The sequence below is a fragment of the Peromyscus maniculatus genome, chromosome 2, assembly GCF_049852395.1.
Source record: "Peromyscus maniculatus bairdii isolate BWxNUB_F1_BW_parent chromosome 2, HU_Pman_BW_mat_3.1, whole genome shotgun sequence".
In the NCBI taxonomy this organism is placed as follows: Eukaryota; Metazoa; Chordata; class Mammalia; order Rodentia; family Cricetidae; genus Peromyscus; species Peromyscus maniculatus.
The window spans coordinates 3174817-3318995 of NC_134853.1; the positions used below are offsets into that span (position 1 = coordinate 3174817).

General features: G+C 44.5%; 2 protein-coding genes, 1 long non-coding RNA gene and 4 other non-coding genes across 11 annotated transcripts; 4 read left to right on the forward strand and 3 right to left on the reverse strand.

Annotated features, from left to right (window-relative positions):
* Positions 1-2657: 2657 nt before the first annotated feature.
* On the reverse strand, positions 2658-3827 carry LOC121827115 (uncharacterized). Its single transcript, XR_013048913.1, has 2 exons — positions 3362-3827; positions 2658-3023 (listed from the first exon to the last, which is right to left on the reverse strand). It is a non-coding gene; the product is annotated as an uncharacterized LOC121827115 (long non-coding RNA).
* A 2271-nt stretch (positions 3828-6098) lies between these two features.
* Trnar-acg (transfer RNA arginine (anticodon ACG)) lies at positions 6099-6171 on the reverse strand. Its single transcript has one exon. It is a non-coding gene; the product is annotated as a tRNA-Arg (tRNA).
* Positions 6172-6458: 287 nt separating this feature from the next.
* Positions 6459-6551, forward strand: Trnay-gua (transfer RNA tyrosine (anticodon GUA)). Its single transcript has 2 exons — positions 6459-6495; positions 6516-6551. It is a non-coding gene; the product is annotated as a tRNA-Tyr (tRNA).
* A 383-nt stretch (positions 6552-6934) lies between these two features.
* Positions 6935-7023, forward strand: Trnay-gua (transfer RNA tyrosine (anticodon GUA)). The gene is given in 2 exon segments: positions 6935-6971; positions 6988-7023. It is a non-coding gene; the product is annotated as a tRNA-Tyr (tRNA).
* A 120-nt stretch (positions 7024-7143) lies between these two features.
* Trnaa-agc (transfer RNA alanine (anticodon AGC)) lies at positions 7144-7216 on the forward strand. Its single transcript has one exon. It is a non-coding gene; the product is annotated as a tRNA-Ala (tRNA).
* Positions 7217-17803: 10587 nt separating this feature from the next.
* On the forward strand, positions 17804-66839 carry Trim55 (tripartite motif containing 55). Of its 5 annotated transcripts, XM_076563669.1 has the most exons (11): positions 17805-18133; positions 18640-18812; positions 25128-25293; positions 27536-27631; positions 41057-41290; positions 41547-41569; positions 41659-41783; positions 43119-43366; positions 44604-44891; positions 46144-46231; positions 65826-66839. In XM_076563669.1, exons 1-11 carry the CDS (start codon positions 17966-17968, stop codon positions 65834-65836), a joined length of 1620 nt encoding a protein of 539 aa, XP_076419784.1. In that variant the 5' UTR covers positions 17805-17965; the 3' UTR covers positions 65837-66839. The 5 variants fall into 5 exon arrangements, with proteins under 5 accessions (XP_076419782.1, XP_076419784.1, XP_076419783.1 ...); XM_076563667.1 differs by lacking the exon at positions 65826-66839 and having other exon boundaries at positions 17804-18133; positions 46144-48416; XM_076563668.1 differs by lacking the exon at positions 46144-46231.
* Positions 66840-67868: 1029 nt separating this feature from the next.
* Crh (corticotropin releasing hormone) lies at positions 67869-70115 on the reverse strand. Its single transcript, XM_006974676.4, has 2 exons — positions 69653-70115; positions 67869-69006 (listed from the first exon to the last, which is right to left on the reverse strand). The coding sequence occupies exon 2, from the start codon at positions 68990-68992 to the stop codon at positions 68393-68395; it is 600 nt and encodes a 199-aa protein (XP_006974738.2). The 5' UTR covers positions 68993-69006; positions 69653-70115; the 3' UTR covers positions 67869-68392.
* Between the last annotated feature and the right edge of the window lie 74064 nt (positions 70116-144179).

A 144179-nucleotide genomic window follows, 5' to 3' on the forward strand; every position in this document is an offset into this window, starting at 1 on the left:
GTCCAACCTAGCAAGGGCTAACTGTTCTCTGTTGAGTTGTCAACTCAGATACCGAATCCTCACTCCTAATGTGTCTGGTTGCTAAGTGTCATTTTCTCAGTGTTTATTAATTATCACATTTTGAGTTTGGTAAAGAGAAATTGTTTTTTTTCCTGATACAAATACTCATTCCTTAGATGAAATTGCAGTATTTTCTTATATTAAAAAGTGATCTGCTTGAATACATATTCAATATGAATACACTAACGAATATTATTTTAGAAGCAAGCCTGTGAAGCTAGCCTAAGTTTAAAAGCAATATATAAAAGATACCACACAATGGGGAAAATCAGCATACACACACACACACACACACATATTCATCATATATATGCATATATATTCAGCATATATACACATATATATTCATCATATATACATATATTCAGCATATATATGTGCTGATTAACTTACTAGCTTAAACTCACATTAAAAGACAGAGGATTTGAGGGGCCAACAAGATGATTCAGTGGGTAAAGATGCTTGCCAGGCAGGCCTTACAACCCGAGTTTGACCCGTGTAGTTGTGAGAACCAACTCCTGCACGTCCTCTGACCTCCACACATGTGCCATGGCATGCACATGCACCCCACCCCGTCTCTCCTCTCCTCCTCTCTCATATAATAAATAAATAAAATAAAAATAAACGGGATTGAAAGTGTTGGCTGTGTGGTCATGGGGGCATTTATTTTGTACTTTGAAATGATGCTGTATGTATTCAGGTTCTCTAGAGGAACAGAACACATAGAATGAATAGATGGTCCAGTTGGTCCCACAATTGCTGTCTCCTGAAAGAAAGTTCAAGAATCCAGAGGGTGTTCGGTCCATGAGGCTGGGTGTCTAAGCTGGTCCTCAGTATATGTCAGAATCCTGAGGAAATGGGCTCTCAGACCACTGACGGGTGCCTCAGCAGCGGGGACATGACCTGGCCAGCGAGAATGAGAGCAGCAGGCAAAAGCAGAAGCTGCTTTCTTCCATGTCCGTTATCTAGGCTGCCAAGGGTGGATCTTCCCACCTCAGAAAATCCAATCAAGATAAATCCATGACAGGTGTGCCAGGCTGCCTGGGTTTTTAGTTAATTCCACATGCAGTCAAGTTAACCACCAAGAATAGCCACCACAATGTAATTAATTCACATATTAAAAAGAAGTCTGTGTATCGTGTGTGGTATCTGACCCCGACATCTTGAATGGGTTTAACTCAATGCTCCCAGCACACTATGAGACAAGATATTGTCACCACCATCCCTTTTTCCTTCAGACTAAGCACAGGAAGGTCATGACGAAGCTTGGCCCCATCCAGCTAACCGGTAGGAACAGGCTGGCTGACCACCATAACCCGCTGTGTTAAACTGTTCCTCCAGGACGCTCACATCTGCAGTGATATCGGCCCTCCTTGAAAACCACCCCAACCCTCATGGCCAGGTCGCCGATTTTCCTGTCACCGGCTTTAGCATCAGCCATTCTCTTCAACTGCCCTCTGCAGCTCCAGGAGACAACGGTAGGGGTCTCTCTTATTTTCTGTGTCTTCATGGAGAGGCAATCTGAAGCCTCCCCCTCTCTCCTCCCCCTCTCCCACCCCTTGCAGTACCCCCTTTCTTTGTGGCCCCTTAGAGCTAGGTCTTCGTCATGTTCTCTGTTTGATCAACCAACAGCTGTTAACAACCTCTGAGTGAATGTTTTATTTGTTTTTTATTTCAAAGGCAATTTTGGGGTCTGGCATGGTGATGCATGCCTTTAGTCTCAGCACCCAAGAGGCAGAGGCAGGCAGATGTCTGTGAGTTTGAAGCCAGCCTGGTCTATACAGCTCCAGGTCAACTAAGACTACAGAGTGGGACCTTGTCTCAAAATAGAAGATTTTTGTAGTGGTTGGTTATATAGAAATCTGGTTCTAGAGGTGTGGTTCAGTGCATGTCTAGCATACACAATATCCTGGCTCTGTCCCCAGCACCAAAAAAATTCTAATGGTTATTTTTAAAATTGTAATTCTAATTTGTATCAGGTTCCTTCCATAATTTCCCAGAATGTTTTGAGGGTGTTAAGAAAACCCTCTTCAAGCAGACTCCCCTCTTGTCAGTGATTACACTAAGGGCCTGTGTAAGTTGACTGATGCAATCCTCACGGCAACTCTCTGGGCTCAGTACTACAGTTACCATCCCCCAGATGAAAAATCAGGGATCAGAGAGCCGTGAATCACAAAAACAGGAAGCCAGCAGTTAGACTAAGGTAATCAGCCTTTAAAGTCTACCTGCTAAAGTACGATATTCCCTGATGGTGAATTCTATAAAGTCAGACACAACTTCTTAATGTGAGACTGGTACTTGCATTCGATACATCCTGATTTATCCCTCCCCAACTTGAAGTGGTTACCATAGGTCTATAAATCTAACAATGTATTCTGTTCCATTATTCTGAGTCCATACAGTTGGGATGAGAACATTGCTGTGACATCTAAAAGTAAGGCATTTCAAAAGCACTCATATAATGAGTTGCAAAATCTTTTCATGACTTTAAATGTTATCTATTCATAATAAAACTGAAATTATACCCAATTTCTCCATTGTACATAATAAGGTACAAATTGTGAACTTTCCATTAGTAAAAATATATCATCCTCCTGTCAAACTGACAAATTAGTAATCTTTTATTAGTTTTTCATAATACAAAGGGAATAGAGCTTGGCAAGCTTAGTTTTTCTTAACTTTAATGCTTGCCGCCCCTTAGAAGAGGGAATGCATGTGAGTGTGTGTGCACTAATGTACGCATGTCACAGCAGCTGGCTTTGCCGCCGGTCATCTGTGTTTATGGCCTTGTGAGAAGTTCCACTCCACACTCCAGATCTCCTGTGCCTCACCTCTCTCTTTGGTCCTCAGCTCCGTTGAGAGTACAACATGTGTTATCGTCTGTCTGCCTCTTCAAACCGAGTGCTCCATCAGGTCCGGGACTTGGGTCTTCCTTTCCATCGTTCTGGAGTAGTGCCCAGCAGCTGTTAAATAAGAAGGTGGAGAAAGTGTCCCTGAAGAAAGGTTTCCTGCAGGAGCCTCCTTACAAGCCTCAATCAGACCTGGGGAACAAAACAAGGACAAGGGCCTCACTTTCCCTGAGTCTGAAAGACTGACTCCAAGTGAGCATGTGGTGCCCTGGGAGCTGGATGGAGGTCAGTCTAGCCATCTGCCGGAAACCCAAGGACAAGTTAATCTTCTTGAAGGGTGTGAGGGCTGGGAGCTGTTCTCATTGGGATCTTCTTGGTGTCGTGATTTTTACATGTAATTCAGAGTTTAGTTATCATAACAATACAGCTAATCCTCACTATTCACATCTCACCTTTGTGGAGGCAACACACTTCTATGCTGATTGTATCACGGGAAAAGCGTCCACATGCTCAGGTTCTATGGCTAGACCTTGAAGTCAGTCTGCAGCAGGCCAGGAGAAATGAAAGGAAGTTTTATCCAGTTCTATGCACGTGTGTCTTCAGAGAGAAAACAAAGACCCGAAAAAGCCATTAGGTGCAAAAGCTTCAGTGATGCTTTAAATAAAACTGACAAATTGTGGATATGTGACAAATTAAAGAGGCTTGGGCTAGGGTCAGTGAATTGTGTGCCAGTCACCTGAAAAAAAATTAATGAAAAGTGAGAGTTATCTTTGTAGGTTCATTCTGATATCCACTCCAAGTGCCCGGTGTTAAGAATGCTCACTTTCTGGTACACTGAGCATCTCTTTCTCTTAGGAAATTTTATGCATGTTTTTAGGTGGAACTTGCTTCCTGTTCCAGCTTTCTCAGGTGCCATAAGCTCAAGCAATGTGTCATGGTAGCAGTTTGGGGTTAGCATCTTCTGAATTCTTTCACTTACTTACTAAGTTTATTTGTAAATCTGAAACTAGTACAGCCTGTTCCCGTTCATTAGGAGAGTGGTAAGCAGTATGGCATGTCAGAGCACATTGTCCTGGCCATGTTGAGCAAGGCCTTTTTCCTACAGAGTAACTGGAAACAGCTATCCTTCCATTCTATTGAGCGCTCTGGATTTTGCACCTTTGTGCTCTTTGTTCATTTTGCCATTTAAAACGTTCTGCCAGAGGTACTGTCTAACACCCCGAAGCACAAGAGGCTTTGCTACAAGAGTCCTTAGAAAGAAAACATGAGGTCCTCAGGCCGTGGTTACAGTGCTATGGGGCGTGATCTTTTGGAAAAGGAGGTCCCACACCCTTGTAAGTACCCTTTACCTATGCTCTGTGAGGAAGCCTAATACACCTATCGTTTCCTCCACAGTCAGGTTTGCTGCTGGGACATTAGGAGAAGGGGTAGACCTTCAAGACACTGACATTTCATCCTTGGTTTCCTAGGGATGCCCTTTATTATCGCCTCTTGTAGCTCACATGAAATTTTGTCACAAGAGCCAGAAATCACAGGCTTCCTGGCCCCCTCCTGTTCGGGATAAGCTGTTTAAGTGTGATGGTTTTGATGGCAGTGCAATAATGACCATGACAATGACTCGCAGATAACTACCTTGCTTGCCACCCTTTCAAAATAAGAAAAAGAGGTGATTCAGAGGTTAAAAACACCGCCTGTTCTTCCAGAGGCCCTGAGGTTCAACTCCCAGCAACCACATGGTGGCTCACAGCCATCTGTAATGAGATCTGGTGCCCTCTTCTGGTGTGCAAGCATACAAGTGGGCAGAACACTGTGTACATAGTAAATAAATAAATAAATAATAAATCTTTAAAAAAAATCAGAGGCTCTTTGCTCTTAAATGATTTGGTTTGTCTATGAATTTAGGTGAAGGAGGGCAACACTCCACTCCCCCCCCCCAAAAAAAACCTCTAAGAAAACATGAAACACTATACAACTTTAAAGACACCAGCGCCTTGCACGTAAAAACTGACAAATACCAAGGGGACATAAAAAAAAAAAAAAAAAAAAAAAAAAAAAAAAAACTCCCAACGTTTTCAAATGAGTCCATGCTTCCCCACCCTCTTAAATTCTAGGTTCTTTTAACCGCCTTTAAGCAAGCCGCAGCACTGCCAATAAAACAATTAAAATAGCGAGTCAAGAAATAAAAGGGGGACACGACTGTTCCTAAGGGCCGGGGGCTTTATTGTCATCTAAAGGAGAGCACAGCCCGAGACATCCTGAAGCTGAGCGGAGAGCGGGAGGGGAGAGCCAGGAGCCCAGGGGCGGAAAGGAAAAGAGAAGCCTGGGGCCCGGCGGAGAGGGAAAGAGAAGCCTGGGACCCGGCGGAGAGGGAAAGAGAAGCCTGGGGCCCGGCGGAGAGGGAAAGAGAAGCCTGGGGCCCGGCGGAGAGGGAAAGAGAAGCCTGGGGCCGAGAGGCGGAGAGGGAAAGGGAAGCCTGGGGCCGAGAGAGGCGGAGAGGAAAAGAGAAGCCTGGGGCCCGGCGGAGAGGGAAAGAGAAGCCTGGGGCCCGGCGGAGAGGGAAAGAGAAGCCTGGGGCCCGCCGGTCTCAGCCGGTCCCGGGCCGATCGATCGGGGAGCAGCGCGAGGAGCCAGGACTGGGGGGCAGGACCAGCGCCTCCCAGGCCGCTCTGATGGCCAAGGGCACCCCGTTAGCCATTGGTCCCGGGTTTGTTCCAACGCCGACTGTCGAGCGCCGCTGTCAACGGCGGCGACATCCACGTAGCTCATTTGCTCACACTCACGCCTGCTTGGTGCGAAGACCCGAGTCTGGGTGGATTTGTTGTTTTTTTAATCTCTAACAACTGAAGTGGACACAGTATCGCAGAAAACGGCGACAAGCACTTAACATCTTACTAACTCACTAGACTTCCCACGAATGGCCCACTGGGGGAAATATTTTTATGAAAACTTAATTAAGAACCTTACTTTTAAAAAAAAAAAGACAACTTTAGTATTCTCGGTGAGTGTCCCTGCGTTGTGTTTGGAGGGGGAGTGATGGAGGGTTCAGTCTCCACATCAAGGCACGGACCAGGGCTTTCTTTGTGCACGCGGCTCTGCAGAACTGCAAGCTCCACTGCTGCTCTTTGGGGATCCCGTGTTCCCGGGTCCTGGGTTCGCGTTTGGGTCTAAAAGGGGAGGTGACAAAAACCTCGAGCCAGGCAGGAGTCGAACCTACAATCTTCTGATCCGTAGTCAGACGCGTTATCCATTGCGCCACTGGCCCGTCGATGAGAGGGGCCGTGGGGGCTTTCGGGATGACAGCATGAGACAGCCCTCACCAGTCACCCGGGTGCCACAGGCAGGCCACGTGACCGACGAGCACCCGAGCCTCCCGAAGATTGGCAGATGGGGGGGCCAGTGAGGCGGAGCTGAGGTTGTGCGCGTGCGTAAAGCGACGTGCGGCCGGGAAAGTTGCGCGGCCTGGGAAGTGCGCATGCTCAGTTCCGTTTGTTCTTGCCGAACTCCCCACAGACCTGTTCGGGGTCAAGGGGCAGGAGCTACCCTTGTGTCCCTTCGATAGCTCAGCTGGTAGAGCGGAGGACTGTAGCTCACTCCCCGGCAGGAGACATCTTTAGGTCGCTGGTTCGATTCCGGCTCGAAGGAGGCCGTAACATTTTCTCCAGGGTTCCCATGATTTCCTGGTCCTTGTCAACCATTGACTTCCCCATCCCTCTGTTAGTTCTGGGACTTTCGCCCCACATCGGGGGGCGACCCCTTCCGCGCTTGCGCAACTTTTGCGAGCGTGCTCACACAGGTTCCCGAGTGCGGCTGCCCGCCGCCCGCTCCCCGCTCCCCGCTCCCCGCCCACCGCTCGACCGCCCACCGCCCACCGCCCACGAGGGTCGCTTCCGTGGCCGCACAGGTCTGCGAGCTTCCGGCTCCAGGCCCCTGGACGACTCTCGATCAGCCGCCCGGATCCGCCGCGAGCGCCGCGCGGGGCCGTGACGCGGCGTTATGGAGCCAATCCGCCGGACGGATTTCCGCTCCCTTCGATAGCTCAGCTGGTAGAGCGGAGGACTGTAGGCGTACGTTCGCGGTCATCCTTAGGTCGCTGGTTCGATTCCGGCTCGAAGGAAGGAGCTCACCTTTTGGTTTTTCAGCTTCAGCAGTGAGGCGTGTTCAAGCTTAAATTTCTCTGTCCAGCAGTGCTTCCGGCCGCCTCTAGAGGAGCAGATAAAGCGTCGTGAGCAGCGGTGGGGGATTAGCTCAAATGGTAGAGCGCTCGCTTAGCATGCGAGAGGTAGCGGGATCGATGCCCGCATCCTCCAGCCCTTTTCTTTCTTGCCCCTGCAGTTCGGCAGCTCTCCCTTTCCTTTTGGCATCGACCTCAAAGACTGTCGACCAAACTTAGCGAGGGGGCATTGGACGTCACGCTTTGTCTCAAGTCCCAGTCTCCCCGGCGTGAACCTAAGGCTAAGCTGCCCCTCGTTTGATGGCCTCGCTATGAGGATGCAGCAGGACCTGGACGCGGAGCCACGTAAACCCAGGCGGAGCCCAGGCTCCGCGGCTGTGCGGCGCCAAGGAGGCCAAGGCTGGTGCCCAGGGGCGCAGGGGCCGCTAGCCTCGAAGAGGGAAAAGTGAAAATTAAAGTAAATATATAAATATGTAAAAGTTCGATTTAGGCTCCCCTTGTCAAAAGACAGACGCACACCATACTCTGAAACAAACATTTGGATAGTGACGTAACACCCAAAAGCCAATTTGTTGATCGGTTATCCCTCTCCTATTTTCTAGAATAGACTCTCAGCAGAGTTACTAATGTAGTTCTCACAGCACGGAGCACTGCTCTTTCAGCCAATGGCAGAATTATTACCCTTTTGAGGCTCACAATAAATCATGATTCATTCGTACACGGTAGAGCCTGGGCCACTTGTGTGCTTTTGTTTCCAGAGCACTCAGCCTGCTGTGATCTGCTGCCTTCCACTTTCTAGCTTGCCATTTTCGATCTCACTTTATTTTCAATAAAAATTTTAATTGAATCTTTGACTCACTTAAATGTATCTCCCTACATATAAATTATGCGTTTTTTATTTGTAGTGTCTTGAGACAAAGCTTTAGTATCCCAGGCTGGCCTTGAATGGCCTCTGCCTCCGAGTGCTGTGATTAAAGGCCTGTAGCACCACATCCAGCAGGCCCGTGTCTCTGGTCGTCTGCCTCGGCTTCCATTCTAATTCGCAATGCTCTGCCAATTAATTATTATTTGTGAACGGTAACAATAACCCTTCTGACTGTATGTGATGAAGAGAAAGAAGTGAACAAGTCAGGGACTGGGAAGGACAGCATGTGGGTCAGAATCCAGTCACATCCTGAGGTCAGCGGCCCAGACGGGAAATCACAGAGTTCACAGAAGTAAATCGGGAGGCAGCGTCCCATAGCGGTTAGTCATGTGGACAATGAGAGCCGATGGCCTGTCCTGCTCTGTAGGCCCTTGGACAGGTTGCTCAGCATCTTGGTTATTTCCGTTTCATCTTTTGTAAAACATGATGGTTATAACAGCACTTCCTTTCAATTAAGATAGAACTTGGAATCTCAGTACAGAGCCTGGTGCACGGTAAACACGCTGCTGTTGTTAGCAGGAAAGGGGAGATTAGGGGAGGGGAGAAAAAGAGAAGATTGAGGAAGAGCAGAGGGGGAATGAGAGGCATGAACAGGGCCTGGCATTTTGCTGGCATGCTGCAGAAACTGAGACCGATTTCCACCCCTAGAGACCTGGTAAACATCCCCCACCCACAGCAAGGCCCAGAGGATTTACAGGTTTGTATGTGCGGCATGCATACAGTGCAGCAAGGATCTCCCGAGCAAGGAAAGTAGAACAAGACTGAACACACAGAATGATGGCCAAACGCATCACGGTGTGGCCGTAGCATCCCATCTGTGTAACTACTGGCATTGCTACTAAGAACTTGTAAGAACACAGAGGCAGGCGTGGGTGGTTATGGTGGTCCTAAGGAGGACCTGGAGCCCAGGTGAAGGCTTCAGGTAGGTTTATTTCTAGCACAGAAATTGTGCCAAGAGATGTTCAGAAGAAAGCACAATGTGTAGTTTTTACACCTTTCCTCAGAGATCCTTGGAATGACGTGAAATTTATAAAGAACAGCTGTGAAGCTGGACCAGTTCTCAAGATGAAAGACAGCTTCCAACAAGAAGTTTGCAATTAACCTAACGAAAGAAATGCCACGGCATACCAGCACTGTTCAAGTGAGTCACTTCCCGGTGACTTTCACCTCCGTGAAACGTTATTTCTCATTACAAATTTAAAACCGTGTGTTCAAACTTCTTATTGCCAGGTAGCAAGAAAACCTGCAAAAGGCCTACAGGTAAAGCAACCCAGCAAGTGTGCCCTAGACGTCCAGTCAGGCCCTGGAGCAGGCTGGGGCAGGAATCGATGGCAGGAAACAGAGCGAGGGGCTGCATTTTATTTTCCAGTAACTTTTAAGGTTGTTATGTGACGGCAAATTCTTCAGACAAATAATGATTAGGGGTGCTGCTTCTGTTGTTGCTGGGGGCGGCGGGGGTGGTGGTGGTGGTTGTGGGGTCCTGGCCTTCAATAGGATGTGTAGAATATGGCCTTGGGCTCCATGCTCAAGGAAAACAGGCATTCGCAAATCAGACCTGGCTTTTTAGGAAGTGCTTTTTAAAACAGTATCTTCAGCTGTAGGAAACCAAAGGAAAGCCATTATATCTGGGAGAACTGATCTATGGAGCCTTGTAGGGAGCAGATGAAGTCCCGACTGACTATATATTGTTAACATGGAGTCCATGTCAAGGACCCCAGGGCCTCAGACCCATGGGAGTGATGAAGCCTTCCCCAGGTGAGGCTCAGAGGGGTGGCAGAGCCTTCCTCTGGTCCACGGGCTAGTGAGGAAGGACTGGCCTTTAGCTAAAACCAGTGTGTGCAGAAACCACCAACCACAAGCTTCCTCCTCCTGGATGTTTGCAGCAGTCCTGAGACTGCTCCCCTCCAGGGACCTCCCCTTTAGGGTGTACACGATAAACTTTTGATGGCATAGTAGGTGCGGCCCCCCCCCCACAGCTTTATGTTCTGTCTGTTGTTTCTTCAACCCTGTGTCCCCTGAGTCATGTTTCCAGAACCAAGTTGTACAGACCACAGCACAGCCTGGTACTTGGGACAAAACCAGTTCATCTAAATTTCAAAGAACATATAGCCCTCTTTATGGAATATGTCATGGGAAGGAGGAGGGGATAGATGGATAGATAGAGTGGATGGATATGTATTGCAGAAAGCTAACATTTTTGCTCTCTTAATTAAAGAGCATTTAGTTTGTAGCCCAGGAGTTGGCTCAAGCACCCACATAAAAACACTTGTAACCCTAGTGCTGGAAGACGAAAATGGGAGAATCCCGGGGGCTCACTGGCTAGCCAGCCTAGCCAATTGTCCTGTCTTAAAATTATGAGGAACATGATAGAATAAGACAGCTAATGTCAATGTCTGGCCCTCATACATACATACATGCAGAGCTAGCACATTTGTGCATACACACATGTACACACACACACCAAGAGCACTTACTTGACACAAGATTAATTAATTATTCAATGCTTTGTTTGGGCCTGGGCTTAAAATAATTTAGGGGACATTGATTAAATAGAGGCCCGTCTGGGTCTTAGCTTCTAACTGTTATGCATGTGTGTTTATGTGGGAACGAGAGCGGGTAAAAGTCATGAAACTAGGAAAGAGCCCACAAGAGGAGAAAACAGAGACCTGGGGATGGATGGGAAGGAGGTAATAAAACACATTGACATGAAAGTGGAGAGAGGAATGCCTGGGGAGGAGAGGGGATGGGGAGATGAAGGAGTTGGGAGGACCAACCAAAACAAAGCATGTATGAAGAGGTCATGGGCAAGCCTGGTAGCTTGTGTACTAATTTAAAGAATGAGGCGGCTTCCCTACACCGAGGCCAGAAGATAAGACCATTGTGAGTACTTGGATCATGCCAGCGCTTCGGCCTGGGGCTTCACACAGGGTTCTAGATTCCTCTTACGATCTTGTCACTCACTGCCACTAAGGAGACAAACATCAGGTCACCCAACTTGTGCCTCCTGATGCTTCAACATTTGCTGTTTTACTGGGAGGAGACGCTGAGCTGGAGAGCTGTCTCCAGCCCTCTCTGTTACAAGTTCAATTCCATCTTTATTAATGACACAATTCACAACGCTCCCGCATGACCACCTGACACGGAATTCACCATGTGAAATATACCCTAAAACATCCAGGCATGAAATATATTGGTGGATAAAATGGCTTCACGTCACAGAACTTTGAGTTTATTTAATATATATGCAAAACATTAAATTCCAGACTAGTGCTAGGCACATCCTTGGTGCTCAGTAGAAAGGTTGGATTAGCACAGATAGAGACAGCATCTTCAACATCATAGAAAATCCTGATGCTGAGTGTCATTCCAGGGCCTGAGAGTGGCACAGTGGAGCGGGTGAGAGGTCCCGGGATCCATAATGACACAATGCTCGACTGCGTAGCTTAGCACAGGACAGCCTCTGTCAGCCACAGCTGGCCACACAGTGACAATAACAGCTATTATGGGGTGCTACTACACAGAGTGACTGGGACTCAGAGTGCGGCTACTTGTGCTGAAACAGAAGTAAGAGGAATTTTAAAGCCTCCCTTCCCCGGTCCTGAAGATCATATGGAGGCTTTAGTGAATGATGAGGAATTTAGCGCTGGTCCCAACTTCTCTACATTCTCAGAATTTCCTGAGCAATGGGCATGTCTTTGATAATTTATGCTAATCGGATGACTCAGGAAGGGATGGAGAGAGCAGCCCTGTGATTAGAATGTTGGAGTTCTGAAGCGTGTAATATCAGTCAGGCTTCTGTAGCATGGAGAGCTACAGATATTCAGTCACGTGACCAACAATCAATTCCAGCATGCCTATGTGATAGATCTGTACTCAGAAGCATGGATGAGCATCCCTAGATAAGGTTTCTCTGCGTGTATGGTCTTGCATCTATATGCCAGGAGGGTTACTTTTACTGTGACTGAATTCCCGACAAAGGCTCACTGTTTTAAAGATCCCATTTGACATGGAGGGTAGACACAGCAACAGCTTCTGGATGGCACGAGTGTGCAGCTGGGACTCCTTGTCTCTTCACATCTTGGCAAAAGAGGAAACAGAGAGCAAACAGGAAGTAAGCAGGGCTGAAGCTGGGCCTGCCACCTGTGATCCACCACTTCTTCTAAGGAGTCTCCATCTCCTAGACTTCAAGGTTTCACAGCTTTCCAAAGACCACCACCAGCCTGGAGCCGAGTGCTCAAATGTGCCTGGGGGCAGGAGGGGGGGCGGTTTATATTCAAACTGCATGAAGCCAGAACTTAACTGCAATGCTTTTCTGAATTATGCATCACTAGCAATTTGTCAAACTGAAGATATAGTAAGAATCCCTGAGTAAACAGCCAGTAGATCAGATGTTCAGAGGATCTCGAAACCCATTTTGCTGGTAGAGTCCCAAGTAAGGACAGTTAGTTATGTGGAGCCCTGTGCCTTTAATTTGTAAAGCGTGTCTCAGCTTCCGGTGGCTATAATTGGTGTCAGAATTGCCTTGCCCCGCTTCCTGAAGCCTGCTTCCATTTGCCCTGGAGAATATCATAAACCTTTCTGTGGTCTTCTCCTAATGCCAAATACACTTTGAGGTGCTTACCCAGGGTTTTGAGAACTCATTCTCCCAGACTCACTTCAGAAAAGGGGTTTCAGTTTCTCTGGGTTCCTAAACATAGGACTCCACTAGCTTGATGGACTCAGGAACGAAGAACAGTGATGGCGTCTACCACCACGTTTTCCTGTGTAATTGTTCCTAGGGATTTCATGCTCTGTCTAATGTGTGTGGTGAGACGGAGGGCAGAGGGGAGGAGGTTGTGACCACCATTCACACAGTCCAGAAGCCCTCCAGACCACTATTTACAACTCCTTGGAGGCCTGAAAGTTGTAATTACAGAATACTCCCAGTCTCCCAGACTTTGAAGAATTTAGGAGTAGGCTAAATGTTCCAGCTTCTCTCTAGACCACACCCCTGTGTTCCACCCCCAACACACAGATCAGCCGCATAGATTGCTGATCTTTGAAAAAAGGCAGGACAAAGGGACAGAAAAAGGAGGATGAGGGGAAAGTGAAGATCAGTCAACCCTTGGTTGAATTCCTATGTAATTCCAGCTGGTTTCCATGTGGTCTACAGGAGGGAAAGTTCTAGAAAAAGAGTGAAAGGTGGAGAGCCCCACGAAGCAGAGGGAAGAAAGGGAGAAGGCTGGGAATCAGCTTACACCAAAAAATGGAAGCAGGGTTTTCAAACATCAAAAGTAATACTGTTTCTGAGGTATTTTCCCCTTACAAACACTGCTAAGTTACTTATGAACCCTAGTCAGTGGTAGATGACAGACCCTAAATCCAGCCGGGTAAGGGTAATCTCCCAAGAGTACAAGGTGAGGCAGATGAAGAACCCAGAGAGAGTCTGCCTGCTGCCGCACAGTAGCATCCTGGGCAGCATCACTGGTGCTCATGCCAGACATCGGAGCCATCGCCGTGGAATCTACGTTCATAACCCCAGAGTCCATTTCCTACTGCCTTTCCCAGTGCTATGGTCCCGTGCCAGGGCTCCCTGACCTCTCACCTGGACTATTGGCAACAATCTTGCCTTTAGCCAGATCAATTGCACTGCCACCTGCCCCCATCACAGCAGGGAGGTCTGACCCACCAACACACACGTGAGCTCATGGAAACATTCTGGTGAGAAACTTTAGTGACTTCCTGGGGCCTGATTTAGTAAGTATTTAATAAACAACCTTTTAGTATAGTGTTCATGGGATGGCAATGCATCAGTAGAGTGCTCTTCACTCCAGGCCAAACCACCAAGTGCTCTCAGGGTCCCTGTATGCCTGTGGCTCCATGTCTCTGGAAATAGGTCTTTCCTGAATGAATCCATTCAAAAGCTACCCAACCCATGAAGCCTCTCTCATTCCTACCTGTGGGAGTCTGTGGAGTTCAGCTCCGACCTCCTCTCACCTATCGAAGGGCTCTCAGGTGGAGGAGAGAGGGATAAGAAATCATCAGATAGAAAGAGAGACCTAGATGATGAGGAGAAAGACAGAGACACAGGATAGCTTTGGGAGGGCCTGGGTCAGTACCCAACAGCCTCAAAGTTTATTCAAAAGGGCTTTTAAGAATATGCCTAGGGGAGAGGCAAAACACCTCCCCCTTGCAAGATCAAAGCACACCGTACAGCCAAGAGTAGACCCTTCTAAATACCTGGTAACCACACCCGTGGCCAAATCATCTCCTTACCTGCTGGGTAAAGCAAGCTCAGATTCTCTGACCTTGAGTAATTGGGCTCCCACACCTACCACTCATTAGCTCTTTCTCACTGTGGCTCTTACATGGGGATGTGTTATCTCCATTATACTGAGCTCCTTGGGGGCAGTTACCTGATCTTTATTAGTCTTTGGATTCCCAGAGCTTTGTACAACAGGAACATATGGTAAGTTTTCAGTGGATTTTTTTCAGAAGGAATGGATTGTTTCCACCGAAGGTTCTGCCTCATTGTGCACCCATGTACTGCATAATAACGTTTCAGTCAATGGTGGAGCAGTGGTGTATACACTCTTATATCACTTGGTGATGTCTCTGTGGTCATAATGCCATACATAGTTCATTATGGACATGATTGTAGTGATGCTGCTGGAGGGTCTAGACCAAGGTCGTGTACTTAATTTTCAATTAAAGGTTTCAAGATAAATACAGAACAGGCTTACATAATGAAAATGTGAAAAAAAAAGTTTACAGCTGTACAGCTGTGTTTAATAAATGGTTATCACACAAAAGGACAAGTTAAAAATTTACAAGGTTTAAAGTTATAGTAACAGAACTGGAGAGATGGATCAGCAGTTAAGACCACTGGCTGTTCTTCCAGAGGATCCAGGTTTGATTGCCAGCATCCACAGGGTAGCAAACAATTGTCTTAACCCCAGTTCCAGGGGATCTGACACCTTCTTCTGTCCTCTGAGGGTATCATATGGATAGATACACAAACATACATGTAAGCAAAAAAAAAAAATGCCCATACACATAAAAGAGAAATAAAATATCTCAAAAAAAATAAAATTATGGTAAGCTAATGTCAAATGATACCTGAAGAAGTAATTTTGATTTATTCATTATTTATAAATTGAACAGTCCTGTGCACAGCTCTGGAACAGTTTGCAGCAGTCTGCAGTCCTGTCCCAGGCCTGCACACTAGCTCACCGTCTCGTCCAGAGCAGCTTCCGGTCTTTTTATCCTTTACATCATCTTTTCACTGTATTTGGGACGCACCAGTGCTCACCACTATCCATAACTGCCTGCAGCATCCCACACTAGAGTATGCTGTGCCAGTTTGCAGTCTAGGAGCCATAAGACACGCCGAAGAGCCCAATCACATAGTCACCTCTACCAGCTAGCTTTGTGTGACTCTGATGGCCACACAGTACTGGAGTTGCCTAAGGAAGCAGTTCTCGGGATGAAGCCCTGGTGACAAATGAGTCATGACTATGTTATTAGTTAAAGACTGTAGTGGTTAGTCTTTGTTGTTAACTTGATTAAAGACACCTAGCAAATTGGCAGAGGACCTTCTGGGTGTGGTCGTGAGGCTATCTCTAGAGTCAATTCGTATGTCCATCTTCAAACTGATTAGGTAAGACCCACTTTGAATGTGGGCAACTGGAACCTAGGAATAAGAAGAGGAAGGGGGGGCATCCATATTTGTGTGCACACCGGGTTCTTTTCAGGTGATTCGGTGTTTACTGCTGCTGTCATCCCTGGACACCAGACATGCCTTTCAACATGGACTCCTGTCAATAACTCTTCAGGGGCTTCCTGGCCTTCTGCCTCGGACTAAGGCTCTATCACCGCTCTCTTGTTCTGAGACTTCCAGCTTCTTGAATTAAGAAGTTATTGGTTTCTGCAGATCTCGAGTCTTCAGAGGCCACTGTGGGACTATACAGTGTTTGGTCATGTGTTCCGATCTGGTCTACATATATATATATATATATATATATATATATATATATATATATATAAAATTCTACTGATCCTGACTAATAAGTGCTTTTCTTTAGATAGCAAGGTCGTTTACTTCTGCAGTAGAAACTCCCCTGGAAATCATCTCATATGCTGAGCTCAGAGCTCTATTGCTAAGGTGATGATGAACAGACTCTAACTGCTGATGTGAATTGACAGGAAAATGGCATGAACTCTCTCCTTTGATGCAGTCGCTAAACAAGTACTGAAAGTTTTGAGAGAATCCTTCAAGATTCCCACCCCCTGATGTTTATGTAGTTGTGTAATTTTTTATTAGATCACCGAGCTTACAAATTGCAATTAAGCTGTGTATACATATAGAATAAGACTGCACACAACCAATCCCAAGGACCTGCCCTTTATTGTAACTGGGGCACACTGTGGATTTTTGTGTTCTTTCTGGGATTTTTGAAATCATAGAGAAATAAGACAAAAATTCATCACTTAAAAAATGACATGGATTTCTTTTGCTTTCTATGTGATTTAAAGTTTTATGTGCAATACATATCAATTACAATTTTTACAAATCCCTGGCAAATGTCAGAATCTGTGTTTATTATGCAAGAGCAAGAATATCAGAAATTATTAGGGATACTATCATTTTTTAAAAAAGGGCCTTGGATGAAGGGTAAAATACACAGGCATTTTAGGAGCAGACTGGGCAGTATATCGTACTCTATCATCATTCCAGGTATAGAAGGCACTGACATCTTCCTCCAGCACATGGCAGAATGCAATTATAGCATGCGATCCACATGCCAGCTGCTATCCCATTGAGGATTACTGTTGTAAACCAAGCTAAACTTTTTAAAGACTGTCACAAGTTTTCTTTGTGTTTTGCGCTGTATGTGGGGTGAGAGGTACAGGATAAGAGTGGGAAGGAGAGCAGCATACTCAACAGTTTGGTTATCTGGGGAGATAGCTTAGTGGATAGAATACTTGCTGCACAAGGGTCTGCTGGATGTGGCTGCCCACCCGTGGTTCCATAGAAAATAGAGGAATCCCCTGAGCAAGATGGCTTGCCAGACTAGTCCTGTCAGCCAACTTGGGCTTCAATTGATAGTCTGTCTCTACAAATAAGATGGATAGTGATGGAGGAAGCCAGCCACATGCCTCCCCACACATGCATATGCACAACCCGTTCACCCCCACACACCTGAACATGCATGCATACACATAGACATGCACAAAAAGAAAAAGATTTTGTAGATACTTTTGTGGTGATAGGGTCTTAAATTCAGCTTTTAAACTGGAATTTCCCCTACACCGAAATCTTGGCAAAGATGAAAAAATTTAATATCAAGAATGGCTTTTTTTTTTTTTTTTTTTTTTAACACGACTGCCCTGTGAGATCAGGACTGCCCTGTGAGATCAGGATGGAGTTCTGCCCGCTTCCACCTAAGAAGTTGCCATCCTGTTACTTCGGGTGGCTTGTTTCCCCGAAGTCCGAAGAAACAATGTTTCTTATACAGTTACACTGTAGGGATGCATTCTGAAGCAGCCTGTCACCAGGTTCTTTTCCAAGCGCTCACCCAGGGCAAGGCTCAGAGACCAGGCATGCACATTTGCATTTGTTGTTGACAACTGTGGGCTGTAGACGCCCTCCCTTCATAACCCCTGCTAAATGGGACTTGTAATCCCCTTCCCACCCACTCTCTTACTCCCCAGGGCAAGAATGTGGACTCCTGCTCTCTGTCACCTGTCAGAATCCATCCTCCTGTCACTGGCTTATATGGACAAGTCAGTCCAGGGTCACGTGACCCTGAGTTTCTAAAAACAGCTCCATCACCCACTCTGAACCAGGGCCTGAAGCAATGTCCTCCGTAGAGAGAAACATAAAGGACACTTAATCGCACAGTCCTTGGAATTATTTCCAGGAAACACTCGCAGAAGCCATTCGGGAGTCCTGGCGGCACAGTCAGGGGCGGCCAGGAAATGAGCGCTTCTCTGAATTACAAGTCTTTCTCCAAAGAGCAGCAGACCATGGATAACTTGGAGAAACAGTTGATCTGTCCCATCTGCCTGGAGATGTTCACGAAGCCCGTGGTCATTCTCCCCTGCCAGCACAACCTGTGCAGAAAATGTGCCAGTGACATCTTCCAGGTAGGTTTGTTTGGAATTTGGAGGGTGTGGAGTGTTCCTCCATCCTGCATCAAGTGTTTGGAACCAAAGCCGGTTCCCTTAGCGAGCTCTCGGAGGCTGTTTTCAGTGGGCTTGAATCATTTCCCTGGGTTTGCCTGTCAACTTCCTCCTCACTTCCACATCCAGTTGTGTTTTAATTCTAAGAACCTGTTTGTCCTTAGTGAAACAAAACAGATGCGCTGAATCTGTTTAAAAGTTGAAAATGAGCTACTGGCCAGGGTATGGGTGTTGGAGCTTCTGGTTGAAACTCTGAGTTATGAAAACAGCACATAGAAAACCACTTCTTGCTGAGGAGGGTGTACTGTAGGTCTGGCTGTGGATCAGGGGAGGCCCCATGTTCCAGGACCACTTGTGGGAAGCCCTGAGGAGTCCGTCTTGTGCATGGTGTCAGAGAGTGAAAATAATCTCCAAAAAACTCCCCGTGGCATTACTCAGTTCCTTTTTTTTTTCTTGCTGGGCAAGAACAGGCCTCTAACCCGTACTTACCCACAAGAGGAGGCACCACTGTGGCATCAGGGGGTCGATTCCGCTGTCCCTCCTGCAGACACGAGGTGGTGTTAGACAGACACGGGGTTTATGGACTTCAGAGGAACCTGCTCGTGGAAAACATCATCGACATCTACAAGCAGGAATCCACGAGGTAAGAGCCACTCTCAGAGCCAGACCTACTGGAGGCTTCGTCTATTTGTTTTCAGCTTAATGGGTCGAGGCGCTACATGTTTGTTACCGGTCACTGGTTAGTTGTTCCTTAAAAGGCTTTCCACGTCAGTCCTTCCCAATGAGACAGAGTTACTCATGAGGGAGGAAGGGAGCAGTATGCATGCTTCTGTGCCATCAAAGGTGGTTATGCTGAAAGAGGTGTGATGCCACCCCACAGTCTTGTATTCCATTCAGTTTAGATGTGTTGACACATGTCGGTTCCTTGTAAGTCCAGATCCTATGTTATAGAAAAACTCTAGTGCAATCATGTATATAAGGTAAGAAACATCACTGTCCAAAATACCCCAAATTCCCAGTTGTCTTGCCTTAAAATTGTCTAAACAACAGTAATACTTATAATTTAAAAACACTGACATTATTGCTTGTCCTAATATTGACCCTATGGCACGTTCAAGGCAAGATACAATGCTGATTTTCAGGAACTTCATTTACAGAAATGGGAGAGGAAATGCATTTCAGGCTGTTTCCCTATGACTGCATACTCTTAGTACCCACTTGCTGATTGAGGTATGTCATATGCATGCATTCATTAAAACATTTTAAAGGCTTCTTATTATCATCACACCACATAAGCTATGCAGTTCCTTTCCTAGAGATGAAATTGCAGAGTTTATTCCTAGAAGGCACAGTGTGAAAAGTCCTGTCTCCATTCTGCACAGGTCATTTGAGTTCAAAATCTTGGTATCCATATGGAGATCATGTAGAAATGGACCCATTGTGATCCTTATTACAAGGGGCATGTGCTTACGGAACATCTGCAAGGCTGTAAATGCCTTGCACTCTTTGCAGGAAAGTTGTTCCATTAATCTAACATGTAATTATTGTGATTATTATGCCCATTAGTTTCTGCTCAAGATTCAGAGCTAAATTAGATAGCGCCAGGCTATAGAGGGAATTGAGGAAGAATTGCTGATGACATATTGCAGCCACCTGTTTCCCTTGCTTCCAACTCTACTGCCAAGAAGGACAGTGTTACCAGAGTCACAGACCTGAGTGCACTGTATTGCATCATGTATCCCAATGGATACATCTATACAATGTCCCCACTCCCAGGGCTCAGGGGACATTGCAGAAGAAGGGGTGGAAAGACTCAGATCCAGCTGATCAGGGAGTTTGCTGTGAGACTATGTCAGCTGCCCCCATAACTGCCCCCCACCAACGCGACTGCCTAAGTGTGAGCTGAACAAGGACAACAATAGACATGCCAGAGTGGATGGGACAGAGCACGAGGCTTCATACCACAAAGAACTACAGGCAACTAAGGAATGTTGGGAATAGGGGAAATAGTCTTCTCCAGCAAAGAGCACACCAGCTGGTTATCTGATTCCAAATGGTCAGTCCTGAAAACATAACAAGGGTCACATTGTATAGACTGAGCAGGTTTTATTTAGAAATACGTGTATATACATATAGGCACTTAATAACAATTTAAAAAGAGGTCGTGAATTTGGAAGAGATAAAGCAAGGATGGAGGAGAGGTCTTGGAGGGAGGAAAGAGAGGGGAGAAATGATGTAATTGTAATCTCAAAAATAAAAAAATTCAACTGCACATTGTCTCCTTAAGAGATTACCCTACCAACTGATGACCAACCAATTATTAAAAGGCGTTAATGTGGCTGTGGTTTCAGTGTCATATACAGTGCCTTCCAGAACAGGGGCTCCACAATGCTGGCTTCTTACGCAGCACAGAGAAATGCAGCGCCAACAGTCTTCTGAGTTCTGTTTATTGCAGGTGTCTTTCCTTCTTAACACTCACCTAGTGGGAACCTCAAACATGAACATAATAGCATTTACTATGAAACCTGGAGGTCAGGAGATGTTAAAACTTGTAGTGTTAGTACAACTAAGAGACATGGCCTTGCCTTAACCGTGAAGTCAGCCTGGTGCCTCTTCAGAGGATGGGGAACAAATTGCACAAAAACAATGAGCCAAATACCCACTACTAAAGCAAGAGCTGACTGGAATAGGGATAATAGGAATTTTGTGATTATGAAATTCTTACATTGTTTCTTAAACTCAAGTTTCTTAAACTCACTTGAGGTATTTTTACATGGTAGTTGCCTAGAAGGGCTTAGTCACATCCAACTAGCTGTTCCTGAAGTTGGGGAGTTGTACCAGCCCTGAACCCCACACCTCAGGATATATTAGATGACCTTAAAATACCTTAGGTATGCAGAATAAGCTAACCTCAGCTCTCGTCTTTGGCTGTGTCCACAGAGAGGGAAAAGGCTGCTGGGATAGACTTTGAAGTATCATTCAACCCTGGCCTCTCACAAAACAGCTGGCGTCTTGACAAACCCTGGCCTTATCTGTCATTCTGCATGCTGATGCACTCTCCACAGTTTGGCTTGGGCAAGAGAAGGCACTAATTTGGTTAATATTATTATTGAACATAGTGATTAATTTGTTGATCTAATAAGCAAAATGGCATTGTATTGTGTGCTAGACATGCCCAGGAGCTTTACCTGTGAATCAAGTGTGATTCCTTGATGCTCTCAATAGTCCTCTGAGGTGGGTTTTATTATCACCCTATCAAATTTTTTGAATGCTTATGCGTGTGTGTGTGTGTGTGTGTGTGTGTGTGTGTGTGTGTGTGCTTTGCATGTATGTGTGTTCGTGTGTGGGCAGGTGTATGCGCACATGTGTGTGGAGGGCAGTGGTTGATCAGATGTTCTGATCTGTTGCACTCCACTTCATTTTTTAAAGACAGGGTCTGTCTCTGAAACAGGAGCACCACTGGCCGGCAAGCTCCAGGGGTTCTCGTTAGTGTCACGTGTTAGGATCACAGCCACACACCACCACACTCTGTTTTTAAAGACGCTTAGAATCAAGTCCAGGTCCCTGTGCTTGCATGACTAAGACATTCCCCAGCCCTGATTAAGTGCTGCAATGGGAATGAAATACACGAATACTTTCATTTTAAAGAGTCCTAAGCAGGACTACGAGGCCTCCAGTGAGAAGGGTGCTCCCACCTTTCTGTCACTCCCCAAGTGCAATAACTTTCAATTCTCCTAGCTGCTTCCTGCTGTTCATCACCAATGGTATTTGTGTTACTGGTTTGTTTTTTAACACAATTTTTAGATTTATTTACTTTATTTTATGTGTATGAGTGTTCTGCCTGCATGCATGGATGTGTACTACGTATGTGCCTGATGCCTGTGGAGGTCAGAAGAGGGTGCCCAATCCCCTAGAACTGGAGTTCATAACATGGTTATGAGCGACCTCGTGGGTGCTGGGAACCCAACTCTGGTCCTCTGCAGGAGCATCATCGTGTGCTTTTAACCACTGAGCCAATTCTCCCAGCCGTGTGTGTTGCTGCTATATTTCTATCTCCTGCTTTTGTTTTTCAGTGTTAGGGGTGGGGTGAACCCTCTCAGTGCTGAATTCTGCTCTCAACTTGGGAATTCCTTCCCCCTTGGAGCTGTGTTTTATGTGTTGGCTTATGGTGTTGCTTCTATGAACCACATCTCCATATATAATCTCTTAAAATGTCCACTGAGTCCTCCTCTTTATAGCCTGCCTTCACAATATTTCATGGAGCTTCTGCTAAAGATTTTGGCTGCAGTTCTAGAAACTTCCTAGGACCCTCAGCTTCTTGTAGGCTTCTGCGCAGCAGGCCATCAGCAGTAATGCAGCGGAAGGAAGTCACTTCGCTTTTGTCAAGAGGTTTCCAACTTTCAGCCTTTGGTAGACCGCTCCTATTTGTTGCCATCTTACCTTTTGTGTTTCTTATTTTTATAAAATTTTATTTCCTTGATCTCTTCAAGAGTTTCCCCCTGGAAACATAAATAACTGCCTCTGCTCGTTCTGCCCCATTTCATTATTCCTAGGTCAGTGAAAACTGACGTCAAAGGTTTAGTAATGTATTTAAGGCCACACATCAACACTTGCAGAAGTTGAGCTGGAATTAAGCTTCAGATCCCTTTAACGACAGCAGGACTAACTGAACTTCCTCACCAGGACTTAATGCTCACTCCTCAGTAAACACTATGGTAGCCCCAGCAACCCAGGGGACCAGAGAGAACAAGCTACAGGTGCCTGCAGTACTGAACAGTGAGAGGCCACTTCCAGCACACAGCTCTGAGCCTTGAACAGCAACTGTGTGACCAGCCACCCTCACCTACCTGCTAGAAAGGGTTTGCATCCTCAATTCTCTATGCCCAACTTGTTTCAGGTCTGTTATGCGGTGTAAGTTGTCCACGGGTTTTTCTCATGCACTTACTAAAAGAGATTGGTGCCTCTAGGCCCATGCTGCTCCTAAACAAAGCAAAAAACAAAACAACAACAAAAACTACTAAAAAATAAAGGGTATTGTGGAAAAAATGAGTAAGTGGAATCACAAAAATAAAATACAAAATTCTATCTGTTTCCACATGTTCAACATCTGTTTCCTGTATCGCGTGAGCTCGCTGATACTGTATCTGCTTGTATCTGCAGCCATCACAGCCGCCCAGGCGGGCGGTGGTGCCCTTGGGACATGTGTAGGGAAGATAAGCTACATTAGCATGCCTGTGCTGTGTTTTTTCCAGTGGCTAACCTCCAGACTCCAGCAAAGCCCAAGTTAACATAATGTGCAGATGGCTTGGAGCAGGCAGGGGCCACCTTGTGACTCCTACTCTCCAGATAGCCCCAAAGTCCCAACCGATCCTGGATTTATCCACTTCCATTTTCATTTTGATTTTATCATCCATTCATTCAACTAACATTTCAGCAGCACTCCTGTCTGTGGGGAGCACTGCTCTAGGCACAGGGGTATACAGCAAAGAAGACCACAGACGTTGGCTCACCTTCTGGTGGAGGAGGAGACAGGCCTGGGAAGGGGAAACGATCTTCCCATTCACGGCCACACTTCCTCTCTTGAGTCTCAAATAAACTGGGAATCAGGAGGCCGTAGATTTCATGAACGCATACAGCTTCAGGACCAGACAGAGATTCCTCTTGCAAACACCAGATTCCAAAATCTTGGACCCGGAAGCTCGTGAAACTTCCTTATGAGAGCTTTCCTGGTATTTATTTCTGCCAGTGTCAAGTACAGGACTTCTACCCAGTACCATAGAGATCTATCACCACGCCCCCTGCCCTCTGGATCTGGTACTGCAGCTGCATAATCCCACACACGAAGTCCAGGGTTTCTAAACCCTTGGATGCATGACTCCCAGGAAAGAGTGTGTTTTACATCACACTACATCTTTACACATCTGAATGATATAAAATACATATTTTGGTTTTGCATATGCACATTTACATCACACAGTGTACATATGAAATCCACACAAATACCTGAAGCAACACTTTCACGTTTAATTCTTGCAATTCCTACCACAGGTAATTCACGGTTTGGCTGCTCTATTTCATTTTGATTTTAGAAACACCGTCTCTTACTTGCTAAATGGGTTCCTTGTCCATACAACCCTGTGCTTTTTAAGAAGGAGATCTCATCAGCAACTGAAAAAAAAAAAAAGTAGTGGCTGAAGTAAGACGTTTCTAAATAACTACATTTGGGACTACGGGAAACTTGTGAATTTGGATTTATTTTCAAACCTTTCTAACAGTCTGAGTCTTAACTTTTAAAATGTTACATGTATTTATTTATGGTGTGTGTGTGTGGGGGCGAGGTGTGCTCATGGAGAAGACAATTCACAGCAGCCAGTTCTGTCCTTCCACCATGCAGTCCTGGATGGAGGGAGGGTAGCAAGTGCCGGTACCCACCAACCCATCTTGCTGCTCCCAGGCTCAGTCTTTATGTGGGATACATCCAATTTTCTGGGTCTTGTATAAGGAGGCAACACTTATAGCAAACTGATTCTATATCTCCTTGGCGCTTCAGTTATCAGACTTGTAGGTAGGAAAGGTTTTCTGGGTGCCAGAGGCTGGAGGGCGGCACTGAGCAATTCCACCAGCCTAACTAAACTGGAGATGGAGCTCACCCGCAACTTCCTCTCCATCCATAGTAAGGTTTCCAGAAACCTGTGAGCTTGTCTGTGGGCACAGAGCTGGAATGAGTTCCAAATGGTTGGCAAGAGTCCAGGGCCAAACTTTCAGGAATTTCACGCATCAGTTTTTAAATCTTGAACTGATGCGAACACACCATAAAATTTGACAAATGCTAACTGGCGAATGAGTGTCTGTGGTCCTGAGTCTCAGCTCAGGCAGACAGAGATTTGTCAGCACTAAATTGAACATGAAAAGCTCTGGGTAGTTGTTGATACATATGTATCTTCCTACCTCCTCCCAGGCCAGAAAAAAAGTCCGACCAGCCCATGTGTGAAGAGCATGAAGATGAACGCATTAACATCTACTGTCTGAACTGCGAGGTGCCCACCTGCTCTTTGTGCAAAGTGTTTGGCGCCCACAAGGACTGCCAGGTGGCTCCCCTGACCCATGTGTTCCAGAGGCAGAAGGTAGGAACTTCAATCCCCCTCCTCCTCAGCCCCTTCTAAGCACTATCGAAGCAGCTTCCTGTGGCCAAAAGGGGGAGCCCAGCAAAAGGAAGGCTGTATGTGGGAGGCCCTACCGTCTTGCAGTTGTTCTCAAGTTGACTCTGTCCAAGGTTGTGGAGTTGGCCAGAGAGGGAGAATGCTAAGGTTCAGAAAATGGCGCAGAAGGGCTAGGTCACTTTCTGTGACCTTTGGAGGTTGCTGAAGATACCTCATGTTAAGGGGGCTGGTCAAGGGCCAGCTGCTAAAGATGACTCAGAGTTCAGCGCAGACAGGAATTAGATGGTCTTCACTTCCCCTTCCAGTCCTAGAATAATTTTTATTGCTCATCAGTAAAATGTTCCCCGGCTCTCCCCCACTTTCCTTACCCGGGGGAGAGTCAACCATGGCACCCAGCTACAGAACACCTTGAAGACTGGTCCTCCGGCTGGCCTTCAAGTCGCCTAGGCCAGATGCCAAAAGGCACCCTTGAATGTAGTCCATGTCCCTCTACCCAGGGAGTGAATCTGGGCCTCCCCATTCTGACTCAGTGGTCCTCCCCTGCTCATCGGCCCTGCATCCTGCTGCAGCAGCCCAGAATTCATGAAAATGAAAGGGGGGCACATGTCGGGACATCAGCCTCATCGTTGCGTCTTCCACTTACAACCATCGATTCCAATTTTACCTCAGGGACCAGAGTTGAAATCAATTTGGAAGCCAAACTTTTGTAACACCTGTCATAATCAATAACCATGATTTACATTTGTTGCTATTACTTATTTTCAGCTTACTTTTTTAATAACTTTGATTCCTCCTCTCCTTGTCCCCAAGGCCCAGCACAGTATAGAGCTGCATGGTATCTGCTTTTGACAACTTTCCTGAGGCCTGGAAATTCATGGGATGGGCAGAGGGATGGGGAGTAGGAGTCCCATGCCTTTCCTTTTCAGTCAGAGTCTCTTCACATTTACTAATAGGTTTCCATAGTAACGTCCACATGTATTGATGACTGCAGGTTTTTTTGTTTTTTGTTTTGTTTTGTTTTTGGTTGTTGTTGTTTCAAGACAAGATTTCTCTGTGTAGCCCCGGTTATTCTGGAACTCATTTTGTAGACCAGGCTACCTCAAACTCATGTAGATTCAACTCCAGTTTTCAAATGCTTTACAACCAGTTTTACTGGGTTTTGGACTGGACCTCTCCTTTTAAATATGAGAAAATTCAGATTCAAATTGGTTACACGTGTTGCTCAATAATCTGGAGAAGTTCAGGCCAAAGGGAGATTAGAACTAGATTTCCCAAGTCTCCGTTCAGCACTCCTTGTGGCCCCCTGTCCAATTTGGGAGGAGGGTAAATAGGAAGGGAACATTACTTCTTGGGCTAAAAGAACACAGGAATTTTAAGGTTGTGATAGCTCCGCTAAAGCCAGCCTCATGTGACAGTTTCAAGTTTGTGGGACAGTCTGGTGAACATTTGTATGTATGTGCACTACATTAGCATAATAGGATTGAAATATACATATGCCCAATAGATAAATATTTACCGCATTTATTGCTCAAGTAAAATTAGTCCTGAGCTGCACTAGACAATTCATTTTGAGCTCCCAATGTCACATCTCTGAGTCTGTCACATTGCTCCACTTATGAACAATGTTTAGAATTCTCCAGCTTCAATGTACTATTATTGATGGCTTATAACAAGGTGTTCTTCATGTTTTCAACAGAATCCAGGTCTTCAGCAATAATGTGATGAAAACTATGGAACCTTGTCCCACACAAAGCCAAAGTTTGCTCACAATATCAGGAGGCTCCATGGTTTCCCATGACTAGCCGCCACCTCAGCCTTTAGATGGGATAAATCACATTTCCTGGGTTTTATATAAGGAGGCTACACCCACACCTACCTCTTACAGTGACTTAACTCACACCTAAATTAACAATGACAGAACATTCTGGCTTTCCTTGGCCACCTCCACCCTCAGACTTGCTTTCTGGGGCCAGAGGCCAGAGTGGCATCACTGAGCTACCCCACCAGCTTAAACGGGAGATGGAGCTCACCAGCAGCCTCCTCTTCTTCACCCCCAGTAAGAACATGTCTCAGGAGAGATCCGTGGGCTCGTTTACTCCTTAGGGATTAAATCCCCCCCTACCCCGGAGGATAGTGATGTGACCAGTTCATGATAATCCGTGGCTAGGAAACCCTGACATCCTGAGTCCTGTTTTCTCTTCATTAGTCGGAACTCAGTGACGGCATTGCCATACTTGTGGGAAGCAACGACCGGGTCCAGGGAGTGATCAGCCAGCTGGAGGACACCTGCAAAACAATCGAGGTAAGTCAGCTGGCTCGCAGGGATGCAGAACCAATCCTAATACTCCTAGGGTCCAGAGGTTGGCTCAGTGACACACTGAAAGTTCCCTCCCAACGTTCCATTCTTTCCCTAGAGAATGGCCTCCTTCCTGGTGTGTCTCTCAAACACCTCCTGGCACTTCAGAGAACTCACCTCACAGTTTGATGAGGTAGACTTTTACCACAGTTGCTCAGTTATTGTGTGTGTTCTTCCTCAGTCAATTCTTTCTTAAAGATTAGCAACAAGACAAGTCAGTTGCCAGCAATGGAAGTGAGCACTATTGCTATTATTTAATAAGATTTCTTGGTGGAAGCCTGGACAGCCTTCAGAAATGCTCATGGTGCTTCCAGAAGTCTTATGAAGGTGTCACCTGCACACCTGGGCTCTCAGAGCAGCCATCATGGGGGACCCTGAGGAGGAGAAAGGTTCCTTCAGCTGTGGCTAACAGGCTGGGGTATTAACCACTCAGCTTCCGGTACACTGTTCTCATTGTTGTGTGCAAGGCCCCTCTTATAAACTATTATTTCCTCTTGTCCCCCTTTCCCCAAGATAAGAGTTCTAACATGTTGGATGGTCTCTGTGTGTCCATTCACATAAAATATGTATTGGGTTTTTTTGTTTGTTTGTTTGGTTGGTTGGTTGGTTTTTTTGATTTTTTGAGACAGGGTTTCTCTGTAGCTTTGGAGCCTGTCCTGGACTAGCTCTGTAGACCAGGCTGGCCTCAAACTCACAGAGATCCGCCTGCCTCTTCATCCCGAGTGCTGGGATTACAGGTGTGTGCCACCACCGCCCGGCTCATGTATTGTTTTTTAATGTATGTGTCTTAGTTACTTTTCTATTACTATGAAGACACACCATGACTAAAACAACTTATAAAAGACAGCATTGAACTGGGGCCTACTTACAGATTCAGAGGTTGAGTCCATGACGATCATTGTGGGGAGCATGGCAGCAGGCAGGTATGGCGCTACAGTAGTAGCTGAGAGCCTACATCCTGTCTGTAAGTTGGAAGCAGGGGGAGAGAGAGACAGAGACAGGCAGAGAGAAAGAGACAGAAAGGAGACAGAGAGACACAGAGACAGAGAAAGAGAGAGAGACTGGGTCTGATGTGGGCTTTTGAAACTTCAAAGCCTACCCCCAATGACACTCCTCTCCCAACAAGGCCATACCTCCTATTTCTTGTCAAAACAGTTTCACCAACTAGGGACCAAGCATTCAAAATATGAATGTGCGGGGTCATTCTCATCCAAACCATCATGGTATGCATGCCTTTTAATTTTACAATTGCTATTGCATTATAGCTTCTTTTTGTTTTGAACCAAGCATTATGTTTTTCAGATCCATCCGTGTTACTGTAAGCATGAAAGGGGACAATCTCCCTTCTTCTGAAGATCTTACAGGCATGAAGTGTGTGGTCTCATTATTTTCCTATTACCAAGGCAAAATCTATTATTACAAATTGAAGGCCAGGTCCTCGGGGATGGGATGGCTTCAAGACTTCATTAGTTATCATTTCCCATCTTAGATTTACACATCCCTAAAATCGATTTCCTTTCTTCTCCACACTCACATTACTGAAAAGACCTTTGGTACATGGAGATTCACTTACAGAAGAAAAATTTTCTCTTGGTGAAGAGCCTAAGAGATTCAGAAATGGGCAATGTAAGCTGTTTTCTCTCTACTTACTTACAGCGAAGACCAGTCAGTCACTGGCCATGAATCAGCACTCCAATATGGGGCTCCGTTGGGTCTGGTGTTTATAAATAGTCTGTTGCTTGTGTCGAGTGAGGCTGTCTCTAGCCACCTCCTGGGACTGTGAAGCCTCCCCAGAGATGTCTTTGTGGAGAGGTTGGCTTCCTGTCTGGGATAAAGACATCAAAAGATGTGTGGAAAGTCCTGTGGGCCACTGAAGTCTTGGGCAAGGGAAACAACTTGACTTTGGCTGTGTTTAGGAAGGACAAGGGGCATCTGTCACAGAGGCTAGCCAGAGTCTCAGCAGGAAGCAGCGGTCTCTAGTTACACTTGAGAACAAGCCAAGAAAGTACAGGTTTAAAGCTAATTCAGCAGAAAGGGTTTAGTTAGGGACAGTATGGAGAGCAGCCGAGGTCAGGATCATCACTCCTTTCTTACTGGTAATGTCACCATCCAGCTTGGTACACTCTTATAAGTATTTCCACAAGGTCCTGGAAAGGCATGCTATCGCTCCTTCTGAGTCATTAAGCTATTGGTCATCTTTAAAGTGTTCATATTCACACCAGGCTTGGTGATGGACACCTATAATTCCAGTTACTTGGGAGGGTGAGGCAGGGGGATTAGAATTTCTAGACTAGCCTATATAAAAATAAAGTAAAATAAAATAAAAATAAAAAAGGATAAAGAGTGATTTCTAGCACACAAAGACGCTGAGCCCAACCCCAGTTCTTTGAGGGAAAATTAGTCTACCCACGTTCACATGTTTATTTCCGTCATTGGGCTTATTGGGAAATAAGGTTTTTTTAAAAAGCACCATGAGCATAGGGTTCTGCATATTGTGTGGGATATACAGATTCATACCTGACCACTTTGAATGCTCACATTCATATCCAACCAGTACTTTCATGGGAGGGAAATGCTAAAGGGCTAGGACCTTTAAACTGGGGTGGGGAGTTTTGTTGTTCATTTGTTTGTGACAGGTTCTCCCTCTAGCCCAGGCTGGCCTTGAACTCGTGGTTTTTATGTCCTTTCTCAGCCTCCTGATTGCTGGGATTAGAGACACAAGCCATCATGTCTGGCAATTTTCAATGCCTTACTTCCGTATTCCTGCCTTTCCCACCATTGTAAAGTGAGTCCGGTGTTTTTATATCTAGTAACACCAGGCAGGAGTGAGCAGATGTGGTAACACCAGGCGGGAGTGAGCAGATGTGGTAACACCAGGCGGGAGTGAGTGAGCAGATGTGGTAACACCAGGCGGGAGTGAGCAGATGTGGTAATACCAGGCGGGAGTGAGCAGATGTGGTAATACCAGGCGGGAGTGAGCAGATGTGGTGTGGGTAAGCATGGCTCTCTCTTGTCAGTCTGGGTGTTTCACGTGGAGATGGAGGGGCTGCCTCAGAGCCACACGGAGACCTTTAACTATGATTCCTGTGCTCCAAAAGGCCTGAGGTCAGGCAAACATCCACCTTGTTCAACTCTAACTCCTACAGGGTGGTGGAAGAAGGAACAACTTAAATTCTTTGTCCTTCAACCTCCTCAGCTTTATAGTGGGCTGATAACCCTGTTTCACATTGCCGCGATGATAAAAGGGGTAAGAGGCACAGTCAAGGAGCTTGCTGTTACACCATGCCTCCCTGAGTCAGCATGGAACACGCACGCTTGATAAAAGGGGTAAGAGGCACATTCAAGGAGCTTGCTGTTACACCATGCCTTCCTGAGTCAGCATGGAACACGCACGCTTGTCTGGTGATAGGAGGGAACCGTCAGTTGATTGACTGGAAGCCGTTGTCAATGGTGTAAGAAGATTATCAGAGCCCTGCTTAGTCAAAATGGCAAAATTGAGCAGCTCCCTCCAGGGCGAAAGTGGCAAGTGAACGGGAAGTCAGCCTTCACTCTATTCTTGTGAGAACCCCAAATACTGCCGAGGAAGGAAGAATGAACACCTCTGGGGTGCACGCTGTCTTCTGCAGAGCATAGTGAGCTACACCTATGCTCAGGGAGCCACATGGCTTTCCTGAACCTGCACCCACCTGCCCTCAGGCTTCACAGCGTTTACCCAAGAGGGATTTAAATGGTCTGGATTGGCCCAGAAAAGCCCGATGCCAAGGCTATCAACAGCAAGCATGATTTAAATGCCACACATCACTTCACTATCCTCACATGTGAGCATCAGCTGGGAGACCCCAGAACCCTGGCCAGTACAGAGTTGTTTTGATGAGCAAGGGCCCCAGCTGAGAGGCAGGGGCTTGTGCCCAAAGGTCCAATGTGTTCCTTTCCTAGAAACATTCTAGTCTGTGTTCACGGGACTTCTCCAAGCGTTTACAAGGGGAGCCCTGCAAATGAATGCTTGGGCTTACTAACCTCACACCTTAAGATGGGTCTTTGTTCAGTGTTACTAACTTTGTGTCTGTTTTTCTATTTCTTTTTGGGGGGAGAGCGGAATGGGGCTTTTGAAGTACTGAACCTCGCATTTCTGCACACGTGTGTCCAGATGAGCGCTGGAGGAATGTGGAGGCGACATGAATGGGTGGTAGAGTCACAGGTGCTCAGTGACAAGTGGCCAGGCTGAGGCTTTATCTTCAGGCTATTTTGGACACAGAGCTATGCTCCATACATGGCGAAAGCAGCGGTCATAATCACTTTAGAATTTCCCTGTCGTGCCTATGGCACATGCCTAAACTGGGTCTGACGTTTTGTCTTGACACTCTGAAACTGCCTGGGAGTGGAGAGAGGAATGTTGTAGCCTGAAGGACATCAGAAATATCTCCACATTTCTAAGTCATGGAGTCTTAGAGCTGTAGAGTCAGAGACATCATTAATTAATGTGGGACTGCCACTACTATACACATCATCTTTTTAAAAATTGTCCAGAGATTAAGTGGGTTCCATAGCTTTGAATAGTTGTGTTCAGAGTTTCTTTTTGAGGAGTAGACAAAGTAGAGATTTGGAATATACATTTAAGTATTTATTTCCCTGGGACAGGATGAAATGGAGTGGAATCAAATATTTATATGTGCAAATCATTTGATCATTGTCCAAACCCCCACGTTCCAAGAGTTTATTGAATGTTCCACTGTGTTCACATAATGCTGGGGAAGAACTATGTCCTAAATATTTTTTTTTTTTTTGGTTTTTCGAGACAGGGTTTCTCTGTGTAGCTTTGCGCCTTTCCTGGAACTCACTTGGTAGCCCAGGCTGGCCTCGAACTCACAAAGATCCGCCTGCCTCTGCCTCCCGAGTGCTGGGATTAAAGGCGTGCGCCACCACCGCCCGGCCTAAATTTTTTTTTTTTTTTAATTCTTTGGGAGACCAGCCACCTAGCTCCCAAATAAATACATGGAGACTTATTCTTCCTTATGAATGCCCGGCCTTAGCTTGGCATGTTTCTAGCCAACTTTTCTAACTTAAATTTTCCCATTTCCCTTTAACTATGTTTTGCCTCTGGACTTTTTACCTTTCTTTATGCTATATATCTCTTTTCTTCTTACTCTGTGGCTGGCTGGTGGCTGGTGGCTGCCCCCTGGCATCCTCCTCTCCTTTTCTCACTCCTCTCTCTTCTCATTTCTCACTCTTCTTTTATCAAGCCTAGATTTCTCCTCTTATTTATTCTCTCTGCCTGGCAGACCCACCTATCCTTTCCCCTGCCTTGCTATTGGCCATTCAGAGCTTTATTAGACCAATCAGATGTTTTAAGCAGGCAAAGTAACACAGCTTTACAGAGCTAAACAGATGCAACATGAAAGAATGCAACACATCTTTGCATCATTAAACAAATATTCCACAGCCTAAATGAATATAACACATCTTAAACTAATATTCTACAACAGTACTGAATTTGGACAAATGTTTATTCTAGTGGAGGATTTAGATAGTTAATCAAAAGTGTAATGTTAATTTTGTAGAAAAATAAGTACCTAAGAAAGAAAAACGAACGAATAAAAATCCAACCATTAAGGACAGGGAGACAGCTCAGGGTGTGTCATGCAAGCCTGAAGACCCATGTTTGATACTCAGAACCTATGTAAGAAAATCCTGGAATGGTGGTTCATGCTAGTGATCATAGCGCCAGGGGATGCAGGGACACGTATGTTCTTGGGGCTTGCCGGCCAGCTTAGGTTAATAAATTCTATTATTTTTCTATACAAAGCTTCCTTTTACAATTGCATGTCCTTTTTAAGAAATTGTATATGTGTGTCATATGCTTATGTGTGTAGTTTACATGGATGTGTTTGTGTGTTATGTGTGGGGGTGTATGTGTGAACATGTATATGTAGAGGGCTGAGGTCAATTATCAGTTATCTTCAGAAATTGTTTACCTTTCTCTCACTGAGCCCAGAGTTCACCATTCTGCTTAGTCTGACAAGCCTGAGCTCTCCAGGGAGTCCCTGTCTCTGCTCCCCACACTGGGATTACAGATGGGCTGGCATGCCTGACAGCTTTTGCTGGGTTCTGGGCACACAACCCCTTGTCTTTATGCGTGTGGGGCATTTTCCTCACTGAGCCGTCTCCACAGCCCTGTACATCTTGTTTTGTATTGTTGCTACTAATTATAAAGATGGCTGAAAACAGCTTCTCCATCTTGGCATTTCTTTAAAGGCTACAATCAGTTAATGGCTTTAGGTAAATGTTGAAGACAGCCTACCTACTTCTATGGGAATAGCTGAGTACCTGATTTGCTTTTATTTTTCTTTGGGGTTTCAATCTTGGTTAGAAACACATATTCTACCTGTCTGCATCTTACCATGTCAGTGTGCACAGGATATTCTTCCCTTTATGAAATAACACCTCCTTTATTGCATCCATGTTCTCCTTGGCAGTGGGGTGAATTATACTTTTATTAAGGTATTATAGACAACTTTAATTATTCTTCTAAGAAACCAGAATATAACAGTTCTGGCAGACACAGGAGAAGAGTCACCCTGCAGCCAGGAGCTTGTCATCAGTAGGCACCTGTCTACTACATCAGACGACAGTGGCTAGTGCATTGAAGTGAGTTAGTTCACTGGCTAAGCACACACATGCAGGTGCAAGGTGTAAGCGTGCGCGCACGCGCACACACACACACACACACACACACACACACACACACACACACACAGCATAGAAACCAGAGACATCAAAAAGAAGAAAATGGAAGCTATATGAAAAAATAAACTTACATAGTTTATTTCACAAACTATGTATCTTAATTCAATTACTACCTAGAGAAGTGGGAGAGGAAGGATGGGAAATCAGCCTCAGTCTGTTTATTGAAATAGATAAAGTACTATGATTAAAAAGCAAGGAGAAATCTCTGAAGAGAATAAGGCTTTGTGGAGAAGAGAGAAATACAGTTGTGATCATGCTTTTTCAGGTAATAACTGCCCTTCAAAGTTTCCTATCTGCATACACACAGATGCAAAGAAATCTGCATTTTCCCCATGAAGTCTACATTTTCCCCCTTCTACTTTTCAGGTTACTACGTGGTCACCATTGAAAGTATCGCAGGTTCATATTTACAGAGACAGTAGAAGGATTGGATTCAAAATGATTGACTCTTTATTTTATTGGGAAGCACATGCCTGTTGCTTAATTAAACTAAGCACATTGATAGCCAGGGGTGTTCATTAATTGTTGACAGCATTCCAGAGGTCCTGCTCCTGAGAAAGACAGAAAGGCACCAAGTCAGAGGGGACAGAATGACTAAGTGAGGCTTGTTATTCCTGAGCTTTTCCCATATGAACCATCAGGTTTACCTGAAAACCATAATCTATCAGTCTTAGGACTCCAGAGGAGAAGGCTGAATTTCCACATTTCAGGGCAGATCTGTCTCATGTCACAGTCTGCAGACAATTATCTTAAAGGCCAAACAAGCAAGAGAAGAACATGCCTCTTTTCTGTTAGAAATTAGAGAATGTAATCATTTTGTTTTGCATTTATCATTTATTATGAATTTTATATTCACCATTTCCTGAACCCTGAGAAATTATGGCAGGGTTTTGGGTTGTGCAATGCCTGGTAGATAGTAAGCAGTTAGTTAATTTTATTGAAACAATGAACTAAGAGATATACATCTAAAACATTTTGAGAATTCTTGTCTTTTAAAGCCCTCCTTCAGCATAGTAGATCTGATAAATGGCCTATGTTCAGTTCATAAACTTTTTTTTTTTTTTTTTTTTTTTTTTTAGTTTTTCGAGACAGGGTTTCTCTGTGTAGCTTTGCGTCTTTCCTGGATCTCGCTCTGTAGACCAGGCTGGCCTCGAACTCACAAAGATCCGCCTGCCTCTGCCTCCCAAGTGCTGGGATTAAAGGTGTGCGCCACCACCACCTGGCACATTTTGTGTAAGTTTTAAATTTTTTATTATTTGGACTGAGCATGGTGGCACATGCCTTTTATCCCAGCAGTTCAGAGGCAGGTGGGACTCTGTGAGTTCGAGGCTAGCCTGGTCTAAACCCTGAGTTCCAGGACAGGCAGGACTGTATAGATAAAACTTGTCTAAAAAAAAATATTCTTTAACAGTTTCATACATGTATATAATGTATTCTGATATCTGCCTCCCAATTTCACTCTCTCTGGATGTTTTCTTCTTCCCGACACCTTCTCTGACTTTCTGTTCTTATATGAGTATATTTAGTTAGGTTACTTGCATGAACTAGGTATGGAGCTATTTACTAAAAAAAAAAAAAAAAAAAAAAAAAAAACAACTTGAGCCTCACCTCCAGCAACCATTAACCGCCAACAGCTCTGAAGGTAGGGGCGAGAACTCACGTGCCCTCCTCCCATACATGACGTCGGCAGCTCAGGCTTGTGCAGGTCTTGACAAGTAACCACAGCGTCTATGAGTTAAGGAGTGCAGTGGCCACACCATGTCCAGAAGACAGTGTTTTCTAGCGCTCTTCCCAGCCTCTGACTCTTACGTTCTTTCTGTTCCCTCCTCCTCTGCAATGTCCCTTGAGCCTTAAGGGAGGGAGGTGATATTGATGTCCCAGATAGGGCCCGGCAATCAATCATCATGGATTCTCAGCAATTTGACTTGTTATGAGTACCTGCTCACACTATTGCCCAGTACAATCTAATCTATAGATATGAACATGCAGGTGTAGATGGCAGTTGGACAACATGCCATTTTGTAAACAATAATAGAATAGTAGATTTCCACCTGGGCCCTGGGCCCTTCCCAGACATGACCCTTAGACCAGGTTTACGGGACCAGTCACAAGTTCCCTAAAAATCTAACAAGAAAATGGCTGGTTATTTTCAATAGCACCACTATTGTCCATGTGGGCACAGCTTACCTTCCAGGTCAACCATAGCATGCAGGGTCCACCAATGGGTAAGGCTGCTGATGGTTTTTCTTTCCCAACAGCGTGCACAGCACCTGTGAAAACTACCCAGCAGGGAGGGAGCTTCCAGCTCAGTTATAGCTTGGTTATGTTCTGCAACCAAGTATATGATGTCTTTAGCAACAGGATTTTACCATCTAGCTCTGGTGGGCGATCAAGAGCAATGGCATTGGCCTGGATTGTCTTAGGAGTCTCTGAGGCCTCCCTGACAATACACAGAGGGGTGTACCACACATGGCATGAGGATTTTTATTTAATAAGCTACGATCCTACTTCTAAGAGTAGCATTATCCACCTATTAGTATACCTCTGTCTAGACTCAGTTTTGATTATATTTTAAATTTAACTGACAAAGCAATGGAGGTTTCCATAAGTTTTTTTCACACACCCCAAATTTCTGTTAATGTTTTTCCCAACTCCCACCCATCCCCCATCCCTGCCTAAACCTTACCATTCCCGGTACCCCTCTTCTCCTCCTCCACACATGCTCTATTATCCTCTCCCCTGTTAAGCCCCCTTCTCCTCTCATGGGCCTTTTAGACTTCCCAGCCTCTACAGACATTTCAAATTAAACATACAAAACCTACAGATTCAAAACCAGGATCCAAGGACAAGAGAATGTGGTTTCCTCACTTTATGTAAATTCTGTCAAGCTACTTACAACAATGGCCACAGCTGAGAGAGAGTATGAGTTCAGAGTTCTTGGCTCCAGGCCAGGCACCAAGAATGAATGGCAGAAAGTCTTTTAACATGACGTGTCTGTTGAGTTTTCCTTTCCATGGGAGTGAGTTCATCTGTAGCAGGGTACGTCTAACATCCACACAGTTTCAAGATCATATCACTGAAGGAGTCAGGTTAAGGGGGTTGACTCTATACTGGAAGAATAATGACGTCATTCTTATTGTGGGCCCAGTACAATTATAAGAGCTTTCCAAAGCATCAGTGATATAATAACTCACAGTTAAAGCATAGATCGAACATGTAGTAGTACTTCCCACACTGTAAGGTATAAATGAATGAGCATTGCTGTTAAAATGATAAAAGTGTGATTCAAGTCCAATCTGTGAAAATGACTTAAAAACCAAAATAGAATAAAATAATATTCATAGTTGAAAATAACACAAATGCAATTAGTTATTTTATTTAAACCACCGAGTACGTTTATTTGATTGAAAGAAAGGTTGCAATCTTTATTTGGTTTGAGAAACTACACTAGGCTCTCATTACACATGATTTAGCCGCCACTGTCGTACACTTGAGTGCTCTCCCATCTATGAAACGACAGAGAAGAAAACTGCTAAAAGGCAGGCACGCTATCAGGTCGCATCTCAGCCTAACCGGCACCATTGGTGTTGCTAGGGCACAATTCGTAGAGGGACAGGCTGGCAGCTGTCCTACATTCCTGGTAAGCAGTGGCACTTCTAACTATCAGAGAGACAAGTTTCAGGACCACACTGGGCACGTGGCTGCCTGTAAGCTTTGGACGAAAGGTACTATAGTAAGCGACGGCTTGACTGGAAGCTAGTAGCAGGCTTCAGTTCCCTAACTGTGGTAACAGTCCAGGTTAGGAGCGAAGGAGCTGAAAATTCATGGGACTTTGGCCAGCCCCATAAGGTCTGTCTAAGAGGGCCCTTTGTTACTTCCACACACACCACCACCCTAAATTCTCTCTCTCCTTCCCCACCTTCATTCCTTACTCTGACCTCACCATGACCTCACTTGACCTCACTATGACCTTGTCTCATACCACTTCTAGAAAGTCGTCCCTGAGCCAACACCTTTGGTTCCTCTGAATATCTGGTCTACACTAAGGGTTGAGTTAATGTTCTGCATCTGTGCGGCTTGAAGCTGTGCTATGAATCTCTAGCAGGTTTCCTTTGTTCAGACTCTTCTATTACATCACACTATTGGTCCCCAGTTCCCTTTGGTAAACTGTAAGCCACTGAAGAACAGGAACTATGTTTAGTTCGGTTTTTGCATCTCTGGACTCTTGCGGGACAGAGACAACATACGTAAAAAGTTGTTCACTGAATGAACCAGTGGGTAGATGGCAGCCATGTTATCTAAATAGTTCCAACTACAGTATCTCCTGCATGCGTTACAGTTTGGTTAGAAGTGAAGCAACGGTGATGGTGATGCCTACCTGTAATCCCAGGGTCACAGAGACAGGGACTAGAGAACCAGTCGTTTGAGGCCAGTGCTGAGTTCATAGAGCATTGAAGGCCAGCACGGACTATAAGGAACCCTGTGTTACCCCATAAAAAAGCTGTGGGTATACCTGTAATACTAATACTTGGGAGACTGAAGCAGGAGAACCACTACAAGTCTGAAGCCAGCCTGGGCTACATAGTGTGTTTTAGGGTAGCCTGATCTTCAATGTGAGACCCCAACAAAACAAAATAAAAACAATCTCAGGCAAACAAACAAAAAACAACCCATATACCAAGAAATAACTAGGCCGGGGTTGGAGAGATGGCTTGGTAGTTAAGGGTCCTAGTTACTCTTACAGAAGACCTAGGTTCAATCCCCAGCACCCACATGGTGGCTCACAACCATCTGTAGCTCCAGCCCCTGGGGATCCAGTTATCTTCTGACTTCCGTGGGTACAGGCAAGGCGTTCATACACATAAAATAAAGCTGAAGGGGTTGGGGGCTTTGGGTGAAGGCCTTTGTGTGCGCTTGTGGAGCACACTTCTACTCAGTGGACATGTGCATAGATCCAGAGCCTCATCCCAAGGATGACTACAGTTTAGATATTTAATAAACTTGTGTAAGCATAAGAAGAAAGCAAGGCCTGGCAACCAAGAGAACATGGTTTACTAAGCTGAAAGAACAGAGTGAGGTCATGGTGAGGTCAGAGGTGTCAGACATAAATTGCTTGAGTCCTCAGGGCAGGAAAGCTAGGTGAGGTAACTATGTCTCACAGCCTGCTCTCAGCCCCGAGCCCTGGACCCAGAGATAGTCAGATCTTAGGACACTGGCACACATGCCAAGCTTACCAGAGCTGGAAAAAGCGAAGGCAGATGAATGGGCAGTGGAGGGTTAATTAGTTATGATTTAACACGGGCTTAGGAGGCATTGGCCACACGATGTGTGTGAGAGTCAGACTTGCGGGAGGGCCTTGTTTCCCAGCATTTCTGTCTCTACAGCAGTGCTTGGTAAATAGATGGTCTTCCAGGTGCAGACTTGTGCCATGGGTGCAGCTATTATGGGATTTCAGAAGGTTCACGATGACACTCAGCCTGAGAGATCCAGGGAGCTCTATGTAAGAAGTGGCGCTCCAGCAATGCCCTCCAGGTGATGTCATGTTGTCGCTGTGATGCAGGGAAGGACGTTGTAGACTGAGGGAAGAGCCAGAGCCAGGAAGGGGAGTGGTCGATTTTTGCAGGACTACAAGCCATATGGTACAGGAAAGCACAGTGTTATAAAGGAAAGCGAGAACTCGATTCTGGGAAAAAGCCGGTTACAAAGGTTAAATGTTATTGTTTACAGTTAGGGATCTCAAACAGAAAAAACATGATTAGAACTGTACTCTAAAAAATCGAATTTGGCTGCTTCCGGTTGCTTGGTTTGAAGAAGGGAATCCCAGATGCAGAGGCCTGTGGGAAGCTGTAGAATCTACATGCGGAAGAAAGGCGAGTGTGTACAAGTTAGGAAGTAGCGTGGTTTTTCTTCACCTCCCCTCACCAAATACGGCTGGTAGCCTGCGCAATCTAGATAAAGTATAATGTAAAACCTGTTCTAATTTCCATGAAATTCTCCAGAGGACCAGGGCTGGAGAAATGACTCAGTTGGTGAATTGCTTGTTCTTCAAGCCTGAGGAGCTGAGTTCAAATCCTCAGCACTCACACAAAACAGTCAGGCACAGCAGAGTGACCTGTAACCCCAACCCTGAAGAGGCAGAGACACTGTCTAAAAAATATGGTGGACAGAAATTGAAAAAAAAACAACACAAAGCATCGATCTCTGGCTTCTACACACATGTACACATACTTACACAAGCATTGGAACACATATGTCCACACACGGATATGAACACACACACAGGAGAGAGAGAGAGAGAGAGAGAGAGAGAGAGAGAGAGAGAGACAGACAGAGAGACAGAGAGACAGAGAGAGAGAGACAGAGACAGAGAGAGAGACAGAGAGAGAGAGATCATTGATTCATTTATCTAATACGATTGAATATTAGTTGTCTACCTAAATATCAAACTGTTAAAAATAAGGCTTTCAAAACTCTACCACAGTGTCTGTACCTACAGAGACAGCTGAAAGGGGAAAAACCCTACAAATCTTCCAGAGGTAGATGCTCTTGTCTCCTAAAATGCCCGGACGATTTTTCCGCTAGACTCTCTCACAGACTGTTCCTAACCCTGGCTAACCCAATGAACAGGAATGCTGCCGAAAGCAGAAACAGGACCTGTGTGAGAAGTTCGATCACCTCTACGGCATCCTGGAAGAGAGGAAGACTGAAATGACCCAAGCCATCACCCGGACACAAGAGGAGAAACTGGAGCATGTCCGAGCGCTTATCAGAAAGTATTCTGATCACTTGGAGAACGTATCAAAGTTGGTGGAGTCGGGAATCCAGTTCATGGATGAGCCGGAAATGGCCGTGTTTCTGCAGGTAATGCTTTTTGGCACCAAGGACACAAACGCACATGGCGGGTGCTGAGAGCTAACTCTGACCATATTTTCAGTATTTTATTCACATGTCATTTAAAAATTTATGCTATTAACTAAAAGGTTATCCATTCGGTGTTGTTTAAGTAGAGAGGGTGGCATTTGGAAGTCCAGCTAGGAGATTCTGAGTCACAAGTGGAGGGAATCTCACCAACTTCATGAAAACAAGCCAAGTAAGCTTATCTTTCTTGCTTTTGCAGAATGCCAAGACCCTGTTACAAAAGTGAGTATTTTCACATTTTTTTTTCGTTTTTTACCCAAGGCTGTCAGACATTAAACAGTGGCAGGAAATGACAAGTGTCTTTGCTGCAGGATCTCGGAAGCATCCAAGGCATTTCAGATGGAGAAAGTTGAACAGGGTTATGAGATCATGAGCCACTTCACAGTCAACCTCAATAGAGAAGAGAAAATTATACGTGAAATTGATTTTTACCGAGGTGTGTTATTTCTTTGACTCTGTTTCGAATTGCATTGTGGGAAAGCTGTTGGGTGAGAGGAATGGTGTGTGTGTGTGTGTGTGTGTGTGTGTGTGCAGACCCCTCCAGAACAGACATCTGTAACTTCACAGGGACCACAAACCAATGTGATTCTCAGTCTCACCACACGATCACATAGCTTTTGACTGTTGGTTTTTATAGTGTTTTAATGCCATTATCAAAATTTTGACTCTGGGTAATGAAATCCTTAATAATTGACATAAATAACTCAACTTCAACTCTATCCCAGAGTATGAATCATAGTGGTGTAAAGGAAAAATGTTAAAGGTGAGGCGAAAAGAAAACACAGAAGACATCTGGGCTAGGTATGGCAGCACACTGACTTGATCGAACGTCAGAGACAAGATGGTCTCAAGTCACAGGGTCAGTCACAGCGTGGAAAGAGGACAGAGTCCATGAGCTATGACTGTGTCTTTCACTTTGGGCTCTGTGGGGGACCAACCACCACTTTTACAATCCAGCATACTCTTGAGTAGGGATAAGTGAGAAATTTTAACTAGAAAGAGATACCTAGATGATGAGAGGAAAGACAGAAACACAGGATAGCCTCCGGAGGGCCTGGGTCCTTATCCGTCGGCCCAGAACTTTATTCAAAAGAGTTTTTTTAAATGACAATGCCAAGGGGAGGAGCAAAGGACCTCCCCCTTGCTAGATACAGCCAAGTGTAGACCCTTACAAACACCTGGTACCCAGGCCCACGGTCCAGTCAACCTCTTATGCAGTCCTGCTGGGCACAGCCACTAGGAAACCTAGTCGGCTCCAACAGGGCTCAGAATTCCCACTCTTAGAACTATCCTGCAGAAGTACTTGAAAGGGAGACAATAACTCTGGAGCTGACCCCAGTTCTAACTGCCTTGACTCCTGGTAGATATAAAAGAGAGACGGACACAGTGGTGGGCTAGACCAATTGCTCTTCCATGAAATCGCACCAGCCTCACACACACAAGTTTAGAGGCACATCTTCATAATGGATTATTATGACTTGTAAAGGAGCTTGCAGATATAATGGCCATGACAGAAATGTGAGCAGGCTCTGTGAGTGGGAGTGTATGGGGGGAAGGGGACAACTTTGTGCCGGAGATGAAAGCAAGTCGGTGATTCCTCCACACTTGCCCTGCCGTGGTGAACGTGAGGAGCACACGGTTTCAGCATGGTCCACCTGGACCAGTGTCTAGTGTCAGTGGAAGTGACTTCTCTAGCCCTAGGCTGTAAGTGCTATGTTTCCATGGCTACCATGGTAGTCATAAAAAGTTTTAAAAGATCTTTTCTCCCTAGAAGAGGAAGATGAAGAGGATGCAGGAGAAACAGAAGAAGAAGAAGGAGGAGAAGGAGAGGATGCAGCAGAAGTAGAAGAGGTAGAAAATGTTCAGATAGAGTCATCGGGGGAAGAGGAACACTCAGAAAAAGCCTCAGAGCCCCCGCAGCTTGCCTCAGAGCTCCAGGCTGCCCCGGGGCCACTTCTTGCTTCCTCTCCAGAGCCACCTTCATCCATGCCACCTGCTGCAGATGTCCTGGTGACACAGGTAACCATGCACAGTCCCTTCCTGCCAAACTGCCTCATTGCCAACTACTCTAAACAACGTACTCTACTATAAGACAAGAAGAGGTCAGGACAGTCACAATGCCAGGGAGAAACACCCTCCAGGTCATTCAGCGGGCTCATCCCCATTACAGCTGGTTGGCAAGACTTAATTTAATGCCACATTTATACCAACAACACTCTCAGATCTGTGGCAATCTCTGTCAAGAAAGTGTGTGTGTGTGTGTGTGTGTGTGTGTGTGTGTGTGTGTGTGTGTGTGTGTGTGTGTGTGTGTAATATGAGCTGCTCTTGGGACAGTAGGCTACCTTTTGTTGCATAGTCAATGAAAGCGCAGAGTACTTTGCAGAAGTTATATGAGGTGAGAAATGAAAGTGATTCTACTTCAGAACATTGACTCTCCTACACAGAATAGAGGAAGTAAAGAGAGAAACCACAGGAGTTCACGTAGCTTACCCTGAAACACAACTTCATCTTTCCTTCGGTGGACAAGCAAATCCAGCTTGGTTTTCCAATTGTTTGTCATTTGAAAAAAGTGTGGTTAGAGGTGTCTTAGGAAAGCAGTGACTGATCAGCTTCCCTGGGCTTCTAGAAGGCCACTGTTCAGTTTGGGGGCTTTTGTGTTGACTTCCAGGGCATGCCAATGCACAGAATCCCAGTTCCTGGGTGTGTGGGAAAAGCAGGCTCATCAAAGAGGGGTCCTGGTTCTGCTTCTGTGGGTTGAGATTATTGACAGAGCCAAAACCCCACAGTGAACCTGGACATGGAATTGCATTCTGTATTCTGTCTCCATAGGAATCCAGGATAAAACGCTTTTTATTTCCCCAAATCTTGACCTTCTGAGCATCCCAGCTGTGCTGGCATTGAGAGGAGGCAGACATTAATGGGGGTTGGGTTTGATCAATTAGGTCAGTATTGGTTTCTAAAAATCAGATTTGGGGACCCATGCATAATGCCAGAGTTAATTTTGGTCAATAAGTTGCCATATGTGGTATTTCATACGCAACTTTTCACTCAAAGCTTCACCCCCCTATTGGGGCTCCCACCTAGTGGAAGGCAAGCTCAGAAGCACGTGGATGCCCTCAGAGGCACAGCACTGTGGTGAACGTTCAGCCCCAGCATCCCCAGAGAGCTCAGGGTCTTCAAACCCAAAGGGAAATAACACCAACTGCTTTTCCTCTTCTTCTTTTTTACTCTGTGACCCCCATCTGTTCTGATTAAGGGGGAGGTGGTGCCCATTGGCTCTCAGCAGACCACACAGTCTGAAACGCCAGGCCCTTCAGCAGCGGAAACCACGGATCCCTTGTTTTACCCTAGTTGGTATAAAGGCCAAAACCGGAAAATCATCTCCAACCCACCTTGCACCCCTGGGAGTGAAGGTCTGGGGCAAGTAGGGCCTCCTGCTGCTGAGGATTCCAGCGTGCAGTCTGCAGAAGTGGCAGAAGCCGCAGCCAATGAGCAGGCAGCAGTGAGTGGTAAGGAATCTAGTTCACCTGCAGCTACCTCTCAGGTTAGTGGTGAAGCTCTTCTCTGTGAATGCTTTCGCACACCTGCTACAACCCTGCGGGAATAGGCACAGCCAGAGAGCAGGGCTTTCTAAGGAGCAGAGGGAAGCCACTGCCCTGGAGAAAGGCCGCAACGTCTCATCCTCCAATGCTGGCTTGCACTTAAGCATTCTACCCAAGAATAAACAAAGACTCAGAGAATCTGAACTCCCTTTGCCCATGTGACCCCATCCCAGGCTTTTCAGGGGATGCGGTGCAAGCAAGTCTAGCCCTGAGGCATGCTGTGCAAAGCTGTTTTTATCTGCAGTGACTGGCTGGCCGACTCTCTGGTTCTCTGAGAAATTCACTTGCCCTTACTTGGCCTTTACAATCTCCCCCTTGGGCTTCCAAAGACTAATCACCTGCCTTGGAGTCATCCCTAGCAATCACCAAGGAGCATATTTGAATTGGTTTAAATTTGCTCTGTGAAATAATCTGGGATTCATGTCTTCCAGGAATGTGCTTGCAGTGGCTAGATAGTCTTGGCTTGATGAAATCTGTGCTTCCTAAGCTTGGGTTCCTGGGGGCAGGAACACAGAGTTTCCTCCACTTTTATAGGCGGCTCTTAACAACTTAAAAATATTGATAATATAGCTTGATAAATTTTTGTTTTCATAATAAACATTTGAAGTCCAAGTCTTCCTTCTATTGCTTAGTTAGATGTTTGCATGTCTCCAAGAGCCCATATCTGCAGTTTCTTTCCGAGGAAGAATGTAAGTCATCCTAGACTCGGGATTCCTAAATATGGTGTGGGGAGTGAGTGTTGCCTGGATGATAAGCTGTCACTCAGCACCCATGGGTCTGTACTCCTGGGTCATCAGGTGACAGTGGACAGCAAACAGTATGATTTTATTGTGTCTGCCCAAGTGGACCCGAGTCTCTCCAGGTAACGAAAGGACATCATTTTGGAGAGTTAGGCGTACCAGGTTTTTAAACCTGATCTTTATTCGCAGACACAAAACGGCAAAAGTGTTTGTAAAGCAACCTTTCCAGGGCTAGTTTTAGGTTAAAAACCAAAGCCAATGGATGGACTGATTATTTCTAGAAACTTTATGGAGATGTCTATATTTGAGGAGGAAGGGGTATTTCCGTTAGCAGCAGAGCAGTCTTCCCACAAGGAACACATAGTAGGTCTCCCACTCAAGACGTTTGTCTAAATGCTATGGAAGAAATGATTTGTGATGACGTCAGTGAAGATTTCCTCTTGTTTTCTCGCAGGAGTTAGCAATCTGCCTAGCACTGCTGGCTTTTCTTATTCTCCACTACATCTGGAGTCAGATTCAGTGCTTGATTTTTGCTCTAATGGGTAGGAAACATTTTCTTTTCCGTTTACTAACACCTCATGTATTTTCTCTCATAGTGTTCCTCTTCTTTAGTCCCAGAGATGCTTTTCCCACAAGCCTTGAGGCTCAGTCATCTAAAACCATGTTCACTCAGGGCCACAAGTTCCCTCCCTACAGTACAGGTGCCCATGCACCTTCCAAAGGGAACCCATTCTATGATCTATTCCTGCATGGAGAACCTTGACCCAGAACAGTGACTCCGTGGGCAATTATTCAGTAATCCAGTAGGCATGGACCCTCCACTGGGGGAGCGCACCTGCACAAGGTGCTCTCAGCACTGTGAGGACTCTGCTCTTATAGTAGAGGGAGTCATAGCAAAGAACCCATTCGGGAACATGCAGGGCTGCTGTGGGTTTGAGAACAGGATTCCCTGTTTGCCCAAAGAGGCCCAGGAGGTAGCTGCTGTCAGGAATGCTGTCTAGGGCAGCCTCTGCACTAGACTATGACTAAGTTCTCTTTGGACCCTCATTCTCTTCAGGGTCTTCCCCTGGAGGGGAAGTCTCTGAGACAAAGATGCTACAGCAGAGCAGCCATTAGATACACTGAATCAAGAGCTAGGCATTAATGTGCACATAGCAACCATAAGAATCTGAATCAGAGAAAAGCCACTATTTTGTTCAACAGTCCCTGCCTTTTGTTTCAAGTTACATTTCTCATAGTTAAGCTATGAGGTTTGCTTTGGGACTGACATCTTACCTTTTGGGTAATCTTTTGAAAGTTACCCATTTAATTAGCAATACTTGAAGCGCATGAACTCAAGCACATGAACTTTTGAGTGAAGGGCCCTACTGGCCTGAACCCTTCCTTTCTTTCCCTTAGCCAAAAAGCAGTCCAGGATCCCTGGTGCTAAAAGGCAGCAGCTATTTCTGGCTCCCTGACCTCCCATGATAGGCCTCCTTTCTATCTCATTAGCCATCTGCTCTGCATTGGCTGTAGGAGCTCCATGGGTACCAGCTGCGTCTATCACCATGTGAGCAGAAGCCCCACCCACCTTGTGTCTAACAGTCAGCTGTGACCTTGCGCACACTCAAATATCCTGAGCATGCATATGGTGTTTCAGCTGCCTGGCTCCTCCTTCCACATTATTTGTGGTAAAACGGAATCACAGGCAATGGGTTCAGGGACAAAAATAGGGAGAGAAAACAACATGGTTATTGGAAGCAGGACCTAATTGTGGATCTGAATAATTGTCTGAAGAGTTCCGTTTACCTTCCAAGAATGTGGGTTTGGAAGCTTGTCACCATACCTCCTTACAATATCCTCTGAGGCTGTAAGGGAGTGTCCTGCTTCATGGCTGCCAGTCACCAAGCTCTTGTCATTGTATGCTGACATTCATCTGCCTGTGTGGGGAGACGGGCATGAGGCAGGAAGGGTGGGGTTGGATGCAGTGGATTGTTACTTGTTGTTGCAAAGCACCTTGATTGTGTGGTTTTGTGTTTGAGAAAAGCCATTTTCACATAGCAAAGCTAACCTGATCATAATGGGAACCACTCTTTGTAGCTGGAGAGTTTCTCTCCAGCTCCCACCACACCCCGGCAGTCCCACAGCCCACTTATAAAATAAACACACATTCTTATATTATTTAAACTGTTCAGCCTAATGGCTCGGGCTTCTAGCTATCTAGTTCTTACATCTATACCTTGCCACATGGCTCATGGCTTACCGGTATCTTACATGTTGGTACACTGGAGCATCCCTGACTCAGCCTTCCTGTTCCCAGAATTCTCTTCTCTGCTTGTCTCACCTATACTTCCTGCCTGGCTACTGGCCAATCAGCATTTTATTTATATAGAGCAATATCCACAGCAACTCTTAAAGTAGGATATGAATGGAGTTGTAAAGACCCCACAACAGTAGTGAATTCCTGGCCTCAATGAATTTCTATGTCTGGTGCAACTTTGACACTCAGAGCCCGAGCTACCAGATAACTGTTTGTCCAGTGTACATTCAGCTTGTTGCAATGTCTCCCTGAACTACTATTCTACCCTCGAGCATCATGTATGTGATACCAGGCCTCTTAAAATTCACCGATGTCATTACTAAATAGTTCCAGGTCAGGGTGGCATTGCCTTAGAAGCTCAAACATCACAAGGTAGATTGCTCACCTCCAAGCTCACCTCAGCCCCAGGGGCTGACCTGCAAACCCTTTACTATCCTTAGGTGCTTGCCACATATCCTTTGACATGGTAAAATCCACCTGTGACCCCAGAACACAGGTACATCATGCTTCCATAATCTGGTCATGGAAAAAAACAGACATCAGCTCCCTCTGCATTGGGGGATGAAGGGGCTACTTTTTTTTTTTTGTTGTTTTGTTTTGTTTTTTCAAGACAGGGTTTCTCTGTGTAGCTTTGCGCCTTTCCTGGAACTCACTTGGTAGCCCAGGCTGGCCTCGAACTCACAGAGATTCGCCTGGGTCTGCCTCCCAAGTGCTGGGATTAAAGGCGTGTGCCATCACCGCCTGGCAAGGGGCTACTTTTTAATCAATCAGAGGTGGATTGTTGCCATCCTCATCCCCATCTCCTATGAAAATAACTGTTTTTAAAAAATCAAAATTGGAGGCCGGGCGGTGGTGGCGCACGCCTTTAATCCCAGCACTTGGGAGGCAGAGCCAGGCGGATCTCTGTGAGTTCGAGGCCAGCCTGGACTACCAAGTGAGTTCCAGGAAAAGGCGCAAAGCTACACAGGGAAACCCTGTCTCGAAAAAAAAACAAACAAACAAACAAACAAACAAAAAAATCAAAATTGGGATTTATCACAGTTGTCAGTTTATATCTTTAAAGATTCTAGTTCCCACCTTCTGCAGGATGAACTTGAACCTTCTCATAACCTTATTCCTGCCAAAAGACTGTACAGAGACTGAAAGTTTGACCAGGCTGCCAGAGGCAGATTGTCCCTGTGTGTACCACCCTTCTGGATCATGTTTACTATGCTTAGCTGATGCAAAGGGAATTTAGTAGATATAACATTTGATGCTTTCATGTATTTATCTTAAATATTTAAAAAATATGTTTAAGAGTATTTTTAGAGTTTTATACAATGTATTTTGGTCGTATTCACCACTCTCTCAACTCTTCCCCAATTCTCACACCCCGTTCCCTACTCACCCAACTTTGTGTGCATGCCTCTCTCTTTTATAAATCCTTCAGGACTGATTTGTGCTCCCCAAATATTCTTGGATGTGTGGTCTTCTACTGGAGAGTGGTCAATTTGCAGGACCTATAGTATAGGGAACACACACACACTCTCTCCTAACAGCAGCATCACCAACAGCTCCGCCATCTGGGGTGGGGTTGTGTGCCCAGCTCCTTTGTCCTTGCTGGGATTTGGTCTGGTTTGGGCTTGCACAGGTTTTGTGCATGCCATCACAACCACCCTGAGTTCATATGTGAAGCTGCCCTGCTGTGTCCAGAAGAGAATGTTTCCTTCTAGTCATCCAATGGTTCAGACTTTTATAGTCTTTCAGGACCCTCTTCCATGAACACTTACCATACGAGTTTTGAGATTAAGTTTTCATCAGAATTGTAACAACTGCCTGTAGATGAATTTCTAAATGGTCTTATTAAATAAAAAAACACGGAGCCAAATATAGGAGTGAAAGCCTTAGAGCAGGGAAATAGTGAGAGCCACCAGCTGACCTTACTTCACCATGCAGTAGCTTCCAAAAAGAGCTACTTCCTGTCTACCCAGGCTTTTATTGCCTTGCTGTTCTGCCCTCTCATTGGCTCTCTTAGCTCAGCCACCTCACTTCCTCTTGCTATGCAGCTCTGTCACTTTCTGTTTATCTGTACAGACCTCCAGGTCTCTGTGGTTTGTACTGAAATTAAAGGTGTATGTCACTACACTTGGCTCTGTTCCCTAGTGTGATCTTGAACACACAGAGACCCTGCCTGCTCAGTGATAGGATTAAGGGTGTGTACTACCACTGCCTAATTTTTGTGTTTACTTAAAACGGCTTCCTATTTCCTGTGATCTCCAGGCAAATTTTATTTATTAACATACAAATAAAATACCACATTTCTGTACAACTGCCCTTGGTCAAACATCTTGTATTTGGTCAATTCATTACATATTTATGCAGTATGGCACCATTTCCAGGTCTAACATGTTTCACCCACTGCCCTTGTTACAAGTTACCCAAAGTCCACCCCCACCCCCCAGTGCTAACGTGAGGCTGCCCCCATCCTTGTCCTCTCCAAGTGAGCATTTTATTGTGAATATGTGTGGCGATTAAATATTTTGGGGACAAGGTCTCCCAATATAGTCCTGGCTGGCCGGTCACAGCGATCTCCTGCTTCCACCTCCCAAGTGCTAGGATTAAAGGCGTGCACCACCACACCTCACTCAGCAATGCAGTCTTCCCAGAGGTGGGAGCAGCAGGAGGGCATGTTGCCTCTGTTCCTCTTCCTCCTCTCTTAGTGTTACCGAATGCCCTCCCATGGAAGAATCCGTCCACAACACTTGACTGGAGCTGTACAGGGAAGGGAGTTTCCGGAAAATTGTCTCTGTCGGTGGTTGGTGGACTCAGCAGCTGCTCTGGCTGATACTTGAGCTGGGCATAGCAGGTGCTCAAGGTCAGAGACACCGCACCTTCCACTACACACACACACACACACACACACAGAGAGAGAGAGAGAGAGAGAGAGAGAGAGAGAGAGAGAGAGAGAGAGAGATGAAAACTTTACTGTATTATAGCTATTTGCCATTCCAAGAATAGACTGTCTACTTTTCCATTCTCTAAGCCTGAGAATAGATACTCAGCTCATGTAGAAATTCTGCCAAGGCTCCTGGGAATGCAGAGATCAGTGTGATTAAGGGAAAGGGCTTCAGTTCTAGCTTTGTCTGACTGATCATTCCATTTGTTTGAGCCTCGGTTTCCTCTCTGGGAAAGTAAGGGGACTGAATGCGTTGACTCATTTATTTAGACAGCTTTAGAAAGTGAAGGCCTAGTACTGAGGAGTTTGGAATGTGTGTGTTTCAGAATGTTTTCGGGGGGAGCTACAGACTTGGGCTGGACACAAGCCATTCAGAGTAACAGAAGACTAGGTGCCCGGGGAATGGACAATCCTTTGCATTTCTCAAATTGCATTTACTGTTGCTAAGTTCCACAGAGACCACGCCCCCTTGCTTCCCACGCTGATCTACAGGTATCTCCCGGGTACCCATGTATAGCTCGGCAGTTGCACAGGTGTTCCTCCGTTCAGTCTGTGTTGACTGCACCCTCAAGTCCATGGAAGGGTTCTTAAAGATCTCCTGCGGCTCAGTAGACCCAAGGCAAGACGGACACAGTAGAGGCAGGCGGGTGGAGATGTGTGACTTTTAAAGTCAGCTTTATTGAGCTATCCATACACTGAAACTCACCCCGTGTAAGCATGCAGTTTACTGAGTTGTGACAAACTTGTGTCCTTTTGCAGCTATCAGTACGGTTATTTAAAATGTTTTGGTTGCCTCCCAAATTTCCCTAGTCTTTAACAGTATTGCTTTGAAGTGTAACTCTACCTTCGGCTTTTATTAACTCTAACTTATCACTTTACCTTTACGGTTTCTGCTTTGTGTTGTTCTATTTAAGAACTATTTTTATCCTTTTAACTCTTCGGTTCTAGTGTAATTGTGCTGTTTGAATGTGCAAGGTGAGGCAGCAGGTGCTCTTTCCTCCCTTGGCTCCATGTCCTTGTCCACTGATCCACCAACACATTCTTCTCGTCTTTGGTGAAAAGACTCCCCACACACACCTTCCTTCTGGAAAAGTAGTGGGCGGTACCTGTGTGGGTCTATTTCCCAGTTCTGTTTTGTGTCACTGTTCTGTGTTTTCTACCAGCTGATTATTACAGTTTTATAAAACCTCCAAGCGAATAAGCTTTGGTCTGCTTTCAAAATGGCTTTTCCTATTTGCTATTTTTACTAATCTTTTGAAGAATTAGCTTTCAGTTTGTTTTTCTTCATTTTTGGTCTGTTTTCTGTTTTACTTATTTCTATTATTTATTGTTTGTCTCCGTGTGTTTACTTTTTCTTATCTTTCCTTTTTTTTTTTTTTTTTTATCTTTCCTTTTTTATGAAGTTCCTTGATATGAATGTTCCACGCCATAGGGCTCATTGTTTTGGCATTTCCCACATGCTTTCATGTGTTGTTGTATTATCTTTTCATTTTATTAAAAACACTTGTTGATTAGTGTCCTGATTTCTTCACTAGTGAATGGTTTATTTAGATGAGGATTGCTAACATTGGAGACATTTGGGGATTTTTTTCCCAGATTTTTTTCTGTTTAACTTCTAATTTGATCCTATTATGGAAAGAGAATTGCTCTCTACACTCCCACCCTTCTGAGTTTATTAAGTTTTACAGCCTAGAATGTGACTCAACTTGGCAAACGTTAAAGTGTTCCGGGAAATACAGGACTTTCCTGTTGTGATTGGCGTTGTCTATGAACACCAGTTACAGACTGATGATGCTGTTCTGATCTGCAGCACTCATTCTGATCTTCTCTTAGCGGTTCTATCGATGGCTGAGAAAGGAGTTTTGAGATCATTTACTATACTTAAGAATTTTCTGAGATAGACCTTGCAGATCTATTGGGGGGTTTGCTGCATATATTTTGAAACTTTATTTTGGTACTTTCATATTTAACATTGTTACATTTTCCTCAAGAAATTCCAAGATGAAGTATTTCTAAATAACCACACTCATCTCTTCTCTCGTACCTGCGTGCTCTGAGGGGTCTACAGATGGTCCTCTTTCACATATACAGGTTGTAGCTGCCATGATTTGTTGAAGCCATAAGTGGTGGTGCAAGGGAGGATCCTGGAGGAGAATGGTGTTAAATCCTTAGGCATTATTCCTGATAGCAGCCCTTAGGAAAAGCATCATGGCCTGGATCCAACACACCTGGTGTCCTTTCTTCCCTCAGTCATACACAGGGCCAGGGCAGCAAGTGCCAGTATGGTTGAGACTCTTGAGTACCTGAGCTGAACGTCTCAATCCTGTGATCCATTTGGTAGGGCTGCTTTTATTTTTAATTTCAGCTGATTTATCAGCTAAGATCTCTGAGCATTTTCATGACGTACCTATGCCCACGGTTGTCCCTTAAGTAACTTTGAATAAGTACCTAGGAATGGAACTATTAGGTTGTATGTCGTTGTATAACTAACTTCACTAGCAGTTGTGAATCTGTTTTTCCATAGTCTATTGATATTGTTTTCCCACTAAGAATGTAGGCGTTCCAGCTCCTCTCCATATTAGCTGATGGGGCACTGCATTGTGCTTTATATTTCAGCCATTCTAATGCATGTGTGTGATCCTTCTTATGGTTTCATTCACAAGTCCTTGTCAATGAATTCTGTTTAGCATCATCTCATGTGCACATGCTGAAGTGTGGTATAGAACTGCGGAGGCTACTCTGTCATGAGCGGGTACTTCAGTGGCCTGTTTTCTGAGAAGCACTGATCCAAGTGTCCAAAGAGGATGTGGTGGTCTGTTCTCTGTCCCCAGCTCCCTTCTACCTGGCGTATCATCTTCTCAGACGTAGAGTCTCGGTAGCAATGTGGGTCCCCCATGCCTTGAAGAACCTCACCCTCACATAGAAGGGGGTTGTGTGCGGGTTAAATTCGGTGGCTTATTACAGACAGAAGCAATGGGGAAGTGTCACAGAGAAACGCAGCTCACTGCTGTCCTTGTTATCATCCAGGATCTAAAAACGTACAAAAATGCTCCCCGAGGAAAAATCAGTTAAGCTGATGAAAGAAGAGAGAAATGGAAAGAAGTTGAAAGGGACTGGAGGAGGAAGAGAGAAAGAACATGACTGGAAAGATGAGTAGAGGCCTGTGCTCATAGCTAGTCTTTAGTTCTTAGGCTCTCAGAGCAGTGTGTTTCCAGATCTGAATCCCTATCAAATGCCACCCAGTGTTCCCATTCCCTAGGCCTATAGCTGGAGAATTTCTCTCCAGCTCCCTCCAAGTCCCGGCAGTCACTTAGCCCACTTATAAAATAAACACACAGACTCTTACATTATTAAAACTGCTTGGCCATTAGCTCAGGCCTATCATTGTCTAGCTCTTACTCTTATATTCAGCCCATTTCTATTAATCTATACTTTGCCACGTGGCTCGTGGCTTACTGGTACCTTACATCTTGCTTGTCCTGGCTGCAGCGCCAGCAGTCTCTCCCTCTGCCTTCCTGTTCCCTCAATTCTCCTCTCTGTTAGTCCCGCCTATACTTCCTGTCTGGCTACTGGCTAATCAGTGTTTTATTTATACAGAGCGATATCCACAGCACTCCCCCTTTTCTTCTTTTTCAAAAAGGAAGGTTTTAACTTTAACATAGTAAAATTACATATAACAAAACAATTATTGAGTAAGAATTACAGTTACAATATTAAAGAAGATATCCTATCTATCTTATATTTGTGAGTTTAAGGTTTTATATCTAACTTATCTTTTATCATAACTAAGGAAAATTGTGACTATCTAGTTTCAACTACATCAAAGACCTCAGAAGGATATAATAATACCTGAGAAACGGGAGAAGGATGCAAGCAACTTTCAGGAGTCTTGCAGGGTAGACAGAGACAGCTGGCAGCCTGGACAGTCACCTAATGTTTCTCAGCATTGTTGGTGCATTCAAATTGGCTACAGGCCTTGAGTATCTGACAGACCATTTTCAGAAGCAGGAATTCTGAAAGATCATCTTACCCTGTCTTGGCAGAGTACAGTGGTCGCTTTCCTTGTGTCCCGCTTGTCCAGAAAGGACAGCATTGCATTTGTATTGTCAGCCGTCAAGGCGAGAGCAGTTCTTTGCCCAGTAGGCCATTTTTGTGACAAGAAGACAAACCTCTAAATGGAAATGTCTTAGAAGCCCAACATTCTCTCGGGATCAAATTGGTGCTGCCAGGAGCAATTGTATCTCACATCAACAGAATTCTAAGTTATTTAATGCCATATTCTCTAGGTCTTTGAAGTATTTGAAGATTACTTATCTATCTGAAATATATCTATGTATACCTAGAAGACTTAACTAACATGGCTATAAGTATGATTATATAGATGACTAATTATTAATCTATTTCTTAATTATCCATTTTAATCTAAATGAGTTGCATAAACATAATACCTCAAACGAGAATAGAAATATATATATATATATATACAGTATAATAAAATTAAGTTTAAACTCATATCAATAAACTAAAATCTATACCAATGTAAAACATTTTAAACATAAACTAAAATCTATACCAAATGTAAAACATTTTAAACAAGTTGTTGTTCTTTAATAGTAGGTTCATTAATCTACCCTTTTATCCTATCATATCTATATCCTATATATCTATATTATAGGCCAGCATGAACAACCGGTCAAAGTTCCAAAGCTAACAACCAGTGTGAAGCTCTGTGTCTCCAACCGGTGCTACATGCAAAAAAAAAAAAAAAAAAAAAAAAGTCACGTTTTATACAAATGACCTTTGAGACTAACCCATCCACTGTAGCTTCAAATGTAAACATTCCCTCAACTGCCACTGGAGACTGAGAGGCAAGAGGGCCAAGGAGCTTCTATATGTGAGATGAATCTCGCAAGGTAGTCATTGCATTTAAAAAAATGAAAGAAGAAAGCAAAGACAAGCAGGAGACCGAGAACACGATTTCCCTTGAGTGTGACTGTATGTCTTGTGTTCTTTGAAACGATCTACTTAATTTTCCAAACAAACAGAACTGAATAAAAATTTAACTATGTTCCCTAAATTTAATGGAGGGATCCAGGGTATCAAGTTATTTTCAAGCAGAAACCCCTACCGAGATCGATTGCTCAGTGCTTTACAAGAAGCCAGCTTACACGTCACCGTTCTGTGGGCACCCTAGTGCTAGAATTCCCACTGTAAGAAAGCAAGTGCAAGCTGATGGCGTTCAGGAAGGGCCTCCATCTACAGATAACATTGTCAGGATTTAGTAATCCTAGCAGTTATGGGATGTGATGGTGAGATTCTGTCCCTTTTATATAGAAGACTGTTGTAAGCAGAAATAAGGTTTTTCTCAGCAAGTAGGTTTCAAGGAGACCATTCTATTAACACTGCTTTTGCTCGGTATCTTTCAACACTGCAACTATATTTATTTTTGTACTTTCCCCCCTCTGCTGAGAAAGTGACATTCTAATACTTATCAATTTGATTGTTTTACTGAAAGGTCAAATAGACAAACCAATCCTGAAATTATAGGCTCTATTTCACAGGAGCCAATAGTAAATGCCACTTTAGGAGAGAAATAAATTGGATGTATCCATTTTTTAAAAAGCCAAATACTATGTAAACTGTTTGCAGGCATGTGGTGAATTCATTTCCCCAGATTTTTTGAGTGGGCAGTAGGGATGACTCTCTGGGGGAGCTGGTCACTGGGGACGGTGCTTTAGGAAGCTGGGCACTAGGGAGGGCACTGTGGGGGAGCTGGGCACTAGGGAGGGCACTGTGGGGGAGCTGGGCACTAGGGAGGGCACTGTGGGGGAGCTGGGCACTGGGGAGGGCACTCTGGAGAGCTATTGGGACAGAGATGGTGGTTTGCCTCCTGTATTTTCAAGTATCTTTTGTTCTGATTTGACCTCAGCCCCTCGCTAGTGCTGTCCATCCTGCTTGTTATTTTGTGTTGATTTGTGTGTCTCAGTGACTTCCATGAAGAACATTTTTCTCACGCTGCCAGCAAAGTATGGCATTGTCTAATACGCCCCAAACTCCATGGCAAATGCTGGGGCCTGTAGTGTGTGTGTACCTTGCTTCTTCTCATGCATGGCGTCTTTTGCTTGATCCCCACATCAGCTCTGTACAGAAGTAAGGACCCTGAGGACTTGCTCGGGATCACACAGCAGTTAGGAGGGCACTGGTTTTGTCTACACCCTTCACCTCAGAGTGTGGTGTGCAGTGTTATGGAGGTCACCCTGGCGTTTAGAAGAGTGGGTGAATCTCTCCGCATTGGTATCCATGCGGCTGAGAGGCCCCTGCTTTGACTCACCCTTCATGATGGGTTGCACAGCTTTGCAAAGCACCAGGGGGTGGTTTCAAGGCCTCCACTTCTGTCCATTGCAAATGAATGAGCCAATCTTTGAGTTTCATTTAAACTAAGACCTCCTGTCTTCTAGTGTTGAGTTAGCCCCATCTTGAATCTCATATTTGATATGTTTGCTTAGTACAACATAGAGAAATGGTTGTGTGAATATCATGACTCATCCTCAGAAAGAATGAGAACACACACGGACACCATACAGACACAGCTGTCAGATCCATACCTGAAAAGAAGGCTGGCTGTATATCAACATCGATAATCTGCTGTTCACTCTGACCCTGCCAATACCTAGGAACCATGTCTGAAACAGGCAAAGCAGGACACACTCCAGCATCCTCCTCAGGGTTAAGAAAGTGTGAGTAAATTTAATGTTGTCTGAGAACGTTGCTCTGGCTCTGGTATTCACTTCCCAAGAAAGATCCACTCAGCCGGGCGGTGGTGGCGCACGCCTTTTATCCCAGCACTCAGGAGGCAGAGCCAGGCAGATCTCTGTGAGTTCAAGGCCAGCCTGGTCTACAGAGTGAGTTCCAGGAAAAGGTGCAAAGCTACATAGAGAAACCCTGCCTCGGGGGAAAAAAAAAAAAAAAAAAAAAAGATCCACTCTATCCCTCACTCATCACTCGGTGTGTGGGAACACAAAACCTCTCAAGAAGAGAAGTTCTTTAGTGAATGTGTTCTTTCCCGGCCTGTTTAGAGAATCCCTATTTTTTCTTCCCTAACATTCACGAAGACTGGGTAAATTTTTCCCCGCTCTGTGCCTCATGGTAACACATGCTGCTTGCTTGGTTCTGAGCAGAAATGCCTATATTCTTGTGAAAGAAGTGCCTCTGTTGTCCCCAAGGCTTACAGCCACAGGACACACTTCAGTTGCTTTTACCATTCATGGGCTAAGGACCTGGGCTGTCCTCATCTTCCCACTCTGAGCGTGTAACACTTAAACTACCCAAGGTTCAGAAATGCTAAGCAGACCAAGTCTTGGGTTTGTTCTTTTTGAATCAGCATTCTAAATACTCAAGATTTCTGCTCACACCTGTTTCGAACATCGGGCTTTGATTCTCTGATCCAGCCTAGCAGGTGCAAGATGGAGGCTGGATGGCTGCGCATTTGGAAACCTCAAGTCTAGCCTTGTTCTTCCTACCCACATTCATCAAGGCAAGCAGATTTTGTTATAGCTGGGCAAAGGTTTTTGTTTTTTTTAACTGACCTAAAAGGAATGGCATTTATCACTCAGTAGTAACCAAATTCTGTCAGGTTAGATTTCTCATTGGCATCCACTGCCGCTCTGACACTGACATGTGGCAGCCTGAGTATGGACATTGGATCCACCGCCTCCCCCAAATCCAGCATCCCTTCAATGGCCCAGTATCATTGATCTCTTGCAGTAAGACACTGACATTCTTAAGTAATATGTTATCTGGGGTTGCACATTAAGTCGTCACATTAATGATTTTATTGAAGTGCATTTGATCACCTGAAAAGTAGAACCTGGCTATGATAAATTGAAATGGGGCACAGAGAATGAGCGTTTGGAAAAGGGCAAGTATGGGGGATGCCATGCACACCCTGGGAAGCCGGCAGGCAGCTGGGGTTGCTCATTGCTAGTGGGAACGTGTTCACTCTTCTGCTTTGGGCCAGCTTAAAAGAATGTCCTCCCTAAGTGTGGCTTCAGACACTTGCGTCTGAGTAAAAGCCAGGACAGCACCTGTTCAGTTTTATTGATCCGGTGGAGTATGTGAGGCAGAGGCATTTAGGGAAAGGGGACAGCTGACCTGACCCCCCAGGCCAGCCTCATGCGTGCTCTCTACTACACTCAATGAGAACCCCATGATCAGCACCCAGGGGCCGCTTTGCTCTCAAGTGAATCTGACAACATTGTCATGATTTCATTGCCAAGAACCTTGCCACAGATTCACTTTGGCTCCCCCGGGCCTTAATTCATCACACTAAACATAGAAATCCACCTAAAAGCTGCACTGAGCATTTTTACTTTTTTGTAAACAATTTCCTACCAAAAAATAACCCAGTAAGAGCTGTGAGCTGTGGCTGGAATATAGATCTGGGGCAGAACTGATGGTCAGTGTGTACAATGAGGCCCTGTGTGCCAGCTTCAGCCCCACTCAAAACAAAGTCCACTACAAGCTGTGTACCTTTATCAACCAAGCAGTATTAGTGACAGAATAGGCCCAGATGACAGACACGTGTTGACAGAAGCGTCCCCTGTCCTCTCACCTCCACTCCAACCACAGCGAGTGTGCAAGCTTCCTGACAGGCTCAGTGGATGCTCACAGTTACAGCGGGAAGGCAAGGTGCTTCCGTTTTGCAAGAGAAGGAAGTGAGTCGTAGGCACTTGGGAGGAGAGAACACAACCCACCCAGGGCCTGGGGCTCCTCGGCTCGGCATGCCAATCACGTACGCACACTCCTTCTTTGTTCACAAGAATTTCTAAGTGCAGATTTTCCTATTAGGTCACGTTTGAGAAAAGGTTGTGTTGGGGACAAAGGAAGGAGAACATAAAATTTATCAACGTCACCGTGTCTTATTGTACATGTCAGCAATGTTAACTATATTCACATTTTGTGACTAATCCTGGAGAGTTTTCATCTTGCAGAAATGAAATGTAATACCCATTAAACAAAAACTTCCAATCCTGCCTCCTCTGGCCCAGGCCCTGGCCAACTGCCCTCTGTTTCTATGAATTTGGCTACTGTATGGGTCTCTTACTTTTTTACGCCGAGCAATGTTCGTTTATGTCCATGGCGTAGTTAATTTATTCCTTCCTCATTTACGTCCATGGCGTAGTTAATTTATTCCTTCCTCATTTACGTCCATGGCGTAGTTAATTTATTCCTTCCTCTAAGGAGGCACAAAGGCTTGCTTCTGTTTCTTGGCTGTTATGAATCACATTGCTCTGGCATGGTGTGAATGTGCAAATTCTTTCTCTCAGTTCTTCTGAGCATATACACAGATGTGGAATCGTTGAACCACATGGTATCTGTTTAATTTTCAAAATATTTTTATTGCATTTACTTCAGGGGAGGACCTGGGAGATGACGTATGTGTAGGTCAGGAAAACTTGTGGGAGTCAGTTTCCTCCTTCCACCATATGGGTCCTGGAGAGTCAAACTGAGATAGTCAGGCTTGATGGCGAGTATGTGTACCCTCTGAGCCACTCAGCTGGCCCATGTTTAATTTTGTGAGTCTCCCCAATACTATCTTCTGTAATGACTGTACCATTTTACATTCCCACCAACAATGAACAGTAGCCATCTCTTTGTACCTTCACTCCTGAATTTTTGATGTTTACAACTAGTTCATGTGTGTGTGTTTGTTTGTTTGTTTGTTTTAACTACTGTACACCATCCATGACCTGGAGCTGACCTGCTAAGATTCTGCTACCCATCAGCCTCTGGCAGGATGCATGTTCCTTAATCTCCATCAGCAAGAAGTGATTCTAGGTGACATGGGGCGGGAGGCGGGGGGGGGGGGGGGGGGGGGGGGAGGCGGGGGGGGGGGGGGAGGAGGCGGGAATCAAGGATGATGCCTACATAGCACGTGTCTCTGAAAGGGAATCCTCACTTTACCCGGCTCTCCAGCGGAGTGAGGCCATACCCCAGTGCGATAAGCAGGCACTCACTTATCCCTTCTCAAAGTACAGTTGATGCAGTAGTAAAGCAATAGCAAAGGAGAGGAAAGCACTCTGTGTCCCGTGAGAGTCTCGTCTTATGAGTAGCCTAAGCAGAATGTTTGAGGAAAGGGACATCATTTCCTGCTGCTGCTGCTGCACGTGTCTGGGAATTTTGGCCAAATCCCGTTAAGAGTTGAGACAAAGTTAATGCTGCCTCTTTCTTCCACTTCCTGTTCTTTTTATGATGAAATTTTGTATTTGTCCAATTATCTGTATTCCAGGACTTGAGAGATGGCTCAGTGGTTAAGAGCACTTGCAGAGGACCTGGGTTCAGTTCCCAGCACACACAAGGCCGCTTACAACTGTAACTCCAGTTCCAGGGGATCCAATTATCTGTATTCCTGTGGCCTTCGAGCACAGTGTCAAATGATGGCTATACAGTTTTGCCACGGTGTTAGCTGCTCTTCCTGTCACTTTGACAGATTCTTGACAAAAGGCAGGCAGGCAGGGAGGGAGGAAAAGAGGGAGGGAGGAAGGGAAAGAGGGAGGAAGGAAGGAAAAGAGGGAGGGAGGGAGAGTACATTGTGGCTCCTAGTTTGAGGCCACAGTCCGTCATGGTAAGGGAGGCATGAGTCGGGAACACAGGGCAGCTGGTCACATTGTATCCTCAGTCAGGAACAGAGAGGTGAGTGCTGGTGCTCAGCAGGCTTCCTCCTTTCCCTGCTTTTTATTCAGTCTGGGACCACAACCCACAAATGCTTCCGTCTACATTCACAGTTTGTCCTAGATCCTCAGTGAAAACGCTCTGGAAAGGACCTCACAGGCATGCCCTGGTCATTCACAGTTTGTCCTAGATCCTCAGTGAAAGTGCTTTGGAAATGACCTCACAGGTATGCCCTGGTCATTCACAGTTTGTCCTAGATCCTCAGTGAAAGCGCTCTGGAAAGGACCTCACAGGCGTGCCTGGTGCATCTCGTAGGCAACTGAAAATTCAGTCAAGGTGACAGTGAAAAGTATGCATCATGGCCACCTGAGGAGATATTAAAACCTACAAGTGATATGGAACCAGAAGTCCCTGGTTTTCCTTTTCATACAGATCAAAGCTAGCCACAGTCAACACTTTGTTCTTCTCTATGGCGTCCACCTTGCCAAAGAATGTTTGAGAGAGCACACAGCATAGGATTCCATTTAAAAGACAACGGGAAGAATATATGCTTTCGGTTTGCTGGGTGGTGGTTTCTATCCGTCCTGAGATAATCATACAGAGAGCTGGACCACTTGAGATATATGGAAGAGCATCATAGATGACCATGATTACCACATGTCAAAAGAGTCATATCATATGAATCGCCTCTGCTTCTGGGAAGGTGAGGATGCAAATACAATTACCATACAATTGTCTTTCCTCATTGGAGGTTATTGACACTAACTAATTTCACCAGAAATGGCCCCTGGTTCATTCTGTGTGAAGAGGCGCCTCTCCACTGTAGTGAGGAAGAAGAGGAAGTAGAGGGAGTAGAAGGAGACAGGGAACAGAGAGGGAGGAATGACTGACTAGGAAGTAGGCGTGTGCAAAGTGTCTCATGTCCGTTACTTTATTCAATCCTCGTGATGCAGGATTTCTCTTCCGTGTCACAGAAAAGAACACTGAGCTCAGAACGGCTAAGTGACTTGCCCAAGTCACACCCCTGGTGAGCAGTTGGTCTGGTGTTCCAGTTAGCTTCTCTGTCACTGTGATAAGACAGCGACCCAAGCCAACTTGAGGTGGGAGGCTTTTGTTTGACTTAAGGGTTATACTCCAGGCTCCAGGGAAGTTAAGGCTGGAGATCAAAGCAAGAACCTGAAGCAGGAATCAGTAGATGCTGCTTACTGGTTGGCTCAGCTATTTTTCTTACACAGCTGTGGTAGTTGTGAATGTAATTGGCCCCCATAATCTCATAGGAGTGGCATTATTAGGAGGTGTGGCTTTGTTGGAGTGGGCGTGGCCCTGTTGGAGGAAGTGTGCCACTGTGGGAGCAGGCTTTGAGGTTTCCTATGCTCAGGATACCATCCAGTGAGTCAGTCGACTTCCCGTTGCCTGTAAAATGTAGGACTCTCAGTTCTAGCACCATGTCTGCCTTTAAGTCACCATGCTCCCCACCATGATGATAATGGACTGAACCTCTGAAACTGTAAACAAGCCGCCCTCCATTAAATGTTTTCTTTATAAGAGTCGCTGTGGTCATGGTGTCTCTTCACAGCTGTTAAAACCATAACTAAGACAACAGCCCAGATCCATCTACCTAGGAATATTAGCACCCACAGTGGGCCAGCAGTGAGCAATAAGAAAATGTCCCACAGATATGCCCACAAGTCAGTCAGATGCAGTCAGTTTCTTAATTGCCGTTCCCTCTTCCTGAGTGTGTCAAGTTAACAACCGAAGCTGACATGGCATCTGAGATTCAAATCTCAGCTAAGTGGCCACGGGTTTTCCTGCTGAGATGGTTAGTAAGTCCCCAGCCTGAGGAGACAGCACGAACATTGAAGACACTCCAGACAATCTCTGCTCTCAACCGCTTTTCTGTTACTTTCTTCTCTGAAAGTGAGAATATCAGTCCATATTGTTTGGAGAGGAAAAAAAAATGCCTGGAACCATCCATGGTGGGTGTGTGAGCGACAAATGGTTTAATCTGGTTTTGACAACCAGCAGTACCAGCAGCTACATATTTAAACAGGGAGTAGATCTTAATACTTGGTCTAGAAAAGCTTTTATAAGCCAGCAAATTCCAAAAGCAACCCCGAACAGCATGTCAGCCACCCACCCTTGCCTAAACATGATAATCCTCTGCAGGAAATAGCTAGCCCGATCGGTGTCACCTGTGAGCTCTTTCCAGCTGTCACAGAAACAATCTCTCTGGAGTAGACACTGCCTTCCAAGAAAAGACACGATGTCCAGGCAGAATACCCTGTCCTCTCATCCAAAGTGATCAGAAGAAACAGTGTCGCGTCCTCTGATGCTGGGCTGTTTGGGTTTAGCATTAGGGGTAGCTGACTCTGCTGGGCCAGAGAAGGTTTGGTACAATCAGCCCCGGGGCTCTGAAGATAACATCTACTCCACCTCAATCTTTTCCTTTTTTGGGTCAGAGTCTCAAGTAGACCAGACTAGCCTTAAGTCACTATGTAGCTGTAGGTGACCTTGGACTCCTGATCCTCCTGCCTTCACCATGTGCCTCTACACCTGGCTCCACCTCAGCATCAGGGGACATCTAACCCACTACCAAGAAAACCTACTTCACTTGACATTCCGACTTTTTTTTTTTTTTTTCAGAAAATAGCATGCTTCACTTTTAATATAATGCAACCTCATAGCCCTTATTAACTTCTACCAAGAAGCAATTTGGTATCAAAAAAGAGATTCCTAAATCCAAATAACCCACTATGATTGTTCTGTTTTTTTTTTTAATGTCACCCCAAACCTACATTTATGGTTATGTAGAACTGGGAAGGTGCTTGCCAAGCACTCATTTTCCTCTAAAAACTACTACAAATAGCAGCAATATACTCACACTTACCAGAGTTCTGCTTGTATGGCATCGCAGCCCCACGCCCACCCCGGGGACTTCTGCACCGAGAACGTGTGCTCCCTCACTGCTTCAAAGCCTTTGGCATTTCAGTACTGCAGAGTTTACCAGAGAAGCGTGAGAACATACTTGACCATTTTCCCTGGGCAGAACCAGCTTCGTCATGGTGCCTTCACAGCTTGAGGGAATACAATCCAGTTGCAAGTCTTTTTATACGTATGCCTGCTGTTCCTCTACGCTGTGACTTTCAAAAGTCAAGACAACATGGCGTTCATTTATAAGACTGAGTCGGTCAGTTAACTCAAATCTACCACCCATATCAGTCAGATATTGATCAGAATTATCTTTTTAGAAGTTTTGATATTAGATTTGATTTTGTATAAATGTTATCAGATTTTAATGCCTAGAGAAATTCCCTTCAGGATTTGCTCAAGATTAATCCTTCAGCTTTGCAAAACTGGGGTGGGGTGGGGGGTGGGGGGTGCAAAGCTGAAGGGGTGAAGGGGTATATAAAAGTATAAATGTATGCAAAATAAGGTTTTTGTCAGCGATATCCCCGTGTATGAGTCTTTTACACAGTGTGGTTTGCTGGTGTTGTCTCATCTTGGTATGTGTGCATGCAAACTGGTGTCCACACAGCAGTGACGTCACCTAATGGTGCATTGTTAGAAGCATACATACCTCTATTAGGTGGCACATGAGTGTAATCTGGTGGAGACGTCTAACTTCAGCAGTGGAGAGATTATATGAATATGAATCCATCCTGCAGTATCATGATATAGCAACATCCTTTAAATTAGGGCTCTCCCCCCTCTTCTCTCCCCCCTCTTCTCTCCTCCCCTCCCTCTCCCCTCCCTCTCCCCTCCCTCTCCCCTCCCTTGCCCTCCCTCTGTCCTCATTGGGGTTGGAACTCAGGCCTTACAGATGCAGAGAAAGCACACGGTCACTGAGCTATGAGTTACAAATTCAGAAGGATTCTAATCAGTTATGCAGATTTTCGTAAACTTAGATACCTGTTTGTGTGAATGAGCCTGTCATGTCTGTAAATCATGCTCAGCTGAACTTGGGGAAACATTTGGGCAGCCTGACCTGTTCCCATCAAGTTTCCTTCCACTGCATGTGTTATTGCTATTCCCTTTGAATCATGAGTGTGAATCACTTTCATGGCTCTTGACCATAGCTAAGATAACCTGAGCTTGCTTTCTGTCCCTAATAATAATTATGCTTCATATAATTATTATTATCATCCTCTCTCCTCAATAGAACGATGCCTGGACCAACTCCCCAAAGGTCCTACTCTCTGCTTTCTCTCATCCACATTTTCTTCTTTTGCAGACTGGCTTTGAAGCGCCTTCTCCCCAGGGACAGGCCTCAGCCTCAGGGAGTGGGGGTGGGGCTGATTCTGAACCAGCTCGCCACGTCTTCTCCTTCTCCTGGTTGAATTCCCTGAATGAATGATATTTATTCTGGCGGCCCCTGGCGGCCTGGGTGAGATGCACAAGAGGCAGTGGGTGAAATTCACCATGATGCATATGAATGGGACCTCTGCACAGGATTTCTGAAAGAAAACAATAAACCTTTAATTCCGGATGACTTACCTAACTTGTCGAGAAAATGAATGTGCTCAGAGCAAAGTTGCAGCAAACACTGTTATAAAGAAACTTGATCTTATGCAAATCTTTCATCCTGTGGGAAACATTCTGAAGGGCTGTGTGGGTGTGGTACATGTGTGCCCGTCATCTGTAAGTGGCAAGTGTTAACACAGTGGGCGCTACACGCCCGTCTCTCATGGGCACCGGCTTCTTGTTATTTTTAGCGCAGGTGTGGTTTTTGTTTTTTTTTTTTCTTTTCTCCTTAGCATTCAGTGTCAGTTCAGAACCGACCGATTTGTCAAAATATAGGCATGCGATCGATCACCGACCAAGGCTAAGAAGGACTCTACAAAGGTTCCTCATTTCTATACCTGTCATTGGATGTGCAGCTGGAAGTAATCTTTGAATTTGGCCACACTTCTATAGTCCAGAAGGCCAAAGGTCTAGGGCATTTCTTTTGACATTTTTCTAATCTTAATCACATATCTCATAATCTTATATTCATATATCAGGCATTCTAATTGAAGACTTTCTGGGAGAAACAGTCTACTTTCTTATGTGTCTACCCTAGCAGCAATTTAATAAACTATGGAACAATTGCATGTATTGAAATATATACACAATTCTCTATCTATCTATCTATCTATCTATCTATCTATCTATCTATCTATCTTCTATCATCTGTCTATCACTGTGATGCCTTCCTCAAATAAGTGTAACTTTAAGTGAACTCTTAAATAAATGTTGTTTTTAAAAACCTTAGTCTCCAAACGATTTCTTTAACTGCTCGTATTAGATTATTAAGCCATTAGTCAAGCATATTTCAAGGACCTCCAGAGAAGTACTATCTTCATGCATATAAATTAATTCTAAAGTATTAATCATGGGACTGAGATTTTTTTAAAGCTGTAACTAAACTACTAAAGGCAAATATATTGTCAAACTAATTAGATGTGCTGTTTAATTTTAGAAGCGAATAACATAGTCCTGCAAGTCACAGTTATTAGGATTGCAATAGAGACGATATGAAGGGTATTTGTGCAGTTATTAAAGTCAAAATGTTCTTTTTAAGAAAAAATTTCCCCGGCCGGGCGGTGGTGGCGCACGCCTTTAATCCCAGAGCCAGGTGGATCTTTGTGAGTTCGAGGCCAGCCTGGGCTACCAAGTGAGTCCCAGGAAAGGCGCAAAGCTACACAGAGAAACCCTGTCTCGAAAAACCAAAAAAAAAAAAAAAAAAAAAAAAGAAAAAATTTCCCCAGCGCTCCTTTCAGCAAAGCTGTTTAGTCCCTTGAAGTGTTTGTGTTATTCAGTTTCTCCTGTCGAAGGCTGGTGAGGCAGTTCAGTGGTAAAGGCACTTGTCTCTGGGCCTGAAGACCTGAGTTCAGTCCCTAGGACTCATGTGGTAGGAAGGAACTGACTCCTGCCAATCATCCTCTGACCTCTACACATTTGCCATGGTGCACACTTACACACACACACACACACACACACAGATTATGTTTGCATGTTAATTTCCACTGTGACTGATCTTCCAGTTGCAAAATTATCAAATTTTAGAGGCGAGAGGAACCTCTAAAATGATTTAACTCAATCTCAAAGAGAAACCTGAAGCACAGAGAAAAGCCCAGGGTCTGTGTGAGCTACTTAACAAACATTGGCGGGTTTAGGAGAAAGTAAAACGGAGGGGGTTTTGTGGAGTTTTGTTTTGTTTTTGTTTTGTTGTGTTGGTTTTATTTCCCTGTGCTGGGGCCATTTCTGTATACACACTGAAGAGGAAACATAAAAGCACAATAACCTTTGCAGATTTTATTAAAAATATAAATGTTCAACGTTCTCTTACACAACCAAATTGACCAAGGATTGGACAGATGTTTTATTATTGAAACGTTTACAAGAAAATGTTGATTCGGAGAGCTTGCACATCTCGTCCTGGCCACCCCTTGAGAATGAATTCTTTTCTGCTGTGACCCCCCAAAACAACCAGTGACTTCCATATGCTTCTCAAAAAACCTTCTTCCTTGGGTCCACGTTTTCTTTAAGATACAGCTATAAAGACACTTATTTGCACACGGAAAACTAAGCACGGGCAATTCAAATCACATTGTTTTGCTACTGCACAGAAATACACTTTGTGCATGCTAATTAAACAATAATTATATAGGCTCTCTCCCTGTACATAGTCTATGCTTCAAGCTCTATAAAAATAAATAAACAATATCAGAGCTGCGATATGGTACAGAATACTGTTTTAAACTTTTTTGTTTTCACTGTTGCGCTAAATGCAGAATCGCCTTGGCCAAACACACCATTTCATTTCCCAACAATCTCCATCAGTTTCCTGTTGGTGTGAGCTTGCTCCGCTAAACGCTCTGCCTTGACCATTTCCAAGACTTCGCGCAGAAGGTGGAAGGTGAGATCCAGAGAGATGGGCGGCTCCTCGGCCCGCTTCACCCTCTCCCGCGCCCCCTGGTGGTCGCCGAGGGTGTCCTCGGCGCCGCGCTCCGCCGGCCCCGCGCGGCTGTCGAGCGAGCGCTGAGGCATCTGCTGCTGCTGCTGCTGCTGCTGCTGCTGCTGCTGCGGCTGCTGCTGCAGCAACACGCGGAAAAAGTTAGCGGCTGCCTGGTCCTGCGAGGGGCGGCTGTCGCGACCCGCGGAGAGGGGCGAGGGGTCGGGCGACAGCCGAGCAGCGGGGCCCCTGTGGAGGTTCCCCAGGCGGAGGAAGTATTCTTCTCCCATGCGGATCAGAACCGGCTGAGGCTGCTGGGGCTCTTCTGGCTGCAGGAAATTCAGGGGCTGCGGGGACCGCGGAGCGCCTGGGACGGGTCCCCTGCTCAGCTGGGCCCTGCACGGAGGGCTGGGCGACAGAGCCATCAGCAGGATGCCCGCGGACACCAGCAGTCGCAGCCTCATGTTAGGGGCGCTCGCTGCAGCAGAGGTGGAGGAGAGCGGAAGAGAGAAGGTGGGGAAGAGAGGGAGGACTGGTTAGAGTTTAGCTCAGCTGGGAGGTGCACCCAAGCTTCCTTCCCATCTGACACCCACAGACAAGCCCGGCTCTGGGCACGGTTGGCACTGTCCGCGGTGCTGAAGCCAAGCACCCGTAAGGCTCATCCGCTAGCCAGCAGGTGACTCGTCTTTGGAGACCTAGAAGGGACAACCCCTGACTCCTCTTCCTAAGGATCTCCCAAACGTACTCTCAAAACAGACTTCCCTGAGCCCGAAGAAGTGCCACAGGTTTAAGCTGTCGCCCGCCCTGATCGCCCCCTTTCGGACAGCCTTTTCTTCCAAATTGAGAACTACTCCGTCTCCATCCCTGCCCTTGCTCCCTTTGCTTGGGGGTCGGGATGGACATGGGACGCGATGGGGGAGCCATTCTTTACACAGACTGTGAGCGGTAAGTGGCAGATTGGGTGGATAAAGATGAGCAGCCGTCTAACTTTGCTTTTTTGCCACATCACCGCTGCCGCTGGAATTTTAAGGCACAGTTGGGGACACACAGACATGCACGTACAGGCACAGGCACTCCCGCACAGGCAGCACAAAGTTGGTGGCGCCCGTCTAGGCGCTGCCTACCTTCTCCTCCCGTGGCAAGTGAGCGTGCTGCTGCTGCCTCTGCAGAGGGACCTCTCCCAGGATGTCTCTTGCAGGATCTCTTCCTCTTCGCCTTTCTCCTCTCCTTCCTTTGCCTCTTCCCTTTCTCTTCAGTCTCTCAACGTACTTGGGCTCTGAGTTTCTCCACACCAGAGCCTGGAGTGAGATTTTATAACGTCGACCCTCTTCAGAAAGCACGCAGCATTTGCCTAATAAGCTGACGCTCTCTTGACAGCTCTATTGCGTGCTGCCTCTGCTCCTGCATAAATCATAGGGCCCTGCCAAGGAGCGAGGGACAGAGTTCTGCTATTTCAACACTGAATCTCACATCCAATTATATCAACAGATATTTATCGCCTCCTTGGTGACGTCAACGAGCCCTAAAATGGAAGGGCTTCTTATGACTTGTCCATTGACAAAAATTCTTGAATGAGATTATCCAAGTGTGGAAAACATACTGACCTCTTACTATGATAGGCCAGATAAGGGCCAGAAAAGAAACAGAGATCGGGAGAGGAGTGACGAAGAGGTGAGGAGAGAGGTCCATCAGTGCGGTGTGCTGATAGTGTAGCCACAATTAAGGGGCAGATCTGGGCATCCCCTGGTGCTTCACTGCCCCACCTAACTTTTATGTCAGGTTGTCTTCTCAAGAAACAGCTCGGTATCTGAGATACGTCTTTACTACGACCCCACCATCTTTCTGCCTGGAGGAGAAGGAAGAATTAGGTAGGGGAGGTTGGTGCAGAGACAAGCAGGTTTTAGCTTTTATCCACTTAGTCCTCCCCACAGCAGATAAAGGAATCATGGATTCGAAGACAAGACCAATACTTTTTTTTTTTTTGAAACCCAGATCAATGTTTTTCTTAACAAGAAAAGAGCTATTCCAACGATGAAGGGCATAAACACAGATTCTAACAAAGACCTCAGGTTCAATTCAATCTCAGGCCTCCTATGCATCTCCTCTCAGAATCAGAAGTTAATCAGGACTTTTCTCTTCCCCTAAGAAGACCGTGGAGAGCTGTGTGCATTAAACAATCTATTCTGAGTCTGTACTACACACCCGAGGAGGGAGGCATCCATTCTAACTCCTGTGTTGAGAGCCTGAAAAAATAAAATCAGTTACAGAGTCTGTAAAAAGATCTTTCCTTTCACCTCCACATCCTATGAAATCATGATAGTATGTATAGCAAGGCACTCAAGTTCTTTGTTTTTTTTTTTCTGTTTCTTTCTCCAAATTCAAATGTGCACCACAAATGTCATCAATAATTGCTCTCTGACACTATTACAGAATAGAATACCATGTCTACAAATCCACTCTCAATGTTTGAGTTAAATGGATAGTTTACCTAAGTGGGAAGCAGTTACCTTTGATCCTGCAATTCAAAATGCTGTTACAAGCTCTGGTGCCTGTGATTCGGTTCAGCTGCTACATACCTGCCACTGTTGTTTATCCAAAATCCTCTGTTCCTTGTCTCTGGGTATCTCTGCCATTTTCTCTGTAACTAATGTGACAGATAATGCAATGCAGATTTCAACCCCTATTTGGGGCCTGTACTAATCGACAGCTGATCTAGAAACAAGAGGAAGGTTGAGAAACATTGAGAGTTTCCCGAGAAGTCAGCTCATAGCTGGGGTGATGCACTGTGGGATTTACTTCTGATAGAAGAGAACAGAGAGAGAATCCTGTCAACTGGGAATATGCAAGTTGTTAATAAATCATGATTAAATAGTGCTTTGGAGAAAAGCTGTGTTTGCTTTGATAGGGAGGCCTCCAGAACCTTCATTATTGTTACTTGGGGCTTTTTAGAAGTTGAAATTCATCACAAATGCAGTGGATACTCTTGAGCCTGTTGAATGAATGCAGTGGACACTCTCTAGACTGTTGAATGAATGCAGTGGACACTCTCTAGACTGTTGAATGAATGCAGTGGACACTCTCTAGACTGTTGAATGAATGCAGTGGACACTCTCTAGACTGTTGAATGAATGCAGTAGACACTCTCTAGACTGTTGAATGAATGCAGTGGACATTCTCTAGCCTGTTGAATGAATGCAGTGGACACTCTCTAGCCGGTTGAATAAATATAGCAGACACTCCCTAGCCTGTTGAATGGATTCAGCATATACTTCTTAGCCTTCTGAATGAATGTAGTGGTCACTCCATAACCTAAGTGGATACTCCATAGTCCAGTGAATGAATTCAGGACAGAAAGTTCATCTAGAAGTCCACCATCCCAAAATAACTAAATAGCACAACTGTATTCTATAATTTTCCTCTTTCCACTTAAAAATATGATACAAACATTTCTCTCTGACCTAATTTTACCGAATTAACTCTTTAAAGGCCATTTCTTGAAATTCAGCTCATTCTAAGATTTTGGGGGTTAGAATTTCAATATGTGAAGACACAGCTTAGCCCCCAGCAATAGATTTTATAAAATCCTACCTATTTGCTTTTGGCATAACAGGCAGACATCTGAATGTCTTGCCTTCGCAGAGGATGAGAGAGCTTGAATCTTGCATACCTAGAATTCCAGCTATCTGCTCTAGGTTCTGTCCCTCTGCCGGCGGACTCCCTGCCTGCCAGACCCTTTTCCTTGGGGCTCACCTCCCACCCCTGAGCAACACTTCACATCTGTTTCTTCATTTTGCTTCCTCGGACATTACTTCATTTTTTCCTGATCTTATTTCAGAAGCATGTCGAACTTTCTACACATACATGGTTCTTTACCAGGGATTATGGTTCTATTGTACCATTCTGGGATAGTACTGTCATTTTAGTGGGCCTCGGAGACACGGACGATAAATACAAATGCATTCTGAATGCAGTGTAGCAAACGGATTGGGGGACATATACTTTCTGCTTATTAAGATTGCTCACCTACAAAGCTGCCGTCAAGTATTTAAGGGTGATAGAAGTTACAGAAGGCAAAGTGGGGATCCAGAGAACCCAGAACACTCCACCTGTGGACACCCAAACCATACTGTCCAGATTTATGTGGACCAGGGCTTCATCTCATTTCCCACTAGCCCTTCTTTCAGTTTCCAGGAGTCATTCCTGGATGCCTTATCTCCTTTCCTCAGAAAACAGCAAGGACATTATCACCTAACCCTCTGACTCTCCAGAAGCTAAGAAGTAACTGACCCTAGGGAGATGACCCAGGGTGTCAGGACAGCGACAGGTCTGCTTCTCTGACAAGTCCCAGTCCTCTGGTCATGATAGACATGACTGACCTTTCCATTTACACCATAATGCATTGACGTTTCTGTTGGAGGCTCAGATAATGGATGGAGGGTGGTGAACTTTCTGTCAAGAGGGGTGATTTGTAGGAACTAATCACCTTACAATAGTTGGCCACAAATAAGAAATCCAGCAGAGTATCCTGAGCAGACATTTATATTCATAAACATTACTAAGCCCCAAGGAAAAAGTTCTCCAATAAGGCTCCTAGGGACGTTACTAGCTTTACAAAAAGGGAAGGGCAGAGGTAGAGCAAATTTGAACATATATTTTACTGAAGAATTTTAGTATTCTGTAGTGTCCTAAATCCCAAGTCTTCAGAATCTTTAGACTGACTTGCCCACCTGTTAGAGTGAGGCTACCTGGGAACAGAGTGACCCTAGCAGCACTCTGGAATCGGCCTGCATTTCCTCTCTTTGGCACCTACAATTTAAGCCAACAGTTAAACCTGCTACTTATTTTTACCATTTCTGGGAGGAAAATGGCATATTTTGCTCTAGAAGAGCATCTTGGGGTATGATGACCCATACAGTTTTAGGGTGTTCAGAATTTCTTGCCCTTGAAAGGGTCAGCTTACAGCGGGAGACGGCCGAACCCTCGTTTGCCACTGTTAGGGTGATCGAGCCTGTTTGTGGCTTCCTTGGTCAGGTGAAGGGGTTGGTTTCCTTGGTGCAGATCTCTGGGCCTGGCTCTCCAAGGAAGTAATCTAGACAGAGCTGATTGCAGTGAGAAGCTGTCTTCACTTTCTGTAAATTTGGTTACCCAGGCGGCAGTCAACAATGAGGCAAGCAACATTCAGGATCTGGGGGTTTCAAAGACGTTTCCCTACATCTGGGTTCATGGCTGTTGTGAACTTTGGAACAAGCTTTATGTTTTTTTCCTCTCCAAGGCTTCTTTGATCCATATGTAGAAAATAGGATCTTACCTTCCATCATGAAAGCTCCAGTTGTTTCCATATGCACACTCCTTTGGCTCTTAGCTTGAACTTGTCTCCCACTCCTTCACAGTCTGAGACTTAATGCACAGCTCACACATGGTGAGTATTGCCTATGGAGATTGACTGTGTGCATCCTATTTAGCAGAAAGGCCACATGGGCCCTATAGTTCTGACAGCCAGTGGACACTTGAAACGGGGTTGTGGGAACCCATGTCTGGAGTAAGGATTGTCTGATTTGCCACATTTGCTCTCCCTTTTTGAATAAATTTTAGGAGTGATCTGAACAATAACATCCCTAGGATAATAGAAAAAGACTTAACGGCCGCAAGCAGCAGTCAGTTTAATGGTGTTATTCATATGAGGTTAAATACAGAGACATCTTTGAGTTGCACCTAATTTCCCAACTTGTTTTCTTTGTGCTTTAATTCTTAGCTCTAAAATTCTGCCGTGGGCTTTGGCGCTTTTAGCTTCCCAGAAACAATAGTAACTGCAAAGATTTTTTTTTATTTGAATGGAGAACTATAATTACATAACTTGATAGGTTTCTTCTGTAAAAAGTCCTGCTCAGTAATTCTTTTGAAGAAGAATTACTCTATGTAATGAAAATTTTTGTGCCCCCTCACCCCCCCCGAATTCTTACATCAAAGTCTCATTCCCATTATGATAAGATTTGGAGGTGGGACCTTTGTGAGATAACTAGAATATGAATGTAGACACACCCTGAGTGGGACTGGTGCTCTGAAAACAGAGACATGAATTATGGCCTCTCTTTCCCTCCCATCCCTTGTAATCAGAAAGCAAGAGGGTCCTCAGCAGACACTGTATCCGCTTGGTCTTGGACTTCACATCCTCCAGAACTGAAAAAATCAATCAATATTCATCGTTTAAGCCACCTATTCCATGAGCATACTAAAATAAATGATTTTTTTATGGAAGTTGTCACAGTACCTTTGCTTAATGAGTTTCTTAAGTACAAAACTCTTCAAATAACTTTTCAAACATTTCCTGAAGGGGTGTAGCCCTCTGAGATGGCAGTTGCCAACTGTCGTACTGTACTTCTGACTTTGTTACTTCCTAGCTGGGTGACCTGGACCAGATCTCAATTGCATTCCCAAAGCAAGGTCAGGGACATCCATTCCACATCACCTTCTCCAGCACAGGGAACTTTCTTGGGTAAAGGACTAGGCTAAGAGCCAAGAATAAGTCCGTGAACCAACATGAGCTACAGCTGAACATTAATGTTGGATGGGTTATGAAATATTAAAAGATCACCTTAGGATCCCATAGAACGTTATCAGGAATCCTCTACGGGGCACTTCCTAGGCTGAAGAACTTCTCAGAAGCCGGACACAGACAGACATTTCTGCTAAGAAATGTGGGGCACTGCAGCTCCCTCCTTTGGGGCCAGGAAAAGTACAATAATAGCTTCCTTTGTCTGCGCTTCTTCCAGAAGCTCTGCTTTTGTACCTCTCATCCTTTATTCCAGAACCCTGCTGGGAAGTAGGAATTATTATCCACATTACAGAGACGAATAAGCAGAGGCCCAGAATGGGTGGGCGAATTGCTTCACATCTCCCAGCAGGTATGTGGAAGGAGCTGGAATTCTCTCATCTCTCCCTCTCCTTCCTATCATTCAAGCCTCCCTGGGGCTCTGGGTAGGGGTATGGCAGTCCCATGGTTTCAAAGGAACAGACCCAATAGATGTGCCAGGCTTCCAGGATGTCTCTTTCCTCATCATTAACCACAAGGTGTGATGATGAAAAATTCCACACCGTTTGTACTCGTCCTACAAGAGAAGACTCCAGCAGCCGGCTTAATACAGCACACCTTAATCATTCAGCTGCTCACAACCATGCCCCTTCTTGAATGTGAATCCGCCTCCCTCTTCTGTATAAACCACGCTGAGCACCCCATTCTGCCCATTTCCAGCAGCCACTGAGGGGCAATGGTTACAAGCCATTAACAAATGTGCTTACAGAGAGCCGTAAGACAGATCCCAGTCTCCCAGTCTGCATCTCTGTCCTTCAAAAGACTTGCAGCGTCTCCTTCTGCCATGGGTATGTGCTTGCTGTTTGAGCCTCACCCTGGTTCCTAAATTCCTGTTTGCTGTATAGAAAGCTGCTAATTAACGTACCTTTGCTAAAATTTCAAATCAACTATTTGAAATGGAAGGGAAGCAGAAAGCAACTTGTAAATTCTGTGCATAATGAAGTAAAGAACAAGCACACGTAATGAAGGCAAACAATTGCACAGCCTCCATGTGATTCTTTTATCTTAGAAGACAAAACGGAGGGAGCTGATTAGTGCTGAGCCTTGGGTGAAAGACCGGCTTCTCTTTCTTCCCTGTGCGATTTGGTAGGGTCCTTGAAGCCACATTTCAGGTCACAATGCTTTCCAAAATTTTTGTTATTGTTTTTGTCCTAGCCTGAAATGGGTAATTCTGCTGTGTGGTTGTCTCTAGGAAGCTTTTGGCTGTTACGTATGTGTCCAACAGAATACCCCTACATGCGGCTCAGACCACTGGACTCCAACAGACAGAGAGTACTAAGAACTAAAATATTTACTATGCCTCAGTCCCTGTGCTCGATGCTGTAGATAAAAACAAAGAAGGAAAAGAATATCCACTACCCTTGAGATATCCACTGCTCATGGAGAAGAAATGTTAGAAAACAACATTCGTGATGGGCAATCTGTGTATGGGCAGAGAGGACTTCTGCCCATACACAGGAAAGGGAGTAGGTCTGAGAAGAGCTCTGTGGAGGAGGAGGAGGAGGAGAAGGTGATAGCTGAGATGAGACAAGAAGGAAGGAGAAGTAGAAGGAGGCTATCCCCAGAAAGCAACCTCAGATTGGAAGACGCAAGTCTGGAGCATTGCATCAGACAGGGTTTCAGGAACTGCACATGGTTTCCTGCTGTGCATGGAGGTGTGAAGATGTTCAGAGAAGGAAAACCTGGGAGGCAAAGGTGGAATGGTCATCAGAGGCCAACTCTAAAGGGCTGGGCCAATGAGGAATAAGTGGGAATGATATAGCAGAGTCAGACTTTAGAGCGTGAACTCCAGTTGATTGGACGATGGCAGGAAGCGGTGATGGTGATGAATACGTCCATGTTGACTATGTGAGGCCTTGAGGAAGCAGTGATGGTGATGAACACTTCCATGTTGACTCTGTGAAGCCTTGAGGAAGCAGTGATGGTGATGAACACTTCCATGTTGACCATGTGAGGCCCGAGGCTGAGGATCCTAAGACTAGAAATGCCCAGCAGAAATCTTCAAGTAGATTAAGGCAATCGGGGAACAACCAAGTTATCTGAGAACCGGTCAAACAGAAGGTTGTGATCTGCCATCCTAGATCCAAATCCCAGCTCTGTGGGTCATCATGTATGTAACTAGGCAGGCCGTATAACATTCTGCTTGTTGATTTCTTCATAAGAGCGAAGATAGGATCCTCTTCTTAGTTACTGCTGTGAGGACTGAATGAGTTGAGCCTTTGGTACGTGTCACAACCAGTCCAGTTCTCATATGAACTATGATATGGAGGAGGCAGGAGCTGGTGCCTGGTGGAGCAGAGGAAGCTGTCCAAAGGAATCCCATTGTTTTGTCTTGGGCAGCGCGGCAGATGGCAAGCCCAGGAGGGGAGCAGCGGATAAGGAAGATGATGTGGATTGATACGGGAGCCATCGAGAGTGGGAAGCCCAAGGAACATGCCAACAGAACTATCCTTCTTGCCACCATCAAAGAGGGTGAGTCCTGAAGACCAGACTGAACAGTTAGAGAGCTAGAGTTCTCCATGAACAGCTCAAGGGCTGACTCCGAGGGCCGGGGAGACAGAGGGAAAGGCCAGGGAGGCAGTTTGGGGAGGGCCTAGATGGCTGAAGGAAGAGGTCAGCCTAGGAAGACTGAGCTGGGATAGTCCGAGAAAAAGAAGGAAAACCGGGAAAGAACAGCATCGTGAGGCCATGGGAGAGCAGCTGGAAATGTTAAACGGGGCATGGAAAGGCTGTGTAATGAGGAATAAGAGATGACATCCATCTGACTGGGCAATGTGCACATTCCGTGGTTGTACTATCAGTCAGTCTGGATAACCACAGTGGTTCCACTTGCTTACTTCACAAAGAAACTTAACCTAGAATTAGGAAAAACAGCATTTGGAGAACTGGAATAGAGAAAGTAACTGCAGGAACAGCTCCCTCCTTGAGGGCCAGGAAGCAAAGACAGGCTGGAGTCTCAGGAGTGGCTCCCCCTCTGGGTGGGGGGTGCATCCCACCTGATTCTGATACCTCCAGCTCCGAGAAAGAAGGGCCTTAGGGAGCTGAGAGTCGGGGAAGGAAACTCAGCTCCAGCGGAGCTGCTGCCCTGGAAGCTTGGAAGGTAAACTCAAAAGAACAGAGGCTGAACCTGCAGGTAGTTCCGGTGTGTGTGTGTGTGTGTGTGTGTGTGTGTGTGTGTGTGTGTGTGTGTGTGCAGGTGAGAGCCAGAGACTGACACAGCATTGTTACTGAGTCACACTAGCCAACGCCCACAGCAGGCGAACAGGAAGCAGAAGCCTGTTCTTACCTCTTTCCTCTTTTTGCTTTCCAGGTAGTTCCGGTGTGTGTGTGTGTGTGTGTGTGTGTGTGTGTGTGTGTGTGTGTGTGTGTGTGTGTGTGCAGGTGAGAGCCAGAGACTGACACAGCATTGTTACTGAGTCACACTAGCCAACGCCCACAGCAGGCGAACAGGAAGCAGAAGCCTGTTCTTACCTCTTTCCTCTTTTTGCTTTCCAGTCTCCCTGGAGTGTCCTCTATCAGTCAAACACAATGGAAGCCAGGTGCCCTCGGAGAAATGGAGCATTGTAGGCTCCAGGCTCCAGGCTCCAGGCTCCAGGCTCCTGCAGTGTACTCCAGAAAGGTGCTTGAGGCAGAGTGATCTGTCAATCTAGTTGTAATGCTTTGGAGGAAAAGGCCATCTAGCAACGGACTGAGAAGCAGAAATGTAGACAGCAAATGTGGACTGCTTTCTTAAAAAACAGTGAAGCTCTCAAACCAGCCTGACATGTGTATGCATTTTGGAAACCTCCAGAGAGGTTTTTGTTTCTGTTTTTGTGTTTTGATGGGCAGCTGGAGCCCTCCAGGTATCGGCGGCCAGTACTGTCAGCCCAACTAGGACAAGGGTACCTGGGTCAAATTCCCACTGTCAAGGTGTTAAAAGACACCTCAGAGTGCTCTGTGGATGCCAAGATGAAAGTTAGGAAAACTGGATGTGCGTATGCGGGCTTAGAGGAAGCACCGTGTAGACCCTTCCAGGGTGAAGCTCTTTATTCCTTTTAGAGCAAACTCAGACTTTAGAGCCCAGAACTACTCGGGTGTCATTGCCCACAACACACAGGCAAAGACAAATATGAGTTGGTGCAGACCCACAGAACACATGTGTACTCCTAGGGGAAACAGATAAAAAAGATAGAAATGAGTAAATGAACGGACTCGCTTGTCCAGTGAGTCATTGTAGAGTAGCCGTTCATCTTCAACTGCCTGAGTTTTTAAAGCATCATTTATTAACATTGGAGTTTATTTTTAAAAAAAAAAAAATTGAGAAATTGACTTCAAAGGATTGATCCCCCCAAACTAACAGTTGTTAGAATCTGTAATTTACAAGAAACAACAGTATTTAGGTGGCTTTTGTTTTAAAGAGAGGAAATCCTGCTGAGAATGGCCATGTGTTTACTGAAGCTGCGTGCTGAACCTGAAGAGCTCAGTTAGTAGGCAGGACACTCGATTAGAAGCTAACTGGGCTGGATTCCAGTCCTGCCTCTGCGTGCGTGCGTGCGTGCGTGCGTGCGTGCGTGCGTGCGTGCGTGCGTGCGTGCGTGTGTGCACGTGTGTGTGTGTGTGTGTGTGTGCGTGCATGAGTGTGCGTGTGTGTGCATGAGTGTGCGTGTGTGCACGCACATGTGTGTGTGTGCGTGTGTGTATCTATGCGTTTGTGAAGATTGTGTGCATGAGTGTACGCATGTGCCACACATGTAGAAATCAGAGATCAACAATGAAAGTCTTCCTTGATTGATCTGTAACTTCTTATTGTTTTGGAAGCTGAAAACAATTTTATTAGAGTGAGAGGAAAACAGTGTAAAATTTAAAAAAAGGTGACCCTGAAATTCAAATAGGTGGTAGGTAAAATCTAGGAATACTAGATAGTAGAGCAAAGGAATGGAGATGTGAGATATGAGAGGGAAAGATAAAATTCACAAAGAACTCTAGGAGGCCTCACAATTGACTAACAGGACTGAAGGAGAAAGAATTACAAGGAGGAAGAAATTGTCAGAGGACTATCTCAGTGGGTCTTTCCAGAGTCACAGGACATGAATCTCCAAATCAAGAAGCCTGCTGCTTCTTGCTCAAGACAATTAGCTACTAAGTTTCTGTACATATATCCACATGTGCATACCTCTAGACTCATCATCATAAAACTTCAGTAATCAGGAATAAAGAAAAGATATTGAGAATTTTTAATATAAATATAAATTTAAAACAATACTACAGAAAACAAGAGCTTTGATTACCCTGTACCACCCCCTTGGCCAGATACTCTTAAGTTGTCAAGCCCTGGTTCCAGGAGCATCCCTGCTGTTCAGTACTATATTTCTTTTTTCTTTTCTTTTTTTTTCTTTTAAAGATTTATTTATTTATTTTGTATACAGCATGTATGACCAGAAGAGGGCACCAGATCTAGTTACAGATGGTTGTGACCCACCATGTGGTTGCTGGGAATTGAACTCAGGACCTCTGGAAGAGCAGTCAGTGCTCTTAACCTCTGAGCCATCTCTCCAGCCCGCTATATTTCTTTTCTAGAGTCACTGAGACTGAGCTACCAGGCCAACACTGGCATGTTGACTTTTAGTGAGCCCTCTCTGTGAGTCAGCTCTGCACAAATACCATACAACACTCAAGGAAGTCTAACCTATAAAAAGAAAAGTATTTCACTCACAATTTTAGAGGTCCAAATTTTAAATAAGCAGGCTCTTGATTTGGCCACTCATGAATGCAGCAGAGGGTGTCACATTATGGTAGGAATTCATGTAAAAAAATTTATAAGAGAAAGCATTTAACTGGTGGCCTCCTTACAGTTTCAGAGAGGGAATCCATGACCAGCATGGTGGAGAGTGTAGTGGCAGGCAGACAAGCATGGCGCTGGGGCAGAGGGAGAGGCAGAGAGAGGGAGAGAGAGAGACTGATCTTGGTGTGAGCATTTGAAAGCTCAAAGCCCACCCCAAGTGACACGCCTCCTCTAAAACAGGTCACACCTTCTAATCCTTCCCAAATAATTCCACCAACTAGGGACCAAACATTTAAACATATGAGACTATGGGATCGTTCTCATTTGAACTGCCACACATACATAAATCACACGCAAGTCCACAGTGGGCCTTGCCTTGGGCCCGTAAGTCAGTTCTCTTCAAGCTTTGCTCTGTTCTATAACCTCTGATCCCCAACACCCAAATATAGAGCCCAAAGGCAGGTGAAGAGACAGCGGGCATCCTCTATTCGTTTGACCCCTCAGCCGGCATCTAGGGTAGTCACCATATGGTGGCGATGCCATTTTCTTCCAGGTGCTCCGCAGCAACAGTGAGTTCTTCCCACTGATGTCTCCTGTCTGCCCCCATGGATATGTAGATGTCATATATTCCCAGATTAGCCGAAGCTCTGCCTACTTCAGGACATTCCTTGGACCAGTGGGGCTGCTCTTCCCATTCCCACTCTGGTCCTCTGTACTGGTGACAGTGAGTGGAAGGGAAGCATCAGGCCAACGTGGAAAGAATTTTTCTCTAGGAACACGGAAACTACACTGTTAAGAGAGGAGAGTTTTGGGACACGTGTTACTCCATGTTGAAACATTCTAAGTGGTGTGGGGGTATAATCAAAATATAAATTCTTGCTTGTATTCCCCGGCTTACTCTGATGGTGCTTGCATGTGTGGCCATCATGAGTGAAGCAAATCCATAACATCTGAAGGACTCCCTGGAAGCTGACACTCAGAGGGTCCTGATGGATGATGTAAGCAGAGTCTGATAGATGGTATCACAGAAACAACACAGGCACGTAGATATGCATCAGTGACCCATGTTCCCAAGAACTTGACATTATAGCATAAAAATATTGCTACTCTTTTGTGGTACAAGTACAAAATTATCCAAAACTGGTGCAGTTGCCAATTGTGTTTAGACATCATGAAGAGTCTTTGTATATACTCACAAAATAGTAAATATTATTACCTCATCTCTATTCATTATTCTAAATTGTTTGCAACAAAATACTGTATCCCAATATGGTCCCATGAGTGATATAATGCTTTTATATTTGTAATTTTAAAAAATAATTTATTCTTTAAGATAGGGTTTTGCCAAGAGGGAAATATAAAAATAAGTCAAAAATTTCCTCAAAATCATATGACAGAGACGTAATCTTGATTACATCTTTGTGGATATCTTTTCCAATAAATACACAGGCACAAAGGTGGGAAGTCAGGATTACTTTTAGAGAAATAGTTCTATAATAGATTATAATTAAAATATATACAAATAAGATTACACATAAGTAATTTAAATGTACTTGAATTTAACATAGTCTGATGTTAAACTTTAAAAACCAGTAAACTTCAATGAAATATGTTGCCACACACCCAGCATACATAGCATGAACTGGAGTCAATGCTTTCTAGTACACCCTAACTCAGCCGGTGGGGTCACTTCTTTGCCCTTCAAATGAAAGCTTTCTAATTATAAAAGGTATATATAAGGTTTCTCTGTGTACCCTAAGATTGCCTCAGACTCATCATACTCAAGCCTCAGTTCCCTAAAGTGCCATGATCACAGATGAGTACTACCATGCCCAATGGTTTATAATACTCTTCTAATCAAATAATTTCTCTAGAAAGAAGCCTTAAAATTGTCTAAGTTTCCATGCACATCGGAATACCCCTGTTTATAGGAAAGGGAGAATGTACTCCAGTCTATTAAGTGTTTCCAGAAAAAGTAACTCAAGATCCAGGAAACATGATATTCAACACAGAAAATGAAGAGTCGAATCCAAGGGTAACAAATATAGAAATCAACTAACATAGATCTAAAGAGAAGAATGGAGAGTCATGGCAGAGGGATCCTTGATAATAGCCTGGATAGTTTTCAACTTCTGAGATGACCAAATGATAACAGCAAAATTATGATGAAAAATAGGCAATTTAAACTCATGGAAAAACAAAATTCTGTATAAGTAAAGTAATGTAATCATTCATTGTCTTTCACTGATCCCATAAATTTCATTTATGTAACTACCTTCTGTAAATATTGACTATTGATATTAAGCTTTTGTGTACAGCTTATAAACAAATCATTTGATAATTAAGGTCAGACAGAAGAATGTTATGTCATTGACTTTAGCAACAGGGAGGTAGACTGAAATGACAGAAATGAGTGAGGGAACTGTGAGGCAGGTTCCGAGGGCTCATGGAAGGACCCGAGAGACCTACTTTAGTGGTTGGCAGGGTGAAGTATAAAGAGAAGGGCAGAGTGCTGGCAGCCTTGTCTTTCAAAGTGTGGACAGGATTATGAACTGATGACAACAAATTTCAAAACAGAAGTATATACATGTAGATATAGATATATGCTGACGTTCCCAAGCTACCCTAGAAAGACACTAAACATAGTGAGGACTGCTTTGGGAGGACAGATAGGAGACTGGCGCGATGGATTAGATATCTATGCTAATGTTGGGTGGTAGATGCTAGATAACAAATAAGACTGAATCCATCAAGTCATCACCTTTTTGATTTGAGGGGCAATTGTGTAAGAAACTTGCTTTGTATTAGAAATATTTTAAAGCTATCTTCTCAACTGTTATTTCTTTACTAAAAATTAAATTCTAAGTTTTAAAAAGTTCAGAATATGTCTAGGCAGGGTGATTTTGAAGGCACCCTTCATGTCTGTCTGAAACCCACATAAACTGCTCCTCAAGCTCACCTCACCCTGCAGGAGCCCTGGAACTTTCCCGTCCCGAAAGTCTGGCATATATCCAAGCTATTATCTTATCAGAAGCCAGTCAGGTCAGGCCACTGGGAACCTCTTGAACATTATTTTAATAAATGTCAAGTTTTCACTCTTGACCTTATTTTGTCTTCTCAGCATCTCTATTAAGTAATTATTCCAATCATCCGCATCTCAAAGATGAGATTCAATGAAACTAATTATTGCCCTGAGTGGCATGGGCTTCAGATTACTACAATGCATTTGAACATATGGGCTTCATTCAGTCCTTTTCTCTGCAGCTAAGGCATGAGGACACACAGCAAGGTGTTCTCCTCAGTTATAGGCTAGCACTTTGGGGAATCTGATGGAGGTTGGAAACTGTAGCTGCCTTCTCACTCTTGAGCTCATGAGTGCCAGTGATCTGAGAGAACACTCACCAAGGTTCTCATTAGAGGACCCAGAAGACTTACCCTGCCAGTTAGTACCGACTTAGTGTACAACATCTGGAAGGCACTGGTACAACCATTTCGGGCCTCACAGCAGCATCTGTCTTCTATCTTGACATTTTTTGCAAGTCCCACATCATAGTAAACTACTCCTGCATTTCTCATTTGTACTTTAGGAAGAGGAATGCTTCCAGGACAAGTCGTCTTGGGGAGTGGGGAACCCAGGGAATGTTCTAGATAGGATTCCACTTAGGCCTGCCAGAGAAAACATCTGCCTTTCCTGTGAGTGCTGGCCCACATAGGCTGCCTACAACAAATTCATTTTTGGTGCCTAGGGCTGCAGAATTTTTAATGAAAGTGTTTCAAAGGAGTATAAGCCAGAATTCTTGGCTTATAGAAATTCCACAGGACACCGGAGAAAGCTTATGTAAATTCTTGATGGAAATATTGCCTACTGAGAGTGACTGACAAACTGGCCATCTCAACCTCACAAAACCTTTATTTGGCCTTCTTGGTCCCCCATGCTCTTCACACACAGTGAAACCTACATGGCAGGCTATAGTCCTGTGGTTCTATTGTACAAATCTGGGATATTTTTTCTTAGCTCCCTACCTATCTCTCAGTTTTATGTTTTAATATTGCTTCAGCTTTATAGTCAAGTCTCACTGGTCTCAGGAAGGCCCACTTTATCCCAGTTCTACTATCCAGTGAAATAGACTCAGTATTGCTAGAAACCATTCCTTATGCCCTCCAAAAAAAGTATATAAAGTCTCTTTGATATGTGAATTTATATTTTTAATTCACATTTTTAAATATACTCAAATGAGACATAATCAGAATACTTTTAAGGACTCAAATTCAGACAGGGAAAATAAGAAATAAAAAGATAGCAAAATAAGTATTAAGAAAAGAGAAACTAAGATCAATCTCCTGGGACCCATTTTTATTAGATTTTTTTTAATGAGAAACCGTCATCCTTCAAATAGCTATGGGCTTCTTCCTCTTCCTCCTTTTCGTAGGTCAGATACATAAACTTAGCCTAAATTTCTTGAGTAGATAGGCAATAAACTATTTATAACATCATTTTGTCCTGGTTAACTTATGACTAATCCTAAATAATTAAGAGAGTCTGATGGCTGGCTATATATACAGAAGCAAACTTCTCAAATAAGGGTCATTTCTGCCTGAAACCCAAAGCCTGTGTCCTGCAGAACTGTGGTTACCACGTTACAGTAGCTACTGATGGAATATATGAGCAAATCCTAGAATCCTGTGGCCAAAAGTAGGCTTAGGAGGAGGGTGCTTTGATCTGGATAGCAAGGTCACTACGAGAGGGATCACCCTGGGCCCCAGTAAAGGCCTAACTGGTAACTCTTAGCTATCAACACTTCACGGAACTCTTCCATATGGAATCTTACCTTGAAACTTTGGGAAACAAAACCCAGTCACCACTTTCTACACTTCTGTGTGGCACCCACACTGCAAACCTCTCTCGTCTCCCTCCAGATGAATCTTTTGTACAGCAGGGCTGCCCCCAAAGCCTATCATTTTACCAACACTTAAAAATATTTTCTCAACATTCTCAGCTAGTGCTCAAAATTGGCCTGATATATATAGAGCCTCCTTTGTGGAATAACAAGATTATTTTTATCGTTTTCCGATTCTCTAAGGCCCGACCTGTCACCAAAGAACTTCTAAAAATACCAGGATGATAATGATCTCCTTCGTCATCCCCTTCTGTGCTATGGCTTCATTAGGAGGGCTGGGGTTTTATTTATTTTCTGAGAGCTCTCTCCAATCATGACACACATTTCATTGCTTCAAGAACACCTAGGATAGATGTTGTCGCCATCCTGGGAAGGTGGTTGGGTTTGTTTCCACCTTTATAGGAAAGCATTTTTGTGAAGCATTTGATTTGATTCATTCTCGTTTTTTTTTTTGTTGTTGTTGTTGGTTTTTTTTTTTTTTTTTGAATTGCACCTTTGAGTTGCAAATGTATCGTGGTGGAGTCTGGAAGACAAATGCTCACCGAAGAGAATAATTTTGTTCTTTTGGTAAATCTCATTCAACTCAGCAGCAGCAACAGCAGTAAGCACCTACTATGTGCTAGGAATGGAAGGATGAATGCAGAGCTCTTTGCCCTCAGGTGTCTTATTGCTTACCAGGGTAGACAGTTTCATAAAGGGGTAACAACAACACACTGTACTTAGGGCTATAAAACATTGCCGTTTGTATAAGCATACAAGGACAGGTCCATCAATAAAGGGGCACCTGGGCTAGCAAAATGATTCGCAGGTAAAGGTACTTGCAGTCAAGCCTGACTACCTGAGTTCAATTCCAAGAACCCACACGGTGGAAGGAGAGAATTGACTCCCCAAAGCCATTCTCTGACCTAAGCTGGACCTGACCTAAAAACCTCCTCCCTGGGGACTAGCTTTAATGGTACCAAAAGGTGACATTCAACTTCCAAATTAAGGAAGCAACAAATAGTCCTATCCAACTAGGATGTCTATGAACCACAAAAACAACCAGCATAGCACAACGACCCTAAAGGCTCGGTAATGCCATGCATGACTTTGCAGTAACCAACAGCTCTCTAATTGGATATAGGACTCATTCAACAAGAGAAAAAAAATCACGCCTGGTACTGGAAACCTAGCCATCTCCCCAGGGCTAGGGAAGTTACACGTCTTGGAGGAAAACCTACAACTGCCACTTACTAAACCAACATAACCCCTAACATTTACCTTATACACACAGGCATGTGCAGTCAGCTTTCACCCTTCATCAGGGAAACTTCTCTTTGCAACAGATGGAGGCCATTGCAGAAAAACACAACCCATCAAAATGCAGAGCAGTGGAGTCCAGTGCCAACAGACACGTGGACAACACAACTCCTGCTCCTAAGGCTCAGGGACCACTGAAGAAGCAGCAGAAAGACTATACAGAGGGTCAGGAAGTTGCTGTGAGATTGTGTCTCCTAGAAATGTCAGAGAAGCTGCACCCATGAAGTCTCACCAACATGGCTGCCTAAACATGAGCTGAACAAGGACAACACCAATAAACAGGCTAACATGGATGGGGGAAAGTTCATGAGGCCTCAACCCTAGACAAAACCCTGAGAGCAGGAGAAATAGCCTTCCCCCAAGGAAGAGCACACCAATTGATTATCCGATGGTCAGCCCTGGAAACATATATATATATACAAGTAACATTATACGGACTGAATAGGTTGTATTTATGTATTTAGGAATACACACACACACACACACACACACACACACACACACACACACACACCTGCAACAACAATTTAAGAAAAAGAGGCCATGAAATTGAATGAGAGCAGAGTGGGTGCATGAGAGGGACTGATAGGAGGAAAGGGAAGGGGGTAATGATGTAATTATATGATAATCTTTAAAATTACATATAATGGTTCTGAGTTCCACATGTATGCCATAGCATATGTATGTGCAATATATGTGCCATATGTATGTGCCACATGTACACACACACACATTAAATAAATAAATACAGGGAGCTAGAAAAATGACTCAGGAGTCAAGAGCACTGGCTGTTCTTCCAGTGGACCCAAGTTTGGTTCCCAGCACCCATAAGGAGGCTTACAACTGTCTCCAATTCCAGGGAATCCAATACTCTCTCCTGGCCTCTGGGGACACTAGGCACACATACAATGTACATACATTATATGCAGACAAAACAATTACAGACATAAAATAAAAACAAGCAAATCATCTAAAGTGAGGCCAACAAATCCTGCTTAACTAAATCAGAAAGGAAATATAATGAGAAATAAACCATGTTTTCGGTAGATTCTGACACTGTCTTGTTGCTCAGAGATGAGATCGTATTGAGATTGTATATCACTCTTTGTGTATCTTTGGTTGAAATAAAGAGGCTTATTTTAGAGAGTTGTTGGAAGCATCTGCTCCTGGAGTAGAATTTAGAATATATTCTTGGGAGTAGGCTCTTCAACATTTATTCTTGGCTGTTGGCTTTGGTGAGTCTTTTTCAGCCACACATATATAGAAGTGCCTACTTATTCACCCTGCAGGAACCCTGAATAGAAAATTTCCTAACTGTAGATGCATCAAATGGAGGGCATCCATTACTCTAACAATGACATTCTATCATTTCATGGCACAAGGTGAAATAATTATGTCAACTATCATATTGTCTATTCCTTTGACAATAATTTTTCCTTTATTTTGAATATCTACTTTGTGAAGAAAAAGACAGAGTATGCTTGAAAATGTTATGAAGCTATGACATCAGATTCAGTGTGTATTATCAGCATAAGCAGACATGTTCGATACTGCTCAGATTCTCACACCAGATGATTTAGCATTGAGTCGTAGCTCTGCCTAGCTGTGTTTTTCAGAACACCAATTTAGCCTCTCTGAACTGCAGTTTCAGAGTCTGAAGAAAGACACCCAACATACAAACATAGTTTGAGCACAACTGAAACACCATAAGTTGCTTAGTCTGGAGGAAGGACTTAATAAAAAGTCATTTATCTGCTTCCCCAAGTCAGAAGCACGCTTGAGGAAATAGTGAATAAACTAGGGACATGGACATAGAGAATGTGCGTAAGCAAACTGTTAGATGACTGACGTCGTCCATCTTTTGAAGTAGCACTCAGCTCCCAGGCTTGGCCCCTCAACAGCTGTACTGGTCATGGGGGAAGAGCAGGAATCTCCTCATCACCACCTCACTTCACTGTGCCATGGTCTGCACTGCTGGGATGTCCACGGGATTGCCTGTGACTGCCTGCATCCTCACCACTGCTATATGTAAATAGCAAAGCTCCAAGTTTCTATAGTTCAGAAGAAATCTTGAACTTGCTGTGGAAGACTCCTGAGGATAAACGGTGCTGTAAGAGGAGCATTTTTCATGAATGCTACTGTCTCCTAATATCCAAATTCTATGAACAACAATTCAAAAGCCAACAGATGTTCCTGAAGCATGAACATAGCTGTGATTAGATTAGGCTCCTTGACGTCCTTGGTGTTCAAGTCCTAGTCACACACAATGGATCCAAACATCCTGAATTCCTGGATAGTCGACGGCACAGACTCGTTTTATTTCTTCACTATTGTCACCTAAATTGTCCTTTTCCTAGAGGCAATTGTCCTTTTCCTCAGGAAGGAAGTCATACTGACTTTCGAAGACTCAGCAGGAAGGGAGCCATCAAAGTGTCCCAGGGAAGAGGATCCTTGGAGGGATGGGAGTTGTAGAATTGAGCTCCAGTTCAGTCCCATTGCTGAAGGAAACCTTTAGGTCAATTTATAGTTGTTTTTATTTTTTTCTATTTTAGTGAGAATATAAAGACCAGATTATCATGACAGGGGATCGGGTTTTCTCTCTGGAATGTTTTAAGCATCCTGATGTCTCTTTAAATCTAGTAGGAATGAACTGGACTGATAGAATCCTATGACTAATAGGGAAGATTCATGGAATCTTTGGGATAAAGCCTATTTGATTGTGGTGGATGGTCTTTTTGATGTGTTCTTGGATTCAGTTTGCAAGTATTTTATTGAGTATTTTTGTATCTGTGTTCATAAGGGAAACTGATCTGCAATTCTCTTCTTCATTGGATCTTTACAGGGTAACTGTGGTTTTGTAAAAACAATTGGGCAATGTTCCTTTTTTATTTTGGGGAATAATTTGAGGAGTATTGGCATTAATTCTCTTTTGAAGGTCTGATAGAATTTTGCCCTGAAAGTATCTGGTCCTGGGTTTTCTGGTTGGGAGTCTTTCCCTGACTGCTTCTATTTCACTGGGGGTTATAGGTCTGTTTAAATTGCTTATCTGATCTTGATTTAACTTTGGTAGGTCATATGTATCAAGAAAATCATTCATTTCTTTTAGATTTTCCAGTTTGATAGAGGGGTTTTTTTGATGGAGTTTTTAAAGTATGTCCTTATGATTTCTGCATTTCCTCAGTGTCTGTTGTTACATCCCCTTTCCATCTCTAATTTTGTTAATTTGGATATTTTCTCTCTGCTTCTTAGTTAATTTAGGTATGGGTTTGTCGATCTTACTGAATTTTTCCCAGAGGACTAACTTTATTTCATTGTTTATTTGTATTGTTTTTGTTGTTGTTTCTATTTTATTCTGGATTTTATTTCTTCTCTTTGTTCTAACTCTTTCAGGTGTGCTGTTAAGTTACTACTATGAGATCTCCTCATTTTCTATGAGGCACTCAGTGCTATAAAACCACCTCTTAGAACTACCTTCATTGTATCCCATAAGTTTGGGTATGTTTTATATTCATTTTCATTCAATTCTGAGAAGTGTTTGATTTCTTTCTTAATTTCTGTCATTCAGTAATGAGTTGTTCAGTTCCTATGAGTTTGTAAGCTCCCTGTCGTTTTTTGATAACCAGCTTTAATTCGTGGTGGTCAGATAGGATGCAGAGTGTTATTCCAATTTTCTTGTATCTGTTGAGACTTGCTTTGTCTATTTTGGAGTAAGTTCCATGAGGTGCTGAGAAGAAAGTATATTCTTTTGTGTTGTTTGCATGAAAGGTTCTGTGCATATTTATTAGGTCTATTTGGTTTCATGGTTTCTGTTTAGTTTTTGTCTGGATGATCTGTCTACTGGTGAGCGCAGGGATTGAAGTCTTCCACTATCACTGTGTGAGGGTCAGCATGTGATTTAAGCTGCAGTAGTGTTTCTTTTATGAACTTGGGTGCCCTTGTGTTTGGTGCATAGATGTTTAGAATTGTAATGGCCTCCTGAGTTATTTTTCATATGATGAGTACAACGTGTCCTTCCTTATCTTTTCTGATTAATTTTGGTTTGATGTCTGTGTCTTTTGATTGGAGAACTGAGACCATTGATGTTGAGAGTTGTCAATGAACAGTGTTTGTTGATTTCCTGCTATTGTATTGTTCTGTTGTAGGTTTTTCTTCCCTTTTTTGATTTGATGATCTGAGATGATTTATTTTTGTCTTTTCTTGGGTATGGTTAACCTCTTCAGGTTGTTTTCCTTCTAGCACCTTCTGTAGAGCTAGTCTTAGAGATAGTACTTAAATTTGGTTTATCTTGGAATGTTTTCTTTCTACATCTATTGTGACTGAAAGTTTTGCTGGGTATAGCAGTCTGGGCTGACATCTGTGGTCTCAGAGTCTGCAGCACATCTTTCCAGGCATGTCTGGCTTTTAGAGTCTCCACTGAGAAACCAGGTGCAATTTTTATAGGTCTGCCTTTATATGTTGCTTGGTCTTTTTCCCTCTCAGCTTTTAATATTCTTTCTTTGTTCTGTATGTTTAGTGTTTTGCTTATTATGTGCTAAGGGGACTTTCTTTTATGGTCCAGTCTATCTGGTGTTTTGTAAGCTTCTTATGCATTTGTAGGCACCTCCTTCTTTAGGTTAGGAAAATTTTCTTCTATGATTTTGTTGAAAATATTTTCTGTGCTTTTACCTGGGTTTCTTCTCCTTCTATTCCTATTAATCAAAGTTCATAGTGTCTTAGATTTCCTGTATGTTTTGTGCCTGGATATTTTTTTTAATTTAGCATTTTCTTTGACTGGGTATCAATTTCTTCTATCTTATCTTCAATGCCTGAAGTTCTTTCTTCCATTTCTTGTATTCTGTTGGTAAAACTTACCTCTAAGGTTTTTCTTTGACTGCCTAAATTTTTCAGTACCAGTTTTACCTCTATTTTAGAGTTTTCTTTAGTGATTTGATATTTACTTTCATATCTTGAACTGTATTCTTTATTTCATTCTACTGTTTGTGTTTTCATAGATTCTATTAATGGGTGTATTCATAGCCTCTCAATGTCCTTGATCACATTCATAATAGCTATTTTGAAGTCCTTTTCCCGTGCTTTCAGCTGTATTGTACTTCTCTGGGCCTACTATATTACGGGTTCTGGTAGAGACATTTTGTCCTGGCTGTCATTGTGTTTCTATGCTGGTGTCTAGACATCTGGAGTTGAGATGATTATAATTCTAGATGTTAATATCTAGTCTTGTCTTTCCTCGGTGGGTTCTCAGTTCCCTGGTTTATGTTGGAGAGTGTGGTGGCTGTGCTACCTGGGGGTCCCAAGAGTAGAATGTGTTTCTAGGTATAGGGGGTTGACATGAAGAAATGGGGAGGGGCTAGAAGGGGCGTGGCTGAGAGGGTCACAGGAAGGAGACAGCCTGGGACCGCTGCAAGGGGTCTGCAGAGTCTCCAGGGGACGGAGGCAGAGAGGGAAGACAAGCCTGCTTCAGGGCTGGGGGTGAGACTGGAGAGTTGGCAATGGAGAGAAGCAAGGGTGAAGATAGCCTCCCTGACTCCCAGGGCAGCCTGGCCAGCAGGTTGGTGTTGGCAGCTGAGATGAAGGGACAGGATGAAGACGGAAGGCTGTCAGATAAGATCTGCAGATCCCCCTGGCAATGGGGGGCAGAGAGGAAGGAGAGGCCACAGAGGTGGTCTGCTACAAAGCTGAGGATAAAACTGGGGAGCGAGGATTGGAGGACCGGAAGGAGGGTGAAGACAGCATGCCTGCTTCCCAGGTTGGTGAGGCCATGGATTTCTAGGTAGAGTGCGCCTCCAGGTTTGGAGGGTCGGGCAAAAAGCATCTCGTCCCCCATCATAATACAAAAAGTTGTTGATGCCAGTTTCCTTGTTCGTAACCAGTCTGCTTGTTCAGGTGGCGCCTGACTGTTTGTTTGTATCAAGTACAAACCCTGCTCTCTGAGGACAGACAAGCTGTGGCACTGTGGAGCCAAGGCTGAAGATTTTGGACGTGGCCCCACCAGCTTAACATAAATGTGTTACTTACCTACCAAGTTAGGGGAAGCAAGGCTGCTCTAACCACTGGAACATTCCTGCAGTGTCTGGGAGGACATTTCTCTGTGGCTACACTCAAGGAATCACCAGCTCAATGCCTGACTTATGACTATTTCTCTATATTGAATGCATTTGAGATACAGTTTTTTTCCCAAGGTAACTGGTGTCACCTTAACAAGATAACAAAGTCTGTTGCTTTTCTGTTGTGGTGTGGAAAATCCACCATGTGCCATACACACCCCAACCTGTGTCTCTTGCTTCCTAGAAAGATCAGGAGGCTGTTTAAAAACTTGGTTGGTTGCTGCGGCCATTAGCCCACTGGGCACAGATACCCCAAGCAAGGCATGAATGCAACCTAACACAAAACCATAACTTTACTTACATTTTGAAACACAATGAAATCTGTTTTTAGTAATTGGACTGTCCATTGTGACATCGTGTCTTAATGTCAAGAGGTAGGACACATCTGAGTAAGGCTTCTGCACCGATGAGTCTCAGTGAAACTTGGTAAGCGGTGGTTTAGTCCGGCAGAGAACACAAAAAAGGCGGGACACAAGAATGAGAAAAAGTTACACAGAGCTGCATCTCTAGAAGTCAATAAGTGGGTGGTGGGAGGAGCCACAGCGGAGATACAGAACACACAAACCAGACATTTAGAACTCTGGATGGTGGCAGCCAAAGAATCCAGGATCAGAGAGACCAGGAGACGGGTGGGGTGGTGCAGAGCTTGTCCTCCCCATCACCGTCACAGCCTCTTCCTGTCTTCCTGGTGCCCAGATAATGGATGCAGTTCACTTGTTCTGATTTCCTGGCTCCCTCAAACCAGAACAAAAGTTGTGATCTGTCTCCAACAAACCGACTATCTTCTTTCCCTTTAGACCAGGGCGACACTGAGTTACCTGTTTAGAGACACAAGTGACAATACCTACTTCACTCTTCATATAAAACTAATCTGCTTTAAGACCAGAAAGGCCAGGACAATCAGGTATTTAGACACAGGCTTCCCCAGTCCAAGATTAGAAGAGTCCTTGTATTTTTCTCTGAATCATCTATTTTTTTGTTATAGCCTAGTAAAGTATTTACATTATTCAAATGTAAATACTTTGTTTTTATTTTTATTTTTTTTTTCCATCACAGGCAATTTATTTTGTTCTATTCATTCACAGTTAATACAGAAAATACTTGGAAACATTTCCATATAATATTTGACACAGAAATCATCAAATAGAAGTATACAATGTTGACAGGAGGCAGTACGTTTATAATTTATAACCCCAAATGTATTTATAAATTAGAAATGGAAAGATCTACAAATGAAATTATGAAGGTTCACCAAAGTCATTTAATCTGTCAGTTTCTCATTCATTTTTATGTCTTAATAATATTCTATTGTATGAATAAGCCACATTTTATTTCTCTCCAGTATTTGATAGCTATTTGAGTTGTTTTAACTTTTTTACTATTAGCAACACACTGCTGTAAACCTTCATGTACATGTTTCATAGGTGCACATTTTCAGTAGTTTGAGGTTATATTCCTAAGGGTAGAATTGTTGAGTAACAGAGTAACAATGTTTTGCATTTTGACCTGTTTTTAATTTTTTAACTGAAGCAAAATATACATGAGAAAAAATGCTTTGTCAAGTTCATCGTCTTACATGCCAAATACACCCATGCGGACAGCACTTAGCGCTAAAGCAGGAAGTCGCCGGAAGTCCCTCCCTATTGCCTCCCCCAGCCATTCTCCTCCAGAGTAACTATTTTCTAGCTTGTGACAGTGCAAATATATTTTTCTGTATGTATCTTACGTGACTGAAATAATACAGCCTTCTGTCTGCTTTCTTTCAACACTATTCATGAAAGCCACCATACTGTTGCATGTAAGTTCAGATCTTCCTCTTCACTGTACGGTTCCCACAAAGAACAACATACTACAGTGCACCCATTTTCATGTACAGGGTACCCTGTAACTTCAAAGGAGCTACTTCAAATGTACACTGTGCACATCTTCATGCACGATTTTGATAAGCATGAAACACATCATAAAATTAGTAACATCTGACCTGAAGGCAAATGACCATGAATATTTTTTGTTTCCTAGGCCCCATAGGAGCAAGCTCAGTAAGAAAATGTGTTCTGAGTATATTTAGGAATCCATCTAAAAAAAATAAAGCAATAAAAGAGAAAATAAGATGATTTTATGTTCATATCATCTCATCACAATATTTTGGCAGTTTGCTCCCTAAACCCAAGCAGCAACAGCTAAGCTTCCACACAGCTTGGATTCTCAAAGCTGTGAGGTCACAGCTTTCTCACCAACACCCTCTGCCTGCCTCCCGACAACTTGCGATCACCTCAGTCATGTCTATTCTCAGCTCATATAGAATTCTTTTTTTTTCCTCAAAAATACTTTCTCCTGGTCTATTTTTCCCCTTTGAAGTTCTCTGGTGACTTGAAAATGAAACTACACAGATACTCCAGTCTACTTGCCTGTCTTCAAAAGGCCACTGGAAATGGCAATGAGAGGAGAATGAGCATCTGAGTTCTTCCCACTTCCTTCCACTATGGGTGGTGGTCGGGGACGAAGGGGGAGGAAGACATGGCCCCTGAAGCCCGGATCATCTAAAGGAAGAATAAGGATGGTCTGTGGGTGGCTGACAGATTGTGTCGCAGGCTAGACTGGGTTGGGGATGGCTGTGGATCTGTGGGATGTCTGCTTCTTTGGGAATACATTTTCTAGGATTCACCTGCACACCAGATGCCAAATGTACTAGTAGTCCAGATACCGGCCAACCAAGCCTTTCCACCCTGACCCCAGATGCTGTTCAGGAGGTTTTTGCCCAGCCCAGTTCCTGCCCCCACAGAACATAAGAGCTAATACAGTGGTGGTGTCTTTGTGTTCCACATGCACACTGTGGCATGCGTGGATACATGCATGGTAACTAACCAACTAACTAACCATCCAAACAAACAAATAATATAATAAAAGAAGAGAATGGCACCTCTCAAGATGCCCATTCAGGGAAGAAGAGGTCTAGCAGGAACCCCAGATTTCTCAAGACTTTCTTTCACGTACTGTACCTGTGACCCTGTGAGCTGTTGAGAGTCTGAAACTACTAACAGCCAAATTTCCTGGTTTCTGCTCACCAGGAAGCAATTCATTATCTACTGCCTTCAGAGAGAGAGAGAGAGAGAGAGAGAGAGAGAGAGAGAGAGAGAGAGAGAGAGATATTCATTTCTGAAAGAACACATGTATCTTCCTTTAAGAACCTTTTTCACCTCTGCTAACCCAGGGCAGCCCATAGGAATGGAGCTGGGACCACAGCCTTAGCAGCCTCAGCATGGCTTCAGAATCCTTGTTCCCACAGAGATGGACTCGAACTAGCAGTGTTCGTTCTTTCTGGAGCTGGAGAAGGAGAGAAACAGAAAGTTGGCTAGAAGAAGGCCTCTAGTCTCCTGTCACACACAATGCAGGGGTGTTAATAGCTGAGACACAGTCCTTAGCTTCTCACCCCTCAGTCTAGTTATCTTTGGTGTGTGAAAGGCATTGTGTTTAGCAGTTGAGGCAGATTCCAGACCAAGCCCGGTGGTAGTTAGAATTCAGGCTCTGCAGTTTACTAGCTGTGTGACTTGGAACAATTACTAACCCTCCTTAAGACTCCTTTCTTCATTTGTGAAGACCCCTTCATAGGAAAGACCCTTTCACAGGAAAGACCCTTTAGTAACTCTGCCATAATGTGTTTGCAGTATTAGTGTAGGAAAGGAGCTATAGAATGGGTAAAGAAAGACAACAGAATTGTATTCAGAGCGCTTGAAAGATAGAAGCCAATCCCAGGCACTGGAGGCTTCTTCCTTAATCATCCACGCCCAAGATGGTTCTCCTGACCATGTGCAAAATACATTCAACAGTGGGGAAGACCCTTCATATTGTTCTTGAGTCATCGGAAAACAAATACAAATTTGCTCTGATACCTAATCCATTTGATGGATGAGAATCTAGTTCTTCATAAAACCTCAAGTTCTTAACTATGGAGATTTCTGGATTTCACCCAAATCAGTTTTCTGTACAGGCATAGACTTCATGTGCATATCATTACAACACAATTGTTTTTCCAATTTCCACTAAAATTTTATCTCTCACTTGATGAGCAATTTTATGAGAGCTGAGACATCAGCTCAAACTGTTTCACAAAGCACTGTTTTATTCCAGTGGCGAGGATGCGATGAGCTGCCCGTGTTCACAGAAGCACATCACTGCTGGGCTTCCACTCCTTGCTAAACTTCTCACGTCTAGCCAAGCTCTCCAGCTCCCTTAACCTCCACTCTTCAGCTGTTCCTGTTAGCAACACTAGCTCACTTCCTTCGCCATCTCTTTTCATCTCAGAAAATGTTTTTCTCTGGGCCTGGGTCCTGAAGACAGGACTCTCCGGCTAGGAGAGGAGTCTTTTATCTGCTGGGGGTGAGGGAAGGTGCAATAGATGGTGGGTGGTGGGGGATGGGAGGATGGGGGAATGCGATGGTCGAGCTGGAACAGGGACAGAGTGGGAGAGCAATGAAGGAGATATCTTGATAGAGGGAGACATCATGGGGATAGGGAGAAACCTGGTGTTGGGAAGTTCCTAGGAATCCCCAAGGATGACCCCAACTTAGACCATTAGCAGTGGTTGAAGGGGTGCCTGAGCTGGCCTATCCTGGTGATCAGATTTGTGAATGCCCTAACTGTCATCACAGAGCCTTCATCCAGTAACTGATGGAAACATGCAGAGAGCCATGGCCAAGCACCAGGCCAAGCTCCAAGAGTCCAGTCGAAGAGAGGGAAGAGGGAGTCTATGAGCAAGGGGCATCAAGACCATGATGGGGAAATCTACAGAGACAACTGAACCAAGCTAGTGGGAACTCATGAACTTTGGACCAACAGCTGTGGAGCCTGCATGGGACTGGACTGGGCCCTCTGCATGGGCAAGACAGTTGTGTAGGTTGCTCTGTTTGAGGGGCCCCTGACAGTGGGAATAGGATCCATCCCTGGTGTATGAACTGGCTTTTTTTTTTTTTAAATTTTTCGAGACAGGGTTTCTCTGTGTAGCTTTGTGCCTTTCCTGGGACTCACTTGGTAGCCCAGGCTGGCCTCAAACTCACAGAGATCCACCTGCCCCTGCCTCGCGAGTGCTGGGATTAAAGGCATGCACCACCACCGCCCGGCATGAACTGGCCTTTTGAAGCCATTGTCTATGATGGGACACCTTGCACAGCCTTGATGCAGGGGAGAGGGGCTTGGACCTGCCTCAGCTTAGCTGACTCCCCATAGGAGGCCATATCTTTTGAAGGAGGGGATGGGGAGTGGGCTGGGGGGATAAGGCTGCAGGGGGGGAGCGGGAGGAGGGTTGAGAGAGGGATCTGTGGTTGGTATGTGGAATGAATAAAAATTTTCTCAATGAAAAAGAAAGAAAAATGTTTTTCATGAATGCCACTGTTAGCTGTGAGGTGCGGGGCAGTCTGCTGGGGGAACCGGTTGCCTAATGTACAGGTCTCTGGGAACACAGCTAATCCTGCTCAGCTTTGGTTCCTGCAACGCATAAGGCCTCAGTGTTCCCCCACTTACACTTGAGACTTTTCTCAGAGTACATTTAAATGACAACCCAGTCTCACATGTATATTCCCTAAAGAATGATTCTGTCATTGACATCTTGGAATGTTATCTATAAAGTAAGACCATGAACAGATCTGAAGGGTTTTGGTTCTCTGGATGTTTTAGGTAGTTGGTCTTCATTTTTCCTGGTAACACAATGGTTTCTATGAGCTATAGCAACATTCACTCAGATGTGAGGTGAGGGAATTTTTTTAATAAGGAGTAATGTCAATTATGACATGCCATGAAGTGATGTGTGCAGCTCAAAAGTGTGTGTCCTTGACCTTTACATTTCCTCTCAGTTCCTGTCCCAAGAGCTCAGTGTGTAACCCGGTACACTTCTGAGCTTGATTTGAAGGGCTGAGCAGATACAGTATGTACTGTGCTCTTCTGTACTTTTTGGGCATTATGTCTTGTAAACTACCCTAAGTGTAGTCTAGTGTGGATCTACCTGAATATTTAGACATAGTGGAGATCTCTAGACAGTTTCAGAAATTGATTGAGCTTAAATTTGCTTCCTCTTGACAATCCCTTCGAGTCCATCCTTGTAGAACAGAAGCTGTTCCTTGGCTGAGGATTCTCTTTTCTATGCTGATTCTTTTTCTTATCTAAATTTACATTTTATTTTGCTGTATAAGCATTTTGCCTGCATAAATGCTCATGTAACACACACACACACACACACACACACACACACACACACACACACATCTGTTACCCACAAAGGCCAGAAAAGCTCAGATCCCTTGGAACTGTATATGCTTGTGAGCTACCGTGTGGTATTTCCTCTTGGTCTCAGGCAGCCTGTGTCTCATTATAATTACGTTTCCTCATGGACTGATGAATGGAAAGAAAAGAGGAGTCATATTAAAGAACCTCCCTTCTGAGGATCGCAACACCACAAAAGACAAACTTTACCTGTAACAGTGCTCGGCTTTGGAGCAACACTTTCCAAGCTCTAAGTTCCACAGGTGGCCACCCTTTCCTTGGAGAACTCTAAGGGAGCTGGCTGTCCCATTGAAATGCTTGTAATTATTTGCTAGGGCTTCTCGCCTAGTGTGAGACAATCCTGAGAACTTCATTCAGGGCATAAGATGTAACAAGGCTTCTTATGACCATGCTAGTAAGCTTTGAAACACATTAAAAATTTGCACTGGATTTGACCAAGATCAGGTGTCCAGAACCCATGTAGAGACACAGCTCTCAGTGTGGCTGCCCTGACCTAGCTCTAGCTAGATAAAGGTTCAACTTATCCACAGGACTGTAACTTAACTCCCAAGAAGCAACTGAGACTTTTTCTACTTCTACAGTATTTATCAAATTCTGTATTTCTCCCAGGTGTGTGTGTGTGTGTGTGTGTGTGTGTGTGTGTGTGTGTGTGTGTGTGTGCGCGCGCACTCATATGTGGGCATTTGTGTGTCACATGTAGAGGTCAGAACACAGCTTTCAGTGTTAGTTCTTGCCTCCCACCTTGGTTTTGAGGTAAACTATCTATGTCCTCTAGGCTATCTGTCCTCTAAGCTTCAGGCTCATTCTCCAACAGTGCTATGTTTATGGATAGGTGCCACGACATCTGGTTTCTTCTGTAGGTTCTGTGGATCAAACTCAGGTCTTCAGAGTTGCATGGTACGTGCTTTTACCATGGAGCCATCTTTCTGCCCCCTCTCACAAGCCTTTGAAACAGGTAAAAAGTAAGAAATGATACAATGAAACATCGAAAGTAGATTCACATTCCTTTGGAGAATGGGTTGTTTTTTTTTTTTTAAATCTAATTTTAAAAAAGATTGTCAGAGAGGACTTAACTTTGATGGAGCAATCTCCCTTCCCATTCCAAAGCCTGGTGTCGACATGAGGCCTCCTTCACTCAGCCCACGTTGAGGGCCTTCAGATCTCATCCCTGGTGGCTCAAGCATTCTCTTCCACATGGAGACTTCACTTCTAAACATGACAGGTTTGCTGCTAAAGATATTCGGAAGAGACTCAGGTTCAACAAACACAGCAAAACCAACACTGGGTAAGTTCCCACCATTGTTAACGTACAGCTCTACCTCATTCCCGTCTTTCAGTTCTGACTTGTCTACCTCATGGAAGAGGTTGCCGGTAAAGCATTGGAGACTGTTGTGATGTCTCACAATGCTTCAGGGTTCAGTACCACCTTTGCATCTTCATGGACTGGATTATTTGTTCATTGCTCTCTCACTGTTTGTTCTCTGAGGACTGCAATAGGAGAGGTCCAGACTCAGACACTGGATAAGGTTGTGATGTGGCTCTTTGCCATGGTGAAGTGGTGCCCAGTAACCAAGGCAGCCGCACCAACAAGGGGGTCATAGAAGCCCACAGAAAAGTCCTCATGTCCTGCACTGTATCTGTGTCCGTGGGTTCTGGGTACTTTTAATAGCACCCACTTTTCCTCCTGGATTTCAAGTACAAGTTCTTACCCTGGTTCTGGCTCAGGTTCGGGCTCCAATTCTGCAATAGGTTCTAAGTCATTGCTGACAGCCCATCATAGACTGTTCCAGAATCATCTTTACCACTTCACGGGTCTCCTCCTTCAACAGGAAACTCTGGTTAAGTATTCCCCAACAGCTGGCTGGGCCTCCCTCTCTTTATCTCAGTGTGTTCTGCCCCTAAGTCTCTTATATGTTTAGTCCCGTCTCCGCATCTGCTTCATAGAGGACCCAAACTAACACACATACAGTAAAGGAGAAACAACTGACTTTCTCACCCAATCCTAGATTCAATTTTTATATCTGCCCTCATTAACTATGTGACCTTAACTCCTGTAATTTTCTCATCAGTTAAAATACATTTTCTCTTAAAGTTATAGTGAATATTGAATGAGATCCATTTGAGCAGTACCTGTAATGTGCCTCCTGTAAAAGGTACACAGTAGGTTCATTTCTCATCATTGTCCTGCAGCAGGGCTTTGAGGTACTGAGGCGCTGTAGTGTTAAGCTTTGATAAGGGGCTGCGCAGAAGGCCAGGCATGGTGATGAACACCTGTGATCCCTGAGCTCAGGAGGTGGAGGTTAAAGGGTCAAGAGTTCAAGGGTAGTCTTGGCTACACAGTGCGTTTGAGGTCAGCCTGAGCTATGCAACACTCAGAGAGAGACAGAGGCAGGCAGAGACAGAGACAGTCAGAGAGACAGAAACAGAGACAGAGAAAGAGACAGATAGAATGAGATTGATTTGCATGGAGGAGCCCCACATCTCTCAGGAGGACATGCTTATCACTCAGCTGTGGAAGGTGGCCATGAGGTGTGGCCGTGGATCTGGAGCTGTCAGTCACTATTCCTTGTGGCAGGAGGTCTGAGATCTGAGTTATTCACTTGCATGGCAAGTGTTCTCATCCCACTGTGTGGCACGTTCACTCTCCACACAGATTCAGAAAGCAGTGTGGCTGCTGGGAACTGAACCCGGACTATTCTCAAGGGCAGCAAGTGCTCCAAACCTAACCTCCAGCGTGATCACCTCGGCCACGTCATGTGTGTTTCTCTCAGGTCAGTGGCTAATAGTGGAGGTTGCTAATGTCAACTGGCCAAGCCATCTTGGCTGTTTGGTTATTCAGTGCCTCTCCCATGGCAAAACTTTCTTGTATGTGCCAATATGTGATACCAAGGCTTTTCACATTGGTACAGTAGTAACTGGGGAGGTTAGGTTCCAGGACACCCAGGGATACCACAATCTGCAAGTGCCAAAGTCCCTAATGTATAATAGACAGTATATAGGATTTGCATGTAACTGACATACCTCAACACATACACATGCTTTTCAGTTCTGCAGATGGAGCCAAGTTTCACATATGTTATTACATTTCCTTAAGGAAGCCCCCTCAAAATCTAGAATCAGGAGTCTTCCCCAGGGACAAGTATATTCTAGTAATTTCTGAGGCTCCTTCAGTATTTTTCTGCTTGATTAGTCTCAGCAGGTCCACAGCCAAATACTGGGAACTAAGCAAGTGTCTACCTGGAAGGTCAGGGGTTAGGATGAGTTCCTGCTGAGCGGTGTTGAGACCACAGCAGTTATCTTCCACCTGCGAGCTGTTGGGCCACACTCGGGAAAGGTGGGACACCCCGGCAAATCCTGAGGGTTTGGGGGAGTCTTCAGCAATGCCTACCTAGAACATTCCTTCCCATGTTCCCCATTCCAGGCTGTAACATCCAACCTTCTGAACTTAGCATAATAGACTTGCTCCTTAGCTCTCCCCGACTTTCTAACTGGTCACACACATTCACCTGTATCCAGCTTCTACTGCAGGAGCAGGGTTCCTATGCTATTAGTAAGAATCTCTGGCTCTCAGTTCAGTCCTCAGTTTCTCATTAAGGTCCCAATTCCATTCTCCATAGGCCTGGCATGCGACCTAGTAGTGACCAGTAAACTGTACTTCCCCATAGACGCCTGCCTCTCTCCCTGTGATTTTTAAATACCTAGTCATTGGCCAGGGTCTCTCTAGGCGAAGGGTTTACTATTTGGGCCTCTACCGTTGGCCAGGGACCCCCTGTGTCCTGTGTGTCATCAGGAAGTTGTCCCTTTAGCCTTCCGAGCCAGCAGTAGGCCTGCTTCACATTCCCAGCTCCCCCTTTGCTTTCTCAGCCTATCCCTGCCACCACCATGTTAGTTTGGGTCCTCCAAGAGACAGATGCACAAGAGACCCAGTAGGAGAAATGCCTGTGAGGATAAAGAGGAGGGAACAGGAGGGCCCTAGTGCAGGTGGAAAGCTGTAAGGGAAGGGAAGGGCCTGGGAGGGAGTATCTGGGGCTGGAGATCAGTTTCTAGGAATACTTAGCTGATGGGAATCCTCACCTGAGAGTCATCTGTAGGAGTCCCTGCATCCATCAGGAATCCTCCATTAGGACGCCATGGTCAGCCATTGCCTGGTGGTGGCTTTCAGGGATTGGGGCTGGGTGCAGACACTATGGCGACTCCAGAGGTTAACAGCTGGAGGTGTCAGCCGGAGGTGCTGGCTGCAGCCGAGCAGGGCCCTGTGCTCCCGTGAGCACCACGACACGAACGTCCAAACTTCCTCTGGCCAAGACAGCGGTGCTGATAACAGCCTAATGTCAGTCGTCCCGTATGGCATTCTCATTCTGATAGTTCTGCACACAGGAAGGACAATGGCAGAGAAATCTGGGGACGTCTAGCAAGACCAATGGGAAAATGATTTCCTGCAGTTGTCTTCCTTCATACAAGAGATGAAGCCTCTCTGAATGATATTATTTTTTATGAAAGACATGCCTCTGGTATACAGAAAAATGGAATGATACCACTTTAGAACTCAAAGAAAAATTGTTCCATTTTGGAATCGGGAATGGAATGCTCAATAGAAAGTCCGTTTCTTCCCCTCTCTCTTGATCGAGATGTGAGCAGAATTATACTTGAACGAAGCAATTTTTCCACTTGCATTTTTAATAACCAGGAGAAAGATGGTAATATTCCTCTGCAGAGATTCTTCAAAATGGAATGGGCCTATCAGTCATGTGCACTGTGTGTCAATCTACTTGGTAGTTAGACAGACTTGTGAAAGATTCTCAACCCCCATTCTCGAGATCAGTATACTTACTTGAATGTCTCTAGTGACAAGAAACTCACTGCTTTCTGAGGCAGCCTCATTATGTGGCTAGACTGAGCTATTTTAATGATGCATCAAAAGGTGATTGAATCAGGAGATTGGGGAGATAGGTCAATTGATAAGTATCTTTCCATTAGATGAGGACCCGAATTTGATCTCCAAATTCCACACAAACAACACAAGTGCAGCTCCCTTCTAATCCTACTGATTGGGAGGTGGAGGCAGGAGGCGCACTGGCCAACTAGCCTAATTGGCAAGCTCCAGATCCTAATGAGAGACCTCGTTACAGTGAAGCACGGCAATGGCTCCTGAGCAATAATGTGGGAGGTTGACTTCTGCCATACACACACACACACACACACACACACACATGCACACATATGCACACATACACATACACACACATATATACACGTACACACATACATACACACATATGCACACATACACATACACACACATATATACACGTACACACATACATACACACATATGCACACATACACACATATATACATGTACACACATACATACACACATATGCACACATACACACATATACACACATACACACATGCACACACACATATGCACACACACATACATACACGCACATATGCACACACATATACACACACATATGCATACATACACACATACATACACACACACATACACACACATACAAACATACATACACACACATACCAAAAAAAAAAAGCTAGGGTCTCTATATGAGGGAAAATATGTTCTATTTGTCTTTCTGAGTTTGGGTTGCCTCACTTAATAATTTCCAGACCCATGCTTTCCCATAAACACCATTTTCAATTGCTTTATTGCTTCATATGTGTATATGTAACCACCTTCCATTATCCATCCATCTGAGCTGTTCTATTTCTCTGCTGTTGTGAGTGAGTAACAGTAGACATAGACGGGTAACTATTTCTGTGGTAGGATATGGAATCCTACAGTATGCCCAGGAGCAGTACAGCTGGGTCATATGGGAGTTCCACTTCCAACTTTTAGAGAAACCTCCACACTGACTTCCTTAAAGAGTCTGTCAAAATATGTAATGTCCGTGACATGGTATCAATTTTAGCTAATGATGACATGGTTTCAAATATTACAAAACCATATCATAATCAATAAATTAACACACTGATAGTTCATCTAAGTATTAATAAACACGATATAGATTATTACCGTCCATTCTGGGGCCTAATAAAACATGGTTGTCAAGACAAGAGTGGGTCATACAGCTGTAATCCCGGGAATGGGAGACTTAAACAAGGAGAATGATACTGAAAGCCAGCCTGGCCTACACAGCAAGACCATGTTTGATAAACAAAAATAGAAACAGAAGAACTGGTGTTATTCGCCAATTCTCGCCACTAGTCTTCTTGTCGTGTGCTTTTTTCTCTTCCCACCCAGTGCAGCTCTGGGATGGCAGCATCACCCTTGCCAGGCAGCGTGTAAGGTGCAGACTGCAGACCCCAGTTCACCCTACAGGACCAGAACCCGCTCCTTAACGAGCTCCCCAAGGAAGCCCTGGGCATCTTAAACTTTGGCTGCTCTGCATCCTACAGCCCTGGGAGCACATGACTGAATGCCTGCCTCCGCCTCCTCTATGAGACCAGGGGAAATGAGGGGTTCTCCTGGAGCCCTCCAGAGTCTCAACCCTTCCTCGATTTTTCCAGTTACCTTGAATGTTCCCAGGAGTTCTTCTGCAGCAACTGTGAAGGCAGGGGGAAATTGATGACTGATTTAAAGATACATTTCATCCCTTTCAATATTAATAGTCATAAATGAGACTCCTTCCACAGGAGGGACACTGCACTAGCTCTGCAGCCTGGTCGCTTGATCTATCTCTGTCCTAATTGAGTCCTGGACTTTTAGCTGAGTTCCAGAAATACAGGGGGAGCACAGGACCACGCTACAAAAGGCTCTGAGAGGTGTCTTGCCCACCAGGGGTGGGGATGAGGAAACACGTTAGGGGGAGGAAAGGTGCAGGCTCTTTTGGAATCAGCTGAGTAGAGTTCAAGTTCTGGCTAGCCACTTGTTGGAAGTGCTCCTTGCAGGGCTGGTCTGTGAACAGGATTTAACGATAACACCCACAGCATGAGCTGCTGGGGAGCCCATATGAGATAAATGCTGTGACATGCTTAGTCTAGAACATAATGAATAAATTCTTGGTGTTGTCTTCCTCATTACTCTTTCAGTTCTAAAGCAGACAATTATTCTAGAAGGTTGCTCTAGTTAATGCATATAAATATATTTTATATATACCTGCATTCCACAAACACTTCCTATTTTCTTGGTTTTATAGATCATCCTTAAGAGAGAGGTCAAACTAGGCAAAGATACTAAGTATCCGACCCTCAAAAACCCCTTAACATCAGGATAAAGCTGACCTGAAGAAAAACAGGGGCTGAAAAAAGGGCTCATCTGAAGAAGCACCTGTGGCACGAGAATGGGGACCTGAGCTGGGATCTCCAGCACCCATAGAGGAATCTCTGCATGGCAGCTGCCTGTCACCCCAGTGCTGGAAAGTGAGGCAGGAGAGTTCCTGCTACTTTCCATGGTGAGCTCCTCCACTCAGTGAGAGAGCCTTTCTTTAAAATAAGGCAAAGGCCAGGCGGTGGTGGTGCATGCCTTTAATCCCAGCACTCGGGAGGCCGAGCCAGGCGGAACTCTGTGAGTTCGAGGCCAGCCTGGCCTACAGAGACCCAGGCCAGCACCAAAACTACACAGAGAAACCCTGTCTCAGAAAAAAATAATGATAATGTTAAAAAATTGCAGAAGGAACTCAAGTCCTCAATATGAACGTGTATATACTGATACAGGCATACATACTCACACCCATACATACACACCCACACATACACACACCACACACACACACACACACACACACAGAAAATGGAGGAGGTGGAGCCAAAGGGAGGCAAGGCTCCAATCAAACTGAATGCCTTTGTATAAGCACAAGGGATTCATACAAATTTATATTCATTTTGTTGCCCAAAATATTTATTAGTGTTAATCAGTATTACTATTCAGAGCTCTCAGGAAAACAGAACCAAGAAGATGAAGAGAGAGACAGTGTGAGAAAGAGGCTGGCATTTATTTTTAGGAACAGGCTCACAGAACTGTGGGGCTGACAAGTGCAGACTCCACATGGCAGACCAGCAGCTGGGGAGCCAGAGAGCGCTGATATGGTAGCTGAAGACCACAGTCTGTAGCGGAAAGGTTCTCCGGTCCTGCAGCCTCTTATAAAATGATAACTCAAAGGCTTATATTAATTATGAACTGGATGGCCTACGGCAGGTCTCTTGCTATAAGGCTAGCTCTTATAGTTTAACTCAACCTATAACTATTAATCTATGTATTGCCACGTGTTCCATGGCTTTACCTGCATCCCATTACGTGTTGCTCCCAGGATGGCTGTCTGGCGTCTCTCCCACTCTGCCTTTCTCTTTCCTGTCTCTCTTCTTGGATTTCCTGCCTGCCTCTAAGCTGTCTTGCCACAGGCCAGAGCCGCTTATTTATTAACCAGAGGGAACAACATATATTCACAGCATACAGAAAGACATCCTCCAGCAACAGGCAGTGTGGGAAGGGGGTCCCCCTTCCTGCAGGAAGTCAGTTCTCTGGCAAGTAATTCCACGAGGCCTGTGTACATTGTGGCGAGTCATCTGCTTTACTCAAATTCTACTTATTTAAATGATAATCTCATCTCAAACCATTCGCAATATCAAAACTGATGTTTGATCAAATATCTGAATACTGTGTGTGGACCTAGTCAAGTTGATACACAAAATGAACTATCATAAGATGTTAAATTAACAAATAAATACGATTTTTATCATTGTCTTCTCAGCTCCATCTGTCTCTTATCCTACCAGATTCACCAACGGCTTGCCTTGTTCAGGCTCTACTTTGCATCGACAATAAGGCACAGCTGGCTGCCCTTTTTATGCTTGTTTAAGAATGAGGTCATCCAATTTAGTGTGAATGACAGCACAGCTCCAATTGTCACATGAGTGCAATGAGGTACCAGACGACCAGCTAGCGATTGGCTCAGATTTTCCATCAACAAGACTCCAGCCTTCCAATTGTCCACACACTCTACTGATAAGAAGGCTAAGGCTTCTAGCGACTTAAAGACCTTTCCTACTATCATATCATGAGCTACAACAGAATCAGGATTTTACCCAACTTCTGTCTTATTCCCAAACCCTGGCTCACGCCACAGTGTACACAGCTGACAATGGAACCACCGTGGTGTGATGACTGTTTTAATGACAGGGAAGTTGTAGAAGCTGAAATAAATGCTTCGGCCAACTCTTCTGTTCCTTTCTGCCCTTTTGGTCATTGTAGGTAACAATAGAGAACAGGCATCCATCATTGCCTTTAGGGGGTCATTTATCCCGGTAATACATGCTCCATCTTCAAAACTGTTTCCCTTCACGCTGCTGCATCGGAGATGTATCACAGGCAGTGGCAAAGGTGCCTCCTTCTGTTCTCTTGATGGAACCGAGCTTTGAGAGGTCAGCTCGGCTCCTCAGCACTCTACTGTACACAGAGTCAAAAGGAGAGAACAGGGTCCATTCATTGTGCTGGGAAGACCTCATTGGGCTCTCTAAAGTCTCAGAGACATCAACTGTCAAGGAAGCTGGCTAAACTCATTTAAAAAAATAAGTTGCTCCAAGTATAGTAGATTGATTAAAAAAATATTATTTTTATGGCTTGAAAGCACTTGGGAATCTCATCTTTCCTGACACATTTGAACAACCGAGAGTTAAGAATATCCAGTAAACAGATGTGCTGGAGTCAAACAATATCATCCTAAGGTTCCCACCTCCACCCATGGCCAAAGTTCCTAAAACTGTACAAAACTTCTGGCTTATTGTGGATTGTAGGGGGATGCAAGGGAAGAGCCCATCTGCGGCAGCTCACGGACGGCCACATCAAAATGAGTGAAGAGGTGCAAAAGGCCTTTCTAAGCCATTAGTAATAGCAATAATGACTACAACAACAATAATATGCTTTCATCAACCGTGGAAGAGAGAAGACAGAACTGCCCTGTCATTCTTGCTGCAGAAAATACCTCAAAATTGTCCTAAGAAAAGATGATAAAAAGCTGGGCCATGGTGGCACACATCTTTAATCCTAGCATTCGAGAGGCAGAGGCAGGTGGATCTCTGAGTTTGAGGTCAGCCTGGTCTACAGAGTGAGTTCTAGGACAGCCAGGGCTACACAGAGAAACCCTGTCTCAAAAAAACAAAAACAAAATTGTACCAGGCTTTTTCTTTGGGGCCACCAACCAGCTCCCAAATCATGACACAGAGACTTACTAGTTCTGAATGCTCGGCCTAGCTTAGGCTCGTTTCTGGCTCGCTCTTTTAACTTAAGTTAACCTGTCTCTCTTTATCTGCCTTTGGCCTTGTCTTCCTTTCTTGCTGTCCCTGTGTCTGTCTGGCTGATGGCTGCCTGGCTTTGGCCCAGAGCGTGGGCCTCGTTCCCTCCTCCTCTCACCCCTTCTTCTCCTTTGGGAGCCTCGATCTCTCCTCCTATTTATTCTCGCTGCCCACCAGCCCTGCCTGTCCTCTCTCCTGCCCAGCTATTGACTGCCCAGCTCTTTATTAGCCCAATCAGATGCCTTAGGCAGGCAAGGTGAAACAAATACAACACATCTTCACATAATTAATCACACATCCGTACATCATTAAACAAATGCAGCATAAACAAAAGTAACGCATCCTTACACAGTTAAAGTGATATTCTGCAGCATAAATATGACACGTCTTCGCCTAGTTAAAATAATACTCTACAACACAAAATTACAGCCAGAATGTAGGGAGATAATACTCTAACAAAGGTCAGGTACATATTTCGAGATATTTGTTGGAATTTTTTATTAGCTTTTGAAAAGTCTACATTTTTTTTCTGTGATTTCTTGAACTAATTCAGTAACTAATTTTATGTTTTTCATTTAATATTCTTTGTATTCAAGGGGAACGTCAAAATTGTGTATTCATTTTATTTAGTTTACTACCTGCCTGTAGACTCTGAGAGCACAATGTAATTTTTTGAAGCAAACAAGACTTGAGGTTTTACTCCTAATGAAGTTTCTGTTGCACAGTGATTATTCCTTTTATACCCAGAAGACTATAAATTTACCCTAATTTGAGAAATATGAGGTAATTTTTATACAAGAGTTGCCATAAAACAGGAAAGTCTGTCACACAATAATTTCAATAAAGCAATCACTAAATATTAATTAAGGAAATGCTTATAATACATGCTGTGGCTGATTCCAGCTCCTTATTTTCTATAAATAATAATAAGAACATATATTTTATTTGCGCTAATATAAGCATATCATGAATCAAATGGAAGACAACAGAGTATAAAAATTAGCAATTGAAACTAAAACATGGAAATGCGGCACTCATAATAAAACAAAACCAATAAGGAAAACAGGGAGGCCACAGAGGAAAATGAAGTCACTCGTCCTCAGCGATTTGTGAACAGGTTATAATGAGAGTACAAAGATAAAATACAAAGAGTATTTCTAACACAATACTCTGGGGCTTTAGATTCAAGTAACTTTTTTGAAAATTAAAAAGTGAAACTCTCAGAGAATATGCAATCTAAATCAGATGAAAAGACAAATATTGCAAACTATCCTAATCACAGTGCATTGTATGCTTGAAAATTGCTGCAAGAGTATAGTTTAAATGTTCTTAACGCACGAAGAACTGATGGCACATTACTTCTATAGTCAGATGCGGAGTGTCCCCCCAAAAGCCCAATATTAAAGGCTGGAGACCCAAGCTCTATCACTTCCCTCTAAGAGGTGAGAGGGAGATGGAAGAAACTAGGTCAACGAGAGTTTGCCCTGGGAGGTGATATTGGGACCACAGCTCCTTCCTGTCTCTCTCTTTGCTTCCCTGATGCCATGAGTTACGGTTCTCACTGGTGTTCTCTGGTTGTCCCCAGGTTTGTGGTTTCCTTCTTCAAAGAACTGAAGAAGCATACAGAAATAATGAAGTGGCAAGAAGTTTTGTTTAAAAGCCAAGAGAAAGTACAAGGCAGATCCACTGCCAGAGGAAGTAACAGGAGACTTGAGTGAGAATGCCCAAGAAGTCTTGTCACGGCTTGGGCTTCGCTTAACAGGGTCTAGGAGAAGGAGAAGCTAAGTGCTGTGGGTCGCCCTTTGTGGTTCTCTGCTGTGGTTGACAGACGAGGACTATGCAACCTTTGTCTACTGCAACGTTCTTTCCCATCATGAACCTGGTTTAGTAGTATGAACCCCCCCAAACACGCATATGCATAAGAGAGTAAATAGGGGATCTTCCCTGAAACGTTACCCAGAGGACACAGTTGTCTTGCTGTGTACACACTCAAAATCAGTCCAAACTTGGTTGGACCATCTCCCTTGGTTTCAGGGTGTTTTTACGGACATGGGACATTATCAGGTGGTTGCTAAGGGGAGTGACTGATTTTCATTGTTTAAGGCAGGTATATGTGCAACCAGATGCAGGCGGGAGTCCCAGGGTACCAGCAGGTTAAGTTATTTAAGTGCATCATTAGGAGAGAAGTGTTTAATTACCCAAGTCAAGTGGTGTCCCAGGTTACTATGCTATTCCCTATGCTTCCTACCCCAAGCTGACTTCCTCCAGTATATGCTTCTATCATGATTTACTTCTTTATTCCAGCCCCAAAGCAACAGGCTCAAGAACTATAGGCTGAGACTTTTGAAACTGTAAGGCAAAATAGATCTCTTTATTTTAATTTTTTTATATATAGGGCCTCACTATGTAGGCCAGGTCTAAACAAAGTCTCATAGTCTTACTCCTTCTGCCTTCCAAGTGTTGATGCTGTGGGGTTACAGGAGTGTGCCATAATTCTCAGCGGTTTCTTCTTTATAACTTGATTACTTGAGGTATTTTGTTATAATGACAGAAAACAACTAACACAGTGGCATCATACATATGGTGATGAGTTTACTTGATAACCATTCTATATATGTACTAAAACCCATTGTCCATTGTAGTCAGACACTTTCCTGTGCTTGCCCAACACCAAGGTCCCACAGCCACTTATAAAATTCCTGTATCCCACCTGGTCCTGCAACCACTCAGACCCACGTAAACACACAGAGGCTTATATTATTTTTAAACTATGGCCGTGGCAGACTTTTTGCTAGCTAGTTCTTACATCTTAAATTAACCCATTTTTTTTATAAATCTATACTTTGCCACATGGCTTGTAGCTTACTAGTACTTTTATATCTTGCTTCTCCTGGCAGCGGCTAGCAGCATCTTCTCTGCCTTTCTCTCTCTCTAGTTAGAATGTCCCGCCTAACCTTATTCTCCTCACCATTGGCCAAACAGCTTTATTTATCAACCAATCAGAGCAACACATATTCACAGCATACAGAACGACATTCCACAGCAGTACATTATCAATTAATACAATTTTACTTGTCAGTTTAAAGACTTTAGAAAAACAGGTTCCTCTTATGGCACCTTTCCTTTGGTTTTTGTCTTTGACCTTAGAGCTTCATAAAGACAGATAGCAGCTGAAGAGAACTGAGCCAGCACTACCAAGTGACCTACTGATCAGAAATTATTTATTCATTTATTTATATTTTACATGCATTGGTGTTTTGCCATGGGTGTCAGGTCCCCTGGAACTGGAATCAGACAGTTGTGAGCCACCATGTGGGTGCTGGGAGTTGAACCCAGGTCCTCTGGAAGAGCAGTCAGTGCTCTTAACCACTGAGCCATCTCTCTAGCCCCCAGACCTAAAATTGTTAATGATAAACATTGAGTATAAAAGAAAGTAAATATTATACACCAATACCAACTGTTTTGTAAGGAGCATGTACAGATTGAAGACAAGGTCTCACTGCATTGTCTAGGCTGGTGATCTTCTTGCCTCAGCCTCTGGGGTGCATGGATTACAGCCACCAGGCCTGGCTGAAGTCCCTTGCTTGAGAAATAGCACACATGTAAGAAGAACAGTATATAACAGAGTGAGTACAAAATCAGACACTTAGAGGAAGAAAACAAAAAGGAGAAAATTTAGCTGCTCTTTAACAGGTCTCCTTTGCAATTACAAACACTAGTGAGTCTAGCTGAGACACGCCACTGTGCAAACCCTGTCATTGAAGATCTAGTATCGAGCCACTGACTGAGGTTAATGGCTCCATAAGGAACACAGGTCCATCTGCTTCCTGGCAGCTGATCTTCGGTGCTGTTGTTTTAAGGACACATTTGCTGTTTACTTTAACATGACGTTTTTAAAATCAAAATTAAATGTAAGTTAATTAACTTGAAAGTGTTCCTAATTTTTTCATCAATATTAATGCTGCTTTCCCACAGAGAGACCCTGAAGTGCAAATGCTTTACCTATGCATGGTCCCACGTTCCCCCACCCATTCAGTTTTAATACATGTGACACACTGCACAGAGTGCGTCCTCCTGCGGAGTTTTCCTAAATGCACATTGAAATCCGCTTATACATTCATTTCTTCTAGAATCACAGAATGCCCCTCCCTTCACATTTCCTCCCTGAAGGGCCAAAAAGGCCTCTTAAGTGATTCTCAGTGTCTCATTATAAACACTTAATTAAAAACTGTGTCACAGCAAAGGGAATCTGGTCTGCACTTTCTTGCCAACAAGCAAAATTGCTCAAGCTGTCCAATATTTACTGTACACTTTCCAGTGTGGCTTTAGAATCTCAATCACTTCTTTAAGAAATGCCAGTGTTCTTTTCCCTTTGGCTTAGCAGTCGCCACTGGGAAGCATTTGTGTGTAATCCCTCCCTGGATATGCATGAGCTGTAGCAATAATCAAAGCTAGGTGGCCAACAGAGACAGAACTTGCTGTAAGAGGCCATTCAGCTTCCAGCCTTCCGCTTGGCTCAGACATGTGTATATGCAAAGCACCTCTACCCAAATGCAGGGTGTCCACCAGACCACTTTTCATCTGTTCATTCAACCCTGTTTCCAGGGTGCAGCTGGGTCCCTACCTAGATCCCTTCTCCCTCTAACCACTCCCACTCTCTTGCTTGGGTGCTTTAAGGCCCTTAGCCCAGACAGCCCTCCTCAACCTTCAGCTGCGTCTCTTGCAATGCCTAACCCTTGGCATCTCTCTGCTCTACTCACAGCATCACGACAAGTTCCAAAAGGACCACGATGCTCTGCGCCTCCCCACCCTTCCCTGACATCCCATCTTCTCACAATGTCTTTGTACCTCTGACATCTCTCTACCATCCTTCAAAACTCAAGTTCAAAGCTTTATCTCATGGGAAATCCTCTCTGGTCTCTTCAGCTTCAGCAAAAATGAGTACTTCTCTTCTCTGGTTCCCATAGTAGTGCAGATCCTTGTCTTTCCTAACTGTCAGTCAGCCCTCGGCATCCAAGAGTTCAGTCTCCACGAATTCCACATGCACAACAAACTACAGATATGAAACACTCTTGGGGGTGGGGTGATGGGTCATATTGAACATGTACAATCTTTCTTCTTTTGATTTTCTCCCTAAACAATATACCAGAACAATTGTTTAGATAGCATTTATACTGGATATTACAAATAGTCCAGATGTTATTGAAAGTACAAAGGAGAATGAGCATAGACGATGCAAACGCTTCACATTTTGTGCTGTTTAGTCTTTCGACAACTTGACACGGGCTAGAGTCATTTGGGATGAGAAAACCTCAACCGAGAAAATTCCCCCTCCCAATTGGCCTTGTGAAAGCCTGTTCTGACTTGAATATAAAATTTCCCCCACAGGCTCATTACTGAAGGCATGCTTCCCAGGTAGCGCCACCATTTGGGGGACGTTCTAGAAACTTTAGGAGGCGGGTCTATCAGGAGAAGCTGCTTAGGATTAGTACAGCAATCCCTGAAACACATGCTGAACCTCCCCAAAAAGATTCTTAAATGTACAGGCTCTAGGGCATGGGCACATTCCTTAAGTAGCACTAGGAAGGCAGAGACAGGTGGATATCTGTGAGTTCAAAGCCAAGAAAAGGTCCTGCCATGTGGTAGAGTACAGGTAAGAAATATGGTTTAAGTTGAAAGAGCTAGTTAGTAACAAGCCTAAGCTATTGCCCAAGCATTTATAATTAGTAATAAGTCGCTGTGTGATTATTTGGGGAGCTAGCTGGCAGGGCAAAGCTGACTGGTAGGACAGAGAAAGTCCACCAACAAATCAGAACCCAGTGAGCTTTCCAAGCCCATGGGTTGTTCCGTGACACCAGTAGTATCTATAGGGGCAGTACTGAAGTCCAGTGAAGATTAGCAGAATCAGGAAGGTGAACTCTTTGAATGAGGCCTTGACTCTCATCCCTGGTTTATTATGGATTATGTCTTAAGTGAATTCTGATAAGGACACAAACACTTGAACCAAGCAGAGGAGAAGGGACTCTGGTACCCTCCAGCTTCTCCAGCTTAAACAGTTACCACAACCTCACCCAGCATGTTCCTGTGCATCCCACACTAGCCCCTGTCTCTACAAGGGGATTGGGGAGAATATGTTTCTCGTGGTTTCTTGACTTATGTCATACTTCAAAGACACCAGTAACAGTGTCCTGATGATTACCTCAGTGAAAAACCTAATTCCAAACAGACCTTGGGACCAGGACTTAGGACTTCTGTGGAGCTTTTTCTTTGGGGTGCTATTCAGCTCATAATGGCTCTGAAACCTACAATTTAGCATCACTTCTTAGTCAAGTATGACTGGGTGCTCTTGCTTCTCGGGTGTTCTGTCAGGTCCTTGGCATGCCACACAGTAGATTCTGCTTGGTCCTCCCTTCTCTCTAAGTTGGGGAGGGAAAAGAAACCCTCTTTTCTGTATCCTTGGAGCTTTTCCAGTCCAGTTCCAGGTACAAGTTGAACATCAGGAGTTTGTTGATGAATGGATGCAGATGGTGATAGATCTTGCCAGCTGTGGGGCTGGCTCAGGTACCTGCCTTCACCACAGGATGACAAGTGAACACATGGTCATTGACCTCTGGCCAGACTCTGGCCTGAAGGACTAGATGAGGCAGCATATTTAGACCATTTGTCTTATGCCAGCCTGTCCTTGACAACTGGGAAGTTTTGGAGAAAAGCACCCACAAGTAAAGCTTCAGGAATTCCAAACCATTGTCTTAAATGTCATCTTTCAAGCTCCGGTCATGGATGGTTGCCAAAATGGGGAGGGTTTTTCTTTTTTTTTTTTTTTCTTTTTTTCCTTTTTTGTTTTTTCCCCCATGATCATTCTTGGTGCCCTCTTGGAAAGCTTTTAGAGGATGGTCTTTGAGATAGATTTATGGTAGAAGATTCAGAACAGCCAAAGTGTAGAGCTGGCTTCTCTTTCAGAATACAAGGAACCGGTAAGATTGAGTCAGAACCCATCGCTTCTGCGTATTCATGTACCTGTAAGCCACTCAGGAATGTCTGGAACGTGCAGGACTTAAGCTGGTGCCCAGCTTAACTTTTATCTGTAGCAACTGCCCTGCCTGAGGAAAGTTTTAAAATTAAAACCATTGTCTTCAAAATTAAAATACTTACAAATTACTTTGGAAGTGCAGGCAATAGCTGTCGGTTCATTGCTGCCCCTGTATTTATCTTTCCATCACTGTCTCTGTCTGTTCTTGTTATCTTAGGCTGGGTAACTTAGAAATAGCAAAATGTATTGCTCACAGTTCTGGAGGTTAGGTAGAGGGTCGAAGATGGAGAAGAACTCACCTTCTATGTGTCTTCACAGAGCAGAAGGACCAAACTCTCAGACCTTTGTCAGGGCACTAATGCCATTAACAAGTGCTGTGACCACTTCTTGCTACGGCATTGAGATTTGGTTTCATTACACAAATCTGGACTCTCTAACTTAAGCTGTGACAGAACCCTACCTTCTCTGAGGAGGGGCTCACACTCAGCTCACGACTGCCCGCTGTGTGCTCTGAGGGACAGCAGCAGAGTGGAGGACAGTTGTGGCAGCAGAGCTCGTTTTCCTATGCGTCGTTTGGATGTCCCAAGATCCTTCATGGTGAAATCAGAACAGATGATCATGTTGTGAGAACGGCCATCCCAGGTGGGGAGGATCCTATCACATCTACCAAGTACTCTCCGATGCTCTGGGGATGAGTCTTTAGAGTGTTTCCTTGCCAGCATTGGTCATTGTGTTACTGATGGCTTCCTTGATACTAAATACAATTTTATTAATACAGTGATCACTTCTTGAGTTGTCACAGCAACCTGCTGAACTAGACACTGTTGTTTCCTTCAATGTACTGGAGAAGCGCTAAGCACATTCATGGGGTGAGAGAGTGGCTGATCTACATAAGATTCTAGCCCGAATTGGCTGGCTCAATTCTGTGCTGTGTTGGCTAAATCATCATCACCATCATCAAATTTTTGAGAGATCAATGTCAGAAGCTAACCTTTGAACTAACTAGAACGTAACCTCTGCATATCCTACATAGAGCACAGGATCTGAGTGTGCTGACATAACCAGTCTTCCTCCGTTGCTTCCCTATCCTCCGTCATCCCCTAGTTGTTGGAACAAACGGTGGAATCACGGAAGAGGCTCATGGAAGTGTAAGGGGCCCACACACTGACTGGAAGTGAAGAGTGAGAGAGCGCTGGAGAGAAGAAAGCTGCCCCTCTATCCATGTCAATCTCCAGCAGACTGGACCCTGTGGTAACCCTTGAGTGGCCTCATCGTAGCAGCTATGCCCTTGGGTGCCCATCACGTACCACGCACAGGCACATCCGCAGACTACGGAAATCACAGGGCTCCCCACATACCTACAGGGGAAGTAACCTGATTCATACCAGACGGAAAGACATAGAATTATGTCACAGGTTTGTTTTTTTTTTTTTTTAACAGCTCACTCAGGCACCAAGACAAAAGGCTGCGCTAGAAGAATCCAGGCCTTGCATCAGACTGGCTCTCAGAAACTGTGTGTACAAAAAGAGGAGGCTAGAAAACGACTCCATCTAACCCCAAGAGAAGGGACTAGACACACAAATTTTCTTCATTTTTTTCCTAGTGAGTTTTTGTCAAATTGACACATGTCAGAGTCACCTGGGAAGAGGAACTCTCAATTGAGGAAATGCCTCCATCAGATTAGCCTGTAGGACAAGCCTGGGGGCATTTCTTGATTAATGATTGATGTGAAAGGGCCCAGTGCACTGTGATCAGCGCCATCCCTGGACAGGTGGTCCTGAAGAGCCATGGTGAACAAACCAGTAATCAGTGTTCTAACATGGTCTCTGCTTCAGTTCCTGTCTCCAAGTTCCTACCTTGAGTTCTTCCCTGGCTTCCCTTAGAACAGATGATGGTCTTTAACCTTTATGCCAAATAAACCCTTTTTTCCACAAGTTAGTTTTGGTCCTGGTGTTTATCACAGAAACAGTCAGAAGACTAGGACAAGTTAGATCTATGTCTAACTCTTGTACTCATGATCCTGGAAATATTAATAAAAGTGAACTAGTCAGCCCAACAGTGGTAGTGTATGCCTTTAATCCCAGCATTTGGGAGCCAGAGACAGGCGCATCTCTGAGTTCAAGGCCAGCCTGGTCTACAGAGTGAATTCCAGGACAATCAGGGCTACACAGAGAAACCCTGTCTCAAAAAACAAAAACGAAAATCAAGCAAACAACAACAACAAAAAAAAAGTGGACTAGTCGCTCCTGTGAGATTGGTATAAAGCTTTGGTGACCTTGAAGGAGAAGCCAGAGGTGATACAGGAGAGGACCCCCTACCTGTGCCCTGCATAGCATGGTGCCTGCTCCAGCCCAAGCCCTGCTGTACCTGTGCTCCTGGACTTCCACCAGTCTAGCACACTTTACCCCTGTCTCTCCAGATCTCCAGATCTAGGACAAGAGCTTCGCCACCAGCTGACACCCGCTCATCCTTTAGATTTGCCCACCTGGTAGCTGGCTCAACTCTTCAGAGGTCCAAGGCAGTATGTTTCCTACATTCTCACCTGCAGCTCTGTTCCTCTACAAAAGTAATCCCCACGGTGGTGGATGTCACCCTTAGCTAGCAGAAAGGTCCCTGAAAGTAGGACTCAGGTCATTATGTTCTTGCTGTGTATAGTATTGTTTCAATGCCATGTTGAAAATGTGTCCTGATGAGCAAGTGATGTAAATGAGTACAGGAGCTGACGTACTGCCTCTCCCTTGACGGGACCCCTTGCACTTGCTAGCATCTTGTTCTCGGGTCTGTATGAGAGGAGGATCAAGCCAAAGATCCACCTCAGTATTTGGATTTCGACTGTGTCCCATTGAAATTAGAATCCATAAACCTGCGCCAAGGCTCCATCCATCAGACACCAAAGGCCAAACCTGCCATCATCAATAACAAGGATGATCTTAGCACTGACACTGGAAATGAGCAGAGTGATTCAGACCCAGCAGCTCAAGGACACCAGCAACTACATGGGCTTTGAGAAATTGCCTCTGGATACTCGAATATCATGTCTAGTAAATAAAGAGGTCTCTCATGCAACGAGATGGGAACTCCACAGATGTCCAGCATCATAGGTTACTTTGTTACTAAGATGTATATTAATTTTTCACTTGAATTAAACATACATCAAATTTTCTTTGCAAATTAAAACATGGCCTACTCAGGAATAGCAAAGCCAAAACTAATTCTTTCTCACAGCTGAGAAAGAGTCAAGCTGTGTATTATTAAGGATGACCTGACTAGACCAGGAGATATTTGGTGTTTTGGTCTGAAAGGGCCGTTTGTTGTGTCAGTGAGTTCAAATCCAAGCATCTCCTTCATACAAACCGTTCACAGGGACTTGAGTCCTTGACATCCCCCTAAGCTCTGGACTCTGGAAAAGTGGCCTGGGAGGGCACCTTTTAGGCTGGCCACCACTCTGGAAAGCATCTTTTGTCAACACAGGTGTCTTAAGTATATTTGTGTGTTACCTGTACCTTCACCAAGGGTGACCTAATGTGTGTTCTATTTAGTCTCAGGTCTATGAGTGCCCACTGTCAATCTAGACTGGTCTCTTGAAGATAATCACAACACACACACACACACACACACACACACACACACACACACACACACACAAGCTTGGAGGGCAGCCATATTCTACTGTGTGAACTGAACAGTAAAGAAAGTCAGTGTAGAAAAAAAAAGAAGTACAGAGTACTACAAAAGCCAGAGTCAAGGAAGGACAAGAAAGCCTTAGGCTTCCTCACTATGACTTCACCGCTCTCTCCCTATCAGCAGTCTCCCCTCTGAACCCTGACCCCAGCCCTTCTCCACTGGAAATTAATCACTCCACACTCTCAAACTCCAGAAACATCTGCCTGCCCCTCGCTGACCTCTTTGGCTTGATGGACGCTGACTCAAGGGTGCAGCTTCAGCTCCGTATCTCTGTGTCATGCTTGTCTTCCAGGATTGTAACTCCCTGGAAATATTGCTTTCTCGGCATTAGGCCTAAGACACGATGTATCAGAGGGGATAATAATCTACTGGATGGGCATCAATATCACAACAAACAGAGGGCCGCCCATCTGTTTGTGTCCCATATACCAACAAGCCAACAGGTGCCCGCTCTCACCATTCCCCACCGCTGCTTTTGATCATCACCCTTCCCCTTACAAAAGCAAAGATGATAACAAGAAACCAACCACAGCCGCTCCCCTCTGGGGGCCTGTCACTCAGTCATCCACTCATCTCAACTCCATCCCTCAAATCAAGTTCTCCCCTTCCTAACATACTAGCCACCAGCTCATGGACTGATTCCATCCACTAAAAATTCTCCCTCAAGATTTCATAAAACCCATTTCAGGAAAACAACCGGAAATGGCCTGGGGATAGATGATAACTCTGGGCTCAGGATAACCACACAATTTTAACAAGATACGACATCATATTGGCAGCTAAAGTTTTTAAAACTCAGCTCTAAGAAAAGGCTCTCCTCCCTTACTAATAAGCACCTTGCTCCCCATTAGAATTAGAAACCTTCTCTGAGAAGAGAGGCCAGGCACCAGCCTCAAGGCCTGCCCTCCAGAAGCCCACTTCCTCTAGCTAGACCCCACCTACTAAAGGTTCCCTAACCTCCCCAAATGGAGCCACCAGCTGAGGATCAAGTGTTCAAACTCATGAGCCTGTGGGGTCAATCCTCACTAGGAAAAGGACTTCAACAGCACATGAAAAAGATTGTCTATTGTGGTCAAGTGTGATTTATTCCTGGGATGCAAGAATGGTTGAGCTCAAAGTGTATTTTAAATGCCTATGCCTTGCTAATTACTCAGACACTGGTATGTTCTTAGTTTGATCTGCACAGCTGTACTCATTTTGCTTATAATAGTGAAGAACTGGAAGTCTGGGTAAGAGAATAGAGTTTAATAAGGTGAGTCCATTGAATGGAATATTAGGACACATTTAAAACAATAATTCTGAAGAGAGGATATCTTTAAAACTTAAATCAAAGGGTGTAGAGAGCCAGTATGCACAGAGCATATGAATTTGCATTTTAAAACAATACATGTAAATAATATATATCTTGATATATAACATGTTTAGAAGATGAAAATTCAGTTTTTTTCTTTCCGCATATCTCTTTTTGAAAATTTGATTATCATGCACAATTTTAATTAATGTACTTTAATAAGTGATTATTTGAAAATATAAGTAAATCTATGACCGCTACGACCATTATTAAAAAGTCACAGCAGGTAACGGTTGAGGAGTCAACATGTGATGCTGAATTGTCCATATGATGGAAAGGGAGGAAAGCTAATGTGACCCGGAAGCCACGAGGGCAATTGTTCACTGGAAACTAGACAAATAAGAGATTGATTAATTAATTAGTATGAAACCCACAATGCAGACAAGACTCTCTTCTGTTTTACCACAAGGAAAAAGGAGCGAACAATGCTTCCCTTTAATGGACTGAAGGAGGCTACCCAAGAGCTGTCTTTCCCTTGACTGCTGTAAATTATGGTCCCCTACTACTGACAAGGGTCGAGAGCATCATCCCTGCTCTAAAATTCAGAAATCAGATGCAGAGGCCAGGCACTGTGGGATCCCGAAAGAATCACAATTTCCAAAGATATGTGCAACCCATCAGAAGACTGTGTTCCTGTGGACAGATGATCTCACTGAACTGGAGTCAGCTCTGTTATTTATCACAGAAAAACCCAGTGTGTAGCATGTGCTGGAGGATGTTCAGTGCTTAACTTGGTACCAAAAAAGACGCCTCAAAGCAGATCTATCGAGTGAAAACTTTTGGAAGTATTTTTCTTTGAACCAGGGTTAGCCAGCAGACAGAAATGGAAGTGAGCTCAAGCTTGATGAAAATTTTCTTTGCTATGTGTGGTGGTTTGAATGAGAATGGCCTCCACGGGCTCATGTATTTGAATACTTGGTCCCATATTGGTGGAACTATTTGGGAAGGGTTAATGGGTATAGGCTCGTTGGAGGGATTGTGTCACTGGCAGTGCGCTGTGAGGTTTGAAAAGACTTGTGTGATTCCTAGTGCGCTCTCTCTCTCTCTCTCTCTCTCTCTCTCTCTCTCTCTCTCTCTCTCTCTCTCTCTCTCTCTCTCTCCCTCTCCCCCTCCCCTCCCTCTCTCTCTCTCTGTCTCCTTCATGCCTTGGATCAGAATATGAGCTCTCAGCGGTTCCTTCACTCTGTCATTATGGACTCTAACGCTCTGAAGCTGTAAGCCAAATGAAATGCTTTTGTTGATAAGTTACCTAGGTTGTTGTGTTTTATCACAGCAATAGAAACGTAGTCCAGATGTTATGGCTGTATATTACATAAACCTCATTGTTCTAATGAGCTCACAGCACCATAAAATTAAAAACATATAATGTTAGTGTTAGTACAGTTATTCATTGCTGTAGTTTTGATATAAATATCCCACACAGCACTGTGTGCTTGAACATTTACAATTTGGGAGGTTGTGGAACCTTTAGGAAGAGAAGCTTTGGGGTAAGAATGGGTCACTGTGGGACAGGCGTAGAAGATTACAGTCTAACCCTGCTTCTGGCTGCACTGTGTCTGCTTCCAGATCTGCCCAGATGTGAATGAGCTCCCACTACCAAGTATGGGATCCTCACCTGCCACCATGTTCTCCCTACCGAGATAAACCCTGTCCTCAAACCACGAGTCAAAAGGAAGGCTTCCTCTGCTGTTTCTTGTCAGGCATTTGGTCTCAGTAACTAAAATTAACTAACAGAGAAAACTGGTAGATGCATAGGCTGATGTGTTATAAACCTCATCATATGGTTCATAGGCTTTGGAACTGCTCTGAGGCAGGGGAATGATGATAGCTATATGGACAGTTGGAGACCAAATTCCTGATGCTTAAGAGGGAATCCAGGACTGTATGAAGAGCTCTGCTAGAGACTGTTCTTACTATACTCTGAGAAGTGTGTGTGTGTGTGTGTGTGTGTGTGCGTGCGTGCGTGCGTGCGTGTGTGTGTGTGTGTGTGTGTGTGTGGTTGTGTGGCTGTGTGGCTGTGTTCTTCCTGTGTTGTAAAGATTTGAGTGAGACTGAATTCAAAAACGAATGGACCAGGTCGTTTGGCAGAAGAAATCTTAGCATAGCATAACATTCACGCTGTGGTATGGCAGTTGCTTAGTGCCTTTATCCAGATCCTTAGCGAGAAAGAGTAGAAATGTGCCAAAATTTTGTAGTCTAGTAATGAAAGGAGTGTGAACTTGATTAAAGTTATCACTAAAGTCAAGTACAGGGTGAATAGGGATTCCGGGTTGTTACACACAAGACACACACACACACACACACACACACACACACACACACAAAGAGACAGACGGGCGGACAGACAGACGGACAGAGAGATCTTCAAGAAAACCACACCTTGTCCCCAGGCACACATTCTCATACAGCTTTCACGTCCTTCTGAGCTTGCCTTTACTTCCTTCTCCCTGTTGCTGGGGGCTTCTGTCCACCCTTTTCCCAACCAGGGCTGTGACCCCCTCAACACTATATAGCTCCCCATAAGTTCATACTCTGCTTTGTAATAGAGGAGAGGCTTTTCCCCTTAAATCAGACAGTCTTTTGAAAAAGAATTATTAATCTTTATAATTTAGTTGAATTCCGGCTAGAGACATTACGTTTTTATTTCCCTACAATTTCTCCTGCCATTCAAACTGGAAATGCTATTTCATATCTTGCTCAAAGTAAAGCCTGTTTCAGAAGTGGGCTGCCTAGAGGGGCCTGCCTTTCTGACACAGTGGAGGCAACATTTGGAGGCGTGTGACTAATCCCCCTGGGGCAGGAGCTGAGTACATCCAGATCTTTTGGGAGTAAAGGTACCTCCAATGTATCAAATTGATTTTCATTTTATGCCTACAGAAGACAATCTTATTAGACAGATTCCGCCCTCCAGAATTCTTCAGAGTCTTCTGAGATTCGGAATCAAGGCAGGGGCTGCCTGGTAATGGCGCATGGATGACGCATTACCCAGGGCTGATTCTGACATCACATTGTCATGTTCTCAGTGAGAACAACCCCATGTGGCTTCCCTGTACACCCCTGCTCTGTGAGTCACTGAGTGATAGCTCGTCCAGGAAATGCAAAGGACACTCTCCTAAAAACTCTGAAAACTGAGGCTTCCGGCCTGGGAATGGAGAATGAATAATAATTCCTGTACATGGAAGGCCTTCATTTCTGCTTTTCATTTGTCTCTTGACTGATTTTTGTCATTGTTCAAGTACAGGGTCCTGGTTTATAAATAAACATTGTAAATTGTTACTGCGTTGGAAGATTTTTTTTTTTTTTTTGCCTCAAATATGAAATTTATTTTCCATCACCAAATTTTCCTTTAGGAACAATTTTGTCAGCCTGTGACAGAGGAAGGCAGTGCAGAAATTCCTCCATCCTGCATTCTCGCTGAAGTCATTTCAGGTTTAACTAGAATTTGATCTCCTGGCGGGGAATCCCATGGAAAATTACCCAACTCTGTTTTAGAAACCTGAGGTTAGGATGCTCTGGCTAACTTAGCTTCTGTTAAACTGCTTCCTTGAGAAACCCCCTGCCCTGCTCCTGGGAAAAATAAAAGGATGTAGGTTCTGTCCTTAAAAATCTCTTGCTCTAAATGCTCAGGGCTATGCGAGGGTCCCAAATACCTGAGTCTAGTCCCAGCCAGCTGGAATAAAGACTTTCAGGTGGCTATAACTGTGTCTCAGTGATCATCTCTTGTGGGGTCCTGTAACAAACCTATATCTTGGAAGATTTTCTCATCAAAAAATGACTAAATAAATATGTGTACATTATACATTGTGACTGCTAAATACCACTGACAAATGCCTCTCATGCCTGAAGAATCCTGTAAAACAAGACCATTTTGACACACACAAACTAATAGCATATTTGAATAATAACAGAATATACAAAAATCTGAAGGAAAATACACAAAAAGAAAAATAAAATGTTAGCTTTATCCAAATACTCCCAAAGGGAGGAAAACATCACGTGCTAGACCCAAACAGCAGGAATTCAGAACCACTTTCTCTTCTACAGCTGCCTTCCAAATTCCAGTAAATTGAAGAATTGGTAATGGCAAGATTAAGTAAGCCAAAGTTGCAGAGAAATATACAAAGAGCAGAGGTTAATCAGGCCACGATGTGAACTACAGTGGGCTCTCTCACGGTCAAGGCTGACCTTCCCAATCTGCTGCAGCGTGCTGCAGACTCTGGGAACTTCACACACTGGACCGTCGGGTGACTTCGCATGCGTCCGGATTTCCAAGACCGGAAAGCGTAAAAAGTGCACGCTAAACACCCCAAGTGTCCTTGTGTTACTTGTTTGCCTCACTGCGGTGACAAACTGCCTGTGAGGAGCCGCTTGAGGGAGCAGGTGTTTATTTAGCCTCGCCATTAGAAAGTCTAATCCACCGTCGTGCCCGGGAAAGAGTGCGAGGACACCGCTGGTCACGTGGTGTCCACGGTCCGCGAAGCAGAGAGATGACGGTGCGGCTCCTCTCCCTTGCTCTCCCCTTGGCATTCAGTCCAGGACCTTCACCCACGCAATGGTGCCCCAAGCGAACGGTGGGTCTTCGCTCTTCAATTAACCCCACCTGAGGGTTGTCTGCCAAGTGATCTAGGTCTAGTCAAGTTGACAATCAATATTAACCAGTCCAGTCGCCAACCACCACCCTCCCCAATGAGAGAGGTACGAAAAGGGGTACAAACGTGAGGCTTTGAACGCCATAGCCTTGGTTTGGACTGAAGTTCGTTTAAACCCAAGTAGGTACCCCATTAAATCGTTGCTGGGTTAAATAGAAGGAGAATTTCTTGGGTAGACACTTCAACAGACCAAGGAACCCCTGGAAATAGTGAGTGTCCACACACCAGCTTGTGAATATTCATCCATGGCACGGTACTCACACTGCACTACCCCACACCAGAACTGCTTATTCAGCAACAGAAATGGCCAGGCCATCTACACAGGCCGGGACACCGAGGAGTTTCCAGTGGATTACTGTGGGGGCGGGGGAGTTCCCTAAGTTATATTCTAGCTCTATGACAAGAGTCTTTAGGAGACATTCTAGGAATAGCGAGCTGACTGGTGGCTGTCAGGGTTTAAGGAGAGGTAGGGGGGATTTGAGAGGGTATCATGGGAGGTCTTTGTGGCCATCAGCTGCTCTTTGCCTTGATTGTTGGCGTTACATCTTGGGGGTAACACCTGGGTTCTCCCCCCTGTGTTTGCTGTGGGTGTGTTTTGCAGTTCTTTTTGTCTAGGTTCTTGAGATGGACCTTAGACTACCAACTTAAGACTCTTTCTTTTCCCTGCATGTGCTCTTAGTGCTGAAAAGGTGTCCCTCTGGCCCCTGCTTGGCTGTGTCCTTCTATGAACTTCTGTGACGTCACACATTCTTTGCATATCATTCCTTTTTTTTTTCCTCCTGACTTGCGTATCTTTGACATGCTGTTACCTTCCAGGGCTGGAATATTTTAATGCTATCTTACTGTGATTTCTAGATTAGTTCTATTGCGGTCAGAGAAAACGCACTGAATGACATCTACTCTTTTAAACTTTGAGGCTTGTTCTATGGACTAAAACAGGGTAGGGGTTAGTCCATGTTCCAGAGGTGCCTGGGAGGATGTGCACACTGCTGTGCCTGGGGGCTGGTCGACTGGTTTCTGCTTGCAGAGCATCTTGTTGGGTTCCTTTATAACCTTGATCGTTTTCTTTATTTTATTTTATTTTTTGTCAACACTGACAGAGGACTTTTGGAATCTCCATGTCTGTCAAAGTTTGTTTCCTCCTGGGAGGTCTGACGCCTGCTGAGCCTTCCTGCAGCCTGACTATCTCTGGCTGGTGTGCCCACCTCTGGGTTATGTGAAGTCTCCTCACAGCTGTGTTGTCTTGGCTCGGACGTCCCTTTATGTGCCTCTACCCCAGCCGCTCCTGGTTTCCTGTGAGGGCTTGCCTGCTGCCTCTTGGCATCTGCTTTCCTTCAATGTTTCTATTTTGTTCTGCTTCACACGAATTTCTTACAGGCACACAACATACAGCTCCATCATGCCTCTTAGTGATTCTGCCAACTTCCTAGTTAGTCTTTTTAAGCCAGGCACATCTAAACTAATTACTGATATGTTGTGACTAAATCTGGCCATTTCTGTTTTTTAATTGTTTAGTTTAGTTTCTCATTTCACTTTTATTTTTTCCTGTCTTCCTATTGGTTACATAACAATTATTTTTAGAATTCCACTGAGATGTCTCTATATTGTTTTGCATGTATCTCTTTGTATAGGTTTTGGTGATTGCTCTAATTATTGTAAGATATAATTGTAACTTCTACCTTAAATGACAGTGTGGACAGAGGTAGCCTCATTGCCAATGAGTTCTGGTAAAAGTCCTGACTCTCTACCAAGTTTCTGTGAAGCCTGTGTGGTAGTTTTCCTCGTTAGACTTTGGCAGGGGAGGGGTGGTGGTGTACTAGACCTGTTGGCATAGGTTGAAGTGGGCCACGGTGTTCCTCTGGCATCTGGTGGAGTAGTTTTCTCTTGCTAATTGGCCCCATTTCCGGTCCTTTGGCTAAGCAGCAGGCTTGTGTGAGGGAATCTTGTTGGTGCTCCTTGTCCGTTGGTGTTTCCTGGTTGGTGACTTTAGAAGCTTCAGATCTGGGACTTGTGAGGCAGAAGAAACACCTTCCATGCTGCTGATCCTTAGGTAGCAGGTTTTTGCCTCCTTTGCTTCTCCTTTGAACCCTTCAGAATCCTCGGGTTATTTTATTTACGTTATCTAGGTTTGGGGTCTTGTTGTTGTGGTTGTATTAGCAGAAAGAATAAAAGGAATGCTTCTAGTTTCTCAGAGGCAGAAGTACTTCTTCCTTCGCTGCCTAAGAATATTTAAAAGAGCTGGGCGGTGGTTGTCCACGTGTTTAATCCCAGCATTCAGGGGACAGAGGCAGGTGGATCTCTGAGTTCAAGGCCAAATTGGTCTATGGATTGAGTTCCGAAACAGCCAGAACTACACAGTGGAACCCTGTTTCAAAAAGAATTATTTTTTTAAGGAATGGAGGACTGGCCCAGCTGTTTTGAGACAGCACCATATTGTCAGGTAAATAATATACTAGTAATCACACACAAAAACAATCTCAAGTTAAATCTGCACTATTCTGATATATAACAACAGAAAATTGCTGTTTTTACAGCAAGCATGAGCTTTCTCATAATATAGAATGGTTGGTTTTAAAATCTCAAAATCCTGTTGAGTCGCAATTTTGATATTATGAATGTTGCTGACAGAACATTTGTACTGACTTGCAGATACACACTTCCATGTGTGACAGGCTACAAGGAAACCAGACCTCAGAGTGAATTCTCCCACAGATGCAGGCATTTATTAGCAGCTATCACAGTGGCAACCTGCTTCCTCAGCTTGCTGGTAGCCCAGGTGCTTTTCAACTTCTCTGGCTACATTTTGCATTTCTCAAAAATAAAGAATTCCAGGATAAGCACATGAATTCTAGAGTTAAAATTCATTTAACCCCTCAGTCGCTTTCAAATGAACAGAACCTTCTCACATCACATTCGAACCTCAAGCCCCAACCCTTCATGTGAAGGGAGATGTTTTCCGAGCTTCCTGCATCTTCTTGTGCCAGATGGAGAGTGTCTTAGACACTGTTGTACTGCTGTGAAGAGACACCATGGCCACAGCAACTCTCATGAAGGAAAATACTTAGTTGGGGGCTGGCCTACAGTTTCAGAGGTTCAGTCCATTATCATCATGGCAGGAAGCATGGCAGTGAGCAGGCAGACACACACGGTGCTGCAGAGGACCTGAGAGCCCTACATCCCGGTCTGCAGGCAGCAGGAAGAGAGACTGGCGGTGCCTGGCAGGGGGTTTTCAATCCTCAAAGCCCACCCCCAGTGACACACTTCCTCCAACAAGGCCACACTGCTTGATCCTTCTAATTCTTTCCAATAATGCCACTCCCTGATGACTAAGCAATCCAATAAATGAGCTACGAGGGCCATTCTTATTCAAACCACCATAGAAAATATCTCTAAAATATTCCTGAGTACTTCATCCATTTACCTTAAACAGCAGCCTCTTAAAAATAAAATAAAGCCATTTCTAAAAGCCATTGTACAAAATGTAAAACCCAATCTACTCATTTACAATATGAAGAAAATGCCTAGTCCCAAGAATAAATAAATCTATTATACATCATAATACTATAGTTAATATTTTTGTACATGAAAATTTCTAAGAGAGTACATTTTTAAGTAGTAATATAATAATTTAATCTGGCCAGTCCACAAGCCATGTGTGCATGTGTGCATGTGTGTGCATGCTTGTGTGTGCATGCTCTGGAGCATCTCACTTCACAGATGTTGTCCCATGGCTCCTTCCCTCCAGCCAATCAGATACCCAGTGAAATGCCACTCTCTATGGAGCTTTGCCTCAGCAACCAATCTAAAAAATATCCTAGGCATGCTTCTCCTCACCTGAGCATCACAGTATCCAGCACTATGTTATACTATGTTCATGTTTTTTCCTCTCAATAATATAAACTCAATTAAGTAGCTTTTCCCTCAAAGCCTAGAAGCACCCTGATTCATACCGACTACAGTTTAATAAATGGTCAAATACATTAATGAATAAATTAGTACATAATATCAATGTAAAAGAGGTGTAGATGTAGTCAAATGAATCACTTTCCCCTAAGTCTGCCAGACTCCAACATAAGTGTGCATCCATTTGTCTGTGGAAGCTTAATTTGTTGACAGGCATAAGTCTCATTGTTGACAGACATAAGTCTCATTGTTGACAGACATAAGTCTCATATGCACGCTCTAAATGTTCTTGAAGATACTCAAGACCCTTCTCAGCCTAAAAATACAATTTCTCAAAGCATAACTAGTAAAGATTTAACATACACACACTACATAACACACATACACATATACACACATGTACACACACATACACATGTGATCAGTGATATAGGAAATGGTGGAGCATTTTTCCTCTGAAACTCCATTTTTATGAAGGAAGAAACCTTTTTTTAAAATTAGTAACTCTAAAACCTACTGAAACATCTTATTATGGAAACTTGGTATTTAAAGGAAAATCTATTTGTCAAGCAATGCCATTAATAAAAGGTGTTCTTTTGAAGTCGACACCAATTATTTAATTCTTCAGCACCATCAGCTATGATTGATCATGGCTGGAACTTGGCTAGCATGCAGACAGGGCACGGAGGAGACGGTGTTTGGAGGATGTGTGCTGCATAAAGGCAATCGTATGAAACCAATACTTCATTCTTTTTATTACTTAATGATCCAGTGTTTTATCTATGTGTTTGTTTGTGTATGTATGCATACATGTGTGAGGATGCCCATAAAGGCCAGAAGAAAGTACTGGATCCTCCGGAGCTGGAGTTCGAAGCTGTTGTGAGCTGACCAGTGTGAGTGCGTGGATGCATACTCAGATCCTCCGTGAGAGCAGCAAGAGCTCTTACCCACCTAGCCATCTCTTCAACCCCCTGTTTCTTATAAATAAAGCAAGTGTGCCTGATGAACCCCTCAAAGTTAAAACACTGTAAGTGAGCGGGTTCATGTTAACAGTTGACATGAACTGCTGTTGAGTAAGTTTTCCTGTTTCTTGCATGCATGCATGTACAGAATTGGGCATGTAAAAACAACAATTTTGACAACATTTTCAATACTCTAAAAACAAAGAATGCTTGAGAAAGAAACACAATTAAAAGATATATATATTCCCACAAAATGTTTAACATGACTGTGACAAATTCTTGATACAATGATAGGTCAGAAAAGGGCATGGTTCCATCAGATATGCCCAGTGGTAAAATAGTGGTATGACCGTTGGGGGTGGGGGGGGTAAACACTATGTTCTGATTGGATCTGAGGCCAACTCTGTGGGAGGGAACACCAGCTTTACACAGCACACCTGGTGGAAAGCTTACAGCCGGAGGAGGTCCTAGGCCTAGGAGGGTACCCTATTACTTGCTGTCTTACTAAATGGACATGTTGTCCAAGTCTCTTCTAAATATTTGTTTTTATACCCATAGATTATTTCTGCTCTCAACTTGGTGAGAGAAACTCCTTTTGGCAGGGGGTAACGGTTAAAGCCAAGACTCAGAACTGGTCAGTGTCTTGAGAATAGGTGTCTTTTCAGTGCTCACCCCAAATGCGACTTCAATATCAGCCTCTCCAAGGCTCAGGGAATTATCACAGAAGAGGAGGCAGAAATACTGGTCTGTATAAGCTGGATTTTATGATGTCTTTCTTACTGTGGGACAAGGAAAAAAATTGAAAGCTGCTTCTTTAGGAAAAACTAGTGTGGTTGCTAATCTTGGTTTTCAACTTGGCTGTATCTGGAATCCAATAAAACCCAAGCTCCTGAGGATTCCTGAGGGGTGTTCTTAATCAGATTATCTGAAGCAGGAAGACCCACCCTCACTATGGGCTATAACCTTCTAGTGGCAACCCACACAAAAGGACATAAAGGAAGGAAACTGCTGTTGTCTCTTTGCCTTCATTACCCAGCAAGTTCATTTATCCTGTTTGGTGGCCAGTATTAAATCCAGTGTCCTCAGAATCTAACACAGACTGAAGGCTGGCAGCTGTCCAGGAATTCCTCCAGACTCCAGAACCAGATTGAGACATCAGAGACATCCAGCCTCTTGGACTGAACAGCTACCAGATTCTTGGCCTTTCTGTCATGAGATAGCCATTGTTGAACTACTCAGACAACGTCCTGTAAGCCAGTCTAATAAATTCCCTTTTAATATACATATATAGTCATTGTGTCAGTTCTGTTTCTGTAGAGAACATTGACTAATGCAGCCAGGTTCTGAAGTGCCGATTCAAAAACTCACATCCTGATGATTCAGAGCTAGAAGAACGCGAGTAAGAATTGATCAGAAGCAGAAAGGTCAGGATTTCTGGAATATTCCTGAGATGTGCACACACTCATATGCCTGCCAGGTACAGAGACCCGGCTGGCTTGTCACAAGGGAAGCAGACCCTGGGGCTCGATCCCCAGGAAACTGGGTGAAGGCAGCTCCTTTGTATTCCTCAAGGAAACCCTTGGCCCTTCAACTTGGGCACCCACGGTCTCATTTACCTCCTGCTCTACAGTGTTCCTCGCCCAGAACCTGCTTTCTTATCCCTCCTTCCTCCACACACACCCGGGCTGATGCTGTCCTCGCTCCTTCCAGTCTTATCTTGTTCTTCAGACTCAGCTACCATGCTTCCCATTTCTCTACCATGCATCTCCAAGTCCCTCCCCTATTCTATTCCCAGAATAATCTCCAAACTTCTATACCCCAGTACTCCATTATCTTCCCCCAAATGGAATTGATTTCCCCCAGACTAATGTGTGGTCAGAGCAGATGAAACCTCTCTCCAGCTCAAAAGGCTTTCAGTGGTTACCGTATCAAAAGGAAAGCCATTTGATCAGGGTCCACTGCATGTCAGACCGCAAGAGAGACTGTGCAGGAGTTGACACCTCCTTCCTGGGGACTAGACCCTCACCTTGTGCCAGCAGCAGGTCAGGAGTTTTGTTATCTAGGGTGCCTCCCAGCTTCTGCGTATCCACCAGGACCACATGTGTGATGACCAATGGCCTTGATTAGTCTCAATAGGCTGAGCCCAACTTTGTCATATAGGAAGCCATTTAAATGTCATCATGGACACCAAACATACTACCAATAGGTCATGAGATGGTTTGTTAAAATAAATTCATAACACACTGAAAGGGGAGGAGACCAAAATAAGGTAAGACACTGAGTGCTGAGTACAGACAAGGTGGATAGGACCACAGAATAAGAAGGAACATCAGTCAGGGTCAGTAGTTCCATTAAATGTTCAGAGGAGTAATGGAAAAGCAGGGAGAATTAAACAAAATAAATTACATGTGACTTTGTGTTGTATTCTTGAAGTCCAGTGCAGTGAGCCATTAACCACAATAAATGTTTGCTCAGTAAAGGAATCCCCGGGCCAGGAATGAAGGAAGAGCCGAGGTGGGGAGGTGTAGTGGAGCTGTGATGGAGAGCGTTTTAGCTAACTTGGAGGTCACAGTCTGTGTCCCAAGTCAAGTCCAGCTACCCATCCTCAATAAGCCAATAAAAAGAGCCAGATTAAAGTGGAAAGCAGAAAAAGGAGATTCATTCAGTGTGGATCTTTCCACATTGGAAAGAGCAATAAAGAGATCCAGCAAACCTCTCGAGCCCATCTTCAGGACCATGGAGTGAGATGTAAGTTTAAAAAGAGGACCAAGGACCGGCACATTTAAGTGGTACTGGTCAGCTTGTGGTCTCTCCCACCACGGACCCATCGCTCTCTGGGTTTCAGTCTCCTCCAGTAGAATTATGTGAAATCTCTTGCCAGGAGAGAAGGTCCCCCTCTGGCTGACCTCCTTCCCTACTCACAGCATGAGATGCCTGGGAAAATTCTCACTTCTTGGTGTCCATTGTTTCAATAGTTTGACAGTCAGATTCAGAGACCCAAGTGTCTCTTCAGAATGTCTTCCTCTCTGTTTGGCGGGTTATGAGAGGAGGAAAAGCAGGAATAATTAGATATTCTCTCCAGTCTTCAATGATACTGTTTCAGTTCAGTGGCACACCCTTTATCAATTTGGATCAGGTCATCAGACTCTTCACTTTTATTGCTTCACTTGGTATTATTTCTCTGATTTTCTGTTGGATTCGTTTAGAGTTCTGACACTGGGGGTTTGAGAAGCACCTTTGCTCTGTTGCCATTCATTTCATGGAAAGATTAATGTAGCAGAGCCCAGGCTTCTGGAAGTGGCCCCTGTTTCTCTGCCTTTTAGTGGCCTTCTTCTTCCAAAAGGGAATTCCCTCTTGCTTCGTGGATGATTGTGTTGTCTGGCCCATCTGGACTTCAGGACTTGACACCCATACACAATGCAGTTTAGACCATTCTCTCCATACTCATGCAGCCTTAGGATGCTGCCGCAGGGACAACCACGTGATCAGCAGCAGCTGCAGCAATCCGGGTTAGCATAGGCACTGGCGAACACTCAGTGAACTCCCAGGAGAGCCTTTCTGAGACTCTCAGGATGGCTCTCCTGTTCTCACCCTCTTCTTCCCCAGGGACACTTCCATACCCTACGTTCCAGAACATGAAGAGCTACCTGTGTACACTCAACCTTGCGGACTCACAAGAAGTCAAACAGCCTTTGGAAACAGCAGCATATCTTTCTGGAGATCCCCCCCTCCCCTTAAAATGTTTTGTCACACTCAGGTGTAGTTAGATGGCAAGTGGTTGGCTTCGTGCTGTCCCCACTGATGAGACTCAGAAGTCATCCACTGTGTGCTCCTCCCACTGGCAAAGGAGCAGCAAGGACTTCGTGGGAACAATATTTAAAGGTGATTCATGGAAAATAATTTTAACACCATCATTATTTTACTCAAGACAAAAACTGGCTATGCCTACCAGATTTTAAAATCTTTTAGAAGAAATCACATGGTCATTTCTCAGAAATAGCCAATCCATAATCTGGCTACATATCACTAAACATCTATTGAGCCTCTTCCATGTTGCAGGCACTGACGTTCAGAGTTGAGATTGGCCACTGCAGAGAGGAGAGGCGCGGGGCAGGATGCTATAACAGAGCATGGTCAACACTGTGATGGTCAGCAGGGAGGCACTGGTCAGCAGGGAGGGAGGCACTGGTCAGCGGGGAGGGAGGCACTGGTCAGCGGGGAGGGAGGCACTGGTCAGCAGGGAGGCACTGGTCAGCAGGGAGGCACTGGTCAGCGGGGAGGCACTGGTCAGCGGGGAGGCACTGGTCAGTGGAGAGGCACTGGTCAGCGGGGAGGCACTGGTCAGTGGGGAGGCACTGGTCAGCGGGGAGGCACTGGTCAGCGGGGAGGCACTGGTCAGTGGGGAGGCTGACTGCTGAGCATCAGGAAAAGCTTCCCGGGACTGGGGAGGTGGCTTGGTGCATGAGAACGCTCCTGTACCAGCATAAGGACTTGAGTTTGGATCCTTGGCAACCACATAAAGAGCCAGGCATGATGCACATGCTTGTAACCCCACTACTGGGATTGGGGTTAGCGCAAAAACAGATGAATCCTGAGACAGAGCTCACTGGCTGGCCAGCCTAGCCAAAATGGCAAGCTCTGGTTCAGTGAGAGACCCTCTCTCAAGACAGTAAGGTAAAGCAAGAGAGGAAGACGCCGATGTCTTGCTCTGGCACACACACAATCATATGCATGCAACACACATGCATGCACACATATATGCATGTACTTGCTCACACACATGCACATACACAGTCATGTGAATGCAACACGAATGCACGCGCACACATGTGCACACACACACATGTGTAGCAGGAATATTAAAAGTTCTTATTAATAAAAACAAACCTGGAGCCAGGTACTGGGGTGAATGCTGGAAGATCAGAGAAGTAGAACAAGCCACAGCTTCCTCACCTCGCCAATTCCTCAGCTGATCCTGTTTCCTCAGACTGGAAGCCTATGTGTCCTCATCCTGAATGAATCTCAGCTGAACTGTGCTGCTCCAAAGCCTGAAAGCTTAACCAGCCAAATGCTTCTAGTTTCTGGTCCTCATGCCTTATATATCTTTCTGCTTTCTGCCATCACTTTCTGGGATTAAATGCATGAGTCACCATGCCTGGCTGTTTCCAATGTGGCCTTGAACTCACAGAGATTGAGAGGGATTTCTGTCTCTGGAATGCTAGGATTAAAGTCGTGTGCTACCACTGCCTATCCTCTATGTATAATATTGTGGCTGTTCTGTCTCTGACCCCAGATAAGTTTATTAGCGTGCACAATATTTTGGGGAACACAATACCACCACACACATGTGTACACACATGTGCAGGGAGGGGGCTTTCTGAGAACCTTAGAATCGGGCCCTCAAATTGAGCCTCACAGAACAAATAAGAGCTACAGGACAAAAGAGGGCACGCCATGTGTGCACACTCCACGACAAGAGAACTTAGGTACTTACTTCAGGAGACATGATGGACAGGCAGAGCCAAGGGATGTGACCAAAGAGACAACAGAGGCACAAGATGAAAGTTCTCGGAAAATCCTCAGGTTCTTTCCACAGTTATCTCTCTTATCTCAGAAAAGAGCCTCCAAGCTGGGCATGGCAGTGTCTGCCTGTGTCACAGCTCCTGTGAGATCACGAGTTTGAGGCCAGCTTGGGCTGCAGAGCAAGTTCAGGGCCAGTCTGGGACTCACAGTCAGTGGGAGGGCATGGAAAGAGGAGACTTAGACACAGAAGGAACTATCAACTAACCCATGTGGTTTATAGACAAATAAACTAAGGTTCAAGGTCGCCAAATGAATGCTAACAGTGAGTTAGGACAAGAGGCAGCTTGCTAAGATGACAGATCACAGGCACATACATGCATTCTCAAGTCCTGTTCTCACCCCCTGTGTGTCGCGTAAGGGAATATGAACAAGTCAGAAGGCCTAAGTCATCAGTGTGTTTCAGCCTGACCATGCCAATCCTTTTTCTGCCTGTCACATCTGCAGGACGAAGAGACTGGCTCACGAGCCCCCCAGTCCTCCCAGGTCATGTTTCTAGGCTCACACTACAAGCACTGCTCTGTTCAACACGCTCTACCAGGACAAATCACCAAGCGGTAACTTACATGAGAATGAAAGCTACAATTTTTCAAATTTTTTACTTTTGTTCTTTAGATTTATTTCTTACTTTACGTGTATCTGTGAGTCCCTTCGTGTGTACATACCATATGCCTGCCCAGTGCCCACAGAGGCCGGAAGAAGATGCCAGATCCTTTGGAAGCGGAGTTTCAGATGGTTGTGAGCTTCCTGACATGGGTGCTTGGAGCCGAACCCAGGTCCTCAAAACAAGTGTTCTTAACTGCTGATTCACCTCTCCAGTCTCCCAGACATTGTACTTTGCTCTTTCAGATTTACTTATTTTTTTACTTCTGTGTCTATCTATGTCTTGCCTGTGTGTGTGTCTGTGTACTGTGTGTATGAAGTGATCACAGTGGCCAGAGCAGGGCATCAGATCCCCTGGAATTAGAGTTACAGGCGGCTGAGTCCATTATTATTTGTGAACTAGGAATTGAACCCAGTCCTCTGAAAGAGTCGTCCACGCTCTTAACCACTGAGTGATCACTCCAGCCCTTCCCTTGCCCCAGATGATCCACCACTGCTCAGATAGTTAATTGTATGTTAATTCATGTCAACATGAATGGGCTGTGAAGTACCTAGACACTTAGTTAAGCATTGTTCTGGTCATACTTGGGAGGAAATAGAGGTAGACAGAGAAAACAGACTACCCTCCCAATGTGGGTGGACCTCACTCAGTTGGCCAAGACCTACATAGGATAAAAAGGCTGAGTGAGCGAGCGCCCATTCTCTGTACCTGACCTCAGGGCCTCAGTCTTTTCCTGCCTTTCAACTCAGACTTGGACTCAAACATACATCATCAGTTCTCCAAGTCCTCAGGCATTCAGACACTTGACAGGAATGCTATCCCTGGGTCTCTTGAGTTTCCAGTCTGCAACTATAGATTTGGGGGCCTCTCAGACTTCCATAAATGTATAAGTCAATTCCTTTTGATAAAGATAGATAGGTAAAGACAGATATACAATTTGTGTTCTCTCTCTCTCTCTCTCTCTCTCTCTCTCTCTCTCTCTCTCTCTCTCTCTCTCCCCCTCTTCCTTTCTCCCCTCTCTGGAGTACCTTTACGAATAGCATCAACCCTTATTGCAACTATCTGCAATTTCTCCAAAGCCAGGATGTAGCCATAATTTTCAAAACCCCTCTGGTCCCAAAGGAGTCATTATCTCCCTCCAAACCGAAATGATTTCATGGTACACACAAAAGCCCAAAACAATAGAGCTTTCTTTTCTTGTTTAGTTTGAATTTGAGCACAGAAAAATCCACTGGGACTTTCTGTATTAAAGAAATACATGTATCCTACCTTCTGCCTCTTCACCATCAATTATTAAAGATGTGCAGGTCCGTTCCGTGGGGCTACGTCCAGGCCTGCTGCTGATTCTCATTATGAGGTCAGCAGCTCCACACTAGAGGCCCTTTGTCTTATCCCAAATGGAAGGAGGTGTCTGTCACCCACCCAGGACTAATGTGCTGCAGGGTCTCAGTAGGAGAGAAGGACTCCCTGGGGAAAAAAATGATCATGTTTCATGCCACTGTCCTGAGAAACAAGAGAAAAGAAACTGGAAGTCGCTGTTCTTGACAATAGAATTTGTTAACAAAAATAAGGCTTTGTTCGTCTGAGCACTGTGTTCCAATGTGAGATCTAAACATGGTAGAGCTCGGCTCCTCTCCCGAGGATCTGGCCATGCAGAAGAGAGGTCAAAGGTGAATAAGAGAAAGCATGAACAAGCAGGAGTACGCCAACCCTTCTGTGTTGGGTGTCAGCGGAAGTCACTGCACCTCTGGGCAGGGCCAGGGCTTCAGCTGAAGAGGAAGGTGCATCAGCTCCTCCTCCTCGCCCCACTGGCTGCTGAACACTCACCTTGAACTTCCTTTCAGTTCATTATTTCCTCATAGCATTGCTGCACTCTGGACCTGGTGTGTGTGTGTGTGTGTGTGTGTGTGTGTGTGTGTGTGTGTGTGTGTGTGTGTGCAGGGTAAACTCTGGTGTTAACCTCAGGAACTGTCCACTTCCTTTAAGACAGTCGTTCCTTTGACCCTAAAGTTGTTAATTGGGCTACACTGGCTAGCCAGTGGTTCCCGGGGATCCTCCTGTTTCTGCAAATGCACCGACCATGGCCTCTAGTATGGATTCAGGGGATTGAGCACAGTTCCTCCTGAAAGCACATTACTGACTGAGCCACACCACCAGCCTTCTTTCTTTATCTAATCACCATGTGTCTCCCTTGCTAGGAAAGCAAACAAACAAACAAACAAAAAACAAAAAACACCAAGACAGCAGGACTTAAAAATGCCTTGAATAGAATCGGATCACAGTCAGTATGAGAAGGCAGGGAAGCCGATCTGGCATCCAGGTAATAAGACAAGAAAAAGCCTGGGGAAGGAGCCTGGAGACTGTTCACAGAAGCAGACCATGGCCCCATCCTCCTCATGTCCTATTGCCATTCCAAAGTGTGATGTGCACTGCTTCCTCTGACCTCTCTGGCCTGAACCCTTCAGCTGAGCAGACTCTTAGACTGTCCCTGAATTCCTGTACCTCTTGTTATCTGCCTGTTTCCTACTGGGCCCCCCAACAGGCTACAGAGTCACCCCACATGCTGGGCCTGTCCTTCCCCTCTGCAGCTGCTGTTCCCTGTGCTGAGAAGACCACCCCTCTTTAGTCCTTCTATGACCAATAACGTTCCACCGATCTTCAAAACGCAGAGCAGCAGTTTGAAGGTGTGTAGACACTACATTAAATAGGCATGTCCCTTTGCTCAGCAGGAAGCCGTAAATGGTTGGGCTTTCCTCTTGCCCAGTAATTCTCAGCCCCTCTCCAGAAACTCCTCTCTGTCCCCTGCAGCACATGAGGCCTCTCTTACTGAGTTGTCTGTAGGGAGAAGTAGTCTCACATTAAACCCAAGCTCTCATAAATTACATTCTTGGAGGAAAACAGACTTTTGTTTGAGCAAGAAACAAATAAATATTTAATTACCCACTTCAGATAATAAATAAGAGATATGAAGCAGATAGAAAAGGGTAATGCTATCCCTAAAGGGCTACACTTCCTCCCCTGACTTCCAGTGTTTCCAGTGTGTGTGTCGTGGTTACTGTCCTTTAAAACCCAAGCACATCTGGGCACCTGTACAGTGGACTTGGGTACTCTGTCTACAATATGCCGCAGATACCTATGTCCTGTCTCCTCAAGAATTCTATAGCCTCATTCACATGGTACCTAGAACAGGCCACAAAGCCAGGGCTTCCGCAGCCACTTAGTTAAAAAAAAATCACTTGAAGCGCAGGTGCTACCACAGCTGGTCAGAGCATCACCTGTGAATGCAAAAGATGAGAGATGAATTCAAAACCGAAAATACTATGAACTTTGACATAAGTCTGAGCCTGGCTCTTGACTGTGAGACTATAGATCAGCATCCCCCATCAGCATCCCTCATCAGCATCCCCCACCAGAATCCTCCCACAGCATCCCTCATCAGCATCCTCCACCAGCATCCCCCATCAGCATCCCTCATCAGCATCCCCCACCAGAATCCCCCATCAGCATCCTCGATCAGCATCCCCCACCATCAGCATCCTCGATCAGCATCCCCCACCAGAATCCTCCACCAGCATCCCCCACCATCAGCATCCCTCATCAGCATCCCCCATCAGCATCCCTCATCAGCATCCCCCACCAGAATCCTCCATCAGTATCCCCCATCAGCATCCCTAAAGTGAATTTTTTATCTTATTAAAATAATCTTTATTTTGATACAATAGAAACCTACTACAGCAAGTGAGTCAGACACAAACTGATTTCAGATGAGATGAACAATTTGTCTCTCAGATGTCTCATTTGTCCCTACAGAGTTGTACTAAGGCATAGTGAAGTCACTAACATCACTGTAGTTGACAGGAAATTACTCTGATGTGTGCAGTAAAATGGAACTGAAAGCATTGTTTCCTAATCAATTTTACCACCTAAATTCATCCGGAAGGAGAACACAGACAACCCCTCTCCTGGTTTTGCACTTCACATTTGTGTTGGGTTGGGCACACCAAGAGGGAATAAAAGAGGGAAGTTGATGTTCATGATGGCTGACTGGGGTGTGCTGAAAACCTGGGGGAGTCTAATTGTAAGAGCACAGCAATAGCGAACTGAACTGAATTTTACGTTGAAAAATAAGAAGCAAATTTGGGGCAGAAGGATTACCATCAGTTTCCGCACACCCAATACCTGGCTGAGGATAGTATCCGTGATACCCAAATCCAACACAGACTAAAGAATTGCTTGAGTAACTTGACAAATTGAGCTCTGATTGGTGGAACCTCTGTTTTCCGTTTCATGGTCCCTACAGGGAGTAGTGTATCCTTAAAAGGAAAACAATACATATTTTAAATTTTTTTCAGAAAGTATCATAACTAAACCCATTCTTTTTGTACAATTAATATACACTAATGAAATGGGGGAAAACATAATTCCTTCAGAATACACCACTGGATTTTACCATGAGTGTACTGCCTAATCCATAACGCCTTGTTCTATTCCCTTTTCATTGCCCGACAACCCTGCGTGTCTTCACCACTTGGCCTCTGTCCTTAACAAAAAACAAATTCAAGTGGCCCCAAGGAGAAATGAAGATTATATACAATCTGCCAATTCATTGTCTAGTTCCCACTGTTCAGTATCTCTCAAAACATAAGAATTAAATAAATTCCTTTCAAAATGCTACCAAATATCATGGGGAATTTATATTAATAAATGAATAAGATTTTGAGCAGCATCTTCAATAACAAATCTAAAATAGCTCTTCTGAAAGAAAAATACTTCTTCAACCTTAACCTATAATATTAACACAAAAATATTTCAATCTGGCTTTCCTTTAATAATGTGCATTTCTACATATTCATATGAGCATATAAAATGAAAATTATTAAATTCAATATAATATTTTGGGATAATATAAAACAGACCAGAAGTTACTTTTTGTAAAAGGTCAAAGAAAAATGTTCAAGGTTTTGAAAGTCTTTCAGTCTCTGTCACAACTCAACTCAGCCATAACATCCAAGCAGGTTTAGACAATATGTAAACAAGTGAGCACAGGAAGATTACAATAAAACTTTATTAAAAGCATGGTTATTGGTGATTACAGGTTTAGAATACAAGATCAATAAGAGTAATAACTGCATTTTTTTCATGATGTAGGCTCTGGGGCAGGAACAATGACTGGTATATGACAGATGTTCAATAACGTGAATAAAAATGACAGATCTTATAACCAAAAAAGAAAAATACTTAAATATTATTTGTAACTACTCCAGAAAAAGCAAAATACTTTGCTCATAATAACCAAAAGGAGAAAATAATCCAAATGCTCCTCAATATATAATGTGGTACAACCATAGGATGGATGGGCTATTACCTAGCCACGAAGACACATGCTGCAGCTTAGAGATGAGAACATTGCACTAAATGAAAGAAGCTAGGCACAAGGTCTACATGGTGTATGATTCCACTCATGCAGGTCCAGAAGAGGGGAGTCGGGAGAAGAGGAGACTAGATTATGATTGCTTTGTAGAGAAAAGTGTTAGCTGGAGGGAAGTTTGCTTGGAGTCCAGAATGTCTGGAATAGACTGTGACAATAGCTACACCTATCTGTGAATGGGCTTTAGCATTAACTTGAACATACACTTTAAATACGTGGATTCTATTTCAGTAAAAGTTACTTTTTTAAAGTTCACTCTGTGGAATACTCCTGAAAATGAAATGATAGCCTACACATGGAAGAAATGCATGCAAACTGCTAACCAAGGGGCTGTATCTTGAATGAAGAATGATCAGAAGTCACTATTTTGTTTTGTCAAAGTCAACTTAAAAATGGTTGATAGCCGGGCGGTGGTGGCACACGCCTTTAATCCCAGCACTCGGGAGGCAGAGCCAGGTGGATCTCTGTGAGTTCAAGGCCAGCCTGGGCTACCAAGTGAGTTCCAGGAAAGGCGCAAAGCTACACAGAGAAACCCTGTCTCGAGAAACCAAAAAAAAAAAAATGGTTGAAAAACATGAAGATATTTTACTGAAGGGGTTCTACAGACAGCAAAGAATCTCAGGAAAGTGCTTGGCACCGTTGAGAACGATGGCAATGTCAGGTCAACCTGCAGGGAGACACACTACACACCTCTAAGAATGGCTCTTTTCCAGGCATGCACAAGCTTTTGGTTTATTTGACTTCTCAGGAATCCGGACATCACAGCGATCACATCAGGGGAAAAAGTCCACTCCTTTGGCTGGATCAGTCTGCACTCACCTTTTGGCAGCATCAACACTGTCCTCTGCAGTCCCCTGACCTTTCTCACCCTGTTCTTATGTTCCTTTCCCTGTTTCCTGGAAGTCTTTTTCTTCTACTAAAAGCCACGTCTTCCAAGTCCTGTCTTTAGTTCTTTGCATAATCCGAAGAATCATAGACCATGCTGAAGTCAGTCTTCTTGAAGGATGCCTTTATTTCAATGATAGAGACAAATCCTGATTTTAAGAAGATACCAAGATTTACTGTGCAGTGGGTTTATTGGGATAATCTCATCACAAGCCAAGGAATATCTCTGCACACTGAATTTCTCCATGTTATTTCTTCCCTCTTAGAAACTGTAAATATTCCAAAGTAAAACATTTTCTTAAAAGACTTTATATAGTACGAATCTATTTGTACAGTTTTGGGGGGGGCAAGAAGAGTGCTAGTCTCTGAGAGGTCCCAGGAAATGACTGAGAAG

Bases quoted from the DNA above. Each gene is read 5' to 3' on its own strand.
- Trim55 (XM_076563667.1), top strand. From the start codon at position 17,966: ATGAGCGCTTCTCTGAATTACAAGTCTTTCTCCAAAGAGCAGCAGACC. The intron at 41,570-41,658 runs GTGAGTATTTTC...TCTTTGCTGCAG, and splicing joins GCCAAGACCCTGTTACAAAA to GATCTCGGAAGCATCCAAGG. The intron at 44,892-46,143 runs GTTAGTGGTGAA...GTTTTCTCGCAG, and splicing joins CACCTGCAGCTACCTCTCAG to GAGTTAGCAATCTGCCTAGC.
- Crh (XM_006974676.4), bottom strand. From the start codon at position 68,992: ATGAGGCTGCGACTGCTGGTGTCCGCGGGCATCCTGCTGATGGCTCTG.